The sequence below is a fragment of the Ascidiella aspersa genome, chromosome 1 (genome assembly GCF_963924565.1).
Source record: "Ascidiella aspersa chromosome 1, kaAscAspe10.2, whole genome shotgun sequence".
Lineage (NCBI taxonomy): Eukaryota > Metazoa > Chordata > Ascidiacea > Phlebobranchia > Ascidiidae > Ascidiella > Ascidiella aspersa.
This window is the reverse complement of record NC_139447.1, coordinates 18,377,378-18,515,759: the sequence shown is the minus strand read 5'-3', so window position 1 is coordinate 18,515,759 and position 138,382 is coordinate 18,377,378. Positions and strand designations below refer to the sequence as shown.

Genomic DNA, 138,382 nt, shown 5'->3' with positions numbered 1-138,382 from the left:
ATCGTTAAGCAGCTTAATTTATCGTACAAAGAAGCCGAGGAATTAATGGTTGACTTTAATAAGGTCGACCAGTTAAACAAAAAGCTGTCGTTAATTGCTGAGTTGTACGAAGAGTATCTGGAATCACATTACGCTTATGTTAATGCCACAAAAAATAAGAAACATAAAGAATGCGCTAAGAAAGAACTGTCCAGCATGAAGAGTGGAAAAGAAGAATTTGACGAGCGTATTAAGCAGTGGTTTTCTAAAGTTAAAGAGAGAGAGGAGGTGCACAGTCACAAGTCTAACCACAGTCATTCTTCAAGGTCATCTAGGCCCACAACGCATATGTCTCATGCTAGTCCCAGGTCTAGCACCAAACGCACCGAAGCTGCTGTTCGCAAAGAAAAGGCAGCGCTTAGAAGAAAGCAGTTGGAGGAAGAGCAGAAAAGAGAAGCTGAACTTGAACAAATAAAACGACAAAAGGAAGCTGAACTTGAACAAATAAAACGACAAAGGGAAGATGAACTCGAGCAACTGAAAAAAGGAAAAGAAAGACAACTTGAACTCCTAAGGGCAGACCACGAGCTGCAAGTCGCGACGGTTGAAGCCGATATTTGGGAGGCGCGATCGGTCACATTCACACGTGTCTCGTCATCGGGATACCGTCCGATTTGCGACAGATGTTTCCCCGTGCTCCCAAGTGGAAGCTGATATGGGAGTTCCTGTAAAAACAATTCCGGAGTCAAATAACGTCGTGCCATCGCAACGAGAACCACAAGCAAGTGGGGAGGAACTGTCGCGTCCTCAGGGTATAGGCCAAGCGTCGCCTAACCCTGTGTCTACCAGTACGGCTGAACAAAAGCCGCAGGTTAGTGAATTTATACATTTTGCTTCTCTTCTCCAAGATGGTATGGATTTGCCAAGACTTGTTAAATTTTGATGGAAATCCTCTACAATATACACGATTTATTACGACCTTTGACGAACATATCGCCAGTCGCGCCATGGCTGATGGAAAGAAATTAAGCTACCTTATACAGTTTTGCACTGGCGAAGCTAAACGCCTAATATCGTTCTGTTCTGTACTCGATGCTAGTACTGGGTACAAAAAGGCTCGACAAGTGTTACACGATAATTATGGTCGCCCATTTATCATTGCCCGTACCTACGTTGAACGATTAACAGTTGGTCCAAGTTTGAAGCCTGACGATATTGATGGGTTACAGAAGCTTGCACGTAATTTGGAGGAATGTAACGTGACACTGTCTCATTTAGGTTACTTTGCTGACATAAATAACTTCGAACATTTGCTCAGTATTGCTAAACGTTTGCCATTTAGCATGCAGCAACAATGGAAAAGACACGCCGGAAAAATCGAGCTTGGCGGTACCGAGCCGCAGTTTCAGCATTTAGTGGAATTTGTGCAGAATGAAGCGTCGATTTCGCACACGCTGTTTAGTAGAATGATGAGTGAAAAAAGAGAGCATGCTCCACAGAGAAGCGCCGCAGTGAAGCCCCAGACGAGAGCTCTTCGAGCGACGGCACACGCCACCAGCGTCACCACCACAAAACTGGGTGAGAGACAACCTGGTCGAATGGGAAAGCCAGGTGACTACTGTCCTGTATGTAATCGCGCACATGAGTTAGTACGTTGCTACGACTTTAAACGAATGCCATTGAATGAACGCCTAAATGTATTGCGACGAGCAAGGCTTTGTGACAACTGTTTTTGTCGAGGTCACATTGCAAGAGGTTGTAATAAGGAGGGTTCATGCTCAGTGGAAGGATGTCGTCGCAAGCACCACACGCTCTTGCATCGCGATTACATCAGAAACGCCAGCTTTCCACCGAGGAATAATCAGAACCAGAGGCCAGTACCAGTAGAACCGCCAAGGGAAGACGGTGAAAAGCCGGCCGTCACTACAACATCGTGTGCCGCCAAGGCGTCCGTACGTCCACAGGTTGGTCAACGGGTGTATATGAATATTGTTCCTGTAAAAGTAGTAGGCAATAATGGGCACGAGACCGAGACGTATGCCTTTGTGGACTCTGGTTCTAACTCCACGATGTGCGACAGGCGTCTTCTCGAGCTACTTGAAATAAACGGCGAGGAAATCGAGTACTCGCTTTCTACTGTTAACGGAAAGTCTATGTCAAAGGACGGTGCAGTCGTCAAGCTAGCCGTCAAGTCCATAGACGGAGAAAATACTGTCAATTTGCCTTGTGTGATTACAGTTGAAAGTCTACCTGTTGCGCCCAACAGATGCGATAAAAAATGGTCACACTTAAAGGGGATAGAATTTGCGAAAGCATCTAACGACGAAGTGCTACTTCTAATTGGTTTAGACGTGCCCGAGGTGTTTTGGGTCGAAGAGGATCGAAGAGGGAAACGAGGTGAGCCAAGCGCTATAAAGACGGTGCTTGGTTGGTCACTGTTTGGTCCCGCTTCGTCTCAGTCCAGCGATCTCGGCGTTCACCACGTTAAAGTGAACCACGTAAATTTGTCATGCGATTTGCTGCACGAGCAAGTCAAGAGGATGTGGGAAACGGAGTTCAAGGATTCCAGTTTGATTCCCGGCGTAGGGATGTCTAAGGACGACAAGTACGCTCTTAAGCTGATGAATGACTCTGTGAAACTTAAGGACCGTCACTACCAGTTGCGGTTGCCGTGGCGCGCAGGCTCACCTAACCTGCCGAACAACCGCATACAAGCGATGCATAGACTAGGATACCTAAAGCGCCGTTTGAGCAAAGACGACTCCCTTTGCAGGAAATACAAGGAGACAATCGAAGCGTATGTGCGCAATGGCTACGCTCGCCGTGTCGATAAGGATCCTGTGAATGACCAAGTATGGTACCTGCCGCATCACCCCGTTCTCCATCCGCAAAAACCGGGAAAGGTGAGGGTAGTGTTCGATTGCGCTGCAAAGTACCGCAACACGTCATTGAATGATCAACTGCTACAAGGACCCGATTTAATGAACGGCCTTGTAGGTGTGCTGCTAAGATTCCGCCAAGAGAAAATTGCATTAGTTGCTGACGTAGAAGCGATGTTCCACCAAGTGAGGGTCGATCCAGTGGACATCAACAGCTTACGGTTTGTTTGGTGGCCAGACGGCGATACGACTAAAGAGCCTGTTGACTACCAAATGTTGGTTCACCTGTTTGGCGCAACGTCGTCGCCATGCTGCGCTAGTTTCTGTCTTCGACGGACCGCAGACGATAATAGCAAGGATTTCGCCCCTGAAACTGTTGCAACAGTCCATGAAAACTTCTATGTCGACGACTGCCTAAAGTCTGTTGCAACTCCTAATGAGGCAACGAAACTAATCAAAGAACTACGCGAATTGCTTCAGCGCGGTGGTTTTAATTTACGAAAATGGTTAAGCAATTGCGAAGAGATTTTGGACGCCGTTCCAGTAGGCGACACAGCCAAGTCGTCGTTTCCGTTAAACGCCGAAGTGGAAAGAGTACTTGGAGTAAGCTGGAATTTTCGGTCTGATGCCTTCCAGTTTGACGTTAATTTAAAGCAAAAACCTGTCACGAGAAGGGGTATATTGTCTGTTACCAGTTCCCTGTTTGATCCTATGGGATTTGTGGCACCTGTGGTGTTGCAGGCCAGAATGCTGCTGCAAGAGCTGTGTAAGCAAAAGCTGGGATGGGACGAAGAAGTGCCGGACGACATTGCTAGTGCGTGGCACCAGTGGGTCTCTGAGTTGCCAAATTTATCCAGCGTACAAATTCCCAGATGTTTGAAACCAAACGACGTCGAAACAATTAAGTGCTACGACTTACACCATTTCGCGGATGCTTCATCATACGGTTATGGAACAGTGTCGTATTTAAGAGTCGTTGACTACGAAGAAAGAGTACACTGCACTATTCTGTTCGCTAAAGCACGCCTAGCTCCACTGAAAACCGTTTCAATACCGAGGCTGGAGTTGACTGCAGCTACTCTTGCTGTGAAAATGGACCAGGTTCTACGAAAGGAATGGAATCTGAAAATTCAAAAGTCTGTGTTTTGGACCGACTCAACGTCAGTTTTGCGATGCATCAACAACAAAACGAAGCGTTTTCCTACCTTTGTAGCGAATCGGCTCACGAAGATAGACGAGGGTTCGGATGCATTGCAATGGAGACACGTGCCAACAAAGCTCAATCCAGCCGATGACGCGTCCCGGGGGTTGAGTGTTAAGGCCCTCATGGAAAGAGACCGCTGGTTCAAAGGTCCGCCGTTTCTGTATCAGGATGAAACCCAGTGGCCGTCTAGTCCGCTATACGCCGATGAACTACCTGACGAATTTGTGAAGAAGCCACCGTCAGATGTGAAAGTCCACTTCGTTTCACACAATCCCAACTGTTTAGATACGCTGCTACATCGTTACTCGTCATGGACGAGGTTGAAAAAGGCTGTAGCTTGGTTGCTGCGTTTCGTAAATTACATACGAAACAAGAAATCGAAGTTTGCATCATTGTTGACTGTACCTGAACTTAAGACTGCCGAACGCGCAGTGATCAAGTACGTGCAAAAACAAAACTTCCCAGAAGAAATCCGGGTTTTGTCACAGTGTCAAAAGGAGCGCAGCGCTGGTAAGCGCGCGCTTAAGAAAATGACCTTGCAAAAACTGAACCCGATGTTGGTCGAAGGCGTTTTGCGCGTTGGAGGGCGCCTTAATTACGCTCCGGTGTCATACGATCTGAAGCATCCTGTGATACTTCCACACAAACACCACGTAACGGACTTGATTATTGAGGATCACCACCAAACAGTTCGCCACTCTGGCATGGGCCTAACATGGAACTTGCTGCGCCAAAGATATTGGGTCGTTCGCGGAGGAGTTGCTGTACGACGAGTGCTTGGAAAATGCATTTTCTGCCGCCGACGAAATGCGCCCAGCGGACAACAGAAGATGGCCGATTTACCGCGTGAGCGCATTACGCCTCACCATCCGCCATTTTCATTTGTGGGCGTCGACTATTTTGGTCCGCTCATGGTTAAACAAGGCCGTAGCGAAGTCAAACGCTACGGGTGCTTGTTTACTTGCTTAACGATACGTGCGGTTCATATTGAGATCGCACACTCAATGACAACTGACTCGTTTATTGACGCGCTTCGCAGATTTATCGGTCGCCGAGGTAAACCCAAAAAGATTTTTAGCGACAACGGAACCAACTTCGTGGGGGCCGAGCGCGTTCTCTGCAAATCATTGCAGGACTGGAATCAATCTCAGATAATTGACAATCTGCGACAGAGCAACGTCGAATGGGCATTCAACCCGCCCGCCGCCAGTCACATGGGCGGTGTCTGGGAAAGGCAAATTCGCTCAGTGCGCAAGATTCTGAATGTTTTGATGGCTGGCCAACAGCCTGGTGACGAGACCCTCAACACGTTTATGGTGGAAGTAGAAGCGATTCTAAACTCGCGCCCGCTTACACCAGTCACGATGGATCCGGAAAGCGACGAGCCGCTAACGCCGAATCATTTGGTGTTGCTCGGTCGCTGCGATACGCTGCCTCCAGGCGTCTTCGATGAGAAGGACAACTACGTGAGGCGGCGATGGCGCCAGATGCAATACCTGGCAAATCAATTCTGGCTGAGATGGGTTGCCGAGTACTTACCGACATTGCAAATGCGGCAAAAATGGACTGTCCAGGAGCGCAACTTCGTGCGCGATGATCTCGTTCTCCTTGCGGACAACTCGGTTCCGCGGGGCCAATGGCTCTCTGGGAGAGTCGTGGAAACCAATCCCGACAAAAAGGGATCGGTTCGGAGTGTGTTGGTGAAAACCAAAAATGGGACACTTAAAAGGCCAATTGCTAAATTGTGCCTCATTTCCGCTGCGTAACGTCGCGATTTCTGCGTTGCTATGTAAATTGTAAATACGCCTGTTCCTTGTTGTTCTCGCTGTTTAGTAATTGGGTTAAGATGTGCTCTAGTTCGGATACGCACATCGGGGCCGGGAATGTTACAGCGAGAAACATTATTTAATTTCTATGTTGATGACGTCACAATGTTACCGTTTTTCTCTTCTAGTTTCTCAAATGTTGCTAGCAAAAAGCACATGGCGCAAGTTCTTAACTTTTAGTTGCTAACTGTAAATTGGGTATTTCTGTACTAGTTAGTTGTATTGACTAGTCGTATTAAGCTTAGAATTTGTAAGAAGTTAATAATATTACGTTTGTAGTGGATTCTTTGGAACTCTGTGACCCCGTCAACTCTGTCCATTCTATGAACAGCCTGCCGGCTGAATCGCTCATGCTGTCACTTTAATTTCCCGTCGCGTATTGTAATTTTGTTGGTCGTATGGCCGATTTCCTAAGTCGTGTTTTGTGTCGCGTTTTCTAACGAATTAGTAATTACTCACATCTGTCCGATGTAGGCTATATAATAAATGTTGTAAATCGTTAATTTAGCAGTTCCACTGTTCACTTAGCTGGGGTCAGATCGCTACGTACCGTACACGGAGGTAATTTATTGTATGTATCGTAAGTACCTGTGTAAGTACTGTTTGCCGTTTGTTTAATTGCAATAAATATCTTATCATTGTGCTTAAAACCCACAAATTGGTGACCCCGACGTGATATTGAACACGCATTAATTCCTTCTGACTAACTAATATTCTTAAATAATTAATATTAACCTATTGTGTTGATTTAAATCTATTTGTAACCTACGCTTTTGTACCTATTTTTAGTCTTATTTACCGTGTGCTATTCTTAAAATCGTTATGTCGAAGAATAACTTTTCCGTTTTGTTTTCAAAGGTTTCAAGCAAATTTAAAGCTTGCAACGTCAAAACTTAAAGCGTATAGCTGCCATGCTATGTAATATAAGGGAAGGTAATGTTTTTCCGAAACCTAAGGGAATTAAATCGAACTTTTCCATTTCTAAGCTACGTCTTACGAAAATAGGCTCTTTTTCTAAACCTATTTCTCCTTTCTCTAAAAAGAAATTTACAGAAAATGATGTTCTAATGCCATCGGTTTAAGTTGTTCCACCGATTGCACTGCCATTCTCGTCTACTGATTCAGTTTTGCAACCTGCAGCTGCTTCTTCAGCTGAGCCGCAGATGAACAACCACTTACCGCATTCAACTTTCGAAGCTGCTCCATCGTCGTTTTGCACCACGGCAAAACCTTTAAATGTTCCGGTAAAATCTTTTCAGCCTGTTGCAGTTACGTCCAACAGCGAACTTTCAAATGCAGAAGCGATGCCTCGTCAACAAAGCGAGTTTACTGCATCTACGACGTTCCAAACATCTATGACGACATGCTATTTAAAGCCAGACTCTATTCGAAAGGTACTTTTAACCTATCTATTTCAACTTTCTCTTTACCTAATCTTATTTTCTCTTTACCTAATCTCAGACAGGATTTATTGTCGATCGATTGACGATTTTAAGTATCTCTATGACTGGTATCGTCCGCCGGACCTAACAGCTTGCAAGCAAATCTTGCGCATCTGTTGCGACAGAAGCAGCACCTTCTTACGACGTTTACACCTGATGATAACGTAGTAAGCTTTCATAACTTTACCTTATCTATCTACGGCCTCTTACTATCCTAACCTTGACTATTCTAACTATGGTTTCCCCTTATTTCTCAGCCTCTTGCTAGTTTTCTTGATAGACGTTTTGTTAACGTTTTTGGGTAATTTTTAGCGCCTATGGCTTAAAGTTGTCGTTAACGCAGGGATGGGCCTTGCATAATCAAATTGAATTTCACTAATACGCTCACGTAGGATGGCAGCTATAGTTTATTCGTAATGTTTTTCGCGCTATGCATTGTCAGTTATTGATACATGCCTTGTTTACCTTTTAACGCACCACGCCTGTTTTTCTCTGTAAGCCGCCGCCATTGTAAGTATGTTGTTGCGTAATTATGCGCACGTTTTAATGTTGTCATATCGGTCGATCAATGCAGATTTAAAACCGCCTTTGAGCTAAAACTAAATTTACGGCATTGCTGTTCAGTCATTTGCAAAATTACGTCTCTTTTTGTTAAGTTAAAGGTGAAACTTTACGCAAGAGAATATTCTTCTCTCGTAACTAATCTCTAGCCTATAAACAGATATATTTATCTCTCACACTTACAGAAGTTGTGCCTTCTAAAGTGCCATTTCCGTTTGCAGCTAACCTGCAGTCTGGTCCTATATGGTTTACGGTGTTTGATCAGAGATATCACACCTAAAATAACCTGACCGTTTTGTTTGTATTCCGGGCATAGTTCCCGATGTTTTCAAGGCCACGTGATGCCTTTTTACCTTACTGACGGCTGAGGTACCGTCACATGTCCATTTGGGTTACAAGCTTGCAATAGTGTAACTTTTTAGTTTAACCTTTACGCCAAGGTTGAAATGTCTGTCATTTAGGAATTACTTTTAAAATGGACAAGGCGTTAATTTTGTTTTCGAGTTTCAGAGTTTAGCACCGTTTAACTTTCTTGATTTCGGTATTCTAGAACGATAGATTCTAGGCATTTGACTGACGGTTTTTGTCTTTCTACATTGAAATTACGATTTTTACGGCTCTATTTCTGCATTGTAGGCTACTTTTTCGTGCATTCGCATGTTGTTAATCGCCGGTGTAAGTATTTTTACACAGATCGTTCAGAAAGAAACAAAGTACCAGCTCGATTACAGAGGGATTCTCGAACACTATAAGGAGCAGTTCAGTTTCAGCTCTTTGACCACCAACGCGTTTTGTACGAAGCGAGCTTTTCATCGCCGGACAACAGTTATCTACGCCTTGACGGTCCGCCACCGTTCCTGACTTGTGCTACAAGGAGCCGGCCGACAAGGAGGACACCATTATCCAATGAACAATGTTTGACATGTAGGAGGAACACCACGAAGATGAAGTTTCTCCAGACCTCTTGTCTTAAAGGCAGGGAGAGTGAATTGTAGTGGATTCTTTGGAACTCTGTGACCCCGTCAACTCTGTCCATTCTATGAACAGCCTGCCGGCTGAATCGCTCATGCTGTCACTTTAATTTCCCGTCGCGTATTGTAATTTTGTTGGTCGTATGGCCGATTTCCTAAGTCGTGTTTTGTGTCGCGTTTTCTAACGAATTAGTAATTACTCACATCTGTCCGATGTAGGCTATATAATAAATGTTGTAAATCGTTAATTTAGCAGTTCCACTGTTCACTTAGCTGGGGTCAGATCGCTACGTACCGTACACGGAGGTAATTTATTGTATGTATCGTATAAGTACCTGTGTAAGTACTGTTTGCCGTTTGTTTAATTGCAATAAATATCTTATCATTGTGCTTAAAACCCACACGTTTATTGTTTGTTTAGTAATTGATTACAAACTTTAAATTGCAACTGAAATCTAGCCGTGACTGATTATATCCAAGTTAATCCTGGATCCCTAACAAGTTGGTACGTACATTTATTGTGGCTATATTTCCTGGTCGTCAATATAAAAGTAAAAAGCCATTTGATTAGGATTAATATTTGTTTGTGCCAAGCTACGAATATCTTGATTTCTGTTGATGTTATACTGTAAATGCCCGTCTGCCATAGCCGTGTATGACGTCATAATCGCATTTCGTTGTGTTGATTTTTCGTTCTGTTTAACAGAGAACCGTCACCGTTCAAGACTGTGTGGCAACTATAGGCAGTGCTGGCGGGGACGCGTTCCAACAAAAAACACCCATGCAACGGTTGATGTAGGCCAGGCTACATAGGTCGCTTAGGTGCAGCCACGACCGTTACACATATCTTAAACGTTGCGCCACATATTAGTGGTGAATATATGGCCTTTCTTAAGTGCTGGAAATGGTGCGAATCCCATTTAAGAACACCCTTTATGGGGTCACCATGTCACGTTTAAATATCATTTAGAGCAGTGGTCTCCAATTTATATAAAATGACACCAGAATTTACATTGCGACCCCAGTTTGTTTTCACATTACACGGATCCAGGGAACTGCAACTAGACATGTGCACCAAAATAATTGCCTTTTGGAAGTTTGATTTAATTAACGTTTCAAAATTTCTTTGTTTTAACAATATGTTGCATTTTTTTTGTTTTACTGAAGTTTTACTGACTACCTGGCGAACACAAATCAATTGTTTTTGTCGGATTAAGGCAAAACTCTTAAAAATGCTTAGTTCATATTTTTGCCATTTGAAAAAGACAAACAACTATAAAAGGTCAAAGAAAAACAAGACGCTGGTGATTTTAGAAAAAAAGTTGTGTAAACAGTTGAAATATCTCTGGTATGCAACTGCAGTGATTTGCAAACAGAAGCTCTTCTAATACAACTTCTCCTTCGTTGATACCGAAAATTTAATTGCATACGATTGAGAAGCATTTACTTGCATCACAATATGATAAAAACGTCACTGGACATATCTTCAACCCTTGGTTTTACTGTTGTAGCTGATAGTGAAACTAAATCCAATGTTTTCCCTCTTTTTCTTCGAGCATGATTTTTATAATTTCCTTCATAACTGGCATTACCATCCGTTGCTTTGGAATGTGATAAATGGCGATCAGTTTTATTGACTGCACTAAAATATTTCATGACGCCTCTTTGTGATTCAAGAGATTACAATTTACGTTAAAAAAACTCCACTGGTTTAACAACGCTGCTTGGATGTTTTTGTTACTAAATAACGTCCTTTTTAGTAAACTAAACATCCTGTGGCTGTGCCGCCCTCATTGTCACAAAAATAAGATTTGTTCCACAGCCGATTAATTGTGACACAAGGTATGAGTCTGAATTTTGGAGTCCGCGAAAAACTTGCTTTTTATTGACAAAATTGAGAACATCACGTTACCCAAGTTTAGTGACAAAAAGTAGACTGTTCGAAATAATATCCCTTTGATAACTCATTAAAGAATGTCGCAAGGAAACAATTTGCGAAAGGGCGACTTTTGCTACGCTAAATCAAAGAAATGTAAGTCAATTTTACTGTCTCAGTATTTTCTCTCTGCACTAGGCAGTACTGGGTGATACTGGTTAATTTATTCGTTTGAGCGACTATACTTATTGGCGAAAAGATTTCTAAAATGCACAGGAAATATTGACGTAGATATTCTTACGATTTTCAATAATAAATCACGTGACAACAAGGCGTGGTCTAAACCTTTTTCTCTCGACTCTTATAGACGGAAATAATATTTTTGTCCCAATATGGCTTGAACAAAAGCGCTTCGATCTACATTGCGACGTAACTGGCGTTCGATTCTAAAAATACCGGATTGTTGACAATAAGGCGAATTTCAAAACAAAGCGCTCACATTAAACGGACATACGTCACATCACATACAGCTCTAACGCATAAAAATTGGTGTAACAAGGCATTCGTTGCAAACTCTAGCAAGAGATATCGGCAATCGAATTTAAACAAAAACTTTCCGTGACGCAACATTAAGGCGATAAATAATTTGATGTGCTGACGTGTTGCGACAAAACAACACTTACACATACATAACTTTATTCTCATTGTAAAGAAAGAGGAGTGAAATGTCAATGAAGGAGATTGTCGAATATTAACAAATGCAAAACGAAGAAATCTGTCTGATCACAATGCCATGATGTAACATAGTTTTATTTGAACATCACATAGATTCGTGGGAATGGCAACTCACCCCAAATAACCTGACCACTTTGTCTGAAATCCCTGCATCACTTAACCTTATGTTTCAATAGAAGGAAAACAGAGCAGAAGGCAAACTTATTTCCATTTCTCAACACATATTACATAAACAAACCATATGCTTTTTAAGGCTTTTGGTATCTTATTTACTGTTCAGACGGTGTGAGATAACCGTTGTAGCCTACATGAATTTACTATATCATGCAGAGAGTAACATTTTCGAATAGGTAACCTTTTGTTTCAAAGTTAAGCTTGGCCCAACAAACTGCTCGGGACTTTTTTCGTGTTCCACAGGAAGGGTAGCTCGGCATGTAGAAAGCGAGCATTTTTTTTTACGTGTTTGTTTTTCATGCACATAAGTCTGTTTAAATACGTTCTGGCTATTCCATTTCCCGTTTTCATCCCGCCCGCCGAGTCGTTAACTGAACAGTTAATCTCTAACGCATTCGCTTTTCCTGCGAAGTAAGTTTATTCGAACTGGTGAACGATATAAATGCCATATTTGCGAGACGTGATTTTCTCCACTCTAAGTTGTTTTATTGAAAGCGGAGCTATGCCGATTTTTGCGAATGTTTAGTAAATCTATAAGTGACCTAACAATCCGCACTTTGTAAACTTATGGCAGCGTGTTTAGTTTCGATTTAGTGGAGATAGTTAGTAATTAGTATGGTGGTCTGTTGCCCCCCTGTTGAAATATACACTGTCAGGGAAACGCCTATAAAAAAGTATTGCATTATATATACATATTAATAATTTTATTTCATAGATTATTACTATTACCCCAACAATCGACTAGGTCAGTGGTTCTCAAACTGGGGTCCGCGAGACAATTTTCTGGGACCGCGAAGCATCTAACAAAAAAATCAACACGACGCTCCTGAATAAGAAAAATTTTTGTAAAATAAAATTTTCAGGCAACTTACTTTTCCAAACCAAGCCCATTAGTTGTTCATTAACGTTATTGCACGCTTGAAGTTAAATTATCCATTGTGACGTCATAGTGTTGCGTTGTGCTAGTGAGAATTACGTTTTTACGGCTTGCTGCGCTGCCACCAGGGCTGCTATGCATTCATTGGGATTTTTCCCAAGATCTTGGGATTTTAGCCTAGACCTTGGCATTTGGGGATATCTGTTCCATATCTTGGGAATTTTTAATCATTAGCAGGTTGAAATTACAAATATTTTTTTGCTTGTATTTAAGGACTCATTTCCTAATAGGAATAAGGAAGTATAGCTATTTGCCTGGCTCGTGGGTGTACGCATACATTACTTATGTGACGTAACAATGCTTTTACTTGCTTGTTAGACGAAACTGTTCATTTACTAGCTTGTGTGACGGCGTTAATGCAACAGACCCAATCTACGATAATAATGAGAGCTATTAGAAAAGGGGTCGGTAACCTAAAGCCGGATCCGGCCCGCAAATGTAATTCATCCGTATCGCCGCTTATTTGGCAAACTATGACCCGAGTCAATTTTACTTTTTGACTATTTTAAATATACGTAGTGCAAAACGAATGATCTTTGTGCATTCGGTTTGTTTATGCTTTGATGCTGTCTTTTAAACTATACAACCCAGCGCTTCGTTACTGTTGCGACGTTGAAGGCTGACAATTGTGTTGCTGACAAACTAAAAACGGATTCAAAAATATCAACATTTTAGTATTTTTAGCAATGTAATACTTACAAGAAATTGATAAAAAATACCGGTATACCTAAAAAAAATCAAGCTCGCTTCGCTAGAGGTAAAGTTATCGCGTTTCTTCGAAGTAGGTTCATTACACTTTTTCTTAGTAGTATGGATGACGAGGTGTGGACTCGAAAAAACAATTTACTGCCTCACCTTGGGATAAATTGAAAATCAGAGTGGCAGCCCTGGCTGCCACTGTGGGCACGGTTTTAAAACTGTTCGTGATTGCTAGACTTAAATAAAGTGATTCGTTAATTAGAGGTTAACATAACTGATAGCAAATAAGCAAGTGCACCCGTCCCATTGATACAATTAAAAACAATGTGTTATCTTTAGTTTATTTGTGTATATTTTAGGACCGTGAGCAATTAAAAAATTACCGGGGGACCGTTGCGGAATTTTTTAACAAAAGTTTGAGAACCACTGGACTAGGTTATCTGTGCTGCTACTAGCGATCATTTTTTCTAAATAAAAGATTTCTGCTAGATGTCGCACCATGTAAATAGAGTTTCATATTTCCTATCGCCTTTGATTTTCTTGTCCACTATTATTTCACTTAATTATTTGTAAGCTAGTGATATTTTTGTATTTTAATGCGTTGGCCCTGCTCTAGACTAGAATCCTACTACATTTATTTTAACACTAACGAAACGAGTTGTGAAAGTTGAAATTGCAATGAAGAATAAAATGTAAGAATAAATGTAATAATATTGCTTAACCTACCCAAACGCTAATCCAAATAGTATTCGTTATGGTAGGATTTTAGACCAGCGCCAAATATATACTGCTCGTTGTGTTAATTTTTTTTTGATTGTCAAAATAAATTTTGCAGGGCTATTTGTCTTTACATCTCATACGTTTTGTTTTAACTGGTTACTTATGTTAATTTGTCTAGGGACATACTCATGGTTTTGTGATTGTTGCCCGAACTAAGCATATACTTTTTTTTAATTTGAATTTTTCACCCTTCAAATAAAAAGAAAAAGTTATCACAAGAAAAAAAAACATTGAAAGATGAATGATTTGAGGTTGAAAATTACAAGCACTGACTAGGTAAAGACCACTGCGGAAAGTATGGCAAGTGCACCCGCGAGATTTTTTCAACCTTTTAAAAGTGCACCCTGAAAAAATTCTAAACTGCACCCCAAATATGTAAAACACATGTGCGTCAGACGTTTACAGTGAAATAAATGCATCAGAAAATCATAAAGTGCACCAGGAAAATCGAAAATGCACCGGGGGTGTACTTTTTTTACCTTTGTTACACCCGGGCACCCGGATTTTTTCGGTCGTGCACCCGCGAGATCTCGTCAAAATCTGCCATACTTTCCTGTCTGGGGTAAAGACACTAAATGAAACAATAGATGTGATGAATATAAAGCTAGTAATGAAGAATAAAAGAAATAAATAACTACATATATTATGCGGATATCCATGTATTGAGCTTGTTTTTAAAGTATATACTAGGCTTTAGCAATTAATAAGATGGTAGTGCAAATTGTGAAGTTATGTACTGGGTAAAGAATAATTTTAAACAAAAAATGCATACGTACTGATTTTGGTGCCTCCTTTAGTTATGTACGTAGAAATTAACCAAAAAAACAAAACAAAAAAATACTGCATACCACAACGCACATTATTTGGGTTAGGGTGGGTCAAGTGTTATTATATGTACTATTAATAATAATACTTGCCCCACCCTCACCCAAACACTAACCCGCACCCTAACCCAAATAATGTTTCTTGTGGTATGCAGTATTTGTTGACCTTTTTGGGTTAATTTCAACGTACAAAACTGAAGGAACGCCCTAATTTTCACAAAGTATTATTATTTTTTTTTATAAACATTTCACAGTTTATGTGTTGTAGATTAGCCAAAGCCCAACGGCAGACACTTGAATTAGGGTGGTTTTCAGTTAAATCTTATTAATTTTTTCAAGTTTTGTATTGTTTCTTATGCCCATTTCCCAGTTCATTATACATGAAATTATGACATAATAAAGCTATAAAACCTAGACAAAAATGAATTCATACTCCGGGAAACTTTGGCTTTTTCACCAGCGTTCAAATAATTTTTATCAATGCACAATATTTGGGTTACAGTGCAGGTTAGCGTTTGGATTCTGGTGGGTTAAGAATTATTAAATTTAGTCTCCTGAGTACCATTGCATGCAGAACACCAATTTTTTGTATGTTTAGGGTATGAATTGTAAACAATGCCTGCAATATAGCTGCTTTCTTGTTTTCCTAATTTACTTGGCTGATCGGCATGTATGCTTCGAGCAATGAAACAGCCTGAGTCCATCACCATCTCCATAAAATCAAACGGGCAATAATACAATTTACAATACTAAGTTAAACCTTTCCTTTTTTCATTGAGTTATTTGCTGTTGATGATTGTTCGCTGTCTGTGCTAAATATCCGTTGTTGGTGTTACAATGCCACTTCACTTCGATTAAATTATTTTATTAAAAAAATAAAACCCAGGCTGACTCAGCATTTTAGTTTAGGGGGGAGGGGATTTTAAAGATGATATCATAAGTTTTGCCGACATAATTTTCTTAAAACAATTAAAGCCGTGATTAAAAGGCAATAGCTTCAGGTATTTTTACATTTTGTTTAACCAAGAAAAATGTCCCTCTATTGCTATAGTAATTGCTTTACATATCAGGTGCAACGCCAACTTTTAATTTTAATTGCTGCCAACCAGTTTATATGTTTGCATTGTTTTGTTTATTTCCATACACTAATGATGCCTTATTTTGTGGCACTATATATTTATCTTTAAGAACTTGCTGGTTATTTGCTTTAATTTAAACTCATTGTCCTCAAAAATCAGTGCAAAGTGCTCAAATTTTAAGCTTAAATGTGATTCTGGAAAACCTTTTTTGGGCTTCACTTTTTTCAGTCTCCTAATAATAAAGTACGGTAGACCTAGTGGCAAACTGCTTTCTAACCATCCAGTTAACTAACTGTTTAGAAATAACATCTGTCTTTAATTTTTGGAATTCATTCAACCTGTAAATTCTATCAAAGTTACATCTAACTTTTACATAATATACAGTATAGTAAATTATAAAACAAAAACACATACCAAAAAAGAACCAAAAAATATTGAGAAGTTCAAGAGAGGATAGGACAAACAAGGTGAAAAGGAGTCCTTTTGTCAAGGAAGTCTGGGGCTGATAGTAAGCTTTTTTGTTTTTTTTTTTGACAAGACTTTTCTTGTATTTTAATTTTCACATAACATAAATAAAACTAATCGACATTTTATGGGAAACAAAACTAATTTGAGCATCTTTAACGGCAGAGTTAACAATTCCACCATCTGGCTTTATATAAAAGCACAGATGGCGGCTGACCAACAAACCTTTCCAAATATATATTAGATAGTTCTTTGCATCACTCTAATTAAGGATTTTAAATTAATGACATAGTTTCATGGCTCCATTTTTGCCAAGTTAAAAAAATATTGACTTAAAGGAAGCCACATCAAACTTTGACTTAAATGCTTGTAGTAGCATTAAAAGAATAATCTTGTTCAGATCAGAGGCTTCAAAGAATTTAAGGATTTTAACATTTAATTTATGTTTTAACATTTATGTTTATATTTCTACAGCTTCTGATTTTAATGTAAGATATAAAATTGATTTTATATACTAAAATAAATCAAGATTACTTCTTTATCTTGTATTTCGAACAACAATGAGGATGGGTGATGATTGTAAGTATATTTTTATTAAAGGGCTTGGTCAAAAGGTGGATTTAAAAAATTTATTTATATATATACCTATGCAATTTCCCTGGTATACTTTTAGCCTGAGGAAAAATTTGTTAATCTAGCGACAAACCAAGCGATAATAATTTTATATACGAAAAAACAGCGCAAAAATACAGATGATAAATTAGGTTGGATCTATAGCAGACCTGGGCAACATAAGGTCCGCAGGCTGGATTCGGCCAACCAGGCAATTTACACGGTGGCTTATTTTTCTTAAAATACATAAGCTAAGCGAAAACAAGGACGAGTTTCTACATGTTTGGTTGGTTGTATCATAAACACTCTTTCCAGGGATGGATCTCAGTGGCGTAGCGTGGGGGGTGTCTAGGAGTCGTAATACCTCTCTTTGAAATCTCAGTAAACATTACAAAACTAAAACTAGATTGCTGCGATGTTACATCGGAAACTTTTCACCTGGCATGGAAAACTCGTCAGTGCTTACTGCTTATCGCCGCCACCGCCTAATCATCGCTAGTTATCGTTGTTTCATTTAGCAGCTTGTCTATCACCGACTAAGATAATTAAGCAGGCCTGATAACGAATATATATTTTATTGGTAAAACATACAGACTTCTCATCGACGTAGAGAAAACAGGCATGCAAGCCACAACAATGTGCGTATAAAAAAAAATTATTTATTCTTCTCGATTTTTTTTATGAACTCCTGTATAATACCATCCATGGAGTAGTTAATATCCCATTGTACGTTCATTAGCGTTAAGTCGTTCAAGCACTCTTCGCCATATGTGGCTCTATTGAACGTTTTTATTACCCTCAATCGTGAAAAGGAGCGCTCGGCCATCGCAGTTGTAACAGGGAGCGCTTTACAAGTGACGAAATCAAACTACAAATCACTAAATTTATTGTTAGGCATCAGTTTTGCCTAATTAGTTTATGAGCTACATAGGGACAAAAAGGTGTCCAAATTAGTTTTATTTTAGCTAAATATGACTGAAAAAATGCCCAAATTAGTTTTATCTGAGCTATGCATGCCAAAAAAGTTTCCAATTAAGTTAAACATCCATCTGATAAACAAACAAAGCCAAATAAATGACAGATTATAATAAAAAGTTGATAAAAACAGAAGTAGTTAACGCGAAATAATGCACACAAACTTACCAGACTAAAAAAACACTTTGCACACTGATTTATGGCTTTTGCACAGTTTTGTGGCACCCTGCGAACATAGTAAAAAATGACCAGGAACACTGTCTTAACTTGTTGGGCATCCTGCTATTACTGGTCAATATCTTGCTGCAAATAACACACTAAGGTTTCCAATAGCTTTCTTTTTCATCCACAGAACAACCAGCACCTATATACACAATATACTATGCTTCAATCAATGCCCTGATTGTAACACAACTATTTTTTGCACACCAAGTGGATCAGAACTAAGAAATGTGATTGTAAAATCGTAATCAACTAGAACAATTTTGTATTGTTTCGTTCAATGCATGGGTAGTAATATTATTGATGAATTAAAATTCAAGGAATAATTACCCGAAGCATTTTATTACTGCAGTTAAAGTTCAATGAAGAACTATTGGACGTCTATGAAAAATACAGAATCATACGACTCCGATGAAAGATTAAAACAACGCACCAGGTCTTCGCAACACACAGTTTGAGAACCTCTGCTTTAAGCACATTTTTAAACAAATAAATACGGCCGAGAAACTTTCCTTTGTTTATGAACATCTTAACCATAAAGTGCTTCATGCGTCATACGACGAAAAAAACCTTTGAAAATAAAAATTTGCTTATCTGTGACCAGTTTACGATGACACTTGCTTGAAATGGGCGAGGTTGCTCTGCTGGTCTTTTTAAGATCACGGCAAGAAAACTACTGCTTCAAATGTATTTAGCTGTAGTTTTAAGTTTTGATAATATTTGACCAAATTATTATTCTGTAACAACATCCTAATAACTAAAAGCACTACACCACACAACACCACACCAACATTAGATAAAATGCCACACTTAGTTAGAAAGGACAATTTAACCTATTGTAGAGCAATAAAACTACAATTAAAGAAGTACTACAATTTTCATCTGTGCTGTGGTATTGCAAAGTTAGGTTTACAAATGCTAGTGTTGCAATAGATTTGAGTCAAATAGTTTGCAATTGCAGGAAGAAAAGTATTTTATTTCAAACACATTGGTGATAAAATCTAAATTAAAAAAATTCTATTTTCTTATTTAATAAAACAAGCAGTAAAATATTCTTTTTGTCCACCACTCTTCAAATTAAAAAATGATAACACAATATTTGTGTGACAATCCCAGTTAGTTGTGTAGCCTTGATTAGACATTTGTGTTCAGGTGTTTTTGAGCCAAAATAAAATATAAATTTTCCAAAGTTGACCAAATTACATTTGATTTGCCAAGTTTTGTATTCTTTTTCTATTATTTATGGAAAATAAGATTTGATATCAGGTTTGTCAGCCATATGGCCTCTTCCTGATAAAAACGCATACTTTCTTGCCATTTGCTACATAAAGAGATATGTTATTATTTTGTACATAAAAGTGTTTGCTCTCTTTGTTTCACTTTTAATGATACAAGTGTACAAATTGCTTGGATATCCATCTTTGTAAAAAGTACTCTTTACTATAAATTACCAAAAGCTATAATATGGAATAACAAATGAAGTCTTTTCAGATGGTGCCTTGGATGATGATGATTACGAAATACTAAATGAAATTCTTCGAAAAAAAGAAACCTTACTGCAAGAAATACAGGTACTATAACATACTATTTTTTGGTCATTTCATATCAAATCAATACACCCATAATACATCAATTTGTTGAAAATAAGCATGAAAAAGTAGTTGTGATTGAAGTGGGATTTTTAAATTTTCAGCCTAATTGATGCAGAAATGTAGGAGTAATGACTGAGGAAAGTTTTGGCATAATTTCTACATGATGGCATATTTTTAACATTGTTTTGTTAATAACTTTTGACTAGTAAATGGCAAAAACTTCTATTAGATATCAAAAGAAAGAGTGAGAACGTATAGCATTGTACTGGTTTGGTTCAGGCTGGCAGAATCTTTCCAGCCTTCTGGTGACAAACATTTTTGGCCTATATTCTCTTGTTTTTTTGTCGCGCTCCTAAAGTTAAATGCTGGGTTTGCCCAAGGAATGTAACCTTGCCATGTTTAGGAGATAAACAAGGCTATTATTAACCAGTAAACTAGTTAACATAAAGTTGCCACGAAGGCGCAAAAAGTTTTGTGATTAACAAATACAGAAGGGGCATGCTAAAATACAACCAAGGGCCTGGGGGTGCACTTACCAGTTTTCTTACTCTATAACACTCTTATCCACATAGACGCGTTTTGCATGAACAGAAAATATGCTATTAATTTAGTGCCAGACGCAAAACGCTTCTAGTGTGAACCAACGTTTATATATATAATCTGTTTTTAAGAGAGCTTGTGTGCAAGCTCAAAACCAGATTGAAAAGCAAGAAAAAAAATTATTTGGAGAAATTTTTATTTATATTGCGTGAAATATTTTTAATCCAAAGGTTTACACAATGCTCGATTGCAATCCAGTACCTTTCGGCCAAACATCTTTTGGCGTGCAACATTCCATATTGTCTTTTGGCTGAATAGATTTCCTCATAACAGATTCGCGCTACAAATTTTTACATTTAGTAATTAAAATTGTCAAAAACCAGATGAGGTTATGGTTGTTGTATATTTGTCAGGGGATATATTTTCAGAGGGTAGACAAAAATTTCCCGCCTTTACTTATGGCTTAGATGTGATACAGGGGGGGGGAGGTTAATGTAATAGGGTCACGCATCGTAAGCTAATGCTAAATCAAGTGCATTTTTCGTCTCTTGTTTGTACAAGGGTCGGCCGTTAACGCAGGTAATTTCCTCTGTTTGGCCTTTTTTATTTGTTCAGGTTGGCTAGTTAGCAAGTGTGTATTCCACTATTAACAACGCTCAGTCAAACCTTTATAACCTTTATTTTTTTGCTAAAACGTCCAAGCTAGGCGCATTTAAAATTCTTTGCTGTTCGCTGTCTGCGCAAATGTTCGGTGCAATGGCATTTTTTTAACTGAAGCAGATTCTGTCAAAAGGTGATCTGTAATCACTTGATTATCACATGATTGACCGTCTTGTGTGCAGAAGTGGATGAAACAGCAACACTGATAAGACTTGCTTAACTTTTAAACAACCTAATTTTTAGGCCCAATGGCGAAAAGCCGTCATGTAAATAAGAACAATGAACATGGTATGAACAACAAAAAAAATCATTAACTTATGCTGCTGGTGTGCATACTGCTTCGCCTGACAACAGTAAGTTTCTTAAAAATTTAAAAACGTTATGACGTCTCCAGACTTTTTTATGTCCCTTAAACCATAATCCTGTTTGTCAGTGATTATCTAAAAAATATGGCAACCCCATAGTAAATAGTAGGGTGGAGTGAAAAAAATAAAAATCACTAATTTAAAAAAAGTCCCCTCTCAATAGTTGCCTTTGGTCCTAAAACTAAGTTTGAAAATGTTTTTGGGAAGTTGCCTCGAATACTCGGGTGACAACCCTGACGCAAAGGTCATGTAGGGGTCAAATCCCATAAAAATGCCATAACTCTTTAACCTGTGGTGCTAGAGAGTTAGTTTTGATGCCAAAAGAAGCAGAATGTGCACTTTCCTATCTGTCCTAAAAGAACTATTTGTCCTAATTTCAATAGATATATGGTTATTTTCATAAAATGTCATTTTTGGTTCAAATATGAATAAGACATAGGATTATGCACCGTTTTACATCACAATAATATAATCACAACACAACAAATCAGCATAATGAATATAAAATATCTCTAACCAATGAAACACACACTTGAGAGGTTTTAGATGAAGCACCAGAACAAGATGGTAACAGCAAACAAATATAAAATTGGGTTTCATAATATTAAAATAGCGTAGACGTTCTGCCAGTTTTATGCAGGGAGAAAATGGCATCAGCATGAGGACCTAAGATTGGAATTGATTTTTAATATTGTATCCAGGGCTGGGGAGCCACCGTAAAATAGCATTAGCTCCCGCCCCAGCTCCGGAGCCATCAGGCAATTATTAAATGGCTCCGGCTCCAGCTCCGGAGTAGTAAAACTCATATCCTTTGGCTCCAGCTCCGGCTCCAGCTCCGGTGCCACCAGTCACTTATTCAATGACAAGTTTTAAAAATTGCTTTTGGCTAACTAACGTTGGAGATGGAACAAAATATAATTTCTTAACTTTAGCACCACAAATTGAAAAATGGCTCCAGCTCCACAAAAATAATAAAAAGGGCTCCGGGTCCAGCTCCAGCTCCACAAAAATAATAAAAATGGCTCTGGCTCTGGCTCTAGCTCCAGAGAAAATGCTTAGCTCCGGGCTCCAGCTCCGGCTCCCCAGCCCTGATTGTATCGCTTCATCAGTTTTCGTGACCGAATCTTTAGCCTGGTTAGGCCGTCACTTCTGTCGAAGCCAGCTATTGCTGATTAAGATTCGGTTACAAGCTTCAAAACTTTTTCATGCTAAATCTTACTACAAACTTGTGGATTTAAATTCTGACCAAACCAATGAACCACCAGCAATTCGACACCTGACCAAAGACGTTGAAAAAATCAGAGAAGAAAGGCTCATTATGTGCCACCCATGCCACAATCAAGCTGTGGAGCGCCACATAAAGCTTGTTACCGAAGCTTCATCAGCAGTAGCTGGCTTCGACAGACGTGACGGCCTGACCAGGCTAAAGATTTGTTCACGAAAACTGATGAAGCGATAAAATACCAAAAATCAGTTCCAATCTTAGGTCCTCATGCTGATGCTTCCCTGCATAAAACTGGCAGAACGTCTACGCCGGTCATGTTCAAATGGCGGATCGCGATCCGGTTCCGGATCTTTTCAGCGTTTTGTGCGGATCTTCTAATGTAGCCTTAAAAAACAAACTTTACACAGTGTTTTTATGTGAACCAATTGTCAGTGTTAATGAATTTTGCAAAAAAATCAAGCATAGAAAGAAACTCCCAAATGCTAATCTTTGTAAGCGTTTGAGGATATCAGTCAGCAACAGAAAATCGAAATTCGATGCTATTGTAAGACATAAAATGTCTGAAACATGGGTTGGCAACCTACGACTATCGGGCCGGATGTGCCCCGCCAATTGAATTCATTCGACCCGCCGCCTCTTTGACAAACTAGATACGAGTCCATTTCAAATACTTTTGACTATTTTAACTACGTAAGTGCGAAAAAATTTCCAGCTTCGCGCGAATCATCTCTCTACGAGTCTACGCCCGGCTTGTTTTCGTTTTGATGCGGTCTTTTGAACTAGATCAGCGCTTCGTTACCGTTAATGGAAAACTTATTCAAAAATATTGGACATATGTATTTTTTAACATTTTGTATTTCTGGCAATGCAATAAAAACTTGAAAGAAATTTAAAAGAAATGCAGGTATACCTAAAAAAAATCGCGCTCCCTTCGCTCGCCCTGACTTACAAAGGTTAACAAACACTAAACGAGATTAAGTATTAAAGTTATCGCGTTTATATAAATAAAGCACCATAAAAATTAAAGCGTGTCCAATATGTTTACTATTCCTATTTGGTGGATCATCATGTTGTCAGGTTTGGCTGTGTTGGATCATGGCAGAAATCTTTTGAACACCCCTGGTCTACACTATTTTAATATTATGAAACCCAATTTTATATTTGTTTGCTGTTACCATCCTGTTCTGGTGCTTCATCTAAAACCTCTCAAATGTGTGTTTCATTGGTTAGAGATATTTTATATTCATTATGCTGATTTATTGTGTTGTGATTATGTTATTGTGATGTAAAACGGTGCATAATCCCATGTCTTATTTATATTTGAACCAAAAATGACATTTTATGAAAATAACCATATATCTAATAAAATTAGGACCAATAGTTCTTTTAGGACAGATAGGAAAGTGCACATTCTGCTTCTTTTGGCATCAAAACTAACTCTCTAGCACCACCGGTTAAAGAGTTATGGCATTTTTATGGGATTTGACCCCTGCATGACCTTTGCGTCAGGGTTGTCACCTGAGTATTCGAGGCAACTTCCCAAAAATATTTTTAAACTTAGTTTTGGGACCAAAGGCAACTATTGAGAGGGGACTTTTTTTGAATTAGTGATTTTTATTTTTTTCACTCCACCCTAGTAAATAGTTTTCCATGACAGATTTTGTTTTGGTTACATGTGTTTATGCAGGAGTACACTGTTTCTTACCGTATTTCGTGTTTGTTTATTCAGACATAAAATTAGATCACGCACATAATTTCAAGGTGACGTTATGCATTTCAAAGAACTGGTTATACATATTAAACAGTTTTCATAATTCCATATAGCATCCAATGATCAGGGAGATGTTTTACTTTTGTCTGTATTTGTTTGGCATACTGGCTTTTGTCGTTTTAAAGAAGAACACACTGCTTTGACGTAACCAGTACGCTTTAATGGCAGTACTTCACACTTACAATTGATCTTTTCCAGTATTTGACTTTTGACGTAAATTATGCTAAGCTTTTACGTTAAATGAATACTGTTAGTAGGGATTGTAATGTTTCTTTGAAGAGTTTATTTTGGGTAAAGGGAAAGCTTTGCTTTTTGGTTATGTTTACAGAACATTTAGTACATGCTCTAATTGTGTAATTAATTTTTTCAGTTGAAATTTAAAATTTTAATTTTTCCTAATCCTTGCGAATAATTTTGTTTGTCATGGTGGTGTTGCAATAAAACGTTGTTGCGCAATCGCAAGCCTGCAAACGCTTCAGGTTCCCTTCTTCGTAGCCTAATTACTTTTGTTTAGTATGTTTCACTATTCTTTTTAACATCTGTTCATTCCCCTGTCTGCATTAAAGGGTCACAAGAATCACATCTCTGCTGTTTGTACGCGACAATAAACTGAAATCAGATTACGTCGTTCAGTGTCTGTTTTTCTGGCCGCCATGCACGGCCAGGACATCAGTTTCACAATAATGCAGCTAACCAAAGAACATTTTAGCTTGCAACAGAGCAGTAGAAACTCCCCAGACTTCAGCTGTGATTTTGAGGTCGAATGGTTGTGCACCTGATTGTGACATAACGGATGAACGACGCTTATTAGTTGTATTTTTACTTCAAAAACTCCCACGACTGCAACTGTGTGAAGCAGTTGTCGCACATCTGCGACAGGGCATATCATGCTGATATTATTTTTACTTCAACAAAAACTAAAAAAAAAACATTTTCCATATTGCCCTAATTAAACAGTTAAACCAGAATAGGCAAGTTCATTACAGAGGGCCTAAAGTTGTACCAGGTCAAGTTGTTTAGCTTGTAGTTAAATTGGTAAATTTTGGTTAATTTTTGAGCAAAACTAACTTAGGTTGTATGTAAAAAGTTGTGTTTTGTCCTTATTTAACTTTGATTTGTTGCCGAGCTAGAGAATAAATTTCTTTTTACCGGTACAGATATGTCATCAGGCCTAAAGTTTTGTTTTTTTTGTTTGGAGAAAAGATAAATGTCAGGTTATATTCACCCGATCCGTTAGAAATTAGTGCATTTCTAAGCAAAAAGGTCTACGACAATTAGTGCATCCAAAGGATCAAAAAGTCCGACTTTTAGACTTGGAGTTCTCATTCAATGCACTAATTTGACTTAACAATGTGCTTAAAAAGATTAAGTTTAATAATACTTGACCCACCTAAACCCAAACGCAAACCAGCACCCGAACCCAAATAATGTGCGTTGAATTAATAATTACATAAACGCTTTAAGGCCCCAATATCTCATTTTGTGACGTAACAATCCTATATACCATAGACAAGAAATTATCTTCTGCCCATCGTAAGTTTTTTTTTATATCCACCTTTAAAATAATTACTACATTAACGCACATTATTTGGGTTAAGGTTCGGGTTAGCGTTTGGGTTAGGGTGGGTCAAGTGGTATTAATGCCATCTAACACTTTTTGTAAATTTTCAGCGAATATGTTCAACTTATCTACGCCGGGAGTTTACCTAAAGGTCCAAATTAGTGCATTGCCACGACCTCAAGGTCTAAAAGTCTAGACTTTTCTGCCATTGGATGCTCTAATTGTCGTGGACTTTTTTGCTTAGAAATGCACTAATTTCTAACAGATTGGGTGTTATATTTATATAAAAATTAACTATATCGCATTAGGAGTACAATGGCTAGACATTACAGTGATTCTGAATTGCTGGCTGCTATGGAATGTGTCAGTAACATATCATCGTCAGACGAATCCGAGTTGTTGAGTGATTCAGATGCTGAATATTCACCAGACGAAACTGAAGAAAGTGAGGATTTCTTAGATTATCAGAAGGAGCTTCATCCAGTCGCAGACCTAAAAGTAGGCCCCTTACATATGAATAAGACATGGAAATTAAAAACGATTGAATTGATTATCAACAAATAACACAATCCACTATTATCAACGTCGTGTGGTCTAATGTGATAAAAAATTTCTGCCATGCATGATTCCTTCTAAGCTAGAGAGTCATCCATTCACCCCGACCTTACTAGGAATTGCACTACAATTGACATATTTTTAAAGCTGTTTCCGAAGAGTTTGTTTATCCAGATAGCACATTACACCAACGAAAGGCTCAAAATCTTTGCACAAAGTAAAAAGAAAAAAATTCCTCCAACAAATTCCTTTGAAATCATGCAGTTATTTGGCTGCTTCTTTGTCATGAGTTACAACAAACTTCCATCTATAAATCGTTACTGGTCAGGACATCCTTCGCTGGGAAGTTCACTTTAAAAAAGCACATTTTCTAGAAATCGATTTAAATTAATTATGTCCAAGCTCTACATCAATAATGCAGAAAAATCTCAGCCAGCTCAAAAACTATACTATATTGAAGAAATAATTTCCTGTTTAAACTACACATTTCAAAAACACACACAGGATAGTCCCTTTCAAAGTATTGACAAGTCCATGACAAAGTTCAAAGGAAGATGCTCTTTCAAACAATATCTTCCACTGAAGCCAGTGAAAAGAGGAATAAAATTGTGGATGCGATGTGATCCGTAAACTGGATATACCTATGATATGAATGTTTATACAGGAAAAGAAACTGAACCAACTAGTGGCACACTTGGCGAAAGAGTGGTCACTAAACTCGCATCCACAATAAAAGAAAAATATGTTAACCTGGCATTCGATAGGTTTTTTACATCTGTATTTCTCATGGACACCATACAGTTTTCTGTAGTGGGAACCTGCATGAAATCAAGAAAACACCTACCTGCATATGCAAATAAAGTCAAACGGGATGAATCCGACTTTAAGTAATTTAAATGGAACTCTAGCAGCATGATGGCTAGACACAAAGGAAGTAATGTTGCTGAGTAACTGTCATACGGACACTGTAGTGGATGTGCTGAAAAAACAGAGAGATGGATCTACAAAAATTGTTAAGTGTCCCGAAGCAGTTCACTTTTATAGAAAGGTCATGGGAGGTGTTGATCGTGCTGACCAAATGGCAGGCATTCATGATCTTGATTAAATATCCACAAAATGATGGAAAAAGGTCCTTTATCGATTGTTAATGTTTGCTGCTGTGAACTCATAAGTTATTCACAATGACTTACAACGAAATGGTAAAAGACCATTTTTGGATTTCCTTGTTGAGTTATCAGGGTTGCTGATACAAAAAGGGCAAAGGGATACTGCAGTAAGACGTCACCAAGGTTCTGGACAGCGATCAAAGCGTGTCCGCATGATGGATAATGTTGGAACTCATCTTCCTGAAGAGGGAAAAGCTAGCCGACGATGCAAAGGATGTACCCAAATTGGAACGATGTGTTCCGAATGCAATGTTTCAAACACATGTATTTTCGGCTGATTAACGTCCCCCCCCCCCATAGGACCCCTATTTTTTATTGTTCGAGTTTCGTTTAAACTTGTGTTAAAACTGTTCGTTTAAATAAAAAATAATATCATAGGAATGTAGGAGTACTTGCCTAATTAAAGTAAAACTATAAACACACATCAATTCTATGATCTAAATTAAGTACTTTTGAAAATAATAAACAATCCATGCCTACCTAACTTTTTGCGAATTGACAAACAATGTGGAATTGTACTTCCGTAACTTTTATCCTCGGAATGACACAACAAAATTCATTCCTGGTAATTGTGATGTCTGTTGTTACATATTCGTCATTTTAAAAGTATATGTGAATATATATGTGTAGAAACAACTACCAGTTCTTTTTGTTGTAAAATGGATCTTTAAAAAAAGTATTTTGGCTTATTCTTTGGCTGCCAAATTGCTAGCATTCTGCCATACTAGTGGTTTTAAATATTGCTTTAAACCAGAAAAAATATTATAGAGTCAAACCTTGTCAAATCAACACAAAAAAGTTTCTTTTTTGTATTGACCTCTTCAAAAAAAATTGGAAATATAATGTAAATGACCTTTATTTGAAGGTGTGTACCAAATTTTATTCTAGTCTGTTGTGTATTTGCAAAGTTATTTAGGTTTTAAAAATGTTTACATATTTTTACATGAGGGTGCTGTTTCTGCATAAAAACAGCCATATCTTTGGATACACAAAAGCTGGATTAACATGTATTGTATCCTTAGAAAGGCGATTTGTCCCTCAAAGGCCTAAATATTATCTTTTAAGCATAAGTATCTAACATAAGGCCTACGACCTACGAGGTAAACATCAAACAAACTGTTACCTTCAAAATGGGCACTTTTAAAAGAAATTTTACGATTTTTTTAGGGTAAAGAGGTATATTTTTGTTAACTGACAGAAAAATTAATATGGTCTTCTTTGCGTTATTGAATTATAGATATTTATCTATAACATATACATTGTCACTTTCTGAGCCATTTTTTCAGTGGACCTAAATAAAATGCAAGTACGAAACAAAATTTCATTCCACATTTCTGTAGTCAATTTTGTTTTTTGCTTTACATATTCAAGACATGTGATGCATTTTGTTGTCATTTGCTGGTCAACTGATAAATTCTTCTGCTTGGTTTGTTGGATAATAAAAAGATCTGGAAGGTCTGTCTGGATGTATAAAAGTAACCATCACTTTATCTGATTCTTTTAATCAGTTCAAAATTCAGGAAAGCCAACATTGTTTGTTGCATTTGCAAGTAACAGACCCCTTAGCTCATCCCAGTGTAATAGTTGTTTGTAAGAAATGTCACAAACCAGGACCTTTTGTTAATCTAAAGATGCAGAAAAGTCAGACACCTTGGTTTAAGTCTGGCAACATTTTTCTGGGATAAAGCAATGATACTTTTGGGTTCCACGAATTTTAATGGCCAATTAAAATGTCTTAAGCAATGTATATTCTTCTTCGACTTCCTTTTCCAATACAAATGAAAAGTGAATATATATTGCTAATATTTGATGTGGCCCAATAATGCAGCTCCCTTGGGGTTTGTATACAATGTTTTCCAATTTTTTGCAGACTTGCCCGAGCATCCAATCTTTTTATATTTCCACCCAACCCGTCACATAATCTTTGCATATTAAATTAAAGTCAAAGTTTTTTCTGTTTTTATATTGTCCAGCAGTACCATCTGTAAAGTTCACTACTTTTTTAACAATGTTAATTTTATTTTAATAAACTCTAAGCAATACTGGTTGAAGAACTCTGTGATTCACTTTCTGCTATAAGAGAAATTTCTCATTTTTGATGTATGGCGACATACAGGTTTGTAAGATTTTCTGTGAGTCCACACCTTTTTCTTATAATTTTAAGCTCCTCAGCTATCAAGAAATTTGCTCTTTACTAGAAGTTGCAAAATCACAATCTTCATTTAACAATAATCCAATATCACCGTTTATTTTGCAGATTACTAAAAAATAGAATATAGTTAGGCCTTACAACTCTGCAAGCCATTATAAATTATTATTTCACTAGTTTGCTGTTGAACTACCTGTCAGCACAGCTTATAAATGATACCTTCTTTATTCATTATTAACAAAGACTCTGAGCTCTAAAAAAAGTACTTTAGGCCGTGACAAAAAAGTTTCTGACCACTGCTTTAGATCCATGATGAAAGCAGGGCAGGCTAGAAAAACAACTGTCCCGCAGTGAGGTTTGAACTCAGCACATCGGCCCTACTGGGATTGTCGCTCTACTTTTTGTGAATCCGTTATTTCGCGAACCGCAATACAAGGCAAAATATAACACAAAAAAACTGACAGCATCAATTGGACGGATGCGATTGCTTCTTTCTGCATAAATCATCAATTCTTGGAGTTATTCGTGAAAGGAAAACTCATAGTCCACGGAAAATCTGGACCTCTATAATTCCTAATGGCGATAAGAATATAATATTACGTCATAGACGAAGAATACAAGAATTATTCATCAACAACTTTTTGACTACAACGAAGGCGCAACAAGTAAAAAAGCTTTTGAAATCATAAGGTTGTGAATAATTGCGGCAACTATCTTTGAAAGGGTACGTACTGACGTACTGTACAACATATATGTGTGACTTTTTAATTTCTTGTCATATCGCCACGGACCAACTCTGCAATCGTCGCGGACCACAGTTTGGGAAACCCTGATCTACAGTACCATATCACTATTCAATGAAAGATGCACACATATGTATATGTGTGTTAACAACTGTGATCTAGCCTTTCTGAAGCTGCTTTTTGACCAACGATTATGACTAATAAAAAGAGTTAGCTTCACCAGGCATCATATCAATAGAATCTTCTGGTGTAAACGAAGTATAAACCGACAACAATTTAACTATAAAAAAAACACATACGCAATACGCAGTTGTTCAAACAAAGTTCCCAATGAATCTCATAAACAGCCCCTTGACGTTTTTCTGGTTTAACTAGATCTTTAGGTGAAGGTAAAATGTTTCCAATTTTCCTGGCCAGTTTGAAAGTTGTACAAATGTCGTGGCTTTTCAAAATACGTTTTAGTTTTTCTCCCAGACCTGGAATGTAAGGCATAATGACCAGACCTTTAGGTTCTGGCTTAGCTGTTAAATAGTTAGATTTGTTTTGGGGTTTGAACGACCAGTCGGGGTATCTGTTTATTCTCATGGCCTTTTTAACATGTCTAATTTCGTTGACTTTGTCCTTATGGTTACTGCAAAGTTTTGAAGCTCGTGTAGCAGGGTGTTCACAACGAAGTGTTTGTGCTGTAAAGGGTGGTCCGATCTAAAATTCAAGTAGCGATCTGAATGCGTTACTTTTCTAAACACCTTGGAAGATAGTTTACCTGACCTGTTACGAGTGATTAATGAGTCCAGTTTCCAATGTGACAACTTTCTAACTCCTGAAATGCAAACGATTCGCTGATAGCAAGTAGTAAAGCATAATGGATGCTTTATGATGTCACAAGAGACATCATAAAAAACACTATATTATTGAATAATGGAGCATAACTAAAGACTATAATGATGACAGATATAATGTTTAAAACATAGTCTAATGTTTAAAAACATTCGCTAAAGCGTAATGTTTAAAAAGCTTAAGACTATATATTATCGCGGACCGTTTAAAACTGCGGTACGGACCCCAGTTGGTCCGCGGACCCTAGTTTGGGAACCGCTGCTTTAGAGGTTATCCATAACAAAATTCCTTGTTGAATTACCAAACCTGTGTTGTTTTTGAGCTCTTGGCTCGTTTTTCGTCCAGTTGAAGGTTGGGTTCGATTGTTTTATGGAATTTTAGCCTGAAATGATTTTTCCTCTTTTTTTTCAACCAGATTAGCTTCACCGGGGCAATCTTCCCTCCTTCAATTGAGGCTAATATTTGTTGAATAGGTACCTTGGCGGTTGCTACAGCAAAATTTATGCCAAGAGAGAGGACGTTCTGCAGCCTTACTGAATCTGACTATTAATGATGCAAGCAGTGCAGGGTTGAACTCACAACCTCCGGCCATATCAGGACCGTTGCTCTACCAACTGAGCTACACAGGTTGGCAGATGGTTGTTTCTTGAACGCTCCTCTCTGAGCCTATGTAGCTCAGTTGGTAGAGCGACGGTCCCGGCTTGACCGGAGGTTGTGAGTTCAAACCCCACTGCAGGCTAGTTATTTTTCTAGCCTGCCCTGCTTGCATCATTGAACGACAGATTCGGTAGGTCTGGAATGGCTTTCGGTGTAGAAAATTTTTAACATATTTTTTGTACAGAATATTTTGTGTATTGTGCCTTCTTTTAAGTCAAACATATTTTAAGACTATTCTCCCCTAGCTGTTTTTGAATATTTTATTTGAAATACCATTAATTTTAATTTTATGTAAATTTAAATAGTTTTTGCATTTTGTAAATCTTCTTGGCATTTCCAGTTTGGTTCGCTTTCTAGCTCTTTTGTTGTATTCATAGCACCATTAGAACAACATATTTTTTTTTAAATATAAAAGTTTGCAAAGTTTAACTAGCACTCCTCAATTAAAATAAATTTGAGAATTTTTTATTTTTTGTCCAGTCATTGGAACTTTTATGAATTTATGACCATTTCTATATACTGGTTCCATTTTATATTTCTTTCTTAATGAATGTGACATACATCAGTGGTTCTCAAAATTATTTGTGAAACCTTTAGAAAAACTTGCAAAGTACACAACGCTAAAAAATTCACTAATTTTTTTTTGGGAGTGTTTTGTGTCAGAAAATTATGGTCAATTGCTGCAGTTTTGTAGCGATAAGTTCAAATGCACATATGTCAGTTGATAATAATATCTTCAAGCATTCTATTACTTCAGTTGAGTTTATACATAAAAAAAATTCATAGTGACATGCCCATGGACAATTGAAATGATGAACAGTTTGAGAATGTCTGGCATACATCAAGACTTATGTGCTCAAAATTTTTTTTTTTTCAGAGACTTAAGGATGAAATAAAAGATGTTGATAATGATATTGAACAGATGGAGGAAACTGATGAAAGGTATTCGACTATATATGCAAGTTATTTTTGCTAGTATGGCTAGTTGTACCCCTACGACTATTTATATGTTTTCGCACCCACCATTTTCCTTATTCCAAGTCTACATCATTAAAAATGAAGGTAACCTTTGATTTGGCTAAACATTTGTGTTCAAACCTTTTTCTATTTTTATTCTTTGTCATATATTTAAACACATATAATCCTTACCACTTAGTAACATAAAAAAACTTGTCAGTCTAGCAGGGTATTTTTTGTAAGGCAATGTTTTACAGGCATGTTTTACCCCTGTTGATGAAGCATAAATTATAGTCAAGTATTCTTGTTGCATATAAAAAGAAAAAAAAACAACACAGTGTTGAACTTACTAAATCAGGATCCAAGTTTATCGATACATGAACTGTTTACTGATGAATAGTCTTAATGTTTTTATAAAAATAAAAAAAAATTAAGTTGGATACCAAAGAATTAAATCAGTTTGAATTTGACTTACATGTAAAACAATAATAAGCTGAAACACTTTAGAAAGTAAGGATCTCCCGCAGACAATAAAATGTAAAAGAAAGATTTTGTCTTCGTATCCAAAGATTTTAAGACTGTTTATTTATTAAAACAGATAAAACATAAAATCATTTCTTAAAATCTTACAGAAATCATTCGAATTAAGAAACTGATGTTGCCTTATAGGCGTAATGTATATATTTCTGTAAGATTTTAAGAAATGATTTTATGTTTTATCTGTTTTAATAAATAAACAGTCTTAAGATCTAAAATAATAATATTCATAAAAAAAATATTTATCATAAAAGTTTGCCCCTTGTCATACTGATAAATTCGTTTTACCAGTCTTCAGTAAAGCAGATTATACAATTTAACCTACATATCGTCATTTTTTAATCCCTTTTGGTAAAGGTAGATATAATATGTGCCAGTCCTAAGCCGTCTATGCACTATTTTATTTTGACTAAACTTTGTTTGAGCATTACTTGTCATTTCGGTTGAACATATACTGTCATTCCTTTGTTTTTTTTATTTATTTTACAATTTTTAACAAAATTTGTTTTTTTTCAAAAATTTAAAAAGAAATATTGATTTATGTCACGATAACAGATGTTCAATCAACTTGGTGTTGAGTCTTAGTATGTGGAACACACTTTAAATTGCACTACAGACTTTGGCATGTGTAATTTAAGCCATTCAGGGGAGTCTACCAGGCAATTGCCTTAATAGGAAGTTTCTAATTTCGTTTTTTAGAGAAAAAATAATAAAATATAGTTTTTGTTTTCAAGTGACTTTTGCAAGGCATGCAAAACACAAATATGTTAGGATTATCTTGTTTAAATTTACTTAAATAAACTAATAAAATATTTATTATAGTCGAGCAACTTCACAAGCAAAACAGAATATCATTGGAAGAAAAAAGTTCAATGGAGATGCTAAGAAGGTAATAATGACAACTAGTGTTATATTTGTGTTTGTTTGTAAAAAAAAACTAATCAATTCATACACATGTAGTTATAGTGGAATTTTAGAAAATAGTGAATATGTCCACCTTGATTATTGTAAATCCTTAAGCAAGGTTTACAACAGCATGCATAATAGAAAACAGCATCTGGTTAAAAGTGGTGAACAAGTTTACTTCAGTGGTTTTTATTCAGGGAAGCCAATAAAATATACAGGAATTATTGTCAAAAAAGTTTGTTAATGTTTGTTTTACGTTACATGCCTGTTTTCTACATTGTTGTTTTAGATTACTTATTGTCACATGAGCTTTATGCAAACAAATTGTACCATAAAAAGTTTTGTCAAAGTTTGATATTTGAACCTTTGAAACATTGACAATACGTATCCATGGTTCAGTATATGTAATTCAAATTGAACTTAGTGGATAACAGGTTGTTTTCAAAATGACATTCAAAGGTGTTTATTTAGTATTGTCAAAAGCATTGGAATATTTAAATGTTAGTTCTAATAAATTATTGTAAATTATTTTTGTTTTTAGGGTATAAACTTTTTAATCGAAGTTGGTATTCTACAAAACAATCCCCGTAATGTTGCAGAATTCTTATTTAAAGGGGATGGTTTAAATAAGACTGCCATAGGAGATTACCTTGGGGATCGGTAAGTTTTAGTACTTAAGAAATTGTGGAATAAAATAATTTGGTAGTTTTATTAAGCAACAAAAAGCAATTTAATTTGTCATCGACAAAAAAATGTTAAAATGGTTTAATACAAAGCATGTAATATGTGATAACAGATCTTTGCGACTCTTGTGTCTGTAAAACTGGCATTTTTGCGTTGGTTAGCTTTATAACTATAGACCAGTGGTTCTTAAATTTGTGAGACACGCCTCCCTTTTACAATTTTAACCAAACTCGCGAGCCCACCTTGTTTCAAAATAAAAAACATAAGCATAACAGCAATTTATTTCCAGGTAAGTTGCCTCAATGTGAAGGATGTAACTATTTTTAACCTAGCCCAATGTTGTGTCTGGGCAAGCCTTATGTAGCGTATTATGATGTAACAAATTGAACTTCATTGCTGGCTTGTGATTTTTAGGTTAATAGCAGATTGTCGTTTTATTTACTGTACGAGAGTCACAGATAAAAAGGTGTATTTTGATGTTTGTTCCTGTAACTTAATTACCCAACTGGTCGATTGTAAGTCAAATATTTCATTCATTTGAAATCAAGCAAAAGTTGGCGATACCTGATCTGAATGGTCATTAGGGCGATTATTTTTTGACCTAAAAAATAAATAAAATTTACCTAAAAAATTAAAATTTTGACAAGTTTTGAACTAAAAATATATTGATTTAAACAACATAGTGTTGTTTGAAGTACCGCATTAATGTCCTGACGTCGTCAGCCTCAAAATTAATTAAAATGCTTAGTTGATATTTTTGTGATTTCAAAAAGCCAAACAACTATAAAAATGCCAAAACAAGATGCTGGTTATTTAGAAAAATGTTGTGTAAACAGTTAAAATACACTGTAAAATTAATTGCAGAAATTAACACAGACCTAGTTATCGTATTAAGAAATGGGATAATAGCAAAACACAAGCAAAAAAAGACAGCAAATACTGTTAGATACATTTGTCCAAATTAGAGATAAACAACTGTATAGTGCAAAAAAACGAAGTTTAGACTAATAAGCCTTTGCGATAAACTATGACATGGTGGTTAATTACATGCTCGCATATTGCTCTGATGAAGATATAATACAGTTTAAAACTCAAAACTTTTTGTGATAAAATTTTAATTTAACGGCAATTATAATAAGCTGACTTTTTAATTTTGTAAACGATTTATGTGCATTTTTAATCGTTTTTTGACTTATAATTTAACATTTTTGACCTGATTAATTTAACAATTTTGACCTAATAATTTTAACAATTTTGACCTAACGTGTAAAAGTAAATTTTGACTTTTTTTGACAAGTCAAAAAATAGGCACCCTAATGATCATCAACATTTCTTAAAGTTTACCTTGTTTGTAAGATGTAGTTTAAATGTTTATAGCTACTAATTTAAAATATTATTTCAGGAATGAATTTAACTTGGAAGTACTTAATGAGTTTGTAAACCTACACGAATTCACTCAAAAAAGCTTAGATGTGTCTCTAAGGTAATATCCATTATTTAGTAATGTGTTTGCAGTGTGATTTTTTGTTAAACGATATAAATGTTTAGGCAATTTTTGTGGAGTTTTCGTCTTCCTGGAGAAGCTCAAAAAATTGACAGAATGATGGAAGCTTTTGCTGCAAGATATTGTTTATGCAACCCTGGTGTTTTCAATAATTCTGGTTTGCAGACATTCTGGTCTATAATTTTACAATATTTGTTTCATTTTCCAAAGTTTTTATTTTTTAGATACTTGTTATGTTTTGTCTTTTGCTATTATCATGTTAAATACAAGTTTGCACAATCCAAGTGTGAAAGAAAAACCTACACTAGATCGCTTTATTGCAATGAACAAAGGGATTAATGATGGACATGACTTACCAAGTTCTCTTCTAGCTGTAAGTTCAACTTTGATTTGTTGGTCTTGAATATTTTTCTAAATAAGCTTAAACCAGTGCTCCGCAACTTTTTTCACTTGCGGCACACCAACACAGGTAAACAAAATTGTCGGCACACCTACAAAATATATGACGATTGACAATAGAAAACAAAAGCATAATAGCAGGCTGCTCAGAGAATAATGTGCAATTTACGATTAACGCGCCAAAAACGTTTTACATTCTTTTATCTTCTGAATTTACGGTTTTATGGTCTTTTAAAATATCTTAAGACGGCCAAAAGGACTTCAGCCATAAGACCGAAATTAGAACAACATCAACGTTGAACTAAAACACAGTTCGGAATAAGTCCTGACCTGTCGAAATTAGACCTAAATTTCGGAATAAGCCCTATACAACCTTTTACCTAACCTCAAACCCTACCCCTAAATTAATCACTAACTCCTCAATCCCAACCCTAACTTAATATTTAGCCCCACTTACCCCAAACAGGAGAAACAATCCAAGCACTGGCTTAAACTGACCCCAAAACACAGTCACAAATTCACCAAATTAAACTAGTACTTTTTAAGTGTTTTTGAGAACTAGTTTTCAAACAATTCATTTATCTATTATTTTATCAGTGGTTGGTTATAATATTTATTCATATACCCTTTGTGTGTTGCCAAGTTAAATTAGTGTATTTGGTAAACAATTGATCAAAGCTGTTAAGGTGTGACCCCTCAATTACTTTTTCACTTTTTGTTTTACCATTTTGTGTGTTTGCATAGCCTGCAAAAGCAGTTCAACATTTAACCTAGAAGTAACGTTATGCATAGCGCTATATAAAGTTAGAACTTGAGTTTTTTTTGACAATATTAATGATGTTGTAAGTAATTATTATTTAAAGCACTTTTCTCACAATTTAGTACAACAGATATATTCAAGAAATAAAATTTGCTCTGCAGTATCTAATAGGCTAGGTGCTAATGCAAGAAGTGAGAATTAGAGAAACTTGTTAAAAGTGATAATAAAACAGAAAGACCAGAAAGTTTTACTTTTGTAAAATGTTTGACTAGAATTACAAACCAATTTAGTTAAATTTATAAACAACATACAGTAGTTATTGGTTTTTGTACACAGACTGTTTGTTTTAAATTGTGACTGAGTCTACAATAAAGTTTTATTATTATGACATTCAGTGTTAAACTGTCCACACAGATTATGCCATACTTTGCTGAATTCCTTTCAACCTTTAAAAATATAGACTTTTTTGTTCTTGCCAATCACCTATTTTTCTGTTAAATTCTCACAAAAAAACATTTAATCACATTATCAAGTCTTTCAAACATGTTTATGGGAATGGTATTTTGCAAAATATTTAGCATTGCTATCAATTATCTCGAACAAATTAGTCTTTTTTATAATAATATCAGAAACTGTTTTGAACCCCATTTTTTACTTAAACATAACTAAATTACCGTTTTCTCATCACATGCAGCATTAGTACAATTTTAGATATTATTACATTCCTTCAGTTAACGTCTAATTTTTTATCATATTATGCACAGATGCCCCAAGTTTTGCATATTAGCTGAATACAGTGTGCAAAGTGCCCAAACTATCTTAAAAGTGCATAAATGTACTAAAAAAACATTTTTAAGTGTCAATTTGTTTCTTCTACTGTTAAGGTCCTTTAATAACTCACAAAAACATTTATAAGCAAAAACATTTGTCTTTTCTTTGACATCATAAGAAGTATGGGAATTCACCTTCTGATTGATGAGAAGTTTCATAGACACGAAAAATAATTCCCAAATAAAATAATACAAATGACCGATAAAAGTAATTAGCTCAAAAAAAAATTTAGGCACTTTTTGCTTATTACTAACTAAAAAAATAAATCTGGTCACTTTTTTGTTCTTACTAAATTTGAAAATATTATATTGGCTACTTTTTTGTTCATACTTAGCTCGCAAAAGCTAATTAGGGCATTTTTTTAGTTTTAACCAAGCTTAAGAAAAGCTAATTTGGCACTTTTTTGTTTGTCTTTTGCTGGATTGAAAAGAATTTTAGAAAGTTTTACAGAAGTAAAAATTTGGTACTAAAGGTCTGATGTAAATAAATACCCTTGCAAAATAGTGATCATGCGGACAATATGAAAAAAAATAAATAAATGAAATAATAAGCCTATTTATATATTTGTTTGATTATTTATTTATTTTTGTAAAATGTATACACATGCCTCGAATTATGCGCATTTGCTCAAAAAAATGAACTTATTACAAACATTGCTTTAAAGTTATTATTTGATACTTCCAATGTTTGCTGCTTGATATTTTAGTTACGATATCGGTACCCAATCAAATTCAATAACAAATGCCTTCATTGCTCTTCACACCAAAGTATAATAAGATGTATACTGAAGGCTGGAGCACTGAACAGAACAGGTCTACCGGTATACGTAAATTGTGCATTTAAAAAAATGTAAATCCACATCCATTAGAAGTGAAGTGTTATATTTATTTTATATCCAGTCTGAGGGGGGCTTGGTACCCCCTGGATCTGCCGATGCAAATGCCATACTTGTCTATTTAACTGGAATTAGAACTATCACGATTGCTTAATTTTAAGTCAATTTAGGAGTACTTAAAGCGCTGCCAGTCAAGGTAAAACTGCAAACACACAAAAATTCTATAATCGAAATTGAGTACTTTTTAAAATAATAAACAATCTATCTGTCTAGCACTGCCATTTTACCCACTAAACAACATGCTTAGCACTTAAGTTACTTTTTCCAGAATGGCACAACAAAATCTATTTCCGCCAAATGTAGAGCAGAGTATTCCTTGCAATTCAGGCTTAAAAAATATATTTATTTGAATGTGTGTGAAAAAAACTAGTTTTTTAGTGATATAGATCTTCCAAAACAAACCTAAAAAAATATTTTTAAATAAACTATTATTTGCACCAATTTCTTCGATTTTCTGGCTGATTCTTGGCTGTCATAGCCGCAAGTTGCCAGCTTTCTGTCATACTTACCATCATGTGCAGACAACTGCAGTGCATGGACTGCACGCCACATATGAACTGTAGTCAAGTAATCACCTATTACATGCAATGGCTGAAAAATATTCTAAAGTTCATGTAAGTTCATACTATTTTCATCAGCTTTAACTTCTGCTAAATCTACCCTTTTCCTTATTTTCACCGATTTTATTGACCTTAACTTCGGCTGAAACACCTAACTCAAAGAGCTTTTTTTTCAATCTTAACTTCTGTTAAAATATTTGTTTCATTGTATTTTTCGATTGAACTTGCATTGTTTAAAGCATTCTATTTCTCAGTAAGGATTGCCAAAATTTGTTGTTTTTCAAATTCTTTCATAACAGTTATCAATAGGGGCGATTATTTTTGTTAATCCAGTTTAATCAGAATCAACAGAAGTCTTTATCTGTTATAATTTACATAAACTTATACCACGGTAACATGTGCAACTTAATTCGAATGAATTATAAAACAACAATGTTATATAAAACAAGTAAATATGATAATGATAATAATAAACATATTAGCATAGTAAGCAACTGTAACTTAAAAACGAACAAGCTGTAATACAAAGACTGAAGCTCCCTACTGCCTGAAGCACGGACAAACTAAGAAGCACATGAGAGAAAGGAAAACATAGAATACTTAAACAATTTAGAAACAAACTCATCATTGTTTTTTTATTTATTTAATTGTTTAATAGTTTTCCATTTTGCAAACCCATTGACAGACAAACTGCAGATGCCCCTTTCTTCGTAAGGCAATCAGCAAGTTGTTCTTTGGTATCTATCCATGATATCGAAGTGATTTGCTTTTGTGTGATCATTTCCCTTAATGAGCTGATGTCTATTCTTAAACGTTTGTCGTCAACGTTTTTTGTAGAATACACAGAAGAAAATAGAGAGTGATTGTCCGTAACACCTTCTATTGGCAAGCTTTCATGTGAATGATCTTTGTACAGGATTTCATTCCACAGTGAACTCAAAAAGATTGCTGCATCCAGTCCATCTGACATGGCTAAGGTTTCAGCAGCTAAAGTACTTCGAACAACTCTTCTGATCCTCTTTGACTTCCAGCTCAATAAATTACAAGATCCATTTTGGCCCACCAAAAACACAAGATAAGCGCCTTGGCTGCCACCATCCATTAGATTGGCAAACGCTGCATCTGTAAATACAACTAGCTTCAAGTTCTTAATATCTCCAAGATCAGCATATTTCAAATTAATATGGTTGCTTTGTGTTTTGCGTATTATCTTGTTGCATTCAAGAAGATCACTCACTTTACATTTCTTAAAATTGGTTGCCAGCAAACAAACATCAAAACTGATGTCCGGCCTGGTTTGAGTTGCAACCCAAAGCAACATTCCAATTTTTGAACGAAGAGCTTTCTTTTCTGATGTATTTAATTCACATGTATGCTGTTGCTTCCGTTCATTTGAAATTGGAATTTCCTGTAATGCAGCCACATACTTTTGCTGGTTCACACTAATTAGATCGCTTGTCTCATCTAACTCAAGTCCAATATACTTAAAGCAATGTTCATCTTCCTTTCCAATAGAGAACGTTTGCCGAATGTTGTTAATCACCGAATTCTTAAATTCAGTGGAGCCTGCCCATAAAAAATCATCAACATAGACCGATACAAATCCAAATAACGACTTGTCATTAAACCATAAAAATATTGCACGGTCTAACAAACACAGTTTAGCTCCACATGATAACATAAACTTCTTCATCCACAAGTCCATAAACACATTTCCTTAGTTTCCAAATAATGCCTGTTGAGCAGTTTGCCTCCTTAGGCGGTTTAAGATAAACATTTCTATCTAAGCTTTCCCCTTGTAGAAAGGCAGTTTTAATATCAATAGATTTTAATTTCCAACCTTTTTGTTTTGCAACACAAAATAGAACTCTTAATCCATCTTTGGAGCACGTTGGAGAATCCTTGTCAAGTTCTTCTCGATTGTGCTCTTCAAAACCACGTGCAACCAATCTTGCTTTTGGTTTCAATCCAAATGCTGTGTCCTTTAATGTGCAAACCCACCTGACAGATACAAACTTTTGATTATTAGAAGAGACATAATCATATACTGCATCTTCTTTTCCAACTATTTAGTTCATCCACTTTCGCTTCTTAGAAAGAAAAATCTGTGTAATAAACTTCATCCACATCAACAGGGTCTGAATCTGGCTCTGGAATTAACTGTGATTCAGCATTTTGCTCAGATACTAGTTCCAAGCCCGTAACATTTTCCAGATTTAACCAGGTCTTAGTATCCTTAACATTACTTGGAATGCAATACTCTATATTATATGCATTCTTGTATTTGCTCTTTGCTTTACCAGCACGACTTAGCACTTTAGCTTGGCACATATGTCCATCATGGACAAATTGAATTCTCTTACTCAAGAGTGAGGTGCCTTTTGGTCTCCCACTTTGAAAGCACCATTACTTGACCTTGTTTGTTTTCTTAATGCTCTTCGAATCTTCTCTGAAGACTCGCTAAAACAAAGGCTCGGCGTGCTGCATGTAATGCAGAAATATGCATGCCAATATCAAAACTTGTCGTCTGACCTTCTAATGCAGGAAGAGAGTCCTCGAGTACAGAAGGTAAGTTAACATTGTGGCCGAATACAAGTTGACATGGGCTAAAACCATTATTAGTTATAAGTGAATTCTTAGCACTTAATGCCCAAGCGAGAGCTGTTTCCCAATCACATTTAACATCTGATTTTATTTTGCAGTATCTCAGACAAAAACTAAGTTATGTCTTTCGCACAAACCATTTGATGAGTAAGCAGCTGTAGTTAAAATATTAATATTAAAATTCTCACACATGTCATGAAACTCTGCATTGTTAAATTTCAATCCATTGTCACTTAAAACCTTCTTAGGTGCACCAAATATACTAATCCAGTTCTTAAGAAAACACTTAACGATAGTAGATGACCTTTTGTTCATGATCACTACAGCACTACTAAATCGAGAAAACATATCAATAAAATGTAAATACCATACGTTTGGTTCCAATTGATGTAAATCCATTGCAACTGTTTCATTGAACTTTTCAGACCAAGAAAAGCCAACAAATGATCTCGCCGGAGGCTTTTTGTGTACCTTGCAGATATCACATGAGTTTATGACTTGTTCAAGCACATCAGAATACTCTGAAATCTATTTGTCACCATTTTTTAACAGTCTTTCTAAATTAGTTACAGATGCATGTCCAAACTGGATGTGTAGCTTCTTTATAGCTTTTATTCTAGTAGCCCTGGACATGTCATTTGAAAGTGAAACATCTTTATGCTTGTGTGACATACTACCACCAGGACTAATGTCAATACAGTAATGGCCACTTGAATTAAGAAGTAGATTAACCCATTTTTTTAAACATAAAGGCTTTATCTTGCTGCAGATCAATTACAGTACCAGCTCTCTTTAGTGAAGCCTTACTTAACAACAATGAAATATTATCAGAAATAATTGAAGCATTTATAAAACAATGTCTACCAGCAATTTTCGCAGGAATAACTGAAGAAACTTTCCTTCCATCACCAAATTTAAAAACTGTGTTGTTAGAAAACTGCTTAATTTGTTTTTTAGAAGGTATATCAAGAGAATTCACATAATTATTAAACCATTTATTACCACATACAGTTTTACTACATGTGGTATCAATTATAGCTGAAGTCGCAGTTTCTGCCACAAATATTTCATTTTTATCCAAATCAGTCAGTTGAACTGAAGGCTTTTGAACTTTATGTGGACAGCATGCCCAGTGCATTTTTGAGTCACAAATTACAAACCTTGAAAATTTTTCCATACTTGTCAAGAGGATTTTGTTTCTTTTTAATTAAACCACATTGCTTCCCTCCATGATCCTTGTATTGTTTAGTGACAAATGCTTCACTCTTCACTTTAATGCTTGAACTAGAATCAATGTTATTCGAAAAGATCCTCTTTAGGGCACTCTTCATGTTGGCATATGTAAGATTGTTGGCGAAGGTCAAAGCCATCTGTCTTTCATGTTCACTCAAACATGCCTCGTCAAGTAGTTCGAACGCTAAAACTGCATCAGGTAACTTCATATCGTGGGTGCTCATTCTCTGAGCGCGATGTTCAAATTCAATGAGATAGTCATTCATAGATAGGGATGTTCAAAGTAGAATACCAAGGTATTCTAGAATAATAGGTTTCGAATCTAGAATAACGAATCCAGAATATCGCATCCAAGTATATTTTTATTAAATTATTTAACCTCGATTTTGTTTGTGGAAGGGATTTTTTGCTAACATGTGTACATTATAATAAAAAAATCTCCCATATGTTTAACATTCTTAACAACTTTCATTTGAAGCAGTTGTGTAAACTGTAATATGTCCACTGTCCAGGTTGTTGCCAAAACTTATATTTTTGCCAATAGTGAGTATAATGCAACACCGAACACAGAACTCTTTAGCAATTAGGCCCTGTTCTTAAAGCATTGTTGGGTTTTTGTGCTTCTTTTTTTGACTAAAATGATCTGTTATGCAGTCAAATAATGTACTGCAAAGAATAAGTTACTATTGACATAACGAATACTTGACAATTACGCTGTGCATTACTGTATAACCTCGCTGAATATTGGCCTAAAGTTGACCTTAAGTAACCCTATAGCGCATTTGGTGGACGGCCAGCACCTCTTACAACGTAATGTTACGTTTGCAACTTAACGCATTTAGGAAAATTGGGAACTCCCCACCTGAAATTGCATGTTAGTCGCTCGCCCAATAATGCTTGATTGACACCTAATTATTAGACGAACATTATCGCGAGACGCAAAGTAATTGGTCGCCCGAAAAAACGCTGACGCTACACTAACTGGTTACATTTAAAGCAAGCACTATAAATTGGTCGCCGCAGCGACAGGCCAACTTACCACACACGTTTGTACAATTAGGCGCGGGCAGTAAAACGTTAAATTATATCGGTTCCAATTACCCGAAATAAATGGCAGAATTGGATTTGAATCTCATCTGGATTCGAATCCAAGGATTCGATATTCTACTTTGAACATCCCTATTCATAGATAACTCATTTTTAAACTGTGTGTATGCACTATATGCATCATCATTCTTTTCACTTTTAAAGGCTATGTCAAGTTGTTCTTACAGTCTTGCCACACCTTGATCAGAATGTAAATCTGCTGTGGTTAGGTTGGAAAGCCTTTTTCACCTTTTCATGGCCATCCAAAGCCTCAAGCACAACCATGATTGCCTGATCTTTCTTTTCAAATGATGCGACCAGCTGCCACATTTTTAGTATGTTTCTCCATGAAACATATGGAATGTCAACCCTAAACTTGGGTGGGTCCTTCTTTGAACTTCTTTACATTCTTTAGCACTGTGGACTTGGTATAAGAAATCCTCTGCTACCAATGTAACAATTTTGAAGTCAAAATTTTGTCAAAATTTACACATAAGTCAAATTTTGTCAAAATTCTTGCGTCAAAATCGATTAAAAATGCACATAAATCGTTTACAAAATTAAAAAAACTAGAGTCGGATTGATGAAATTGTCGTTGAGGTATTTTATCATAAAAGAATAGTTTTGAATTATGTTCAACAACATTTTAACTGTATTATTTCTTCATTAAAATATACACGAGCTGGCAGAAATAACTACCCAGACCTAGTTTATCACATTAGATTCAGCTCGAACTTCGTTTTTGCTTTATGTGTTATGTGTATCTCTGATTTGGACAAATGTATTGAACAGTTATTTGATTTTTTTACCTTTTATATCTTGTATTTCAACTGTTTACACAGCATATTTCTAAAATAACCAGCATCTTGTTTTTCTTTGGAATTTTTAGAGCATATTTGTTTTGTTTTTTGAAATGACAAAAGTATTAACTACACATTCCCAAGAGTATTACATAAACCTGAAAAAAACTGAGTTCTGTTTCACCTGTAGTCAGTAATACCACAAAATTGAGTTGTTGACGACTTTAAGGCACTAATGCAGTACTTCAAACAACAATATGTTGTTTAAAATGATTTATTTCCCATAGGTCAAAGTTTTGTCAAAAAATATATATTTTTAGGTCAAAATTTGTCAAAAAATCAATTTTTTAGTTCAAAATTTCTAATTTTTTAGGTCAAAAAATAATCGCACTAATTATCAGTGTGTACTGAAGAAAACTAAGTACTTTTCCTTCATAAAGTAAAATTTTAATGTTTCCAACTAAGACCGTTATGTTTAGGAACTTATTGATGCCTGTTTACGCTTATAATTTCGGTAGAGTTCGCAAATTTACGAAGATTTGAATTTTTATTTTTAAGTCGTTTGTTAGCGATAGTGATTGAGGCCAAAGCCTAATGACTTCTTACAATATGTTTACCCACACAATACTTAGCAGAGTTCGCGAAATATTGCGTTTATTGCAGTAGTTAACAGTAAGCATTTGTTTTTTCAATGAGGATTTTTCTCATGTTTGACGCAGTTTAGCACCGGGATTACGTATTTGCTTAAATATGACGCTATCAAGCAAGTCTAAGCAATTGCTGCTGCAACCTAAAGTTTTACGTTTGGGAGTTATTCTCAATTGACAAATGTCACAGGTTTTCGTTACTTAAAAGATGTATGACATGCTTAGCCAAATGTTGTGCGCTATAGTAGATTATTTAGTTGTACCATTTCAAAAACATAACACAGCATTGCAGTTTGGTTGCATGTCAGATCCAAGGGCGTGCAACTTCTCGCAAAACTTCTTGACGATAAGGGTAAAACGTTTTTAAACATTTATCAGGTAATAATCTGCGTGACCGTTAAAATCAAGTCAAGTACGTTGCCTTGGTAAAAATAAAATTTCATGTGGCCCTTGACGCGACGCGGGGTTCAGGCTTTCCACTAAGACTGCCCGGCAAAACCTACGCCTTACTGTATATACCCTACTTAACCTGGGCAACGCCAGGTATTTCGTCTAGTGTTATAATATATAAGTAATTGTCATAGTTGTCGTAATTGAGTGATTGTTTTATATTGTTAATAAACAATGGCAATTGGTTGTATAACAAATTCAGTATTTTTTGACAATTGGCTAAATAACAAATTTAACATTTTTTTTACAATTGGCTGTGAATAACAAATTTATTATTTTGGAGGGCTTGCATGCCATTTTTTATTAGGCCGCAGGTCACATTTGGCATGCATGCCGCGTGTTGGACATCCCTGATCTAGCCTGTTGTTGGAATTGACAAACTGCACAATTATTGCAAGATAGCTAACTCTGTGTCTTGTGCAGCCATCTATTTCAAGAAAGACAAATTTGTCAGTTGGTTCTTAATTCAATGCTTTTTTTGATCTGCTGCTACAGTTACAACCATCTTTCTAATTTCATGCCTTTCCAAAGACACTCCCAAGTTTACCTGCTAGTTTTCCATTAAAAAAATTTGTAGAAAAGAAAGTTAGTAGAATACGGTTTTATACTACCATTTCAATAATATGTTGTTGAAACGTATTTGTTGTCATTGATACAGTAACTTTTTTGTTGTGGTTACCTTATCATACAAATTTCGCTTAAAGCATTTTCATTACCTTAAAAAACACAATTGGAAAACATATACTTTGTTAAATGAAATTACTTAATATCCACTCAGAGATCAGGGCTTATCAAACTGCGGACCATTTGTGGTCAAGAAACATTGTGCGTTGTTATGTTACTGTCACAATAATTGATATGCGTGGTTAGTAAAATGTTTATTAGACCAGTTTTGTTATTGATCAGTTGCTACTCCATCGCCCTAGCTATTACTCTGTAGTACTCTGCTATTTGTATCAAGGTCACAGCCAGTATCCCAAATGGAGGGCCTAAATTTTCAACTTAGAGAATTTCCCAAGCTTCTGTCTATCATTATTGACAGTCGATATGTTTTGCTGGAGTCGGGCTCGGGACTCGAGTAAGACCACGCAAAACTACCAGAGTCCCGAGTCCGCATGCGCAGTATCACATTTTTAAACTGGAATTGTAAAGGTATAATAGCATATGGTGGAATATTTTTGACCATGTATTGTGAGTGGATAAGTTATATGACAACCCTATAAGTGGATTGCTGAATATTCACGTTATTTTAGTTACACAAATTGGTGGAACATAAGCTGTAGAGTCAGAGCCGGACTCGGGACTCGACAAAATCACACGTTTGACCGGAGTCGGACTCTGGTTTATTTTTTTGGATGGAGTAGGACTCCGGTTATTTTTAACCGACTCCGCAGCCCCGGTACCAACAAGCAAACAGGTGTGTCATGGACCATCTTGACAGGTGCCATCTACGAAACTGCTCAGTGTCCAATCATTTCCTTTAGTTAGAAACCTAAATAAACACCCTAAAATATATGTAACATATTTAGTACATCCACAATTCCACTAACACAGCTGCACATTTTTGTAAGTTCCATGCATGGGGCAATGACGCTAAATATGAGCATGTATTTCGTGACCTTTGAAACAAAACAAAGATTATTTTTTTGTTTATTACCATTCCACGATTATTGCAACATCTGCACAGCACCTGTGCGCCAGCTAAAATCCAAGGTGTGATGTACATAAACTCCTGACTCATTTCATTGCAATTTTTTTCGCGAACAAAACACTATTTGTTTCACTGGGGTGTCAAATATACACTTGCCGTTTAGTCAACATGATTGAATAATGAAAGGCCCTCTACAAAAATGTCTGACATCTTTGGTCTACCCACATGCAAACAAGAGACAAAATACAGTATTTTTCGAATGTTTTTACTGTACAGATTGTCGCAGACTAGATCGGGACACAATCCCCAAAGTAGCTGCTAAGGATAGGAATGACTTTACTTTCTCGAGCAAGACGTTTATTGGACAGAACGATAATCAGTACGGCAAATAACCATGCACACCAAGTGCTCGCATAAGGCTACAGCTTGTCTCTAACCAACGAGATTGCCAACTGTGCTCAAAATGCGTCCGATTCTCTCGGTATCCACCCGACGAATGATATCAAAACGACACCACACAATAGCAAACGAAATCGGCACAAAGATATCACGCAGCGCCGATAAAACCGAGGCTGCGAAATTCACAAATGTCCTATTCCTGAGGGGAAACCGTGGCGACGGGAGCCGACCCGGACGGCAGTTCCCGCGGCCTAACACATTAGTTATGCTTCAAAGGGTAACAATAATTAAATTTGTGACATTTACCCCCTCTTCAAGACAATCCTTGCGATTGGCTAATTTAACGGAACACAAATTTAAAACGAAGTAAAAATAAAGTACAATACACACTTTAGCCCAAGTTAACTTCGCGATGGCACACAGTAAATTTACAACACAAATTGCCAGCAAAAATTAAACAAACTGCAGTCCACACTTTACCCCAACTTAAGACGACTTTGTTATGTTTACATTTTAGCCAGACACAAAACTAAGAAAACCAGCAAAATCAAGACAAACATACTAGCAAATTCGCATACGAGAGACGAAATTTACCTCTCTTTAAAGCTATCTCATGATACATACACTTCAAAGCACAAATTGTAAAGATCACGAAATGAAAAACATCAGACGAGAAAACATCGCATGCACATTTACAGTCGTTTAATTTTAAACAACTCTGGTCATCGCCATGACCCATTTTAACGCGCGCCGCTTAATTTTGTCTCTATCCGGTGAGGGCCGCACATATTGCGCAACCGGTGACAGGTCAAAGATCCTGTTGAGGTTGTTCGGCGTAATGACCTTGCTTCCAACCTGAACCACCTTCGAAAGCGCCCGTAGACCATCCGCAATGCACAAGAACTCCAGCTTCACGTCATCCTCAGAGTAAGAGGTGCAAAGTGTGACCCCGTTTCCTGCTTTTCGAACACCATCTGCTTCTACGCACTCCAATACCTTCGAATTGTCGGCCGCTTTCAATGATTCGAAGCCCGACGGAACGTCTTCAACCCACCGTTCGTTTGTCGCTTCTAAAGCCTCGCTGTACAACTGGGCGTCATCACAACGCCTTTCGTTTTCCGCTTCCGAAGCCTCGCTGTACAACTGGGCGTCATCACAACGCCTTTCGTTTTCCGCTTCCGAAGCCTCGCTGTACAACTGAGCGTCTTTATAACACCTTTCGTTTTCGAAAGCTTGATGCACAACTGAGCGTCGTCAGAACAACTTTCGTTTGACGTTTCCAATGCCTCGTTATACAACTGACCTTCCTCAGTAGAACTCTTCTCGGTCACTTTTCCGCCTACCAAGCTTCCCGAGTTGTCCTTGCCCGGCGCGGTAATTTCTTTGTTGTTCATCACATTTTTCGCGACAAGCGACGGATGCAAAGCGTCTGTGTATCGCATCCTTGTGTCACATATCCCTGTGGTAGACACCTCTTCAAACGCTTCTGCTTGCTTGTCCACTTTGACTTGTCGATCTCCCCACTTTTGTTTTGTAGTCTTCTCTTGACTATCATCGGAAGTATTCGGCCTATTTTCTATTTTCTTGAATTCGACCAGCTTTAATAGGACTGGGCTCCGATGCTCAAGTTGAGCTATTTCAACTTCCAACCGATTCATTTCTAACCGAAACTCGTTTTCTCTCCGAGCTTCTCTGGCCCGCCATTCTTCGGCGGCTTCCGCTGCTTCGCGATCCAAGCGACGTTCTTCGCGTTCTGCGGCCTGCTGCACGAACTTCACCAGGTCATCACCTGTGAGTCCCATGCTCTTTCCTGCCTCGACTATCTTGTCCATTTCCACTACGTCTTGAAGAGGTCTCTAAGTCAAACCTTGTTTTAAATCCCGGACGAGCCCCCAATTGTCGCAGACTAGATCGGGACACGATCCCCAAAGTAGCTGCTAAGGATAGGAATGACTTTACTTTCTCGAGCAAGACGTTTATTGGACAGAACGATAATCAGTACGGCAAATAACCATGCACACCAAGTGCTCGCATAAGGCTACAGCTTGTCTCTAACCAACGAGATTGCAAACCGTGCTCAAATGCGTCTGATTCTCTCGGTATCCACCCGACGAATGATATCAAAACGACACCACACAATAGCAAACGAAATCGGCACAAAGATATCACGCAGCGCCGATAAAACCGAGGCTGCGAAATTCACAAATGTCCTATTCCTGAGGGGAAACCGTGGCGACGGGAGCCGACCCGGACGGCAGTTCCCGCGGCCTAACACATTAGTTATGCTTCAAAGGGTAACAATAATTAAATTTGTGACACAGATTAATCTTAAACAAGTTTCTTCTAATTTGGGAATATATCTTGCTTTTTAAAACTCAATTTTGATAATTATTTTAGAGCCTTTATGATAGTATCAAACGAGATCCTTTTAAAATACCTGAAGATGATGGCAACGACCTTACTACAACTTTTTTTAATCCTGACAAGGAGGGATGGCTTCTTAAACAAGGTATGTGTATCTGTATTAATAAAACTAAATCTATTGAATTTAGCCAAGCACCGCATAAAACTTTTATAGACAAGCGAGTGCAATCTGTGGAGATAACAAAACATTATTATATAAAATCAACCATATTTATTACAATTATATACACTGAAAAATAGTTGTATTGTGTTGTTACTATTCATGTTTAATAATGTTTTCTGTTAAGTTTGAGGTATGCTTTTAGGAAAATTAGAGTGCCTGTCATAAGTTGGTCACTGTATTGTGGCCTGTATTAATGTAATTATACTTTAAATGTGCCAAACTTCTTGATGCCGCCACTATGTTTGGCAATTTTCTTACGACTATTTTTTTATACTCCATCTTCGCAATGGTCAATTTTAAGGAGGTATGTGTATATCTAAATAATGTTTTATTTTTATACTTGTTTGTTTGCATGTTTGATTTTGAAGATATTTATTTTTTTATTATTTAAAGAAGACAAATGTTTGCTTCCACCAATTATCATACAGTCAACTGTTTTAGGAAAATAATTTATGTAAACAAAGAGTTCAATGTGCATTCTTTTTTTGTCTTATTAAAAGGTGTTGTCATTTTTTATCTATGTAACTAATAGAAAAGTATATTTTAAATTCATAATTCTGCTATTAAGCTACTACTAAATTCATTTCCACTACAAATGTAAACAGTTTCACTTCAACAGTTTAAATTAATAGATTATCACCCGAGGCAATCTTGGTTACCTTTGATTGTTAATTTACTATTTTTGTTTAATATTCCTTTACTGGCAGACAACGCTGTGTTGGAATAGCAAAATATTGCTTAACATTCAGTTTTCTATTGTATCAGCAGTGCTACTCTCTTAATATCGAATAAGTACTCATGCTGCCACCCTAGTTGTTAGCGTGTCTTGTGCTACTACTAGGGATGTTCAAAGTAGAATCCCATGGGATTGTAGAAATTAGGTTTTGATCTAGCTAGAACAACGAATCTGGAGTATTATATCCTAGTAAACTTTTGTTAATTATTTAACTTCTTTTTTTAAGTAATCCTGTAGCGTATTTTGTCCGACACCAGCACATTTTACTACGGAATGCTACTTTTGCAACTTATTGCATTTAATCACATTGCCAACTCTGCATCTTGCCTTACATGTTAGTCGCTTGCCCAATAACATTTATCAAATGTTGTTAGGTGGGCGACCAACATTTCATGACAGGTGCAGGATTTCACAATTTCTTGAAGGCGTTAAGTTGCAAAAGTAACATTCCATTGTAAAAAAGGGCAAAGTAAAAAATTAATTTCGGCCACAACCTGGTGTTTCATTCAGTATTTGCTTTTTTTGTGTAGTTATGCAATACAATTTAAACATCTTCTTTAAATTGCAGTTGTTAAGAATGTGATTTATTTGTAGATTAATTTTTTGATGACAATATAGATATAATAGTTTTGCCCTTGATTTCTGTCTGGTCACTAAAAGAAATCAAGTAATTCATTAAAATTTATGATGATTCGATATTCTGGATTTGTTATTCCATATTCAAAACCTATTATAAAAAAAAATACCTTTTGGATTCTCTAAACATCCATGCTTAATATATTTGAATAATTAAAAACAATCTTTTAAGACCATGTCCCCTCGCACTTTATGCACAAGTTTTAAACATGCCTACGCATATACACAGGAGCCTTTGGGTTCAACAGAACACTGTTTATCAATCAATATTTTCATGCCAGCAAGGTGAGGCTAGAAAATCGTAGCCTGCAGTACTGTCAAACTTACAACCTCGGCCATACTAGGTCATTTCTTTTAACAACTGAGCTATTCAAGTTTAGGGAAAAGCAATTCAAGAAACAAGCATTGCCTGCTGCATCCTGTTAATATGCAAAACTTAGTTTTAAAGGTGATCCACAGTATCATATCAAGTAACTCAAACATTTATACACATGTGTGTATGTACATTCCAATTGAATACACATGTATAAGTGTTTTTGCCTTAAAACTTAGCGTGATTATGTACCATAATTGAAAGGTTAATTATTCATTACTTAATCTATTACTTTGAACGGTTTTCAAACTTAGGTCAAATTTGCAGCACATTTCTGTGAAACAACATTTCTATAACTTGACATTAACATTTAATACATGGCAAGCCAAAATGTAAATGCCCTAGTTTTACCAGTTTTTAGATGGATAGTGTGCTATATCTCACATGCTGTTTGCATGCCTGTTTGTTACACACACAGTTTTTTTCTCCAAAATTTTGCGACACACTTTAAAAAACTTTTTAATGACATGAACACACACTTTTTTAATGACATGTACCCAGTAAGTTGCAAACATATGTGTCATTAAGATTTTGTTCCCAATGTGCAGCTAAAGTTTAATATAAACAAGGAAAAATTTAGAATCAAAAACAAAGTTTTTATTGGCACAAGAAAACTCTTTAGATTGTATTGCAATAAAGGTTTGTAAGTAAAGCATGGATATTACTCTGTGGATTCATGATATAAAATATCTTTCCACCAAAATATTGTTATCAGTCTAGCTACAGTGAGTGTTTTGTGGTGGATTTGTCTTCTTTTTTATTTGTCCTTATGATTATTTTTTAAACTTTTTAATCTTGGTTCCCTAAAAAAGGTCATTTATTTTCTTTTAGACTCCATGATAAAAATTTAAAACAATATTACCTGTTTATACACAGTTTTTATAATAATACTTTTTTTGTTAGAGCCATACAATCTCCTTGAGCACTCTCAGGGTTTCGAATATCGGTGTTTGTCAATAAAAAAAAAAAACATTCACAAAAACATTTGGCCCTCAAAAGTTGATTTTGGACGAATTATTTCTATTTTTGCATTTAAATCTAAAATGTTTGAGTTTTGTTCTATTACGCATTGAATGTATATATATAAAAATATTATGTGTGAATTGTTTAATTAACCTGATATATTTTTGTGTTTCCAAAATGTAAGATAGGATTTAGTCTTGTTGTTGTATCTTAATACAGTGCTTTTTAACCTTTAAAACACACTTTTCTATTTTGGAAAATTTTCATTCGCACGAAACAAACACAGTAATTTTGCAACCTTTAGTTTTTCCTATTTGTGAAATAACAATGAAAGGGTTTGTGTATTAAAACGGGAGCCTTAACCAATGTAAAATAGGCTGCAATGAACCACTGAGAGACTATATTACTGTACCTGTAGGCATAAGTGGGTGCACCAGCTTATTTGATTACTATATTACCCAGAATGAAAAATAATAATATACACCATTTTCATCCGAACGACGTTTGTCATCTGCCTTACAATTTTTTTCATCCACACAAGTGCGTAGCATTCCACGGTTGAAAAGCACTGTCTTGAAAGTATTTAACTAATATCTCATTTGTTTTATTGTGACCTGGTGGCCAGAGATAACAAAAGCTTGTTGAACGATTTATAAATTACAAATAGCGCTTTCCAGTAACAGTTTTTCTTAATTATTAATTAGTTTATGCCATCACAACACTTTACTTAAAAACTAATTTAAAAAGGCCTAATTTTAAGGCACTGACAAACAAGTTTAAGTTACGTTTAAAATTTTTTTTTGGCAACTAAATTTTGTTAAGGTTTAAGAAATTTTTTTAGGTTTTTTAGTTAGTTGACATTACTTTTGTTCTTTAGGTGGAAGATACAAAACATGGAAACGAAGATGGTTTATTTTGTCGGACAACTGCTTGTATTACTTCGAATACACCTCGGTAGGATAAATTTCATAGATTAGGGCAGTGCTTCGCAACCTATTTCCCTGCAGCACACTAACAAGCTTAAAAATTTTGCGGCACACCAACAAAATGTATGTCAATAAACAATAAACACATGAGCTTATATCCAAGGCAGATGAGAACAAAATAAGTGTCTTGCGAATAAATCTCTAATGTCAAAAAATTGACTTATTATATTCCTTCATCCTTGCAGTTTTACTGTCTTGTACTTTCTTCAAAAGGCTTTTAAATATTATTCGTAAAGTAAAGCATTTCTGAACAGCAGCCAGATTAATGTTTACAACAATTCAACCGAGGCAATTGGGACAAAAATGTGAATATTTTTTACGATGGGAATTTATAGATTTCCAGCGTTTATATATATTTGTTCCTTTTTCCGCTTGGGTATAAACGTTAAAAAACAGTTGATTTGTTTGGAAGAACTAATTGCCTAATTGTTAAATTGTTAAAAAAATATTTGGGAATATGACCTTTAGCAATATCACATAACATAGGTTTTAAAGCTTAAAAGGGTAATAAATCTTCATGAAGTCTTACCTGAATTATTGCATGCGGTCAAAATGCCTGCATTAGTGTACATTTTTTGTGTTAATTCTATTAATTTAAATGAAGCTTTCTAAATATTTCAGTAAAAAAACTCGATTAATTAGGGACCTATCCAGGCGAGCAAAGTACATTTTTGACCTTTTACTGAACTATGATGTCATGATAGCCAATTTTATGATAACCAAAATGTTAGTGAATAAACTGAATGTTTTATAAATCATTTGTTTAAAAATTTAAATGATGTTTTCTGCTACAGGATAAAGAACCCAAAGGAATAATCCCCCTAGAAAATCTTCAAGTGAGGGAAATATTAGACCAAAGAAAACTGGTAAAATGAAATTATAGTTAAAAATGGTTTAATTGGTATGGTAATTTGCTACTAGTACAAGAAAAAACAATTGATAATAATAATTTCTTTGTTTAGGGTTGCCACCATGGGCGACGGGCGTATCCCATTTTTTGTCTGGCGTTAGTGATTAATACCCTCAGAGGCTCAGAAAATAGAATAGTGATACTAATGACATAGGAAAAAACCTAATCAGAAACGGCCAATTAACGTCATGCGAAAACGAACTATGGCTGTTATTATATTACAAGATCTGCGGTGCTCTGTGCCAAGTCAGCCAAAATACAAGCTGCAGTTAGGTGAAAATAAATTGCGTCAATTGCACACTTATTAAGTGGTCTTAAAATTTGCTTATCGAGAATAAATTTGCAGTAACTACTATTATATAAAACCTAAAATACTTTAAATCACGCCGGACAGTAACAGTTATGGAGACTGCTTGATTTAGTGTCGTCAATCGTACAATACAAACTTGTCGATCAGCCAACCTGAACGAATAAGGTCTTTATAAACCATTAAATTGTCATTAAAAGTTTTAGAATGTCTTCGAATTTATTTCATAAAAATGTGTGACAACCCCGTTATTTATATATATGGCTGTAAAACAGTGATTTTCAATTGTGTATCACCTAATATTTTGAAATTTTTAACAATCGTATTACAAATAGGCATGCTGATGTAGGAAAGCATGCAAGGCGTGGGTGGATGTACATCATTCATAAAATAACTAATAACAATATGGTATTTATTTACTATCGTGTGATGTTTGACAACCACTGTTGTATAACTTTAATTTACTGAAGTCTTTTTAGTATGTGCAATATTCTGGTGCTTCTAATTGTTATAATTTTTGCAGCATAGCTTCGAAATTTATTTACCGGAAGATGCTCTCATGCAAACTATTAAAGCAGCCAAAACGGATTCGGAAGGAAGGGTGGTAGAAGGTGTGCTTGCTTGTGTTAAATTCAACAGTACATAATGCTTCTGTAAATACATTATTGTACTAATAACAGGTAAACACACAACATATCGAATGTCTGCTGCCACTGTCAACGAAAAAGAGGATTGGATTCGGTGCATAAGGTGTTTGTCTTTATTAATTGTTAAGCTAATGTTTGAACCATTCTAGTATTTTTAATTAGGCAACTTTAAACTATTTACCTTTTTAAACTTTTATAATATTTGAATTTATGTGGGTTTAAAATTAAACGTTTTTTGTCTACTGTATTTGTTTTTTGCAGAAAAAGTATTAGCAATGATCCATACTATGATATGATAGCTGAAAGAAAACGAAGAGCTGAAAAGGGCTTGGAAGTTGCCAAAACATGATATTAAAAAAGGACAATTAAAATGAAATGACATCTTTGTTGATTAATAGTTTACAATCATTGCGTTATACCGCGCATCTGATTAAAGCAGATTTACGGTTAAGAAACGTTGCAATTTATAATCAACAAGGCAAAACCTTTTATTCGTCCTAAAATGCAAGCTTATTTGTTCTAATATTTCGGAATAGTCTGCCTTATTCTACCTACCAGGTTTAATACCGTCTCCTGAGAACGGCCTGTAACTAGGCCTTAATTACTTGATTCAGTCGAAACAGCTGGCACACTGCATTGTGTTTGTTTGGTTTTAAATTGGCGTTTTATTATTACTGTTATTATTGAAACAATAATTATATTTGTACTCTTGGTCTTACATATAAAACAAAAATGAGTATTTTAATCGTATTTTGACGTCACCATACTTCCAGTGAGGTTCAAATAAGATGTAAACAAATACAAAAGCGTGTGCGTTTAAAGTTACATTAAAGTTTGTTTGTTATTCACTTGTAAGCAGACTTGGACAACTATAGTTAATTCTAGTTTTCTAATTCAATGAATTCGAGCAAAATGCGGCTAATTCTAATTCGTGAATTGCTTGAGTGCTCTAATTCTAGTTCTAATCTAATTCGGATTTTACCAAAAATGCTACTTTGTCCAACGGCATTTTTAGTCTCTTAGTCAAAACAAAGAATTTGAACTCAAACTCTTTGGATGGAACAGAATTTTCACAGTCTAAAAAGCATATGCTATTTTTAAACGCTTAAAAATTAGCACACACATAATTATCATTCACATTCTTATTAAAATACTTCCCGATTTGAACTTAATTGATTGTGAATAATCAAATGTAATTCTAGTTTAAATTCTAGTTCAAATTCATTTTGTTACGAATTCTAATTCCAGTCTAATTTCAGAAAACTCAAAATGGTCTAATTCTAATCTAATTTGGAAAAACTGAAATGCTCTAATTTTAATTCTAATCTAATTTTAAAAAGCTAAAATAAATCTAGTTGTCCAAGTCTGCTTGTAAGCCTACTAGTTGTTTATTGTCTAAATCAGCGGTTCTCAAACTTTATACACAAAATAACACGTTGTTTTTATTGGTATCAATGGGACGGGTTCAAACAGGTATAAGACCGATCGTGGTCGAAATCTCCACGGAAAATGTGAAACCTCTAACAACTCACTTTATTTGCAATCAAGAACAGTTTTAAAACCGTGACCGTACAGCACACACAGTGGAGCTGTGGAAGCGAAGCAATAACCAGGGTGGCAGATGCTTTGGTTTAGGATTAGGACATTGTTGGTGTGAAATTCGGACATTTTAGGACAAATAATAATTTAGCATGCACCTAGTGCGAGACTAATGGAAATCAATGAAGGTAACTGTTCTTAGTGAGCCGCCAAAATTCCTTACAAATTTACAAAACGGTTAGTCGTTAACAGCAGTGCAACAATAAAGATTTCTGTAAATTCGATTTCCTTTTACTAAAACCGCAACACCATAATTTTATTACCGGAATTCTGTAGATGTTTTGGAAAACGTTACGTACGTAAAAAGTTATAATATCACTAAAAGGTAGAAATACTCTGCCTGTAACCTATTGTAAACTTAGCACAAATTTGATTGTAAGTTGGCCTAAATTTCAATTTGAGTTGGCCTAAATTTCAATTTGAGCGCCCTATACTACACCTGACGCTTTTGTGCTGCACAGAATTATTGTAAAAATACGCATTAAATCGCGCAAAGCGCGAACAATTTTTGGATTTACGTGGTTAAAGTGGGCATAAAAAAAGTTTGTAGGCCTCGTGAGCCCGTGGTTTTACTTTATTCAATGTTCCAAATAAATTAGGACAAAAAACTTACTGTCCTAATGATTTACAAACCGTCGGACACGGCATGTAAAATTAGGACAATTTATCGTTGTTTGTCCGAATTTTAGGCCATCTGGCAACCCTGGCAATGACAAGCTGGAAAAACGTAAATCTCATTAGCACAATACAGGACTATGACGTCACAATGCACATTTCAACTCAAAGTATGCAATCACGTCAAACAACAAATAATCGTAGATTGTGATGACGAGCGCAAACACGTTGGAATTAAGTTAGCGTAATAACGCTTTGCGCGTATTGGTCGAGCCTGTGTTTGGCTTTCTTTCTTTTGTCCCACAATTAGGCGTATGTAGCCTACGGCTTGATTATTATATGGGCCGAAAATTTATTTTCGGGACATATCTTGTTTTTGCCGTTATTATATGGGCCGAAAATTTATTTTCGGGACATATTTATTTTTTCTTTTTTGGTTTCATATGGTTTCCTATGGTATGTTTCAGACCGAGTTTTGTCCGAAGCTTTATAGAAAAAGTAGACATCGTAGAACCTTCAAATTTTCAGACATGGCGTAGAGTGGTATGTAGGTGCTTTGTAAAAGTTTATGAGGCTGCACTCCCAGGGGCCTTTGCTTGGGGGGTAAAAACCTGAAATATTGCGTTTTAGCACTTTGTAGCTAACGACAGCCATCTAGCAGCAGAAAAACTTTCATACAGAATTCGTTCATATTCGCTTGCTTTGTCCAGCTCGCGTCGCGACGAGGCGGCTGCTGGCATCCCTGCTGCGCCCTATTGTCCCGCGCGTGCAACATTTGTGTTGGAAGTGGCTTGCCTAGTAAAACTATGCACATGCGACTTGCCTTTCATAAAGCGGCCTATCTAAGTAAAAAAACCTATTGCTCTTACAACACAAAATATTTTACCACCGCAAATTTAAATGCGAATCCTACAGGCAGTGTACACATCTCTGTTAGCACATGTTGTAATTGTTGCACCATTCAAACATGTCAACACCAGGTCTAAGCAAATATAATTATACAAGGGCCGCAACAACAAAAAGCTTAAGTTTAACGCATTTTTAACGACGACGTTACAAAGCTACGTCATAACATGGCGTCATAAATAAATAAATCTTGCGTTTATTGGATTTAAATTGGCAAAACTTTCAATATAAAACGTGGCTTATTAGGCACATAAACGTGTTTGCATATTGCTCAAAACTACAGATTTAAACTCTGTTTCAACAGTGATTGCTCAGACCAAGGCATGGTAAAAATTTACACAGTAAAAGTTGGAAAAAGTATAGCAAACCATAGACGTTAAATCATTTAGAGAGAATGAAAATATTGACTTTTTAAACATGCTAGCTGACCAAAATGTAATAACATGGCCGTAAGCATTATCTACGTAAATTTTTATTGATCAAATGTATGTTTCGATCATTTGCCAAAATCTACGCCATATTTGAACCCCCTTCGCTTCAAAGCCATAAGTTATTATATTATTATACACAACTTATAATTGTGTGTAGATATGTTGGATTGGAGTAACATACAGAACAGGTGCAAATAGCAAATATTCTCCAAATACGATGTTTCCAATATTCTCCAAATCGTATTTCATCGTATTGTCGCGGTAATACACAAAGAGGTAAGGCCGTGAATAAAGTTTCACCCACCGTACAATTAACGGAGGGAAGCATTTCGAGTAGGGATGTTCAAGGCAGAATATCGGCGACACATTTATAATGCTTGCTTTAAATGCGGCGTCAGCATTTTTTGGGGCGACCAATTACTTCGCGATAAGCTTCGCCTAATAATTAAGTGTCAATAGGGTGTATTTACCGCCGCAAGTTTAAATGCGAAATCTTAAGGCAGTCTACGCCTCTCTGTTAGCACCTGTTGTGCATCTTGCTCCAACCAGCATACCAACATCAGGCCTAAACTTATCTAGCAAAACTTTCGATTTAATAGTTTGCGTATTAGGCACGTAATAGTGTTTTTCATATTGTTTGAAACGACAGATTTAAAGCCTGTTTTAACAGTGATTGCTCGGACCAAGCTATGGTAAAAAATTACCTAGTGAAAGTTTGCAAAAGTATAGCAAACCATAGGCGTTAAACCATTTTTAGTCTTTAAGAGAATGATAATATTTGATTTTCAAACACGTAAGCTGGTCAAAATTTAATAAAATAGCCATATGCATTATCTAAGTAAATTCTATTTATCAAATATATGTTTCGATCATTCCCCAAATTCTACGCCATATTTGAACCCCTTTCGCATCAAAGGCATATTTTAAGTGGGGAAGTTTTCGGCCCATATCTGTTTTTGCTTGCAGAAACAAGTTAAGGAAAATGAAAAACAAAATATATAATATAAAGTACACAATACAAAATATTAAAAAAAAAATTAAAAAAAAAAAATTAAAATAAAGTAAAAATTGAAAATAAACACTAAGCCCTGAAAATATATCCCCTGACAAAATATACAACAACCGCACCCCCGTCTAGTTATTATTGTGTTTGTTAAGCTTAGTTTGGAAAAGTAAGTTCCCTGAAAACTTTATCGCACAAAGAATGTTTTTTCTTAAGGAGTGCCTTCGTTGTTTTTTGTTAGGTGCTTCGCGGTCCCAGAATTTCCCTTGCGGACCCCAAAAGGCAACAGGGGTCGTGACTTTTTATTGACACCCTGTCTGTGTCACCAAATCCATGACACCTGTCACCAATTTCGTGACACCGTGTCACCGATTTAGTGACAGGTGTCATCGATTTGGTGACACCATGTCACCGATTCCGTGACACCCTGTCACCGATTTAGTTACAGGTGTGATCGATTTGGTGACACCCTGTCACCGATTCCGTGACACCCTGTCACTGATTCTGTGACACCCTGTCACTGATTCCGTGACACCCTGTCACCGACTTCCCCAAATCTGAAAAATTTGCCAAATTTATACTGCTATGACCTATGGGTAGAAATATGTTTGTTTTTTGATAGTTTTCCTGAAGTGTAAAGGCTTATCACTTTCTAACTGTATGCTTTCCTGTAGTACACTACTTTTTGAAATTTGTTGTCGAGCACAACTAAAACCTAACAATACCCATAATGTACTTATAAGAATATCGAACAAAAATAAATATGCTAGCAAACCGTTTCGAGCAGCAACTGAATGAGTTTAGCGCAATACTCAAAAAACATTCAAAGGGCAAAAACAAAATGACTAAAAACTAGCAAAATTACCTTAATAAATACAGCAAGCGTAATAATAACTACATCGTTTATGACGTAACAATGCAGGACAATTGAAGGTGTGTCGTGTGTATATTTCAACAGGTGAGACATGGCCACCGTGCTATCTGAACTCCACTAAATCGAAACTAAACAAACTGTCATAGCATTTCAAAGAGCATACTGTCAGGTCGCTTATAGATTTATTGTACATTCACATAATTTAGCATATTTCGCTTTCAATAAAAGAGCTTACAGCGCAGTAAAAACACGTGTTGCCGGTAAGGCGTGCATTGTTGACTGTTGTTTTTCATCCAGCAGTAGCGTGAAACTATATAGCACAAGAGCGACTGCGATGGGGATTAACTAAGTCGAAATGCCGGCTGGATTTTCTTGAATGGCCAGGAAAGGAAAAGAGTATCGAAGTGAAATATTTAACACTTTACCAGGCGAACACGCTATAATTACAAGCACAAACAGACATGCGTCGTTTCTCTACATCATCTCCCTCCTCCCTGGAACACGAAAAAAGGTCTCGAGCAGTTCGTTGGGCCGCGCTTCTTGTTTAAAATCTTCCCAGGATCTGATCACGAGTCGATCAGCAACCGCAGAACGTCGGACATTTGTGCAATTTGGAAACAGCACGTGTTGGGAATCGTGGTATTCAAAGGAACAAAGAGGGTTCGCGAATTTCTTGTCTTGGCGGCCAACGAACAACTCCAGGGGTAGCTGATTGTGCGACACGATGTAACGTCTGAAATAGTACTTGCAAGGCACAATAAACAACAATGCAAAACACTTTTGAATAGCCTATAGCCCTATAATGCAGAAAATTATCGTCTTAAAACGCAGTTCGAATTTCAAATCGCAAAACTGAAGTTAGTTGCTTAGAGTCTTTTGCTCTAAATACCAATTGAAAGGGGGTAAGGTGCTAATCTCAAAAACGCGAAAACAAATTACATCGCCTAGTCCACATTAGATGGGTTCCCTAAATAGCAGACATAATAACCTTGGCGCAAAAGGTCATTCTAGAAAGTTACTCTATGCATGCTAGTAACTTTATGTGGACTACATGACGGTTATCTCACACCATCTGAAAAGTAAATGAGGCATCAAAGGCCTTAAAAATCATGGGCTTATAATACCCAGAGCATGCTCGCTTGCAGTCACAAATGAGATAAATCTCGCGTTATGTGGGGAATTGGCAACAAGGTTTGGCCTTCTGCTCTGTTTTCCTTCTAATAAATCATGACGGTTAAGTGACGCAGGGATTTCACACAAAGTGGTCAGGTTATCTTGGGTGTGATTTAAGACATCAATCACCATAACACGTGACCAGAAACAATAGCCGCAGTGGCTTTGACACTTTAGAAGTAACGACTTCTGTAAGTGCTGATTGAGATAGAATCTTTCCGTTTATTGGTTTTGAGATTAGATATCACGAGAGGTATTTAACCTCGATCGTAATATTTACACCTTTAAAACTTTACCAAAAAGGCCATAATTTCGCAACAATAACTGTAACAGTCTTGCGTAACTAACAATTTATAGCGTCAGACGATTTTTCTCTGCATTACATCTATCAGACATCAAATTGACAAGCAATAACGCTGGCATAAACTTGTTAACAAACGTTTCAACAAATCATAACTGATCGGCGTAGCTTAAAAATACTTAACTGCGCTAGCAAACCAAATTAATTAATACTTTCTATGCAACCTGACAGTATGCATAAAATTTTATTCAGAAGGATTTATTTGCGTGTTGTTATCGCGTCGGGGTCACCAATGTATATTTCAACAGGTGAGACATGACCACCGTGCTATCTGACTTCACTAAATCGAAACTAAAACAAACTTCCATTGTAATTTGAAGAGCATACTGTCAGGTCGCTTATAGATTTATTGTAAATTCACATAATTTAGCATACTTCGCTTTCAATAAAAGAGCTTACAACGCAGTAAAAACACGTGTTGCCAGTAAGGCGTGCATTGTTGACTGTTGTTTTTTATCCAGCAGTAGCGTGACACTATATAGCACAAGAGCGACTGCGATAGGGATTAACTAAGTCGAAATGCCGGCTGGATTTTCTTGAATGGCCAGGAAAGGAAAATAGTATCGAGGTGAAATATTTAACACTTTACCAGGCGAACACGCTATAATTGCAAGCACAAAGAGACATGCGTCGTTTCTCTACACATGCCCGTCCACTCCTTTTTTACCAATCTCTTTGAAAGTTTTTTTTTACCAATCTCTTTAAAAGCGTGTTATTTTTTTGTCCAGTTGTCTGATGCACACCTTTTAAATCTGGAACAGGTCTGCCTTTATTTATTCCTTTAGCTTTAGATTAAAAGTTTATTTTTAAAAAATCTCTCAGCTTAGATACTAAATTTTCCTCCATTCTATGCGGGCATTCAAGCTGGACGAAGAAAGGTTTCATATAAAGAAAAAAAAAAAAAAAAAAGGCACGCGTAATGCAGTGTATGGCACTTTTGTGATCTAAAGAGAGGCACGGCTTGGCGCTGCCTCTCTTCGCGTATTTCCACGATTTTGACCGCGTGAACGCTTGATATGAATACCGCAACAGAAATAGAAAAACAAAATTTTCGGGAGAGGGAGTCCGACTATAACAATTCATACAAATTAGAGCACCTAAAAACGTGCAATGTTTTGCTTTGCCAGATGTTGGCAGCATAGGCGTAGCCAGGGGGGCCTGAGGGGTCATGGGCCCCCCCAAATTTAAAAATATTTTACTTTTAATAATTTGTTTTTTAGCATTTATGAGCAGTACTATAGTAGCCACTTCGTCATATTGTGTTTACACAGAGAATTTTTGTTTTTAATCGATGTGTCGTAACGGAAAATTTTCAGTAAAAATCTATGGCATAAATTCTTTGCAATCCTTTAAATGTTTGCGTTACTTCTTGCAGCCAATGTGCAAACGATAAGCGGAAAGTTTTCGGTAAAATTCCGTTACGTAGATTTCTTGCAACCACATGCTAATGTTTGCGATATCCTTGCAGCGAATTGCAAAAATTCAAATTGCTGACACCAATTTTTATGCGTCAAGGTATTTACATCCGGTTTTTTGTATATGTTTCAAAACACCGCGGTCTGAACATTAGTCGGTTTCCCCGGTCGTGTGATTTTCAAACTGTTGACATTTAACTGGAGTCAGAAGCTGTTTCGCAATCGCATTTTGACGTAAAATTTGTATGTTTCGCGTCAGAAATAAGTGTGGAAGTATTATAAGAATTAATGACCTAAATCTTTCTTTGTTCGCAGAAATTTTCTTAACTGATTCTCGTCTATAAATAGCGTGTTCAATCAATATAAAATGGAGAGGCTTTTACAGCTTTTACTAAGACAGCAAAATTGACTGTTCATGTATCTGAACTAAAGGAAAGAATTGGACCTGAATGGCCTCACGAAGACAGGCCATCTCAAATCTTGTAGGAGTGTGGTCGATTCATCTTGGCAATTATATAAATGAAGACTCATTAACCGACCCACACCCCCTTACAGTACCACAACAGTCTACCACTGGCATGCCACACCTTCAATTATCATGCACTGTTACCTCACAAACGATGTAGTTAATATTACGTTTGCTATACATTAATGTAGTTTTACTACTTTTGGACAGTTTTTGCACTTTGAATGGTTTTTGAGTAGTGCGTTAACACTCAGTCAGTTGCTGCTCGAAACGGTTTGCTAGCATTGTTATTTGTCTTCGTTACAGCAGTTAATACAATGACAAAAGCTAAGCAAAAAAGTTCAAATTTTTGGCCACCCCCAAAAAAAATTTCGACTGGCTACGCAACTGGTTGGCAGGTGAGGTACTATGCCTCCCCTGACTGCACGTCCCTGGACATTTGAAAGAGCAACTCGTAGATCGCTGTCCACATCTTTTAAGCACGGTATTTTGTCGTTTTAATTACCACTAAATAAGAAAAGCTTTCTTCAAATAAATACGTTGTGCAACACTTAATAATAATGCTAACTGCGGCCTCAACAATTTGCTTATATTCTTCTTTCACGGAAACCCAAAACACGTCTAGTGGAACTTCTATGTTTTAATCTGAGTCCTGTCATTACTCAGTTCAACAAAATTTTCACGAATTTGTAGCGACAACGCTTCGGTTGAAGCTTCAGCGTATGGTTCAAATGGATTTCTAATCCAATCGTATTGTTTCGAATTGATAGTAAAGAGTAGCAGTCTTACCTACTTATTCTGTAACAATTTAAAGTGTTGCACGGCCAACTTTAATACAAAATCTTTTATAATTATTATAAGATTTTTGCGCAGTCTTGAAAAAAAATCAACAATTTGTTTTCATTTTTTTTGGAGATTTAAGTTAAGTTGATCATTCATGTGCCCGAAAATGTCCGCCATATATGTTAGTTTAGTAATCAAAATATTATCTCAAGATTTTTAAGTTGTTGAATCTTGTTTTGCTTTTTAAAGTATTTGTCTATTTCGTGACAGAGTTCAAATAATCTTGCCATGACTTTACCCCGAGACAGCCAATAAAATAAAAGTGATTGGTGTTCTGATCCAGAGTAGGTTGTAAATATGCGTAAATTTAAAGCTCTAGCTTCGACAAAGTTTACGATGTGGATGCAATCATTCATATGTCCAACAGCTCCATTGGTAACGTTTTTATCACCAGCACAACCCTATGTAGGCTACGCAACAAAGTTATATTTGTATTGCTGAATTTTCACATTTTACCCGAGAAGAAAATACTTTATGTTGGCCTAACGTTGCTGAAGCACCATCGCTCCAAACGCTAATACAGTTAGTCTAAAGAAGGGAATGACTTTTAAAAAAACTAGCCTACATATTATTCGAACTTTAACTACCTAAAGAATTTTCGCGTTTGAAGGGAATCTTCATTGATTTCGCAATATGCTTTGCCCATTTAACGCTTTTACCCCTTTCTATGTGTTATCAGCCTAGCGCTGCGTGGATTCCCTGCAAAATACAATCTTTGCTAAAATATTTAGTCAACGCAATGTTTTCTGTTTGTACGAATCTAATAGGTAGGCTTATACCTTGACAAAAATTTCAAAAACAAGATAACCTATCTGTCTTTTCGATTAGTGCGAACTTGTAGGTGATTTTGAAGCTGCCATTTAATTCTGCATGCAATAGTGATAACCGTTTCTTGTGCCAAATGCATAAGTCTCCTGAGAAGAATGCATTAGCGTAAGTCTCCTCTTGCCCTAATAATGCTTTAAGTCTACTTTACCATAGAAACCATTTTTTTCTAATTGCGCATTTAACTACTTTGGATGCAATTGTAAAACCGTTCGATAATAGCATTCTGATTATTTAATTTAGACGTGAAAAAAAAACACAGCACACTAGTATCGGACGAGTACCTACGTTCTACCACTTGACATGGGCTTCGATCCGATATTATTTGGCATTCCTACTGGCGGTCGTGAGAAAAAAACTGCTAATGTGGCCGCCAATGGCTATAAAAGGTTGTGCACCCCTGTTCAGAGTAATTCTAGACTACTTGGAAGTTTAAAAAAATCTGTTATATGTTGGGTTACGTTTTTCAATTTTTCTGGTGAATTGACATGGAATGACCCGTTGAACTGGTGGTTGAAAATATGTTAGTATTCTATGGCTTAGCAAATGGCCACGTCACATTTAATTGAAACGTAAGTATACAAGCTTGGGATGTTTTATGTTAGTACTAGTATCTGTAGCGAAACAGTTAGCCTTTGTACAACCAAGATTGAATGGTGCGTATACGACGTTGTTAAACGTCAAGTGCACAACACCCGAACAAATATCAGTTTAAAAGCGTTGTAATATCATCATTTATTAAATCGTATGTCTGATTGTAGCAAAAATTGTAGACTTTATTTGTAAAACTTCCACAATCAAACATCTTTAGGTCCGACAAAGAAAGGAAAGTTGGCGATGGTTTAGAACGGAAGAGGCTATTTGCAGGGCTCGCCTGTTTACCGAAGCACTACTGTATAAGTCTGTAACCAGATCTGCAAAATTACAATACGATTTATTGCTAAAGCCGTTTAAACTAGTGCAAATTTCGAAGTTCGGTTTGCCGGGCAAATAGCCTCTTCTGTCCAGTGTCCTACCATTTTATTACAGTAACTAAACAAGTTGTCAAAATTGAAATTGCAAAGAAGAAGAAATCAATTGAAATACAAAGAAGTCAAATGAAATACATAACTAAACTATAGTTTGCAACTTTTCTGTGGTGCACCCCAACACTCAACATTCTGAACACTGTGAGACAATACACTGTTTTGGATGTCCATGTACTTTCGAAGTAACTGTACAAAAATTGTATTCTAAAATTGCAGATTCATGTACAGTACAACAAATTTAGAAGTTCTGGACCGGATCGAAAATATTTACATTTTTTCATAGTTTAATCCACTAATCCTAAATGTGTGAAGTAACCCTAGACAAAATATTCATTTATGTCAGACTTTAGCAATAAGACTGGAAGTAGAATAACATTAACATAGGAATCACAGTTTGGAATAGAACTACCTAATAGCTTGAATAATCAGAACTAACCTATACCTCTCAGAATACGGACTAAATGGCCAGAATAAGTACTGTGGAAAATAAACTACAGGACAAAACTACCCCCACCTTTTTTACTAACTTTCCTAATAATTTTAATCCTACCGTTTTTACCTCTTATTATGTCGTTAGTAACCTGAATCCTGACTGCATTCTATAATTTGTGGCCGCCAAAGATTTACGCCAAAATTTTTTACGGTTGAAATCCTACGCCAAACACGACAATTAGTTTTGGTAAATTCACTAGTTATTCCACGCCAAAATGTTTATTTCACGCCAAATGACATCACTGGCGTGGTTTTTGGCTAGCATTCCACGCCAAAGATCTCCGGCGGGAAGGCAGTGGAATGCAATCAGGATCTGAATTAATACTCTTTTGGAACGACTTGTTTGTGATTTTTATGAAAACAGAAAAAGCAAAAGCTATGCTAAACATGTATAAATTAGCACACAAATACGGCTTTACCTAAACAGTACATTACTGTTTGATCGCAAAAGTTTCTTGTTATAACAATACATTCAGCTGTAAGTTGGAAATGGTCCTACTATTTAGGGAAGATCAGCCCAACAAGCAATATTACAGATTTCTTTATAACCAACTATGTTTATTTTGCTCTAAACTTTGTGAAACTCAACTCTTATTTTTAAAGACCACTCACTGGCTATCAAAGTCTGCTTTATTTGTAACTTGTGGTATTTTTGTTTTATTAGACTTCAAAGTACATTTTTTTATCTAACTTATATACCATGAATGTGTTTCGACTATCTGGGGATCTTTCACATTTGGTAGCAATAATATTACTTCTAATGAAAATATGGAAAACAAGATCATGTGCAGGTAAATTTTTTAATGTTAGTGATTTTACATATATATAACTTTGGTTAAATTTTTAAAGTCATTACCAAAATGTTTAAGCACAGGGTGGATATTGAATTAAAATTTCCACTTGCTAGTCAGGTCACCCAGATGAAAGTGCACTTTGTTCTTAAACTTGTAACAACGTATAGCCTGGGCAAAAGTAATTTGGGCACTTTTATCCGTACGGAGCACAAATAAAACTAACTTTATTGGTTATTTCTGTCCATTAGTACTACGTAGCTCGACCAAAACTCATTTGGGCACTTTTTTGTCCGTTCGTTGCATAAATAAAATTAGTTCGGGTACTTTTTTGTCACTACCTATAGCCTGGACAAAACTTATTTGGGCAATTTTTTGGTCGTATGTAGCACAAATAAAACTAATTTGGGCACTCTTATATCCATACTTAGCTCTGATAAGACTAATTTGGCACTCTTTTATCTGTATCTAGCCCAGTTGAAAATAATTACGGCACTTTTTCGAAACTTTGAAGTTAAGACGACAAGCTCATATCGAAACGTCTTAATCAAGATGTTGTGTATCTACTCGATCTTTTTGGCTTAGCCATTCATTATCAATCTATGTTACAATTTAACTAAAATCCAAGCTGTAGTTGAGAGAAAAATACCATATTAATTGCACACTAATCACATTTTATTAGAATATGCTAATAGAAAATTTTTGTGGCAACTAGCATTTCATAAAATATATAAACCCGAAAATGCACATTACCATCACAGTTAGAACATTTTTTTGGAAAATTTATTTTTACATTAACATCGGATGTAAAGGCCTGTTTACACTACAGCTGCTCTGAGCTGAGCAAAGCGTACTTAACATTTAAAATTATATTGTGCCGAGCGTTTCAAGTTTTGCTAAACTCAAGCCCTTCAGCTAGCTTAAAGTTACGCTTTTGAGCTGCAGCTAGCTTAAAGTTACGCTTTTGAGCGATTTCCACACTTTGCTAAACTGAAGCCCACTGCAGCTATAGAAAAACGGTACATTTGGAAAGATTTTTACACTCAGCTCGGCTCAGCGCAGCTGTAGTGAAAACAATTTCACGCCCAGCGCAGCCCAGTGCAGCTGTAGTGTAAACGGGACTTTAGCGTAGACAGCTGACAGTTATCAACTGTGCCTAATTTGACTTTTTAGCGACAAAAAGAAAGAAGCTTGATTTGGTGTTGTAAACTATGTATTGTCTTTAAGTATGTTTAAATTAACTTATTTTATTGCAGAAAAGGAATTAATATTTGAAGCAAAAATAAGCATTTTTGAGATAAAAATGTACCTAACAGGAACACTGCTTTAACTAATTACATTGGAGAATGTGGCCTACCCCCTGGATAGGCCACTGCCCTAGATTGAACTGTAAAATGTCAATGATTGTGTCCAAAGTGTCATAATTAATTTTGTTAACAGTTGTACCAAAACTTGTTTTTGTTAAGACACTTTCTAATAATTAAAATATATTTCATGAGTTAAAATTTATTATTTTATTGTTTAAATTCAGTATCATTTGTATTTTTACAGGAATTTCAGGAAAAAGCCAAGTAATGTTTGCATTGGTGTTTACTACAAGATATCTTGATTTGTTTACAAACTTCATATCACCTTATAACAGCGTCATGAAGGTAATAATGTCTTATCTCTTTCAAGTTTTATAGTCATCTACTTGTTACTCAAAGTATGTTAATTCAGCTAGATTGGTTTGTGCCCTTATGGCTGTCACCCTTGAAAGGTGTCACAAGAAGTTGCCAGGGCAGTGCTCTGCAACCTGTGTCCTATACTTTGTATGTAATTTATAATTTTTATTTGTGCCTAAAAGTTTTTAGAATTAACACAAAAAGCATCATTGCAAGCATTTTGATATTAAATAATCCAGTTTTAGGGTAACCTAAACATTACAAACATGGCGCAAGCAAAAAAATTTAACTTGTTATCGCTTTCATTATTTATCGAAAGTCATACTGGATTTTTTTGGCATTCAGTCATTCAACGTATGGCTCCTTACTACCACGCAAAAGTATTTTTTCTTGCCTCATTAATGGCAATGTAAACAATAATGCAGTTTGCCTAAAATAGTTATAGTTAGGATTTTATTTAATAAAGAATATTTGCAGTAGTCATAAAAGCCATCAAACTTTTAAAATTCGCCAAATCTCTTTATAATAAAGCAGACAAAATCATTTCGCTGATACACCAGGGTTGTTCCTAAGCAAAAATTTGCACTCGCCAGTCGGGCGAGCGGCTATCCATCACCACTCGCCCGGACAAAATAACACTCGCCAAATTTGTTGGCATGCCGTCTGCAAATTTCCGTCCTAGCGCGGCCATTTCTTGGCTTATCGTTATTCTGTCTTGTGGTTTTTACACATAAACTTTAGTTTTTATAAAAGTCTGGTCGTTTATTTCCATGCACAGATGAACAAATTAATGACCCATAAAGCAGTTGACGCCTAAAACAATGTTTTTTAGCGAACACTGATAATTTAGTTAGCCACGGCCTGCCTGTTTTCCATTTTTCTAAAAATCCTCGCGCTCTCTTTTTTTCGTATTCTGTTTTTTCTGTGCTTGGAAGGCATTTAGCGCAGGTTGTTTAACGCCACAAACGAAACGCCACATTTCGCCTAGCACTATAGTTACTGGTTTAACAGCAAATAATGTCAAAATAATTGTAAATTTACAACTAAACGATTTATTCGAAAAACATGCACCAGAGGTTATTGGCTGCGCGACGCCCTATAGTGGGTGTTTCAATTTTCTAAGGACGTCTGCAATGGTTTCCACTTATACCTTAACATAATTGCTATCTAAAATATTCACAAACAGTTGTTTTTTAAGCTTTGTCTTGGTTGACCGCTCTGAACTTTAAGAGATCGCAAAAACATACTTACGTAGACTAATTACTAATTCTCAGCTGCAGTTACACAGTGGGCGATATTTTCGGTCCCTCAAAACATAAAAAAACACTGCTTACAAATATTATTATAAGACATCTGCATTCAAACTTATTGTTAGCAAAAACTGCAGCAATTTCTCTTAATTTCCTCATAAAAACAATTAAATAAATACAAAAAAGTAGAATTATTATCCTGGGTACATCTTAAGTCCAATAAACTGTTCCAAAGGCGTCAACGACTGGGTTAAACATTTAAAAATTAACTATGTTTAGGTTAAACGATAAACCTTATAACTATTTGCCACTGCAGAAATGACGTCTTTGACTGTTTGCGGGTAAACGATTTTTTTTAAACGGGACAAAGATTCATTATTACGAGTTTGAACGTGACTTCGATTAACCTTAGTATTTGTGTAGTGTTGAATGTATTTGCGCCTTAGTGTTTGAGAAAATAACTGGCGCTAAATAATATTTCGCTTAGTAGTGGTGCTTAACACAAGTCGTCCTACACCAACTAATTAAATTTTTCGCCGAATTCACTCGCCAGTCGGGCGAGTTGGTGTCAATCAGCGCTCGCCGGGAACAATTTGCAGTCGCATTGGCGAGCGGGCGAGTGCTTAAGCCCAACCCTGTACACTATGTTTTGATATGCAGGTCAATGTATCAGAATTACTGTTTGTTTTCAATAGCGTATTGCGTTTAATGTTCTTAGAAAACGAAGTACCGTATTTTACGGACCATATGGCGCAATCCAAATATTTTTTTTCCTCATAAATTAATTGTGCGCCCTATAAGCTGGTGCGCCTAATGTATGGATCAAGTACGGCAGTGCTTTATTGCCTACACTCAAAACCAGTACCGATACTATTATTATATAAATAAACCATCGTCTTACACAATAAACTACGGTAATAGCAACTAGCAACTTGCGATCCCACGTTGCGTCTGATCAACAGGCGACCGCTGGGCGCTAAACAACCAACGTTGGGTTGCAAAAGGAGAAAAATAGGAGCGCGGAGAAAAAGTGGGAGGAGTAGGAGAAAAAGCGGAGCGGTTTACTACGCAGCTGGAGACTCTGCTGAAGACTCTGCTTTTTTTGTGGAGACCTCAGCGTGCTTTAGATTGCGGACACCCGGGCGATTTGGATAAATTGATTGTGCGCATTATGTATGAACAAAAAACTAATCACAGCAACTTATTGACAGTGCGCCTTATAACCGGGTGCGCCTTATGGTCGGTAAAATACGGTATATATGTGTTTACTAACTGGTATACCGCTTTTAACGTTCTTTGAAAGAGTAAGTGCCGTTTGCGATACGCTTTCATTCTGAAGGTTCTTAGCCAACAGAAAACTTAACTAGAAAATAAAAGTCAGATCCAAATACCTTGAGTAAATTAACATCATCTTAAAAAATACATGTCAATACACACTTGTAAGACTTCTTTATCTATCCAAGAGTGAAGCCCTGAATTGAACATAGGCTCAATGTTGTATTTCACCTTTTATAAGTGAGATTTGAATGGATTTCACACACATTTTAACTGATTATGATAAGTGCACAACAAACGTCTTTATTAAGATGATGTTTTACACCTATTTGACAAATGACATTTTTAAACTAGATTATAAATCCTTACATAGTGTACCTTAGTTTACCTAAGAAAAATTGTTGTTGGCAGACACAGAAGTAAATAAACTTGTTAAAAATGTTACATCACCAGGAGTAAGTTGCAGGAAGATTACATACAAATCTGTTTATATTGGCTACCAATACAACATAAATATGCAAATTAATAAGTGTTGACTATAATTATGTTTTTTTAGTGTGGCCATCCATGTTGACTACTTTGTTTTATTGTTTTTGATAGTAAGTCTGGCTATGTAATTTATTCAGTAAAAGTTCAAATGTTATCCACAGTTCATTTAACATCAAGAATTTAGAATTTTATTATTTAGTTTTATTTAAAACAATGACAATTAAGGTTTTTACATCTGAACTAGTTAATATTTAAGATAAATTTGCTAAATTTGTTTATTTACGCTTCTGTTTAGATTATTTATCTTGGCTGTGCTTTCGCAACAGTTTACTTGATTTATATAAAGTTTAAAGCAACTTATGATGGAAACCATGATACTTTCCGGGCTGAGTTTTTGATTATTCCTGTTGGAGGTCTTGCATTTCTAGTAAATCATGAGTTTACTCCATTGGAGGTAAGACCTTAAAAATAAAATATTTGTAATAAGATGTATTGGTTATTTAGCAGCACAACCACTAGAAATGGTTAAATATAATCAGGCGCGTAGCATGACCATTTCAAAGGGGGGTGTCTGAAAATGTTAACTTAGGGAATTCCCCTATTTTCCGTCTGACGGTAATGAATAATGACGTCATGAAAAACTAACCAGAAACAATTACCGTCCAGCAAAAGTGGAACACATGCGTCGTTGAACACAAGTCACTCATGCCAAGTGCCAGCTGGGAAATCCCTTAGTGTGCAATCGTTAATTTCAGACAAAAACTAAACGAAGACTGTGAAATATGTGTGAATAATTTTGGAATAATCATAATTCGACTATCAGCAGTGCAGTGTTCTTAGTTTCATATACAGGACTACGTTAAACTACAAGCACGCCTTTCGCCACCTGCAAAAATAAACGAAGATCATTTTTCCCGGGTGTTATTATGCCATGATTAGCGCAATATCTGCGCGAGCTGTGTGCCAAGTCAGCAAAAAAAAAAACAGTTGCGCCTAACTCAATGATTTTAGCAAGAAAAAAAGAAAGAAGGTTTGTCTTAACATTGTCAATTGTCGAATACACACTTGCTAATCCAAACTGAACAAATAACGAAAGAGAAAACCAAACAAAAGACGAAAAACAGCGTTTTGCGTTTTATTTTGGTTTTGCATTTAAGCTTAATACGCATGACCGTAATTACATTATAAACATTGCCGCTAAGGACAGTTTGTAAACCCTGACAAAAACTAACAAAAAACAATAATATTACTTACAAAAAGGGAGGGCCGACCCGCCCTGAAAATGCCAGTGATGATCAGCAACCCAAATAACCTCGGGGGTCTCGGAGTATGGTATGAACACCCCTAGCGGGTACAGGTGGTGCCCAAATAAATTTTACGTTTGGTGTATTTTAGACGCCTAAAACGGCGATTTGTAGGAGCTTACGGCTGTTTAAAATTGTCTATTCGATGCTAGAAAAACACAACACCTCGTTGACTCATTCACATCCGAATGTCACATGATTTCAATACTGCGCGAAAAACTATGGAAGTGTGGTGACAGAACAGCCTCTGTGACGTATTAATCACAAACTGTTGCACTTCGTTGTCAGCTAAATTAAAGATGCTTATCAACAAATCTGGTGATTTGTAGTTTGATTTCGCCGATTGTTTAAAGCGTGCAATGACTGCCTGCTACAACTATGACGCCCTAGCGCTCCTTTTCGAGGCGAAGAGCGCTTGACGGCCTAACGCTAATGAATGTCCACCTAGATATTAACTACTCCGTGGATGATATTATACAGGAGAAAACTCAAAAGAATAAATTAAAAAATCGAGAAGAATAAATTAATTTCGTTTAAAATGCACATTGTTGTAGCTTACAAGCCTGTTTTCTCTACGTCGTTGAGAAGTCTTCTCATTTTACCAAAAAAAATATATATTCGGTACCAGGCCTGCGTGAGATTACTTGAGTCGGTGACAGGCCAACTGTTACATGAAAAAACGATAACGAGCAGTGATAAGGTTGTGGCCGCGATAAGCACGGATGACTAATGTGTTTTAGATGCCAGGTGCATTTTTTTCCGACGTAACATTGCAGCAATCACGGAGATTTCAAAGGGGGCTGTCAAGACTCTCTGACACCCCCCATGCTACGCCCCTCAATATAATACCAATGACCAAGGTTTTCTAGACATAGGGGCCAAACGTGGGTGTGCAAGCGTTTTTAGACGCCCAGGATTTCTCGAAGGGTGTCAAAACACCCTAGAATTTGACGAAGTTTTCAATAAGTATGCAAAGTAATTCCTGTAGCACAGTTTTAGTTTTCCAAAAGTGATTAAAACTTTCCTGAATTACCATATAAGTATAGGAGACATTAGAATCCCAAAACTCTGTTTTTTTGCAAAATATTGTTACATTTTGCCCATTTCAATGGAAAATTTTTTAGCCTAAAGGTGCGAAAAAGTTAAATGTTTGGCTAAGTGATAACAGGTAACAGCTGTTATCTAAGAGCTCACATTTTTATCTGATTATAGAAAATAACGCCATGGAATTTTGAAAGTTTGGCGCCTATGTTTCTAGAATAGGGGGTTTCAATTCTTAATTACAAATTTAAATTCTTAGCCCGAAAAATTTATTACTATTTTTCTAATAGTTGGTTATTTGTTATATATGACATTCTCTATTAATCGTAAATCTGTTCTAACATATCTATAAAGCAAGGGCGTATCCATAAATTCAAAAAGGTCGGGTCCCAAATTCTTAACTTAGGAAATTTTTCAACTTACTTAGGGAATTTCCCGTTTTTCCATCTGATGTTAATGACGTCATAAAATAGTGACGATATGATGTCATAAATAATAAAAACTAATCAGAAACACTATTAACGTCCAGCAAAAGTGAAACTTTAGACGCAAAGCGACACATGGGTCGTCGACAATCCTGCCAGGTTCCAGCTGCAGAACCGCTTAGTGTGCAATGAATCGTTAACTTCAGCCGAAAAACTAAACCAAGACCTTGAAATATGTTTGATTGATTTTGGTATATCCATGTACGGGACTCCGCTAAATTACAAGACTGTCTCTCGCCACATACTTTTTAAACGAAGATCGTTTTTCCCTGGTGTTATTATGCCACGATTAGTGTAACATCTGCACTGAGCAATGTACCAAGCCAAGTCAAGTACAAGCAACGTCTTAAACCAACATCGGATATAAGTGCGGACAACGGACAGCGAGGAATATCAACACCGCCGAACTCAACGTTTTTATCAAAAAAAAAGGAGACCGTTTGATTTATTGCAGTTAATTGTTGAAAATACACACTTGCTGATCAGTCCACTCAAAGTAATAACGAAAGGCAAACAAGAAAAAAATATCTTGCTTTTACAGTCGACCAAACAAGAAAGGAAAAAGGGTGTTTTGCGTTTGATTTTATTTCACATTAGCTTTAGCCGCATGACTAAATAGATTGCCGCTTCGGTCGGTTAGTTAAACCTGGACAAAACTAATAAGGTCACTTACGAAAAAGGTGAGGGAGGTCTGAACCGTCTGACAAAACAAAGTAAAGCCTTCTTTCTTTTTTTATCATTAAAAACCTCAAGTTAGGCGCAATTAATGTCTAGGGATGTTTAAAGTAGAATCCCAAGGTATTCTAGAATAGTATGTTTTAAATCTAGAATAACGAATCCAGAATATTAAATCCTTATGTAATATGTTGAGGAATTTTAACTATCTTTATATAAATAAAAGAGAAGATTTGTGAGATGTGTGTGTGTGTGTGGCAACATGTGACTCCCTGTCGTGTGCTCGATTCTCCACGGGCTCGCGCGCGACATATCATAAACCTCTTAACGTAACCGCGCAAAACCTGTTTTTCAAGGGCAATTACCTGCGTTGACATAAAAATCAAATTAGGTATATTGCCCTAATAAAAATTAAATTTCAATGTTTTCAACTTTAAAGATATTTGACGTATTAGCCTTCGGGTATTTAGTCCTTCAAGCGGTTTTAATAGTAACCAATTTTCAGTTTCAAGCCGGATTTTACTTACGTTCGAACAACTATGGTACCGGTATTACGTAAAAAGCACATCACGTGGTATAATTCATGTTAACGATCGTGTGCAACAGGGGTCGGCAACCTATGGCCCGTGGGCCGGATTCGGCCCGTCAATAGAATTCATCCGGCCCGCGGCCTCTTTGGACAAACTAGACACGAGTCCATTTCAAATACTTTTGGATTATTCTAAATAAGTAAGTGCGTAAAATTTTTCTTTGTACATCCGGTAAGGATGCCTTTTCAACTGAGTTAGCACTTTTTCACCGTTGTGCCGTGGAAGACTGCCAAGTGCGTCGCGGACTAATGGAAAACGTATTCAAAAATGTTTGGAATATATTTTTACTTGTTTTTTATTTTTGGCAAAGTAATAGCAACTTGCACGAATTTAAAAAAAATGTTAGTTAGCAAAAAAAAATCGCGCTTGCTTCGCTCGCCATGTGGACACAAAAAGGTTAATAAACACTGAACTACATAAACTATTAAGGTTATCGCGTTTCCCCAAAGTAGTTTTATTACACTTTTCATTAGCAGTATCGATGGCGACGCGTGAACGCGAATTTTAAACCAACAAACGCCTTTTATTTCGCGCCAACACTTTACTGCCTCCTTAAATGTAATTAAACACGTTTTAAAGTGTCAAAAAAGATCCGAGGCCCCCCTGACTAAATGTTGTTCTAACATTTTAATAACACAATTCTTAGTTAGCATTCTGTGCGGCCCGCAGAGACCTTTTTGAGTTTGGTTTGGCCCGCGACTAGAAAAAGGTTGCCGACCCTTGGTGTGCAACATTCCAAGTCAAGACTTAAGTTTAACCAAATTTAGGCATAGTTCGCAAAATATTGCGTTTGTTGTGGCAGTTTGAACTGTAAGCAATTTATATTTTTCAACAATTTACGGGTGTGTCTGACGTTAGACGCAGCTTGGCGTGTAGTGCAAAGGTTTAGTAGTTTTCACTTTTTTTAAACTTACTTCAAGAGTAAACATCAGGAAACCTACACGGATATCGTACAACAAAACTTCCCAACAATATTGTGGCAGTGATTGATGCCAAAGCCTAAATTTAGGTGAAGATTTTTCGCAAAATATCGCGAACAGTAAGCAATTTATATTTTCAACGGGTTACGGGTTTGTCTGACATTGGTCGCAGCTTAATTTGGCGTTTAGTGCAAAGGTTTAGCAATTTTCACATATTTTTTTTTAATTTTAATTGCGCGGGAGAGCACGAGAGGCGTCGGAATAATCTTAATTTATTTTTCCCAGACATAAAAATGATTCTCTTTATTTGGAGAATTACGCTCGCTTGATACGCGATTTCGCTTGGTAGTTTGTGTGGCGGACTTAGTCAGGCGTAGCGCTGTGTAACCGCCTAATAGTCGAGGTAATTATCGCGCGTAGTACAGCCTTTTAAACGGGTTACTCATTTTTTTAAGTGATAACTTTAATTAGAAACAAATTTGGCCTTCACGTCTTTCCTGTTCATATTGACATAAATTTAACCTACTCCTTTAGTTGACAGAACACGCAACTTTGCTTTTTTACCAAAAAATAAGCCCATCTTTGGCAAGTCCTAACCTTTTAAGCATTAAAAAACAGCATGAAAAGTTCTTTTTGGCAAATAAAAGCATATCGCAGCCTCGCAAGTAATTGTAATACTTTTGTTTAAAAAAGTTTAAAGCTATTACGACGCGAGGTTTTTTATATAAAGCAAGCACTTTCCCATAACACAAAACATACAGTGCAAAACACAGATACCTTGAGCTAAAAGTATCTCAAAATTAGGAATAAAATAAAGTTGTAAAACAAAAGATTCGCGCGTATCGCAAAAAAATTCCAGTTACTGAGAACCATGGCCTGGTGTCTAACCTCTATGCAAAACTTAGATTCCTGTCAACTGCACTACCTTGTTTAGACAAACTAAGCCCAAATCCGCCGTAAAAGATTTAAATATGAGTTAAGTGAGCCTATTAGAGACATCGAGAACTAATCAAAATTAGTAGTTCAAAAACTTGTCAATCATAAAACCACGAACCAAATTTTACAGTTACTAAACTACCACCTGATCCGTCACGAATTAGTGCAGTTCTAAGCAAAGGTATACGGCAATTAGGGCATCCAAAGGATGAAAAAGTCTGACTTTTAGACTTCGAAGTCTTGGGACAATGTACTAATTTAACTTAACAAATCTGCTTAAGAAGATTAAATTTAGAAATACCTGCCAGCCGAGTTCAAACGCTAACGAGCACCCTAACCCAAATAATGTGCATTGATTTAGTAATAATATAAACACTTTCAGTCCGAATACATCAATGTGTGACATAACATAACCTGGACTAGAAATTATCTTACGCCCACCTGAGTTTGGGCTTTTTCCCAGCGTTTAAATAATTATTAAATTAACGCACATTATTTGAGTTAGGGAACTGGTTATCGTTTGGGTTCGGGTGGGTCAAGTATTATTAAATCTATCTCATAGTTTTTAGTGATTTAATATTTATAGCAGAACTTGCGACGCCCTGAGAATTTGCCGGCGCTCTATTTGGGTGTGAGCGCCTTCCCTAGTTAAGAACCACTTTATTCGCATGTATATCTCAAAGCAAACTAATTAGAACAATTTTTTGGTCCTACGTAGCTAAAACAAAACTAATTTAGGCACTTTTTTGGTTGTACGTAGCTCGAACAAAACTAATTTAGGCACTTTTTTGGTTGTACGTAGCTAAAATAAAACTAATTTGGGCACTTTTTTGTTCCGTACGTAGCTCGAATTTGGGCACTTTTTTGTCCGTACGTAGCTTAAATAAAACTGATTTGGGCACTTTTTTGTCTGTACGTAGCTCAAATAAAATAAATTTGGGCACTTTGTTGGCCGTGCGTAACTCGGATAAAACTAATTCGGGCACTTTTTTGGTCGTACGTAGCTAAAACAAAACTAATTTAAGCACTTTTTGGTCGTACGTAGCTCGAACAAAACTAATTTAGGCCCTTTTTTGGTTGTATGTAGCTCAAATAAAACTAATTGGGGCACTTTTTGTCCGTACGTAGCTCGGATAAAACTAATTTAGGCCCTTTTTTGGTTGTATGTAGCTCAAATAAAACTAATTTGGGCACTTTTTTGTCCGTACGTAGCTAAAATAAAATAAATATAGTCACTTTGTTGTCCGTGCGTAGCTTGGATAAAACTCATTCGGGCATGTTTTTGGTCGTACGTAGCTGAAACAATACTAATTTAGGCACTTTTTGGTCGTACGTAGCTAAAACAAAACTAATTTAGGCCCTTTTTAGGTCGTATGTAGCTCAAATAAAACTAATTGGGGCACTTTTCTGTCCGTACGTAGCTTAAATAAAACTGATTTGGGCACTTTTTGTTCCGTACGTAGCTCAAATAAAATAAATTTGGGCACTTTTTTGTCCGTACGTAGCTCGGATAAAACTAATTTGGGCACTTTTCTGTTCGTACGTAGCTTAAATAAAACTGATTTGGGCACTTTTTGTTTTGTACGTAGCTCGGATAAAACTAATTTGGGCACTTTTTCGAAACTTTCGTGAAGCAAAAATGGGGTACATAAGGTATTATATGTAATAATCTTTGCAAAATAGTGATAATGTGGACTTCAGGAGACAACTGGAGGTTGAATTGAAGTAAAAAAACAACTTTTAATATTTTTTTTTTGCTTGCGCACTTCCGTGAAAAAAAGTGCGCAAGTGCCCAAAATTTTGCGCAAAAAAAATGCGCTTAGCGGGAACACTGACTTGGAATAAACATCAGGAAACCTACTTGGATATCGTACAACAAACCGTGTTTAACCATGCAATACTTGGCAGAGTTCGCAAAATATTGCGTTTATTGCAGCAGTATAGCAGTAAGCATTTGTTTTTTTAATGAGGATTTTTCTCACGTTTGACGCAGTTTAGCCGGGATTACGTATTTGCTTAAATATCACGCTATCAAGCAGGTCTAAACAATTGCTGCTATAACCTAAAGTTTTACGTCTGAGAGTTATTCTCAATTGACAAATGTTACGGGGTTTTGTTACTTGATGTATGACAAGTTTACCCAAGTGATGTGTGATATAGTAGATTATTTAGTCGTACCATTTCAAAAACATTATGCAGCATTTCACTTTGTTTGCATGTTAAATACAAAGGGCGCGCGTGCGACTTATCACAAAACCTCTTGACGTATCTAAGGGTAAATCATTTCCAAACATTTATATGGCAGTGACTGTAAAAATCAAGGTACATTGCCTTGGTAAAAATAAAATTTTACTTGGCAAAATTTCTACTTTTATGTTTAATAGCTTTTTGCAGTTTGTTTAACCACTTAAACGAAGCCTAAGTTCGGAAAATATTGCATTTATTGCAGCGTTTTCCTTAACATTTTTTCATGAGGCATTAGGACACTTACACAGACAACGTACAGCAACCCTAACCGAGTATAAACTATGCAACATTTGGACTGGGTTTGCAAAATATCACGTATCGTACAACAAACCTTCCCAACAATATTGTGACAGTGCTTGAGGCCAAAGCCCAATGGCTTCTTACAATGTGTTCAACCACGCAATACTAGGCAGAGATTGCAAAATATTGCGTTTTTGCAGCAGTTTAACAGTAAGCATTTTATTTATGTTCAGTGGGGATTTTTCTTACGTTTACGCAGTTTAACACCGGGATTACGTATTTGCTAAAAATATCACGCTATCAAGCGGGTCTTAACAATTGCTGCTACAACCTAAAGTTTTATGTCTGAGAGTTATTCTCAATTGACAAATGTTCCGAAGTTTTATTACCAAAAGATGTGTGACATGCTTACCCAAGTGACGTGTGATATATAGTCGATTAGTCGTACCATTTCAAAACATCACGCTGTATTGTAGTTTGTTTGCATGACATTTATAGGGCAGTAGCCTGGGTAAAATTTCTACTTTTATGTTTAATAGCTTTTGCAGTTTGTTTAACCACGTACCTGGAGCCTTCGCAAAATATTGCCTTTATTGCAGTGTTTTCCGTAACATTTTTTTCATGCCGTATTAAGACACTTATACAGACAACGTGCAGCATCCCTAACCGAGTATAAACTATGCAACATTTGGACTGAGTTTGCAAAATATCGCGTTTATTGCGGCGGTTTGAACATTAAGCAAATTTACTTTTCAAACAGAATTTTCTTTCGTTGGATGCAGTATGGTAACCTACCGGGATTACGTATTTGCTTGAATTCGCGCAATTTGAACAATCGCTGCTACAATTTTTTTACGTTTGTTAGTGATTTTCGATCGACATATATAACAGGTTTTCATTACGTAAAATGTGCGAGGATGGTTATACAATGATGATAACATGTGATTAGTGACCTATTTCAGACACAAAACTGTTATAATGCAAATTCAGCATATTTTACGACTACCCAAAGTCCAATCGTGCGGTCATTCCAAAGATGTCACACACTCCCGTGATCCGATATTCTTCTTTGAACATCCCTACTAATGTCCCTTGCTGTTCACGCTAATATCTGATGTAGGTGTAACAACGGCATTTTTTTACCTTAGGCAGATTCTCTTAAGAGGTGGCTAACTGTGACTTTTAACGTGGACTTTTTTATGTAATGATTGTTACCGCAAAATTATTATCTATAAGCATATCCGTAGACCACGTGTTTAGTGTGTAATTGACACAATTTATTTTCCCTTAACTGCTTCTTGTATTTTAGCTGATTAAGCACACTGCTCGGCGCAGAGGTTGCACTAATTGTGGCATAATAACACCAGGGAAAAATGATCTTTGTTCAATATTGCAGGTGGCAAAAGATGTGCTTGTAATATAGCGTAGTCCCATACATGAAACTTAGGAAAATTCGCTGCTGATAGTCGAAACATGATTGTACCAAAATTAATCACATATATTTTACCGCCTTGGTTTAGTTTTTCGCCTTATTTAACGTTTGCATACTAAGCGGTTTCCAAGAATGTGTTCACTTTGCGTCGTAAAAGTTTGCTTTTGCTGTACGTTAATTGGTTGTGTCTAATTGTTTTTATGATGTCATTACAAAATCACTATTTTATGAAGTCATACCCGCCAGTAGTTTATGACGAAAATAGGGAGAATTCCCTAAGTTGAAAATTCGGAAATGTTTTAATGTATACATAACAACTCTTCCTAGTGTATTATTTTATAAATGTACTTACCAAGCTTCACTGTTTAGATTTTGTGGACATTTAGTATATACCTTGAAAGTGTTGCCATTCTACCACAACTATTTATGATCACCAAAACTGGAGAAGCAGAAACCATAACTACACACTACTTATTTGCTTTAGGTAAGTTGAGTTGTATATAAAACTGGATGAAATGCATGTTATGATAATAAATGTGTTCATTTTGTTTAAGGCTTGTCCGCAATCCCTAAGTAATAGCTCCTAATACTTACATCTTTGGTAAAATTAGGAAATACTCTAGATATTGATTTAAAAAGAAATGGGCTTCTCAGAATAATATTGTCAAATTCGCTAGCGAAGTCACTGTTCCAAATTATGAGGGAATTTACTAAATAGGGATGTAAAGGCCTAAATAGTAAAGGTTCAATTTTATCAAAAATCTATACATGAAATTAAAAAAAAATCCACTTATTTTGACAGAACATTTTTTTTGTGTTCTTTTTCCTTTTTTGTATTCTTTTAGTTTGGTGGCATATAGGTCCTCTGGAGACATATCGCACAACTGTTTGTAGGTTATTCCTTTTAATAACTGATTAGTTAGTGATTATGGAGTAATTTTATGAAAACTTAAAAAAAAATTACATTAAATGTATTACAAATATTTTTGTATATTATACATTAGGAATGTCCATTATAATTTTAATCATGTCCAATTTGGAACCCGGTTTTAAAGGATCCTGAAATGTACATCCCTAATTGTATTGTCTACTTGTATATACATCTGTATGCTATGTTTCAAACGCTTAAGATTTTTACGCTTTAAATGATTATTGGCATAACAAAGTCCATTGTTTTATAAAATTCATTTTTGTTTTTGGATAATCTGGCTGTTACTTAGTTGTTCAAAAACTGACCCGTTAGTAAAACGTAAGGTGCAATAAAACTAGATTTTTAGTTACATATTTTTGTCTTGTGCAGATTATAGCTGTAGCCTAACTTTAAGTCAACTAGCTATATTTAAAAAGACTTTTTTAAGAACAAAAGCTTTTTTTAATGTCACAATAAAGCTATGAATATGATGAGACTGGATGTTCTGATGAGTTTTCTAAAAGAATTAGCAAACTTGTAGAAACATCGTCTTTAATGGAACTTAAAATAGCAAAGCAGAAAAAGCCATCCTACACTATTGGGGAAACACTCAAGCCTTGTGTTCTGAAAAATGGCAGATGTAGTTGTACAGTGAAATAAATTGACATTTTAAATTCTGATATTTTGGGGGAAGTAATCAATAGTTCCAAATTGGGCACTGGTTATAACATTTGATTACCTAACTGGCAAATGTTACAAAGTTATCAGAGATAAATCCATTATACTGAAAATAAGTTTTTCTTGTACTTATTTGTTTAACCCAACATTCTGGCTACCTATGGATTCCTTTATTAGGGAAACACCACGCCCAAGCACAACGTAAAATAAAACAATACAAAAAAAAGGGAGTCGAACCGTTTGACTTTTCCGGTTCAGGTTCGGGTTCAAGGTTTTTTTTTCGGAATCTGGTTCAGTTCCGGTTTCGGTTTCGGGCAATTTAAAAGTTCTGGTTCAGCTCAGGTTCGACCGTCGTTATTTCAAAACCGGTTCATAAAGTTCCGGTTCGGATACAATATAAGTTGCGTTAAATCTAAAAATGTGGGTCAATAAATGTAGAGAATAATCTTTGAATTGTAAGTCATTTAATCTGAGTTGCGTGACATGTTAAAAAACAGCAATTCATTATTAAAATATCAGAAAAATAAAAAATTTCACGTTTTTTTTTAATTAATATTCATATTTTTTCATTAAATTTCGAACATGCCGTAATTTGACTCTGTAAAATACAAGTTGTGACGTCATGCTGGAGTGAACCGCTTTTGTTTACAGGTTCGGGTTCGATTAAGGTTCAGGTTCTATCAAATTAATCGGTTCAGTTCCGGTTCAGGTCCTTACAATCTTACAAAAAACGGTTCAGGTTCGGTTACGGCTCGAAAAAAATTGACCCAAAACCAGTTTATAAAGTTTCGGTTCGGTTCCGGTTCGACTCCCTGAAAAAAACCAAAAAAATGTTTTTGCAAATATATAATCAAATACGAAATAAAAACGCATACAGAAAAAGAGCAGCTGAAAACTATAAAGAGGGGATCAGACCAACAAGTATGGATGCTGAGTTTTGAGTGCTGGGAATGCTTAGTATTATTATTAATAGTATTAATACTGAAATATTTTGATGCTGAAGTATCATTAGATACATTCCTCAACCCCACAACAGTTTAGTTTGTATCTATAAGTTCCTTTGTAATATGTTTGCTAATACTTGCTACAAGAGTCTTATATACCTGCTAATTTTGCAAAGGCGTTTAGGGCCACTATGAAAGGCAACCAGACTTTAAATTACTATGTAAATGGCGCACAGAATGAAATATAGCTGCCTCGCTAATGGACATAAAATAATATTATTTAATGATAGAAAATCAAAATCTTTAGTAAACCATAGAATACTGCAAACCCCTTGTTTGTTTTTTAGTGGTAAATAAATCCAACAATCGGGTGGTTTCATGGCAAACTAATACAAAAGTTGATTTAAGAGAAAAACTGTTGGTTGTACTTAATTCGAATTTAGCCAAAGAAAAAATTGTTAAAGTACTCTGTATATTTTTGTGGTCTGAGCCCAAGGGTTGGGAGTGCATTTCTTTAGAGGTGTTTTGAAATTTTAAAATTGCTCTGTTTATGAAATATTTACTCCCCAAGCTGAGACTTTTTTATTGTTTATCGTTAAACTATTTATTTTTTTGTGGTTTAGATAGAGTCATATCTATTTTTTTTTTTTTTTTTGTAAATATGAAATATTTGGTCGCTGTAAGCAAAAAACAATAAATTTTACAAAAATATTGATTGTATAGACTAAATAAAGTTTTAATTTTAAGAAAATAAAATAAATTGTATTGTTTTGTTTTTGGCTGGAGGAAGGGGGGGAGGAAGAACAGTATATTTATTAAGCTTACTTTTTAAGGTAGGAAATAATAAAAAAATTAAATATATGTTTTCTTCGCATCTGTAAAGTCATAGGCCTTGGCCTATGTCTGTTTTTGTTTACAGAAGCAAGTCAAGGGAAACTACAACCAAATATATACTGTAAAATAAACAAACCAACGTGTAATATACAATATTACAAGAAAACCTGGTAAATAACCCTATTTGTAATAGCCAAATTATTGCACCACATACAAAAATAGAGCCCTTAAAAATACCCTCTGACATAATATAAAACAACCAAAACCCTGTCTAGTTTTATTTAATCTTGCAAAATAGTAATTATTTGGGCTTTAGGAGACGACTGAAGATTGAATTTTAGTGTAAAAAAAACAACCTTTTTTAATAACTTTTTTCGCTTGTGCACTTCCATGAAAAAAAGTGCGCTTAGTGTGAACACTGGTGTTGTCTATCTTTTTGTGATTTGCATATTTATTTTTTTTTTTAAAACATAAACCAGGCCTAAAAACCTTTTTGCACAGCCATTTTTTCTCTCAAGGTTCCTGATATTAACATGGTAGTTTTTGTGGGTTAACTAGGTTTTCTTTCCTTGCATTTGCCCCAAAATTAAAAAAAATACTCTTATTTTAAAAAAAACTTTTTCTTTGGAAGAACAAAGCTTTACTAAATTGCTTAACAAACCCAACCTTTGTATTAAAGTAGGGCCAGGGTTTTTTTTAAGGTTTGGTTTGGGTGACCGCTAAGTAGTTTTAAGAAACCGCAAGTGTTTCATTTAAATACCAAAAAGTTGCAAGTCCAAAATTTGGGAAACCGCTGCGGTCCCCCAAAACACCTTAAAAAAACACTGAGTAGGGCAATAAAATCTTTCTTCGGTTTAAAACAGGAATATGCGATCCTAGACATTTTTCTGTTGAAGTCATTAGATTTTCTCAGTTCTCGCATTTAGGTGTGCTCAGTGCTCTTTATTAGGTGTGCTAATTCACAAGTAAACAATATCCAATTGTAACACCTTAAAATCACTACAAACATGTCAATTTAATTCAGAATAGTTTATATTAATCACTAACAGTAGTTGCTTGATATTTGATCAGTCTTCTTTCATTCGGTTAAGTGAGATAAATTGGTGGATGTTTACCATTATGAAGTAAAACTGTTTTAGAGCTTTTGCTACAACTGATACGCAAAAGTTGTGAGTCCTGTTGTTTCCTACCGCCTTACAAATTAAATCTATGCAATACCGAATCTGAACAAGCAACGAAAACCTTGCTATGTAAAAGAGTCCAACCATCCTTATATTCAAAAGGACCTAATAAATCTGAGGGAGTAGTAGAAATAATTGTGCGATTTAGTTGAAAGCAGAGCTGGGGAGCCACCGTAAAATAGCATTAGCTCCGGCTCCAGCTCCGGAGCCATCGGGCAATTATTAAATGGCTCCGGCTCCAGCTCCGGAGTCGTAAAACTCAATCCTTTGGCTCCGGCTCCAGCTCCGGAGTAGTAAAACTCAAATCCTTTGGCTCCGGCTCCAGCTCCGGAGCCATCAAACACACACCAATGACTCCGGCTCCAGCTCCGGTGCCACCAGTCAATTATTCAATGGCAAGTTTTAAAAATTGCTTTTGGCTAACTAACGTTGGAGATGGAACAAAATATAATTTCTTAGCTTTAGCACCACAAACTGAAAAATGGCCCCAGCTCCACAAAAATAATAAAAAGGGCTCCGGCTCCACAAAAGTAATAAAAATGGCTCCGGCTCCGGCTCCAGCTCCACAAAAATAATAAAAATGGCTCCGGCTCCAGCTCCACAAAAATAATAACAATGGCTCCGGCTCCGGTTCTGGCTCCAGAGAAAATGCTTAGCTCCGGGCTCCAGCTCCGGCTCCCCAGCCCTGGTTGAAAGTACATTTTTACCTGTTTGGCTAAGCGCATATTTATCCCATTTATGCAAATTAGCTTTCTGCCAGTAAACGATTGATGATATAAAAAAAATTATTTTATTTTTTGGATTTGCTACATAAACTTATCCAGAAACAATATTAATATAAATAAAGTTTTATTATTATAATTAATAAAAATGTGTTTTTTAAAAGGAAATTAATCCCATAAATTTTTTTATGAAATTTAAAGTTTTTCACATAATAGGTTTGTTACTTCTAAAAGAAGTGATATATGACAATAATGTATTTTATTTTACCGTGGATGTTAGCAGCAAATGAATATTATAAAATTATTAAACTAAAATTGTTTATCTTTTATAACATAAATGTACAAAAGATTTGTAATGAGATTAATCAAGCTTTTTAACTTTATTTCTATACAAATTTGAATCAATAAACTTTTATAAAACTTTTGAGACATTGTTGTATTTTTTAGGTTTGTACAGAGGATTGTATCTAATGAATTGGATTTGGAGATTTTATTTTGAAGGATTTTTTGACCTAATTGCCATAGTTGCAGGATGTGTACAAACCATTTTGTACTGTGATTTCTTTTACCTATATATTACGAAAGGTAAGTTACAGTATGTTTCTGATATAGTGCAGTTATAATTCAGAATATACAAGTTATGCCAAAAGCATCCTATTTTCTGCTTAAAAACTTAATCTGAATGAAATTTTTAAGCAGAATTAATAAGACCGTTTTTGACAACTCCACTATTCTGAATTTAAGTTGTTTTAGATCTTTTTAAACTCTTTAGTTGTGTTAGTGATCTGGACATGGATAAAAGATCAACAATTGCCAGTGTTGGAACACTTAGGACGGGCATAATTCCTAATATAAACCATTAAAATAATAAGTTTATTAATTAATGCAGTTACTTTTTTTAAATAGTGAAGAACTGGTAAACCTTAATAATACCTATATAATACAAAAATTTTGTAAAACAATATCTAAACATCGTTTTTTGTTTGGTGGCGGTTTTAGGGGTTCGGACCCCCCCCCCTTTTTGTAAGTGACATGATCGTTTTTTGTTCGATTTTGTCAGGGTTTTACCCACCGTCCTAATCGGCAATGCTTTTAATGTAATTAGGTAGCGCGTCTAAGCTAATGCGAAGCCAAAATCAAACGCAAAACGCCGTTTTACGTTTCTTGTCTGGTCGACCGTAAACGCAGGATTTTTTTCTCTGTCTTTATTGGTTCGGGTTAGCTGATCAGCAAGTGTGTTTGACAATTAAAAACAATAAATCAAGCGGTTTTCGTTTTTTCTCGCTAAAAACGTTGAGTTAGGCGCAGCTAAAGTTCCTTGCTGTTCGCTGTATGCGCTAATATCCAATGTTGGTGTAAGTCTGCAAGACGTGCTTGTATTTTCGCTGACTTGGCACACAGCCCGGAGCAGATGTTGCGGTAATCGAATAACACCAGGGAAAACGATCTTCGTTTAGTATTGCCGGTGGGGTCATTCCATCCTTAATTTAAAGTTTTCAGAAATTTGTCCACCCATGTTTTCAGATTTTCTTTAAATTTTAGTTAATTGAAGATTTTAATAAAAAAATAAGATTGCAAAAAATTTGAGCGTTCTGTCATAAGCGGTTTCAAAGATATGACATTTTGAAATATTTTACCACTAGGTGAAAATGGGTATTTTTTGGTTCCGCTTGAGCGCTTTTAGCTCTTTTGGGGTTTAATTTTGCAGTAGAAGCCTGCAGTAAAATACTATTCCACCATTTATGAGGTTGCTAATTTCAAAAATGATAATAAAAACAATATCTGGTAAATTCTTCTACATGTAATTTACATTTAAAGTTTTCTGACTTCCGAAGACTTTTCCCAAGCTCTCTGCAATTTTTTTTCAATTTTTATGCTGGAAAAATAATCTTGAGACATCATAGTATTTGGAATTTTTAAAGTGATTCTCGGTTATTTGCAATTAGTAGTTGGTTATCAAGTTTCAAATTCATGCAAATTGTGGAACAAATTAAAATACAACAATAAAAAATGGTGACACTTTAAATCAATTGATACGCTACACTGTCACAACTTCGTGTACAACTATTGTACTGACATACAATATACATTGGCAAAAATATTTACATTTAACATTCTTTACAGGATTCTAGAAAAAATTAATAGATACAATTTTATTCAGAAGACAAAGTATGAAATTTAGAAGAGATTTTGTGCTGATGCTGATACAGTAATACATTGTTTTGGTTGAAGGTTATAAAACATGGATGAACGTACTTTGAAAGAGGGATGTTTTTGTCTAAACAATACATATAGTTCATCAATATTACACAGCAAAAGGCGTTTTTGCTCATGTATGTTCGGTCTTATGCTAACAAAATCCTTTCGGCCAGGCAGGATTCTAAAAAATGAATGGTTATCATCCAAATAAAAATCTTTAATCAGCTGTTTTGTTTCATCTGTTAGTTTATATTTAGCTCCAATGGGGTCTGGTTTTGCCAAAATTCCTTTCTCCAGTCTTAAATTAGCCGATTGCGAAACATAATAATTGGACACTCCAAAAAATTTTCGAGTTTTTTCAAAATGCCAGGAGTGCGGCTTTAATGTCAAAATGGAAAGTTTTTCGTCACGATTAGCAGTTACTACTTTTCGTTAAGCTCGTTCATTAAAATATCCAAATCATTTGCTTTAATTGCATTTTCCTCTTGTTGTTTTTTTGACTGTGAAGTTGATGCTTGTTCTTCATCTTCTGTTGGTATTGCAAGTGATAAATTTTCTTGGATGTTCGGACTACATTAGATACCGTGTTTTGAACATAAGATAGGCGTTGGCGTTTTTTGAGGGAATGTAGTTTAACTGGTGATTTTCCCAATAGCTTTAGTACTTCATTTGACCTTTTTAATGAATTAGATTGGTTAAAAGAGTCCTCTAAACTTTCTGTTGTACTTGAATCTGATGACTTACCCGAAGGATCTTTTTCAACCTGCATATTTTTGAACAACAAGCCCCAGCAATTTCGACACAATTTGTCTCCTGGTAAATTTCCTGTGATTTCAGGTAGAGTGCCATATCGAAACTGATGATTCGGCTACCTGAAGGCTTTTTTTTCTGATGTCTTCCTTACACATCAGTGCGCTTCATCTTTCTAGATAAAAAGTAGTCCCCTAACTGCTTTTTGTGGTGGTTGCAAATTTTGCTATCTCTTCCACAAATTTCTGTGCAAAGTCCAGCTCGCCATAAATAAATAATTCTTTCCTCATCGCTTATTGTATTGAAATTAGTCATGCCTTGTTTACTAATTCTTGAGTTGCTGTGACACTCTTTTACTGCCCCTTTTAAAATGTCTATAGTACACGGTTCCATTTTTTACAAATCTGTGTAGTTATAAAGCTCAAAAACAGATACTAGCAAGGCTAAATGTACACTTAGAGATTACACAAATTTACTAAATCCTGAAAAAGGCACTAAGAAATTAAATACACTATTGAGCTGTAGGCTAAAAACTACCCGGAGCTCTTAAGATCTTAACATTGGCTGACCATAGAAGTTATAACTCTGATCTAACTGACTGTACGGGCTGACCTATGGCAAGTGTTTATAACATTCAACACTGTGTGTTGCAAAACAATGTGTCAAGATAATGTCACAATGTAAATTGAAATCAAACAGTAAGCATTAAAGTACAGAAAACAATGAAAATCATGCTTTAAATGCTTCATGAAATTCAGCATGAGAACTCTCATTGCAATACTTCTAGAGGGGACTGCTTTAACTTTATCTACAAAATTACTAGGACCAAATCTTTAAAGTTTAAGTAAAATCAAAAGGTCATATTTTATGACCTAAAACAGAGAATATGACCTTAAACCTTCTTACATAAAGCTCATAACAATATTTTTTTGATTTTACAACAAAAAAGTATGACTTTTACTGCCTCTAGTTATCAGTTGTAACTTTTTAGTGTTTTAAATTTTTTATAACTAACACAAATTTAAAACATAAAAACCAATTACTAATTGCAAATAACCAAGAATCACTTTAAAAATTCCAAATACTATGATGTCTCAAGATTATTTTTCCAGCATAAAAATTGAAAAAAAATTGCAGAGAGCTTCGGAAAAGTCTTCGGAAGTCAGAAAACTTTAAATGTAAATTACATGTAGAAGAATTCATCACATATAGTTTTAATCATCATTTTTGAAATTAGCAACCCCATAAATGGTGGAATAGAATTTTACTTAAGGCTTCTACTGCAAAATTAAGCCACAACAGAGCAAAAAGCGCTCAAGCGGAACCAAAAAATACCCATTTCCACCTAGTGGTAAAATATTTTAAACTGTCATATCTTCGAAACCGCTTATCACAGAACGCTCAAATTTTTTGCATTCTTAGTTTTTAAAAGAGATCTTCAATTGTACTAAGTTTAAAGAAAATCTAAGAACATGGGTTCCGGGCCTTTAAATTAAGGATGGAAGAACCCGGTGGCAAAAGATATGCTTGTAATTTAGGGTAGTCCCGTACATGGATCTAACAAAATCAATCACACATATTAAACCGTGTTGGTTTATTTCTTGCCTAACGATTGCATACGAAGACGACGCACCTGTTTGCTTTGCGCCTAAAGTTTTGCTTTTTGCTGGACGTTAATGACCGGTTTCTGATTAGTTTTTTTATTTATTTATGACGTTACTACAATCACTATTTTATGACATCATTAACGTCAGACTTAAAAAGGGCAATTCCCTAAGTTGAAAATTCGTTATCCCACCTTTTTGAATTTCGGGATACGCCCCTGGTTAAATCGCTTACGACAAACTCTTGCGCGGAACGCCGGAACTACAACACGAAGTTGATCAAACGAATCGCACAGGGTAAAAAGTCCTACGCATTCAATATATCGGTTAACAATTGAAACGGTCTGTTTTCGCTAAGCATCTGATTTGTTCATTGACTACTTAAATTTTGCGTTGTGAAATGACATAACAAAAGCTCACTAAATTATTGGTTTAGAAAAAAACAACTAAAGTAGATACAAAAAACTACGCCCAACATGCCCACACTGTCCGTCAATATCACACTGTCCGTCAGTATGGTTTACTTATTGTTGGAAGGATCGCTCTTTTTACCTTTGTATGAGGCGTGTCCAATAGCTATTGATTTTAATTCCATAGTTATTAGTCATTGCTTCGTTGTGGGCGTAAGGATGTTAGATAAAAGTGTTAGTTAGTTTTAACACATAACTACATCCCTTTTGTCCATCCAGGCGTGTAAATAAACACGCTCAAAAAAATTTGGTAGGACGGAAATTTGCAGCCTGTATGCCAACATATTTGAGTATTATTTCGTCCAAGTGCTGATTGGTAGAGGGCGAGTGCAAATCTTAATTGAAGACCAATTCTATATTACTGGCTTTGTCCGTCCCTGTTCCAGACCAGTTTTAACTTGGCAAAAGCAATTTGATATTTTCGAAAATAACTTATATTATTCTTGTTTACAAGCTTGCTTAAGTTTGGAACACATTTGGTAATATATGAATCTACTGCGTATTGTCATGATAATATTGAAGTAGCGTTTTGGCATTGACTCGGCGAAGTAAGCCATTCCCGTTTTACTGCTCAAGACATTTATTACAATGATTTCAACACTCGTTAGAAAGGTAGAACATGTGGCTTACCGTTCGCCCTAAGAGAGATCGCATGCGATTTGGAATCTAAATTTTGGAAAGGTTATATTGTCTGTTTATTTTTTAATGATAATGCAAATGCGATGTCTCTTACCATTTTTGAAGACCCGAAATATAAAAAAGGATATCCGTCCCATGCTGGAAAGCAGGGGTCGGCAATCTACGGCCTGCTGGCCGGATCCGGCCCGCAAGTGAAAATCATCCGTCCCGCTACAGGTTTTACAAGCTTGACACAAGACTATGTCTCATATTTTAAACAATGTTACCCACAGTATACTAAAATGTCAAAAAATTTTGCGCTCCCCGAGAATCGTTTTTCTGTTTGAGTTTTTGATTAAGGCTAGCGATTTGCGAGAAACTCTCAGACCAAAGGCATGCCCATAAAGGCTTTTTTTAAGTGGAAGTTTCAAAGCATAGAACTCTAAAATAAAAGTTCATCCAACTTAATCTATGATTTTTTTTAGCGGATGTATTCTATATTCCGTCTTTTATGATAAACATCAACAAGAGTAAAATATATGCATATTTTATTTAATTTGCAACGTCTCCTTGTAATCCGGTGTTGTGACGTTTATTTTATTCCAAACCTTTAATTTGATTACTGCATTTAGTATATTATAGCACTAGATAAAATACCCGGCGTTGCCCAAGTTAAGTAGGGTATATACCGTAAGGCGTACAACTAAATAATCGACTATAGCGCACAACATTTGGCTAAGCATGTAATACATATTTAAACTAACGAAAACCCGTGACATTTGTCAATGGAAAATAACTCCCAAACGTAAAACTTTAGGTTGCAGCAGCAATTGCTTAGACTTGCTTGATAGCGTCATATTTAAGCAAATACGTAATCCCGGTGCTAAACTGCGTCAAACGTGAGAAAAATCCTCACTGAAAAAACAAATGCTTACTGTTAACTGCGGCAATAAAGCTTTTTTCGCGAACTCTGCAAGTATTGCGTGGGTAAACACATTGTAAGAAGCCATTAGGCTTTGGCCTCAATCACTATCGCTAACAAACGGCTTAAAAATAAAAATTCAATTCTTCGTAAATTTGCGAACTCTACCTAAATTTTACGCGGTAACAGACATCAATAAGTTCCTAAACATAATAGTCTTAGCTAGAAGCAATAAAATTTTACTTTACCAAGGAAATATACTTAGCTTTATTTTTTTATTTTCCGGCAGGTAATCGCGCTTGAAAAAAAGTTTTTCGCAGATACGTTAAACTTGGACTATTTTGTACTTACTGCGACAACAAACGCGATATTTTGCGAACTCTGCCTAAATTTGGCATTGTTAAACTTAAGTCTTTACTTGGAACGTTGCACACGTTTGTTAACATAGTTTATAACAGTGGTTCTCAACCGGTGGTCCAGAAAAACTTCTAAATATACCTATATTAAATTAACTAACTCTGGGGCTTGGGATACATGCTTAAACACAATCTTGGTAACATTGTACCAAATGTACCATGTTGCAAATCGCATTGAGTCTGACGTAACATTTCCATTGTGATGTAACACAAATATATTGTATAATGACTGTGCGAACATCTTGCCACACACACACACCTCACAAACTTTTTCTTTTATTATGTAGATCAGGGTGGTCTAACTTCTTTTCATCGCGGGCCAAAAACAAGGTTTATTTTATCTTGCGGGCCAATGTTTTTAAATTGCGATTCTTAGGCTTATTTCTGGCAAATTATACGTAGCCTATGGCATATATACTAACTTTATGGAATGTATACCTTTGTTCAGTTACGGTAGTTATGAAATAATTTCAAAAAGCAAAAAATTAAAAAAACAAAAATTAAAGTGATATTGCTAGATTGATGCAAAGCATCAGTTCGCGGGCCAAAAAAGCTGAACTCGCGGGCCAACTTTGGCCAGCGGGCCTGCAGTTGGACCACGCTGATGTAGATAATACCAACTGTTCTTGCTTTACAGTATTGAAGGGAAAGAAACTCAGTCTACCAGCATAAAGTGGATTCCAACCAGCAACATCCTTTCCATCTATTTAAAAAAAAATACAACAAATAAAATGGATTAGTGGTTTAATGTGTATACGAAGGGTTTCATGCGTTGCATGGATATTAAATTTCGCACAAATATTTGTGATCACATGTACAACTGTGGATGCAGAGACGGCGCCTAAAAATAAAAAATAAATTGTATTAAAACTTTGGGCGGTAAGAGTCGTCTTTATTGAGTTATGTTTTACTACATTTCGTCTTTTGCGGGATCTTGATTGCCCTAATATTTTTGACATGTGAACATATTGTATTAAAAATTATATATAAATCATAAGACATATTCTTTCTTTCCAACTTTGCTCCGCCTCTGCGTACACGTTGTACAATACGGAAATATCTGTGTTCTATATCTAATGTATATATAAAAAAAGCAACCGGCTGTACCACTTCACTTGCCCGCTATCTGTTTTATGCCGGTTGAATTTTTAAATAAAGTGTGCACTATATTTCATTTCGAAAAAAAAGTCTTAACTGCTTTCCTAGTAACAGAGTAATTTTTTAAGTAGTAAAGGTGTAGAATAAATTTTGTCGGGGATTGTCAGTTTGGCCAAAATACGTTTATTATAGTAAGCGTAGAGGTAAAAAGTTTAAATAAGTGCAATTGTTGGTGAAATTCTGAATCTTAATCTCCACAACAAAGCAGAATTGATCCCTTCGAATGCCGTAAACCCATCCCTTATTTCCGTTTTGTGGCACTGTTTTCATTTTTTAGTAAAATCGCCCCAACATTTTCCACTGGTATGCCATGGGATTTTATTTCTGGCAATGAGAGTTTGAATTACACATGACAGACTTGTCATCGCTATTGTACGATAAATAAATAAAACTAAGTGGTATAAAACTGTGTGTAAGTTTTTCATTGGACATTCAAGGAAGGAGTTGCAGTTAAATTTGAATGGGTTATTTATTGCACATAATGCCGCCCAGTGCTGCTCCATATTTTGAGGCTTCGATAATTCTTTAATAAATCCAGTTCGAAATAAAACGTGGCTGTTTTCAACCCGATTGGTGTAGGGCAAAAAAAAGAGTATTTTCTGAAATTTAGTGTTAATTACGAAATATGTGCTCACAATTCTTTAGCGCACGTAAACCAGATGATTTTTATGTATTAGCTAAACCACTTATCCACCCGACCAGTTAGAAATTAGTGCAGTTCTAAGCAAAAGGTCTACGGCAATTAGGGCAGAAAAGTCCGACTTGACTTTGGACCTTGAGGTCGTGTCAATGCCTTATATGACTTTTAGCAATATGTTTTTGCGTTTTTTTATTTAGACGGTGACTTTGGACCTTGAGGACGTTTCTTTATTTAGAAGTTCAGACAACTCATAACTACTGTAACAAGTAAATTGTTTATGTGCAAACGTAAGACAACAATCCAATTTTATGAAAAAATGCCTTATCAAAATTATTTTAAATTTATATGTTTTATGACGTCACATTAGGACGTAAATTTATGTCTGAAATGTTTCACGTGTTGGTACGATAAGTATTGTACCTTATCCCTGCAAAAAACACAAAATGATACATACCTTAAAATTAGGTGTAGGTACTTTTAGGTTACGTTGCCTTATTAAAAAAGAATAGGCTTTGTGACGTAATTATAAAAAATTATAATCCACAGTGTAGTTATTGCAACACGAAGCAATAAAGGAATATTTCGCTTAAAGGCGATGGCGAAAAACCCTGGTTTTCAAACGGCAACTCGGGGGACCTTTTTAACACCCGATCAACCAAAAGCAGCTGACGATGAAAACAAATTACTGGTGAGCCACCGCTTCAGTATTTAGAAAGATTGAGATTAAAAAAATTTAATAATGTTAGCCTACTCAATATTATACGGGGCGATATGCGAACTGATAAAGTTTCTTTCTTAATGTTTAATAATTTTGCAATAATGCTTAACATTTTATAAGTTACTTCGAGTTGGGAACACACAATAAAACTTACTGGATATTATTGCGTTTGGCTTTATTTTGTCGTTGGTCTTAATGTAAGGTTTTTCAGATTTTCCTGCTTTAGGTGTTGTTGCTTTTTAGGTTTATTGTGTGTTCTTCCCGAAACGCAGTGCAGTTAAAAACAGCCTGAGGTCGAAACAATGTTATATTTTATGTGAAACTAGGTCGATGCCATAAACAGTTGTTAGACCACGATTCCACAAAGATAATAAATTTGCAACAGAACGAAATATCTTAAAATAATGAAACTATAGATTCAACAAGGCTAAATCAGTTTGGTTGGTTAGCTACACCAGTGTTTCCAACGTGGGCGGGCCGCCACTGTGGGCGTTAAATGCTTACAAGGGTGCGTTGTGTTTCTTGCGCGGCGCTAAACCCACATTAGATGGCGTTCATAAAAATAGTGTAAAACACGCTACCTGAGCTACGCATATCTAGTTGGCGACGACTTAGGCAAGTTGTACTGTGCACAAGAACAAGCTGTAGTGTAGCTTTATTAAGCCTACTGTGCATAAAAACTGTATAATGTCTTTACCCATTTGGATTAATTTGTTTTAGCCCAAAGGCGCCGTGCGTCTTATCGCACCATCGAAAATGACAAGTTTGGCAACTTAAACGATATAAAGGCGTTTTTTCGCTTTGCTCGAATCAATAGCACCTTCGTAGTAGCTTTTGTATTGAAACCTCTCCAACCTATAACTTAGCAAAATGAACGAACTTGTGGTGTTCTTAAGATTACTTCTAAGACTTCACGTTTAGATTAACTTTGTGACGTCACGTTATGACCTATTTTTGTGATATCATCTTTGAAGAAAAATTTCATGCCGCCCCCATACAAAAATCCTTGATCCGTGCCTTTTGGATATGGGAATATTGGTGGAAAACTGGTTCGAAGCATACGTTTTGGTGTTGACATTTTGGAGCCCTGATTTGAACGGCGCCGATGGGGCGCCTCTGTTTTGGCACTGTTTGTTTTTCCTGTTTGGGGTTATGGGCGGGTAATAGGTGGGGTTGAAATTATTAGGGGTTTAGTGATAGAGTTGGGGGTGGGGTTTGGTAAAGGTTATACTGGTTTAGGTCTTATTCCGATTTAGACAGTACAACGACTGTAGGTATCAGTCCTATTTTGGTCTTATTCCGAATTGTGTTTTATTCCGTCTTTGATTTTGTTGTAGTGTTGTTTTAGTTTCGGTTAAATAACTGGAGTAGCCTACGGCAAGTTATTTGGGCGTACCCTTAACTAAATCGTGTTTAAACATTGCACGAATCAAAGTATAAATTTCCGCGTGAATGAATTTTCCTTTTAAAAAAAGAATGTTACTGTAGACAACTAGTGGCGTTGTGCCTATAACTATTCAGGCTTCCCAAAGTAAAACCCCATAAACCTACAACAGTAAAAAAGAAGGGAAATGTGAACACTAAATTATACTTTGTGCACAACAAAATGTGTAACCGCTAATTAACATCTTAAACGCATTGGAATGCATAACTTACAAAATAAACTGTTTTAAAACTAATTTTGTTCACAAAAGTAAATATAGGGGGCCTACAGATCTTTTTATCGTCGTTTTCTTTTTTTTTTCTTTTTAAAAGTAGAGTTATATTTTCACCCGATGAACTCATTGTAAGAACCACGTGCATTCGTGCAACGACGGTAGCATTCCGATCCCCTTCCACTTGTTGCGATTTTTGTCCATCAGAAAATGCTACTTCTTCCTTTCTTTTACCCAAAAAATCATGAATTAATAATTATCTTTTAAAACTTCCAGTTGCAGGCTGGCACTTGAAAACTGTATGCCGATAAATATTTTTTCATGCTTACACGGTAAAACACAACGCACCAAACAGGGAATTTCGCAATTGACAAACGCAGGGGGAAATAGGTTTGGACGATACAGACAGACAGCTAGTAACAGCGTTATGGCGCGACCTTTACAACCCCATTGAACACAAAACGTTTTCAGGTTATCTTCAAATCGTCTATAACTCGTCTTTATTATTTGAATGCTGCGAAAAAACTCAATAGGATAATTTAACGTAGGATTGTTACATCACACATTGTTTTATTAGGGCCTAAAACGTTTATATCAGTGGTTCTCAAACTGGGGTCCGCGAGACAATTTTCTGGGACCGCGAAGCACCTAACAAAAAAATTAACACGACGCTCCTGAAGAAACAAGCAACTTACTTTTCCAAACCAAGCTCATTAGTTGTTCATTAACGTTATTGCACGCTTGTAGTTGAATTGTCCATTGTGACGTCATAGTACGTTGTGCTAGTGAGATTTACGTTTTTACAGTTTGCTGCGCTGACACTGTGGGCCGTACCAGACTTGGACAACTAGATAATTCTAGTTTTCTAATTCAATGAATTAGAGCAAAATGCGGCTAATTATAATTCTAATCTAATTTGTGAATTGCTTGTGTGCTCTAATTCTAGTTCTAATCTAATTTGGATTTTACCAAAAATCTTACTTTGTCCAACGGCATTTTTAGTCTCTTAGTAAAAACAAAGAATTTTAATTCAAACTCTTTGGTTGAAACGTAATTTTCACGGACTAAAAATTATATGCTATGCTAAAATGCTTAAAAATTAGCACACACATAATTGACATGCACATTCCTATTAAAATACTTCTCGATTTAAATGTAATTGATTGTGAATAATAAAATGTAATTTTAGTTTAAATTCTAGTTCAAAATTGTTTTTTTAAGAATTCGGTAATTCTAGTTCTAATCTAATTTGAGAAAACTCAAAATGATCTAATTCTAATTCTAATCTAATTTGGAAAAACTGAAATGCTCTAATTTTAATTATAATCTAATTTTAAAAAGCTAAAATAAATCTAGTTGTCCAAGTCTGGGCCGTACGTTCACGGTTTTAAAACTGTTCGTGATTGCTAGACTAAAATAAAGTGATTCGTTAATTAGAATAACTAATAGCAAAGAAGCAAGTGCACCCGTCCCATTGATACAATTAAAAACAACGTGTTATTTTGAGTTTATTTGTGTATATTTTTAAGGACCGTGAGCAATTAAAAAATTGCTGGGGGACCGTTGCGTAATTTTTTAACAAAAGTTTGAGAACCACTGGTTTATATAATCCTTAAATCATCGCACATTATTGGGTTAAGTTAGGGTGCTGGTTAGCGTTTGGGTTCGGGTGGGTCAAGTATTATTAAATTTAATCTTCTTAAGCATTTGTTAAGTCAAATTAGTGCCTTGCTCAAGACTTTAAAGTCTAAAAGTCAGACTTTTCCATTGTTTGGATGCCCTAATATCGAGTCTAATGTCGCAGTTCAACAGCCATCGAACGGTAAGAAAAAACGATTTACAACAAGGCTTGTCCAACTCCAACAGTTTAAACATCTCCCACTAGCCCATTTTGGAAACTTTGGATTTTACGCGTGGGAGACGATTTTGCACCTTGAAAGTGCGCGGCTGATAACATTTCCGCTCAAATTTGCGCGGCTGTAATAACGTTATTTGTAAAATTTGCACGGTTGAAAATGGAGTATACTGCTATACTGAAAACCGTTAGCGCGACGTAAGTTTTTGTGATTTTTCGCGGCTGACCGCATTTTTAAGTTGATTTTACATGAAATGCGCGGCTAAGTAGAGATGTCAACGCGCAGCGTTTGCAGCCGCTTGCGCTGTCTCATCACTAAAAAGTAAGCTGTTGTCCGTGCTTTTATGTTTGAACTAGCTTTCTAGGTGTTTGTATTGTTTTTTAAGTGTTGGAAAATTTTGTGGGCAGCGCAGCTTAAGATTGGAAAATGATTTGCGGTGCAACGTAGCTTGCGAACAACAAAGTGCGGTGCGGGCAGCGAACACAAATGTTATATTTTTGCCATCTCTACGGCTATGACCGCAGCCGCACCCCATCCGTCAGAAATCAGTGCAGTTCTAAGCAAAAAGGTCTACGACAATCAGTGCATTCAAAGGATCAAAAAGTCCGACTTTTATACTTTGAGGTCTTGGACAATGCACTAATTTGCATTAACAAATGTGCATAAGAAGATTAAGTTTAACAATACTTGACCCAACCAAACCCAAACGCTAACCAGCGCCCTAACCGAAATAATATGCGATAATTTAATAATTATAACGCTTCAGGCCCCAATACCTCAATTTGTGACGTAATAATCTTAAATACAATGGACGAGAAACCATCCGAGTTTGGGTTTTTTTCTCCAGCATTTAAATAATTAATAAAATAACGCACATTATTTGGGTTAGGATTCGGGTTAGCGTTAGGGTTTAGGTGGGTCAAGTGTTATTAATCCTATCTCATATTTTTTGTTATCTTTTCTGAACTTTTAATGAATATATTTAATTTATCTTCGCCGGGAGTTTACCTAAAGGTCCAAATCAGTGCATTGCCAGGACCTCAAGGTCTAAAAGTCTAGACTTTTCTGCCATTGGATGCCCTGATTGTCGTAGACCTTTTTGCTTAGAAATGCACTGATTTCTAACGGATCGGGTGGCAGCCGAGCGGCAAACTGCGCGGGGGATTTTCGGGGGATATCCCCCGCGCAGACCCTACTTTCTGGTAGATACTTAAACGTCCACTGTGAGGTTCCAAATCCAAGCGTTTTCAGATCGCTTCCTATTGGCTGAAATTTTATGACGTTACAGATGAAATTTTGAGACGTAACAGACGATCAGCTGAGCGGCCGTACTAAATTATTTATTTTTCTTATAGAAGAAAAATACGACAAATTACTATAGGACCGAGATAAGAACAACACCAACGTCAGGATAAAACACATTCGGATTAAGGCCATGCGCTGGTCTAAAATCCTACCACAACGCACATTATTTGGGTTAGGGTGCGGGTTAGCGTTTAGGTGAGTCGAGTATTATTATTAAATAATATATATAATAATACTTGACCCACCCACACCAAAACGCTAACTCGCACCCTAACTAAAATATTGTGCGCTGAATTAATAATTGTGGTAGGATTTTAGACCAGCGCCGACGGCGCTAGTTCAGAATCCTACCACATTTTCGCCCAGGGGCTTATATTGCTAACATTATTTGTGTTAGCGTTTAGGCTCGAGCGCCCAAATATTATTACATTTAATAATAATGCTCAACCAACCAAAAACCTAAACCAGCCCCTAACCTAAATAATAAGCATTGTGGTAGGATTTTTAATGAGACTATTTTAATTTATCCTACATGTTTAAGCACATCTTTTGATACTATTCAAATAAGTCTTTGAAAGATATTAAACAAGAAATAAATCTAATGTACGATGTACCTAATTATATTTTACTAATGATATACAAGTATGAATCATGATATCTCATTTTAGACAACATTTTTACAGTACCCTTGGATATATATATATTCTAGAAACAACTGTTTTCACAAAAATGTATTTGTTGCTTTAAATGTGCACATAACTAACATATACATTGATCATGCTTTCTTTACTAAACCAAAAATTTACAACACTAATTAAGCAGACTTATGATAAAAAAAAAACAGAAAAAATTACGAAAAACACTTCACACCTTAAATAAAAATAATTTTAGACATTCTCCGCCATTATGTGAAATTGCAATTCATATGATTTAAATAAAACTGTAATATTTAAAATAATTCATTTAAAATTAGTTTCAGTAATCCAGGCTGTGATGTCAACAACATCTAGCCTCGATGAGGCAGATCTTGGCAGGAACCTTCACTTTCCAACTGAGCCACATAGGGCTCCATGGGAATGGGTTGAGAAACAAAAACACCACATTGCCTGCTTCCTTCTGTTGCATGTACAACTCCATTGAAAAACATCTAAAAGGCTTTTCATAGCATGTTGAATCTAGTTAGTAATAACAACAGAAAAGCCTATCAAATAAAGAAAGTTGAAATAAAATGCATTAGAATACAAAGAAATAATATATATATAAGAACATCATAGTTTAGTTTGCACCCTTTTAGGTCATATCCAAACAGTAAAGTAATTGCATTCTTACAATTTGAATCCTAATTGTGTTAATGTCAATCACTTTATGGACCAAAAAATCAATATTTGCCATTAAAAAAAATTGATTAACATTTTCGATATAAACTACAACTACCATTTAATAATACCTAGGTATTGTACTTCGAAAATCCCATCCCTATCATTCAGGCATTTTTATACAGCCATAAGATTTACTGTTTAGGATCTTAAATATATAATTTAAATGTTAGATGTTTTTTAGATTCATAAAAAAAAATGTTTTATAATCTAAAATGGTGGCAGATTTAATATCTAGGATAAATATTTTAGTAATTTCATAAGTTTACAATTTGCTAATTGAAAAATAATTAATTAGTGAGTTATAAAATCAATATTTTCAGAACTGGTCATGTTCAGTAAAATGTTTTTTGAAACAGCAAATCTAAAGCTTTAAGCAAGTCTCTTTATGTCCAAGTATATTAATATTTTCATGAATATTTTTAGATTTTTCTATAATAAATCTAGATGTTTTTTTATTTAATTTATTATTTTAATAACAAATGGCAACTATGATTGAAACAGCACACACCAACTGTGCACAAGTAGAAGATCCTTCTTAATTTGTTGCACTTTGATCATACTCAAAAATTGCTAATTAAGATCTTAATGCAAATCAAACAAAAATTGTAAGTGTTGTAGATGTGGCACCAAAGTGCCAAGTTAAAATACAATCAGTCTTGTAAAGAAAATGGCAGTTTAAAGCTAGGCCTAAGGTGTGTTTAACAGTTACTGGTGGTGGGTAAAATTGACTTTTTACACTAATATAGTTCCAACTCATTTAAGGTTGTGTGCTTCATTTAGCCTACTTAGACACCTGGGCGAACTAGGGGTGCAAGTTCAAATTTTAACGATATAAACTAGGAGGCACCACCTTCGAAATGAGCCGCAATAAAAAAATTTCAAGTTTATATTGTCACAACTTTTGGAGATACTGCCCAAAATGAATTCCGGCGCGCCAAGTTCGCCCAGGTTACTTAGACCACCACAATAGATTACACCAAGATCCAAATTTAATAAATGATAAACAAAACGAATTTATTAAGCTTAGTATGTATGTCGTATACCCTGCATAGTTGCACCAAGATCCGAATTTAATAAATGATAAACAAAACAAAGTTATTAAGTTTAGTACGTATGTCTTATACCCAGCATAGTTGCGTACGGTCAGTTAAGCAGACTGTAAGCAATTTTTTGTACTGGCCTGTTTTGGCTTTGCACACCTGCATTCACACACAAATCACCACTTGCTTTGGCTAGGGATATTATAAATCAAGTTTAAACACACTTAAACTAATTTTTGAGAAATGCTAATGCTTGTTTATTTAATCAGAACAGTGATATGGTTTGCGCTTCTTTTACGGCGTAAGATGCAAAACAATGTCAAAGTATTTACCCATAAGCCAATTAAGTTTCTCCTATTTACCGACACAACAATAAACGATTTTTTAAGTAACGCCTTATGATTTTGCGTGTTAGTCTTGCGCCAATAACGATTAGATTTTCGAAACTTCTTTTTGTTGTTCGCCAAGTACTACAGTACATCAACGCCGTACATTTGCGTTAAGTACATTTGCGCTTAATAAGAATGTATTACGTCATAAAATTTCAGCCAATAGGAAGCGATCTGAAAACGCTTGGATTTGGAACCTCACATTGGACGTTTAAGTATCTACCCTACTTTCCAACCTTGCAACTAGCATTAAAAGTAGCCCAAATATAATAGACCTTAAATATTTATAACTAGTAAAAACGGAAAAGTTACTAAATGTAAATAACTAAATTTTATGTTTTAAACTTATATATTCGTAATATGTCCTTCTGGCCACAGTATAGTAACATTTTAACTTATAATCACTACCACTTTATCTATAAATGTTAGTCACTTGTTTTTTTGATGATGACAACAAATTCCAAATTTACTGCTTCAATATCAAAATTCAGTTTTATTAAATGGTTACACAATGCTGGTTTCACAAACATATTCTTGATTACTGGCAGACAAAGCATTCACTGAGAAGCCACAATTAACTTGACACCAACACAATATCACAAAATCTGCCTGCAATATATACTGCTCTGTGATGCATAAGCATCTTGACATCCATGTGTTTAAATTTGATTGAACCCCCCCCCCCCCTATTTTTTCGGAACCCTTGATGAATGGCTATGCCTAGCATGCCTGAAAAAAACTGTAATGGGTTTTTAAATTCTGTCTACAGACCCCAAATATCCTTGCTTGCCAAATACGTCCATTGTATTGCAGTCTGTTATTACAGTATACAACATTTTAGCTATCTTGTTATGTTTCGCCTCCATTACTTATTTGACTTCAACCAGCTATGTTAGACTGTTTTCCAACCTATGCAAACCTGTTTGGCGACATTTTAATCTATGTATACTTACTATTGCATTGCCAAATACTTTAGTATAATCAAAATAAAAACATTTTTTTGATGCCACCAACACTGCAAACCAGTACCACACACTTAACAACGAAACGAATTAAGCCGCGGACAGTTTAAAAACCACTCCTCAGATTGGGTTAACGTAACGAATTCAAGTCCGGCTAAAATGTGCATATGTAAATGGGCTTAGTGTTAGGCAGCAGTATTTTCCTACAGCTGCAGTGCTGCATGAAATCTGTAGGATGTTGGCTTATTTAGCCACCGCTGGCTAAACAAAGATACTAAAGGGAGAAGAGGGAAGTAAGAGGAAAGAGTGCTTGGCAACCGGTGTGCCGAGACGAAATATGTATATCACATCAAGGCAGGTATTTTGACCTTGTGCAATTATCCAGGTTTAATTTTATGAACTTTCAATAATATTAAAAAAAAATGTAAAACTTATGTTATGTTTTATCGCCAGAAATCAAATTTAAAAATACTTTTTGAATCAAGTACCAGGGGTACCAACATACCACAATCGTTTTTAAAATTTACTCTACAATGGAAAGAGGGATTAACCACACGCTCGAATCCCATGAATATCATTGTAATTATTATTTACATTTTATGATTGTTTAATTAACCTGGGAAGCTGTTTCGAAAAATAAACAAAAAAGTACAATGTCAGTTTTTATGTTTTCTAATTCGTTATTGCAAAGGGTGCATTTTTTGAGGACTTTATCTTGCTTCAGTAATTTTAAGAAGTCTGCAAAATCGCAAAATCAGAAGTTAAAGGAATGCAATATGTAAAATTTTTAACACTTTTGGTGTATTTCATTGTAAATCGCTCCTTGGGTTGCCTTGGACATTTGCTGATTTTGTTTGTCTACTGTTGTCAAATATATTTCGTAGGTGTTCCGCCGAACTGTTTGAGCTCTGTTGTTGTGCCGCAAGTAAAAAAGGTTGTTGAGCACTGGTTTAGGGCAGTGCTCTTCAACCGGTGTGTAAGTGCATCCTAGGGTGAACCAAAATATAAGTGAGGTGCACCAGTATGAAAAGGTATTCAAGGGTACATCACAAACTTTCGATGAACCATTAATATTACATAGTATTTGTCAGTATTACCGATTTCTATGAGACAATGGTGCTGTAACCTTTGTGACCTAACTTTCTGAGACATGTAGTCTTTCTTTTTTGCATGACTGCCATGATGCAAGTTGTGTTCCTGTTCAGTGTTTTTTTTAAGGTGTTTTGGGGGACCGAAACAGTCCCCCAAATTTCTCCAACGGTTTCCCAAAATTTGGACTTTAAGCAAATATGGCTAGTTTTTGGTATTTAAATGAAACACTTGCGGTCTCTTAAAACTACTTAGCGGTCACCCAAACCAAACCTTAAAAAAAAACCTGTTTCTGTTATTTGCGTAAAGATTGAATGCTGTTTTATGACATGCAATATAGTAGCCTACTCGCAAGCAGCCTGCAGCCATAATCTAAATCTCACCGACATTGCGTAAAATGGCAGCTCCACTGGGTTAATTGACATTATGTTATTAATATGCATAATATGCATATATGCATAATGAATTTTCATAGCGCTTTTCACCTCAGTTTACCTTTCAAGTAAACAGGGTGCATGAGTCCGTTACAACAACTTAAAGGGTTCACCAAACCAAAAAATGTAGAGCACTGGTCTAGGGTATAGTTCAGGGGTTCCCAACCTTTTTACAATCTCGTACCACCTGGACTCTCTGTACTGCCAGGCGTATCATTTGACTGTTATTGAACATTTTATTTCTATCTATTTTTAGCTTACAACTAGCATTATTTAACGTTATTTGTAGCTAAAGCTATAAAACAGTAGATGATATCTATAAAGAGCAATCATTTGACATAATTAATATAATTAATGCCTAGTGTCCCACAGTATTGTACGCTTTACCAAGCAACGGTGCTCCTTGTTGACAATTGACATGGCCTGTATTTTCAAGATCGTAATGATACGAAACAACAGTCATAGTTAAATAAGACTAGTCTTAGGTTTTTTTTCAACAAAACCAGATAAACAAAATATAAAGTTGTAAATCTAGGTTTTAGTAAAGAAAAAAAAACCTGTAGCTACCTGAAAAACCTTTGCGCACCACAGGTTGGAACCCCTTATGTATAGTTAATGCGGGCGAATTGCCTTTTAGAAAGTCTGTTTCCAGGGAGGATTTTCTGGAAATCTCTGGCTAGTACCCCCAGGGTCAGGTATAATTATTTCTAGTGAATATAAGTTCTGTTCCCCTAGGCACAAACCAATTTTAGCGCTTGTGAACTAGACCAAACCCTTTAAATCTACTTTGTGGATATAGAAAACTTTGAGGATGTTGTAAGTCACCCGATCCGTTAAAAATCAGTGCATTTCTAAGCAAAAAGGTCTACGACAATCAGGGCATCCAATGGCAGAAAAGTCTAGACTTTTAGACCTTGAGGTCCTGGCAATGCACTGATTTGGACCTTTAGGTAAACTCCCGGCGAAGATAAATTAAAAATATTCATTAAAAGTTCAGAAAAGATAACAAAAAATATGAGATAGGATTAATAACACTTGACCCACCTAAACCCTAACGCTAACCCGAATCCTAACCCAAATAATGTGCGTTATTTTAATAATTCTTTAAATGCTGGGGGAAAAAGCCCAAACTCGGATGGTTTCTCGTCCATTGTATTTAAGATTATTACGTCACAAATTGAGGTATTGGGGCCTGAAGCGTTATAATTATTAAATTATCGCACATTATTTGGTTTAGGGCGCTGGTTAGCGTTTGGGTTTGGTTGGGTCAAGTATTGTTAAACTTAATCTTCTTATGCACATTTGTTAATGCAAATTAGTGCATTGTCCAAGACCTCAAAGTCTAAAAGTCGGACTTTTTGATCCTTTGAATGCACTGATTGTCGTAGACCTTTTTGCTTAGAAGTGCACTGATTTCTGACGGATGGGGTGTATAAGTGGTGACAGAACAAAGTTTTTATTGCCAACCTTTAAACCTGAATTGTTTGAATGATGACAATTTTAAGGCCTGCCTGAAACCGGACAAGACTGATTGATATACAGCAATATACCAAGTTTGTGATATAAAGTTAAAACAACCAAACAAAAGTGGCCGTGTTTTTCCCGATAACAATTTAGTGTTTTTTTCCTGATCTAGTAGATTTTTTCGTCCAATCTAGTGATTTTTGAATTTTGAGATTGGTAGCCCTTAAGTCACACAGCACCACATGCCAAAGTATGCAAAGCATTTTTGAGCTGAATAGATTTGCTTAGCAGAGAAACGCAAACATATAACAAAAAGGTTCAAAGTTCATAGCAAAGTGCAAAAATTATTTGCATTTATGGTATTATTTAACACAGACAAAAATATAGTTTAGGCCTAGGTGAAGGAGGATGACCTGGTACCCCCTGGATCTGCCCCTACTAATGTCATACTTGTCTTTTGTCATTTAACTGGAATTTGCGTTTAGTGTTTTTTAAGTCAATAAACCAATACTTAATCGCTGCTTATCAATGTAAAACTCCAAACACATGACAATACTATGTTAGAAATTGAGTATACTTTTTCAGAAGTGATTTGAACATGTGTGGAAACAACCAAAGTTTTTTGGGAGATAGATGTTTAAAAAAATTAGATCAGTTTCTATGTTTTTTGGTTGATTTTTAGCCGAGTTGCCAAGTTGTTAGCATTACTGCTGGTACTGTAACGTGCTGTTATGCAATATTATGTGTGCAGAACTCTTTTTTTGCGTTTGCAATTGGATATTTTATCGGATTAAAGTTCCACAATAAGTCTTAATTTAATAATATAATTTTGACATAGTCAATTAAAAAAATTTCTAGCTATAAAATATGCAAAAATGAGCTTAAAGTTTACTCATGGTAAAATCACTTTGTTTTTTAATGCAAGATATGACCACAAAAGTTTAGGTAATTTCTTCTATTGCTATTTTTATATTTGTATAAAAAGAATGTAATATGTACAGAACAGCATTTAACTTACTTCATGAAAATATCATCAAAATTTTTTAGAATGTTTATTTATTGTACAGGATGGAAAATCAGGACCCGAGAGGATATTAAAAGCAAAAAATCGCCCAACAGAAATTCTTACTACTCATGCTGAAAGGTATAGCGAGAAAAAATCCCAATAAGAGGGTGGTTAACATTAAACAATTTACATAAAATCTAAATGCCATGGACTGTGTAAAAAATATTTTAAATTGTGTTTAATATCAATAATTTTTTTTGATAGACTGTTGTTGCCAAACATTAAGCAATTATTATATAAATATTTTTTTAGGCATAGCCTTTATTATATAATGTGCATTGTTTAAACTTAGTGTTTTTGTGTGTATAATATACAGTCTGTTGACTACAGTTTTTGACCCCAAGAAAATTACCTGTATATGTAGGTGTAACAGCAGTGCTAAATAAAAAAAACTGTCAGAAGAACCCTTTTATTGCAGCAGGAATTAATTTTGTTGGTCTATAAAATAGGAAATTTTAAAGACCAGTGTTCCTAATGTTTGTTTTAATGTATTCATATTGACAAACACTTTTTGATAAAAGATTAAGATGGGGATCAAATTTGATCAATAAATTGGGTATGTTAGTATGTTTTCCGTAAATGTTTAGCATAATAAGTAAAATGTTGCGAACCAACTGAATTAAGAAATTTAGTTTTTTTGGAAAATACTACCACACATGTTTTTTTCCTATTAGAATTTTTTAAAGATTGATTCGTGCCATGGAATACCAAGTCATATGTCTAATAAAACTAAAAGTGTCATTATGGTGCTTTATAGTATTTACAATCTCCATATTGGCAAGATTACTCTTTTTTAATTTTGAGTATGTAAAAAATTGCTTTGTGTTAGACAAAGGCATCGTTAAGTAATTACTGCAACAAAACAACCAAAAGTATTTTTGGTATTAAAGCAAGCTCCAGAATTAGTGGTTGTTGTGGTAAGTTTTTTTTGTGGTGCTCATGTTAACAGTTTGTTTTAACTCTAAACCTAGCTAATAAATGAAATGTTTTCTTATTGTCGTTAGTAAAAAAATACATTGTCGACTGTCAAACTGTTTCAGGTTTAGGATGCGCTTGATCAGAGATTTTCGCCTTCTGGAAAATCTAAATGAAATGGAACAAGGACTGGAAGCACCTAAATATCATCCTGAAGATATTGAAAACAAGAAAAAGCGTAACAAGATACTATCTGAAAACCCTTATGCTCTTGTCAAGTTTAGTGTAATTTCAAAGTTAAAAGTAAGTTGAATAAAAAATTGTTATGACATAACTATATTTGTATAACGTTCTTATCAAAGTATGAGCTGCAGAGCATATTCTCATGTTCAGGGGCATAGCATGGGGGGTTGTCTAGGAGTTTTGGCACCCCACTTTGAAATCTCAGTAAACAATAATCACATAACGAAAATTACTGCGATGTCACACTGGCACCATTTGCACCTGGCATGGAAAACACGTCTGTGCTTATTATCGCCGTTATTCACCGCTCGTTATCGATGTTTCATTAAGCAATTCGTCTGTCACCTACTCAAGTTATCTTAAACATACCTGATAACGATATTTTATTGGTGAAACAAACAGACTTCCAAACAACTGAGAAAACAGGCGTTAAGCTGCAGCAACATGCATTTTAAACAAAATTATGTATTCTTCTCGATTTTTTTGATATGAATTCCTGTATAATATCATCAACGAAATAGTTAATATCATGTACATTCATAAGCTTTAAGCCATACAAGCGGTCTTCGCTCAGGTTGCTCTATTGAATGTTTTTATTAGTCTCAATCTCGAAAAGAAGTGCTCGGCCGTCTCAGTTGTAACAGGATTCATTGCAATCTGCAACACAAAATTTAATTTGGAAAACTCGAAAGACGAAACAGTAAAAAAAAAAACAATAAATAACTTACTCGGATCAGTTTCCACAAGTTTGGAAAAAAACATTTCTTTTTCATGGCCCCAACATTCTTGGATTGTTGTTTGTAATTGAGACACTTCGCCAGTCATCCACTTCATATTCCATCTCTCCAACTCATTGAGGGTTGCGAGGTAATTTATGTTGCTTGCATACAGACGAAACAACTCACTGAACTGTGCGGTTGAGTCATCTTTACATGAAGCTTGTAGTTCACTTAATACACATAGAACTTGGTAACATCTGAAATTATTTTAATACGGAACTATATTATGATTGCTGTACAACTTACCTGAAAAACACAGTATGTTATGATTCAGTTTGACTACTCTTTGAAAAACATCGCTGAAGCGTGAGGCAAGTGAAGAAAGTGTAGCTTGCAAGAACCGAACATACACTTCTGTTTAGTACTTCACTCATAGGCGCCGAACGTGGGTGTGCAGAGCGTTTTTTGACGCCCTGGATTTCTTGCAGGGCGTCAAAACGCCCTGGAATTCGACCACGTTTCTATGCAATTAGTGTGCAACGCCACATCTGTGAACACTATATTAAATCTAGCGAAATGTACACCAATAGTAGCACAATCGTGATTTACTAACAGTATGCGCGACTTTCATGAATTAGCCTACATGGGAACCATCAACGAAAGTGTTCGTTTGTACATGAAACTTTGGGAAACTGTGCTGCTGATGTTCGTTTTGCGTTTTTTTTATGACGTCATTACATCACTATTTTATGATGTAATTATTCATTAACGGCAGACGGAAAACAGGGAAATTCCCTAAGTTGAAATTTCAGGACCCCCTTTTTTAAGGACTGGTTCAAAAAACTCCCTGGGACTTTGAAAGTTTGGCGCCTATGCTTGCACTTGTGATCTATCGATGATGGCTTCTTGGCCGGCCATGGCCCTAATATCCATTTTGTATGCTTCAGCTGTCTTTACTGCTTTGGCAAGAATGCAACAAAATTCCTGTTTATTTATGTTTTCCAGAAACGATGCTATACCATTTTGGTACATTCTGACCTCACTGCAACAAGACCAAAGTGTATCGATTTGCGTTGAAGTGCCTTTGACAAACCCACCATGAGCCTGCTGGTAATGCTCACAACAGATACAGCCACAACAAACTCAAAATTCATTGATCCCTTTCTGAGCAAAGCTGCCTTGTCTTGCAAGTTTGTGTCAGCTGTTGTTTCCAATTCACTGAGAGAGTAAAATCTTTCTTAAACAGCAAGACTGCATTATGTCACTTGACCCATCATGTTTCGCAAATCGATTTTCGTTTAGTTGTGTTTTGATTTCAGGAAGAGTGTCTTGATGCTTCTGGATAGTATTGCTGCACGCTTGGGACTTGAATTAAAGAATACAAAAATTTCACTGACGATTTTTAATGCCATCATTGATTTGTTTGATTTGCCGAAAATTAAGAGCCAATTTAGTTCATTATTGTCCCCTGTCAAATCTTCTGCTTGCAGGAACCCCCAAAGTCCTATTGTGTATCTCTTCCCCATCATCAACATATCAAACAGATAGCGAGAGTTGCTCGATCTCAGAAACGTTGCTAGTTTCGTCAGCTAAAACGTTAAAATAAACTGACTTCTTGACTCATAGCATTATTTTTTGACATATAACATCACAATATTAATAATCATATTCTGTATTTGTGGACTGTAATATATGGCAGCGTGGCTGAATTGAGTCAAATGTTCTGTGACTGAAGTGTCGCCTGCCTATGTTCGAAATCTTAAAAGTGCGCGGAAATTGCCTTCGTTTTCTGCAGTTCGAAAGTTTGCAGGAGTAGTGAGGTGACAAAATCGCGATGACCGCAAAGGGGAATGCCACAGAATACTATGCTCTCTACAACAGGGACAAGAAAGTTCTTGTTTTCATGAAGCAATCATTGTTGATCTCTATCCATTTGTTCTAAAACATCTCCCCTCTCTAAGGCCTGAAGAAATGACTCAGCTTTTATGGTTGCTGTTTGATGATATTCAAGCAACTCATAATCTTTCAACAATGTTGTCCCTTTTACATAATCCGCCGCACTCCGTAGTGAAGTTTTGAACAGCTGCTTTAGCGATAACCCTCCCGCATTTCCAGCAAAACACAATGTTGGCAAAGTTGTTGAGGTGACACTATAATCGCTGATTGGTTTTGTATTTTAACTTCTCTTTACAATAAAGGTAAAATCATGAAAATTGTCTATTGTTGTGGCTATGATAGACTGATAGAGTATCTTTGATTTTCTATTTAAAGCAAACCTGCTCCTATAAACGGTTATAAATGGTTGTAAAGTACACTTGTTTTATTACCACCACGTTGTTTTTTTGACCCTTAGTCAGGGTAAAAAAAACAGATTTTGTAAATTTTTTTTTTTATTTCATAATAAAATTCAAAATCCTTTATGCGACTGGAAATGTAGACCCATCAACTCCATTAAAATGAAAAATTACACTTCTGTTGCCACAAACTTAGTTAGGCAAACAAGTTAGCTAAAATTAGGTTTTAAAATACATACATGGACAAAATTGACACTATTGTGAAGCAAAAAAACAATGTAACTAACCATATAATTATAAAATATCTTATTAAAGAGAGTGGTTGACTTGCTTTAACAATTCAAAATATTCTTGTTACAGTCTTTGAAACCGTAACACACATATTTTGCTCGCTAAATTTACCGCCAGTTAAACACCCTTTACATAGACATAAAAAATCTCCAACAAACTGTAAATATTTAATGCTTTAAAGAGACCCTTCAAACACTTTTAAATATGTTTAAAATTGTCACAAAAGCTGTTTAAGATGCAAATTTAGGCAGCATAACATGTACTTTGTAAACAAATTTCATGATTTTAAAGAACATTGCATTGGTATTCTACTTAATATAACTGTGTGCTTGGTTTTATGTTTTGCTTATATGCTGTCCTATGCTTTACATAAAAAAAAGTTATGTGTTGTTAATAACTGAAGAAATGGTTCATTATTTAATGATTTGCAAGCTTTTGGGCTACTCTGTTTTAATAGTTACGTGTTTTTTGGATTACATTTGCTTCTTTAAGACAGATTTGGACTGTGTTTAGTCACAACAATATGGTATAAATCAGGGATGGCGAACCACTGTCCCGCGGGTCACGAAATGACCCACCACAGATTTTTAATGACCCACTTGTCTCTTTAGAAATGCCAATTTGTTTCAATAATTTTCATGAAAGGATAAATGTAAAAAAACAGATCTTCGTTAGATAGCACTATATACTGTTTAAATCGGGGCTGGCAAACCTGCGGGTCGTGTAAAAGCGTTTTAGGGTGACTGGTAGGCCTACATTAACTGCACTTCAACAAATGCGTGCAGAAAAGCAGACAACTAAAAGCATTTTGTTTATCGCTGTAAAACGTAAAGGGTGGCAATCTTTTCAAGGAAATTAAGAGTTTGCAGACTAAAAGTTCTAAAAACCCTGGCTAAACCAATAAACCATGCTAAAAAGCTTTCTGCTGAACTGTTGTAATCCCTTAAAAATTGATGCAGCATTTGTTAACTATATTTAGCTTCTTAATATTTGTAGGAATGGGAATTTGGAAATCATTCAAAAACCTTGAATTACCAATCCAGACAATAACACTTAAAACGACGCTTGCAGCAGCAAAGTTTCGCATAAAATTAGCAAATTAAATATATAACCCACTTGTGCATTTTGTAAGGATTAAGGTTGTGTTTGTGACCCGCGCGATGAAAAGGTTCGCCATCCCTGGTATAAATAGTTGATGAACGGGTTGAGCACCATGTTACCACCTGCACAAAATGTGTTTTTTGCCTATTTTAACAACACAACTGCAAAAAATGTCACTGTTAGCAAGCATCTTTTATTTTCTAGTTTTGTTGGCTTATTTTAGCACAAAGTCTTTGTCGATACGATTCCATGTCTATTCTGTCTATTAAAAAACACATAGCATCAAAAGTCTATCATCCCCATTCAAATTATAGTTTTGGAAACTTAGATACATGTTTAAAAGGGACCCCCCTTCCCAATCTAATTTAATTCTTTTTTGTACAAAGCAACATAAAATCACAGGGACCTAAATCTTTTTTGTGTGACTTTATAATGTTTGGCAATATAGTATTGAGTATCTTCACAACTTTTGAAACATGGTTAACACAATGTTCAATTTTAAACTTGGCGACGTTTTTATGTGGTTTCTGTGCAGCCTTAGAACTAACAAGTCAATTCACTAACAAAATGTTTTTTAAAATCAGATATATAAAAGTCTATGTATCAAGCCTGAGCAATTTGTTGTATACCCAATGTGAAATGTTGTCCGAATTGAAGTTTACCCAAATCTAACTAAACAAACCCATTTTTAGCGGTTGGCCTTATTAGGAATGAATTTTTGTATTTTTATATTGTCTCACTTATATGTAATCCATAAAATCAATTTGCTTTTGTTATTCTTAATTAATCACCAAATGGGGCACCAATGCTCTAGCATTTTTCCAAAAAAAGTTCTAGCAATTAACTATTAGAGTCACCTTAGATAAAAGAAATGCACTTTTAGCCAAAGTTCCTGCAAGGAATATGAAGTTGCCAACTTAAGCTAGATTGGCACAGTCGTTCACAACAGCATTTGGTTTACTCTTTTTACAAGGCTTTTTAAAAACTTCACAATGTATTTACAAACAAATTCCTAAACAAACCAGGAGAACTTATTGAATATGATCCCCAAATTGCAATCTTATTATTTAAACATATATATACACTTGGTCTTTATAGAAGCTCTTTAAATAAATTAAAATTAGGTTTTATTCCAGATTTTTTTAACCAAACTAGTGATACCCAGGATCAGGTTTTTTTAAGGTTTGGTTTGGGTGACCGCTAAGTAGTTTTAAGAAACCGTAAGTGTTTCATTTAAATACCAAAAAATAGCCGTATTTGCTTAAACGGATTATTTCTTATTTTTTGGGAAACCGCTGGAGAAATTTGGGGGACCGTTTCGGTCCCCCAAAACACCTTATAAAAACACTGCCCAGGATAGAATTTACCCTTTGTTGTAGAATGCTGTGTCAAAGCAAGAAAGGCGTTGGAAACGCATTAAATGCCGTGAAACAACGTACCCCCCTCTTGACATGTGGGCCAACTGGGTGGTGGAGAGCAATTGGTTTCAAAATTTTATGCTAGTGCTCATTCTTGTCAATGCAGTGCTATTGCTTGTTGATGCAGAAATACAAGAAGCATCAGAAGGATATAGTGTAAGTGAGAGCAATAAGCCTTTACCATGTTTTAAAACAGTGTTTTCCACTAATCACAGTGTTTCCACTAATCACGTTTTCTGCTTTTAAATGTTTATTTACAGATTTTAAATGCCAAATGTCTCCTGTAGCCCACTTGATCATATTTTGCAAGGGTAATTCAGTCATTTAATACCTTCGGTGTCGTATTTTAGGTTTTAAAAAGACTCAAAATTAATGGATATCATAAGATTTTCGTCAAAGGCATAAATAATGCAAAACTATTTTTTCTAACCGCATAACATTTGACTTATGCCTAAACGTTTGCAATACAGGTCACTAAATAGAAATTTTATTATGTGATTTTTATGCGTCATGCAGCGATCGAAAGGGGTTAAGCCTACACTGTAAAAAGCAAATACGCTGCTCCTCCCTATTCTGTTTGACGCTAAGTGTGTCTGAAATTGGTTAACTTAATGCTTTCCAACAATCAGAGTAACTCTTTACAGACTGTGTGAAAGCGGCATTAATGGTATGGCATGTTTAATTATCAGACTTATCTGCATGGCGTCTGCACTAAACACCATATTTTGTAACCTCTATCAAATTTTGTGTGGGCAAACTTACTGCAAGAATTAAATCCTCTTTCAACCCGTGATAATTTAAAAGTGAAATTGGTATTACCATGTCGAAGAGTAACGACACTTGCTTGAGACGCGAGCTCGTTGCTCCGTCTTTCTATCATAGAAAGAGACTAATTTTTTCCAGCTAATCCTCAAATTTATTTAAGACGCTTTATAATTCCACATTGTTTTAAAAACACGAAGCATGAAACTCTTAACTTCGCAAATGTGTTAACTTTAATTTGATTTTTACACTTACTCAAAAGCAACGTCCCATTTGAAAAAGTGAATTGCTTTATGTTTAAACTGCAACAGTAAGCAGGATATTTTGTGAACTCTGGCTAAAGTTTTAAACGTAGGTCTTTATTTGAAACCTTGCACCAGTTTGGTAACAATGAATTTCGAAACTTGTGATGTGTTTTTTGCGCTTACGTTGAGCCTATTGTAAAACAAAAATCGCCCAAATTAGTTTTATTTGAGCTATGTACGACCAAAAAAGTGCCCAAATTAGTTTTATTCGAGCTATGTACGACCAAAAAAGTGCCAAAATTAGTTTTATTGGAGCTATGTACAGACTAGTTTAAACTGTCTACTTCTGACCAAAAAAGTGCTCAAATTAGTTTTATCTGAGCAACGTACAGACAAAAAAAAAATGCCCAAACTAGTTTTATTTGAGCCATGTTCCACCAAAAAATGTCTTTATCGGTCTAATTTCTAAAATATTTTGCCCGGGCTACGGAAAAAAGCAATGTTGTGTGCTGTGTCCTACATGGATGGACTAAATGACCAGCCAGTAATTGTGTAAAAATTGCATACTGGTAAACCGCTGCATGGGGCCTGATAATTTCTTTGTCTATTGGGCAGTTGAATCGCGCTACATTTGGCGACACAAGTTTCGCTGCTACCAAAGTATGTTGCACAAATCATCGAGCGAAAACGCGCCTTAAGCGAGCGCTATACTCCAAATAAAGAGATTTGAAACTAATTTTTATTACATATTATATTTATAAATTTACGGGTTAGACAAGATGCTCTGTAAGCAATACAGGTGGTGTGTCTGGGTTAATCTACGCATGCATATATTCTCAGCCTAAAAAAGTTACGACCAAAAAATATAGTCTTTAATCGAGCCTATGGCGACCATTGGGTGGACTTTGCCATTTATTATAAGAGATATACTAACAAAAGAATTCACAAATTACTGTTACACAAACTACAAATGAGCAAAAAAAGTGCTCAAAGTTAGTTTTATTCAAGCCACATACAACAAAATTAGTTTTATTTTAGCTATGGACGACCCAAAAATGAAATTAGTTCTATTCAAGCTTTGTTCAATAAAAATAGTACCCAGCTGTGTGTGACCAAATAATAAGTAAGTGCCAGGATTACCTTTTTGTGCTACATGCGAATAAAAATAAGAAATAGTTTCTTTAAAAAGACACCATAAATGCTCTTTATCAGCCTCCAGAAATGTTTTTAAAACACAGGATAAAACACAAGGAAGAAATCCAGCAATGTCTTAAAAAATAAACGAAAAGACAAAGTGATTTTGGTAGCAAAAGATTAAATACTCAATCAAAAGTCTTAATCCATTATAAAATACAAGTAGCGAAGAACATTTTATAAACTTCACAGAAGCGCATGTGTTTTTTTATATTCGATTGGTAAGGCAACAAATGTCCTTACATATGTATATATATCAATATTTGCTGTGTGTATATGCATTCACAGGATATTGTACGAATAGTTCGAACATGCGATTACTGCTGCCTATGGATTTTTATAGCTGAAATAGTATTGAAGTGGATAGATGATTTTAAAACATTTTGGAAAAATGGATGGAATGAATTGGACTTCTACATAACTTTTATTTCTATACTTCCAGAGGTATTTCCATACTTTCAGACTATACTATAAATTTAAAAAAATAATTAAGTGAGCAATTATATTAATATTTTAAGCTATAGGCAAATTTACCAGTTTTGTGTTTCACTGGAAAATATTTATCGAATGAATATATTGGATTATATTAAACATAATGAATTCCCTTACATGAATCGTCCAAAGCAGTGGTTCTGAATCAATTTTCTATTGTGCTTCTTTTGTAATTGTCCTATGTCCTGCGACCCTTCCTCTGATATTAAATAAGTATCATACTAAAGCAATTCAATGCTTTTGATTACATATCCGTGAGGCTATAATAAATACTAAATCCAATTGCTAATCATGCTAAGTGCAAAAAATGGCATATATGATGTTTAATGGGCTAAACTTTAATTTGTAGACATTACACATTGACCACACAAAAAGTTCACCCGATCTGAAATTAGTGCATTTCTAAGCAAAAAGGTCTACGACAATTAGGGCATCCAATGGCAGAAAAGTCTAGACTTTTAAACCTTGAGGTCCTGGCGATGCACTAATTTGGACCTTTAGGTAAACTCCCGGCGTAGATAAATTGAAAATATTCGTTCAACATTCTCAAAAGATTACAAAAAGTGTGAGATGGCATTAATAACACTTGACCCACCCAAACGGTAACCCAAACCCTAACCCAAATAATGTGCATTAATGTAATAATTATTTGAATGCTGGTGAAAAAGCTCAAACTCGGGTGGGCATAAGATAGTTTCTCGTCTATGGTACCATAGGATTGTTACGTCAAAAATTGAGGTATTGGAGCCTAAAGCGTTTATGTAATTATTAATTCAATGCACATTATTTGGGTTAGGGTACTGGTTAGCGTTTGGGTTTAGGTAGGTCAAGTATTATTAAACTTAATCTTTTTAAGCACATTGTTAAGTCAAATTAGTGCATTGTCCGAGACCTCAAAGTCTAAAAGTCGGACTTTTTGATCCTTTGGATGCACTAATTATCGTAGACCTTTTTGCTTAGAAATGCACTAATTTCTAACGGATCGGGTAAGAAGTTGCACATATATTGGCTTTTATCAGGCTGATATTGACAAACATGTTGTTAGTGCTATTGACTTCACAGCTGCTTGAAACCAATCAAAAAGTTTATGCTAAGCACAAAGAAATAGTAAAATGTGTTTATCTAGTTTTAAAAGGTGTTACATACAATAGCCATATTTCAAAATTGTCATAGATTTGACAAATGGCAAAAAGATATGCACAGAGACCTGTAAAAAGGCTGCAAAACAGGATAAAATAAAACTAGAAAATTAAATAATATACAAAATGCCAAAATATAATTTAAATCAAGAAACCATATTTTGGCGGTTACTTAAAACCATTTTGGATACAACCAACGCACAGGTCAGCATAAAAGCAGAACACACCAAGTGTATCATGGAGCTAATAAAATCACCTTGAAAACAGTTTAATAGTGTAGCAGATGTCAAAGCTCTAAGAATCAGTTAGCAGAGCTTACATCCTTCTCAGAATTAGTTAGATCATGTCATTAAAGAACAGCAATCAATATAAAGTTGAGTTAATATTAAGACTCCTAAATCATGGAAAGTTAGGAGAACTCTCTATCAAGGCTACTACCAGTTCAAAAATAGCCATACCTTAACCATATTACAGTCCATACCTAAAAACTAAATAAAAACTACTACTGTTTTATGAAGCTTCTTAATCACTGCTTTAACAGTTTCTTTGTTTGCCTACAAATAAATAATGATAGGGCTAACTTAGTCACAAATTTTTATTGTTTGATAGCTTACAAAAGTTATTGTGACGTATGGGTTTTCACAATTAATGTTGGATATTCATATCTATACAATTAATGGGCATGCAATTACACAACTAGTTAAATGTCACAGTCTAACCCCAGTGTACAACAAGAATAATAAACTCTTAATTTTTTTTTTATTTCTATGTTTCCTAGTTAATTGGCTGGTTCAACAGTGACATTAGCAACTCAGGGTTGATGTACAGCTTAAGTTTTCTAAGGGTGTTGAGGATAACAAGATTACTTAAAATGGTTTGTTGTGAAAAATTGTTGTTTTTGTTTAAAATTATAATTTCATTAATGGTTTAAATATTTTGTCAGGTTTCGCGATTTGAGCAAGCTAGAATAATACTGATGAGTGTATCCAAGGCATTTAGCGCAATGTCATTTATTTTATTACTTTTAGCATTGTTCATGTGGATGTTTGCATTGATGGGAGAAGTAATATTTGATAGGTAAGTTTTTTAGGATAACATGAAGTACTTAAAAACTGAAACCAAGTCACTGTTGACAAATTGTACTATCTTTCACACAACCGTGATTCATCAGGTCACAGTAAGAATAAAAAAATGGTTAAAACATGCAAAGTAAAGGTGCAAGTGTACAGAGTGAAAGGCAACCAACAATGAAGTCCTTTATGATGGCAATGTATTGAAATCAAAATTCGCCATTTACCTGGATAAATTAAACTAATTAAATTCTTTTAAACTTCATTTAGATGCCAATGTGGCCCGCAATATTGTTTTGTTGTTTGAAGCTACATAACAAATGACAGACAAATAACATTTAGTTTTTATCAAATACATTTACCAAAGTTTGGGACAATTTGTAAAGGACTTGTGTCACTTGTCATTTCATGAGCGCTTTGTTTGTAAATCTCACAAACAAATTCCTTTTCAGGTACTGCAAGTTGAAGTTTTTGATTATGTCACTTACTATTTTTATTGATAAAACTTGTTTTTGTTGTATTAAACTTTATGTTTTACTTGTCAAAGCCAACATTAAGTTACCCTATTTACAAAAATAGTGTGCCGAACAAACACAAATAAGCCTCGAAGCAGCCTCCCTAAGCAATAGTTTGATTTAAATATACATAAAAGTAATCTAAAATGAAAATATTGTATAAAATGATTTTTTTCATGTATGTTATGAACTTATGATATTATCTTCTTTTTCTCTGAATTTGTCAAGTGGATAAGTTATTAGAGACAATTTAATTAGACTTGAGCTTCAACCAATAAAACAAGAGTAATTGTGACATCATAAATTTGACTAGTTCGCTAGGGGAATGTCGCTAGCACAAATTATTGGTCTTTGCTCCTTTACTGATACATTTCTGGTTTATAGTGTAACTTTAAATATGCCAACTTTAAATATGTTGTATTTATGACTTTAAGTATACAATTTAGACTCTCCAACATCTTGAAAATAATGGTTAAGGTTTTGCAAACCATCATTCAAATCTAGTTTATATTTGGTTTTGTCAGACTTTTATGGCTCTTTAACCTGCACTGAAAAAGCATGTTTTGGTTCCTTATTAATTAAATGTAGACCAATTGTTTTACTGTATTTTATTAAGGTACACAAAATTTGATGGAGAATCACAGAATATGCAACTAACTTACCAAAAGGCTTTTTCGGGAATTCTGTGGTCATTTGCAACTTTATTTCAATTGATGACGTTGGATCATTGGTTGGATACACTTATGGTAATTTTTATAAACATTTTAGGTTTGATTGTTGATATAGTAAATATCATCAAGGGTGTAAAGGAATCTTTTGAAAGACCTAACTGGCAAACATTTACATTTTAGGCTCCTTATTGTATTAATTATGTACTGCTTATATTAATCTGAAAAGCCTAGCCTAATAAAAAAATCATTCTATGAAACGGTGAAAGCAGTGAAAGATTAGTCACTATGAAACATAAGAAATTGAGCGACAATATGAATAATGGCTTTGAAAACCCATGTTGTGAACACCGGATTTAGCAACTCCTGTCATGAACACCAAAGGAAAGTAGACGACTCGAAAGTTCACTGTGTAATGTTTTCATGTGTTTTTACAGCGTACACCAGACCAAACTGACATTAAAAACTTTATTTCTATTCTCATTTACATTAAGCAAGGTGGAGATGTTTAAAAGTTAACGCAATTGGTTATGAATATTATTCATTTTTTTCCCACATAAACCCTCCTTTCCCATTGATTTGTTTTATTAAGTTGCTGGGAAGGCTTTTTTTGCATCACCAAACAATCTAGTTTCAACCTGGGATAAAGTTTTGAATTGAAATTCTATGAAAATATTAGTACTGAATATTAATACTTTTTTTAATTTTAGTGTTTTTAAATTTACTAAATATAGACCGACCTTAGTTTGGCAGTATTTAAAAAAAATATTGTACAGAATTATGTCTCTTTTGGCGTATAAATAATATGACAAAAATTATCGACTGGCTAGACTTTGTTACTCAACGTCAAGAAGCAACAGTCTCTTCGTAGTTTGTATCTAAGTGGCATTTTTGTGAACAGCGAGTGTGTTTCGCGAAGCAAACCAATTACAAAGAGACTGTTGCTTCTTGACGTTTATCTAATAGTTTTTATGAGACTTAATCGAGTCTAATGCCGGGTTTCAACTGCCGTCAAAACACTGCCCACCCACCAGTGTTGAGAGTTGTTAATTTGTTGAGTTCTGTAATTTACATCTATGTATACATTGTTGTTAACTTTAGCACACTCATGCATATGTTTATGCATTTTTTTTTATAAACCCTAAACTAACATTGAAAACATTAAGGCTGATAATTTTTTTAGAAAATTGTAATTACCGGGCCCCCAAATAAATATATATATATATTTTTTCCAACTTTACCTAGAATACGCAAACTTTTTCAGCGCGTATGTCATCGTTTAAAAAAATTTTTTTGTATCTAATCAGTAAGGGGCAAAATGGGTTTATGCAGGGGGGATATATTGCTAATAAACTTAGGCAATCTTCGCTTACTTCTAGATATTATAAATTCCTTTAAATTTTATAAAATACCAAGCTCTATACTTCCTTTGAACATTTATAAAGCGCTTGACACTGTCGGTTAGGATTATATTTACGCCGCATTAATAAGTTTCGGTCTAGATCAGTGCTCTGCAACCAGTGTGCCGTGGCACACTAGTGTCTCGCGAGAGCATTCTAGGTGTGCCGCAACATGCTGGAGGTGTGTTACTTTTTAAGGGCACTTTTTATTAATCAGCCGACTTAACGTGAAAAATCTACATGTCACCAAGTTATTTTCTACCACCGAAAATGAAAATATTTTCAACTCACTCTATACCAGGAGGAAATATATAACAATTGTTTTCAAACTTTACACCAAAGCGAAAAGGAAGATTAACCATACGCATTAAACCCATGAAATATCATATAGGTATATTATTGGCATTTTATGATGGTATAACTAGTCTTGGCAGCTGTTTCAAAAAAAAAATTAAGCAAAAAATACAAAGCACCAATGTCACGTTCCATTTTTGAATGCTATAAAAAGCCCTCTGTTCTTTAATCATACACTCATCAGTCAAACACGGAAAATGAGAAAATAACGGAATGTAATACAGAATTTTTTTTGGCGCCTTCGGAGCGTTTCTTATCAAATCGCTCATTTTTATTTGTAGCCCAGGGTATTGCTGATATCGTCTGTTGTGTATCGACATATATTTCGTAGGTGTGCCGCAAGTGGGAAAAGGTTGCTGAGCACTGGTCTAGATAAACTAAAATCTCAAAAAATATATTGGAGATAAGTAGCACTGTAAAAAATCAAGTTTGAACAAAGGCTATCTGTACCTTGTCTCGGAGGTGTCAGAGTGATTGCCGTAGGGGAAGGTTCGCAGTGTTCGCTGCATATTTTATGCATAAATAACATTTAACCTGAATATAAGCATTAATTACTTTGAAAGTGTTTTCCAGCCTATCTGACCAATTAGGCGAGTCCTTGCTAATCAGTTGGCTTGAAATCGTGTTTTGGTGGAGTTTGGCGTCAACAAAGTGATCTCGTCGGGCAATCCGGCTGGAGCAGTGGTTCTCAAACTGGGGTCCGCGGTCCTTTTTGGGTCGACAAGACAATCAACGTGGCACTCCTGAAGAAAAAAATTATCTGTGCAATAAATTTTTAGGGAACTTACTTTTCCAAACTAGGCTACCTAATTGTGGGACAAAAGAAAGAAAGCCAAACACAGGCTCGACCTATACGGCTACGCGCAGAGGGTCATTACGCTAACTTAATTCCAACGTGTTTGCGCTCGTCATGTTCATTCACGTGGTTGCATGCTTAAAGTTGAATTGTGCATTGTGACGTCACAGTGCTGTGTTGTGCTAATTTACGTTTTTACAGTTAGCTGCGCTGCCACTGTGGGCTGTACGGTCACGGTTTTAAAGCTGTTCACGATTGCTTGGCTCAAATAAAATGAGTTGTTAAAGGTTTTACAATTTCCGTGGAGATTTCGACCACAATCGGTCTTATACCTCAAAAGCAGAGGAGCGTGCGACGCAGTTTGTACCCGTCCCATTAATCCCAATAAAAACAACGTGTTATTTTGTGTATATTTTTAAGGGGACCGTGAGCGATTTAATAAATTGCTAGGGGACCGTTGCGTTTTTTTTTTTAATTTGAGAACCACTAGCTAGGCTCTAGTGAGGATGGCCAACCTTTCGTTTCCATGCATACTTTTTTTCACTTCCTATTCCGCCATGCTATATATCAGGAATGGCGAACCACTGACCCGTGGGTCATGAAGTGACCTACCACAGATATTTAATGACCCACTTGTCTCTCTGAAAATACCGAAATGTTTTCAATCATTTTCAGAAAAGGATAAATTAAAAAAAAATTCTTCGTTAGATAGCACTATACTGTTTAAATCAGGGTTGCCTATTCTGTCGGTTGTGCAAAAGTCTTTTTAGGGGTAATGGGTAGGTCTATTAACTGCACTTCAACAAATGCGTGCAGATAAGCAGACAAATAAAATAATGTTGTTTATCACTGTAAAACGTAAAGTCGATCGTTTAAGTAAACTTAAGGGCACGCAGACTAAAAAACATGTTAAACCATACCGAAAAGCTTTCTACTGAACTCCAGCAAACCCATTTAAAATTTAGAAGAGGCAGCATTTGTTTGCTTGGCCAGAGGTTGTTAGGGTGTTTTGTTTCTTTCACTTGTCCGTGTCTGGGATGATGTCCACACAATGTGTGCAATGCTGGGCCAGTCCTTTTTGTTGTATTCTGCTTCATATTTTCCTTCGAATTCAACATCCGACAGGTTTAATTTTATGACCAGTTCCTGAGCTTGATCCCCCGTTTTGCAGGCAGTCTCTTAATAACCTAACTCTAGTTTTACTATTGGTCTCAAGACGTTTGACGAACAATTAAGGCCTAGAATGTCTGAACATGAAGACTGTAACGCGTGTATTAATTTGGCTGGGCATTAATACCACCCTTGTATCGGCTACTTTTGTTTCGGGTGTATTCGGCCCCGAATATATAATATTGCATAACTCTTTTCGTTTTTTCCACCCCGTCTTCAATTACCTCTAAACTCAACAGAACATTACCCCCTTTTTCTGTAGATGCTGCCCGCCTCTGTTTTGTAACTCTTTTAAGCAGCGCTCCTTATCTCACGTATGTTTTTTGTTTATGTCCATCTAGTTTTGCATGCATCTTCCGTCGTTCAGCAATGAACTACGTCATCGGCGCCTTTTCTCAAGGTGTGAATGGCAGACAAACAGTTCTTCCTTTATAGATTTCTTTCCATTTTAATTTATTTTATTTCGTGAACGCTACTTTGTTTAACACCTTATATTACCGCACTGAAGATGTATTGTATGGCATAACTTGTGATTTATTACCCTGCGTGTATTTTTTGTCTTATGTGAGCTTCACGCTTATTTTAAAGGTCGGTAATAACTGAACATTATTTTTCACAATGTAAAACCTAATATTTCATTAATAATATTTATAAGAGTTTCATTGCTGTATAGATTAGGTTGCTATGGGTAATGTCTAAAGATTTCCAATCGATATCTTCTTTACTTCTGAATTATATGGTAAATTTTTGAGCTGCCAACTTCTTTGGTGTCATGGACGCCAAATTTTGATTTTCACAGTGGTCCACAAAATTGTCATGTGGTGATTTTTTATAGTTCACATTCAATGTTCAACATTTTCTTACCGTAACTCCACGTTGTTCCAAACCCTAAGCTTATCATAACATATATTTTTTGGGTCTCAGATTCAACCTTGAAACTTAAATTATAAAAGCTTTGTTATTACGAAATAAATCTAATTGAATTAAGAACCAATAATTATATACCAAAAGTAAACTGCGACTATATTTATCTTGTGTATTAGGATTTGTTAAAAGTAATGAAGACGCCATACGATTCCACGATTACGGTGATATTTATCATGGCCTGGATATGGGTTGGCTCTTTCGTTTTTAAGAATATTTTTGCTGGAATTATGGTTAATAACTTTCAAACCATACGAAATGACCTTCACTGGGAGAAAACAGAAAAGGAAGCAAAAATTGAGGTTGGTGAAAGGTAGCCTACGATCAACCTAATTTTGTACAAAACTTCAATAAACAGCTAATTAGAAAAACTAAGGAAATAGGTTTTTTTACGATAAGCACTGTATGTTTTCCAAAATGTTAAAATGGTATTTCGCTGACGACTGCACCAAATATTCTTTGGTATTCTACCCACGTGGCTTTTCAGGCCGCCCATAAAAGCTTACGTACGGAGGTACTTCTATGAAATGCTGATTATTCTTACTTTTGGCTAACGCTTGAATTGTTTAATTCCCGGCGTTTTTAATAGAGTAGCTGACGCGAAATCTGGGTATGCTGAAAATATAGCCTTTTTTGTTAGCAATTATTAAGGGTAACAAATCCCTACTTTACACGTGAAAATAAATCTGCTTAAATCACGCTTTCGCATTTCCTTCTTGTCTTTAGGGGGGTACGTGTTTTTAAGCTATTAAGCTTTTCTATAAGAAGATGCATACAGCAATAGTGTCTTTGTTGTTTTAAGCCTTTGTAGCTCATTTTAGAGAGCAAGGATCCCAGTATGGCCGAAGGTCGTACACCCCAGCGCAGCCTAGTTTTTTCTTCTAGACTGCCTAGCTTGTATCATTGATCGATTGAATCGGTTAGTTTGCTAAGGCTTACGGTGTACTACTCTACTAGGCTTACCATATGTCCTCTTTTTTCAAGAAAACTGAATGGTCCTCCGAGGACGCTAAAAAATGCCCAATTGTCCTCTTTTTTCGCATTTCGAGTTAGTTGCTTATACTTTTAACAAGACTTTTAGGCGAGACATTGTATTTATTTCCAAAAAAATACTGTAGCCATGAAACATACCGAATTGCTGGTTTAAAACAGGTTTTCCAACAAATTGCCCTATCAGCCCTACCTCCTTGATTGTTATTATAAACATTGCGCCAGAAAAGCGGCAACAGATCTTAAAAAAACCCATTAATAAAGCAAAAGGTATGAGTTTCTTAGGCCTAGCCTACTATCAGTGTTACAGTAGGCTATGTTCTTATTTCTTACAGAAGCTTGTCTAGTTAGTCTATAACAGCGGTTCTTAAGCGGGGGGCGCCAAGCGTTTCTTAGGGGGGCGCGAGCTCTAGTTAATATTTAATTTTTTTGCAATGATTCTAATGGTTTTGTTGGGTTGTACACCACTCCTACATCTCTGTACAAACTCCATTTTTGTCAACTTTAACATGGAAACTGAAAAAAAATCTTGGGTTTTCCGCTTTTGTTCATTTTTTTAGCACAAAGTCTCTTTGAGTACTATTGCATGTTTTCACATCATCTAAGGCAGTGTTTCTTAATCAGGTGAATGGTTCACCCCAGGGTGAATAAAATTTTTGCAGGGTTGAACCAACCAAAAGGGGTGAATAACGGTAAATCGTCAGAAATGGATGATAGCTTGCGAGCAGGGCGGATATTCCGGGTGTTTTACCTGTTCAGTGAACAGGTGACAAAGAAACAACCCAAGTCATTTTGTGCCATTATATATAGACGAGATAGTTGTATAATATTATGAGACAAGGGTAAACAAAATCTGTAGATAGATGCTAGGGGTGAACAAAACTAAATTATAGATATATATACGATAAAAGTCATTCACCGTTCGAACTATTTTTTAATCCTATTTTATATAAGATAACAGGCTAGCAACAGGGGGACTCAAAATTTTTTGCGCAAATCGATAATGTTTCTCCAATACTGCCGTTGTATTGTGTGTCGTCACATCTTTTGAAACGCGATAACGCATTGTTTAATTTTTGCGCTTGACATCACAGTCTTAGAACTGAGTAACTCACCACACAACACGTTTGTCAAAATCAGCTCGAGCACGAGCAATTTGTTGTGTGCCCAATGAGAAAAGCCTCCTGAATTTACAGTTTAGCGCCAATTCAATCAATTAAACTCAATTTTTTTCGCGCTTCGCGCGACCGAAAACACTTTTCACTCTTGTAAGTTGTCTCAGTGATATTTTATTTAAAATGGCGAATTGCGTTTCGTAGCGGTGCGCATGGCATTGGAAAATTACCAAAGGGGGCGCGGCTGAAAAAAGGTTAAGAACCACTGGTCTATAGCATACAGGTGGTTCTCAGCAGATGCTTTCATTTTTCTTTTATTATTCTTTAAATTTAGATAACCATAAAGTAAAATAAGCTATAAATTATATTGCCAAAGAGGAAAACTCGGTTTACTGATGAGCTACGCCAGAAGTATCCTTGTTTTAAAAAGGACGTATTAATTTCGAAGCTGAATGCATTACTTGTGGATATGGCACATTTTTCTCAACGTAACAATTCTACTTTCGTTTTACTTGCAGGCAAAAGAATGTCCTCTTTTTGGGTGCTAAAAATATGGTAGCCCTATACTATACGTGTATCGTTTATCAAAAAATGTCTTCAGAAGAACTAGCTCACAGTTATGTACAGCGTAGTGCAGTGCTTGTCGACCTTTTTTGAACTGTACACCTTTTTAGGTTTTCTGAAGAATTTGTATACCCCAGTCCCAGTCCAGCGCAGCCTAGTTTTTTTCTAGACCAGGGGTCCGCAAATACGGGGTTGCGACCCCAATTTGAGTCGCGGGCCAATTCAGTTTGGGTCGCGAAAGCCTTAATAAATAGAGGCTTTTTTTTTCAGTTTCGAATTGTTTCAATTAGTTCACTGAATTGTATACAAGAGAGCCGCCTTACTTTGAGCGCGACTAAAATTGTCACCCGAAATATATACACTAAGCCCCATAAAAAGTCGTGAGTGTTCGTTCGATCCAGGTGATGGCAAAGAGCGCTTGCAATCCAGCACTATTTTTGCCATAACCACTCCAAACTGATCTGCTTACCGCAATCTGGGTTTACTTCTTGGTATATGTTTTTTAAAAACTCTCTTTCATTTTTTTTATCCCGTTTCTGTAACCAAAGCGTCGTAAGCACGTTGTTCTCTTCGTTACATCGTGTCTTAAAACAGAGGTCGGCAACCTTCGGCCCGCAGGCCGGATCCGGCCCTCCAGTGAAAATCATCCTACCCGTAAACTCTTTCACAAACTGTACACAAGGCCAGCATGCTCAATATTTTTTAACTGTTTTAACTATACGAAATTGCACAAAATTTTTCCCCGCGCGTATCAAATTTGACTTTGAATTACATTGGCGTTTTGATGTAGTCTTCTCAGACCAAAGGTGACGTGCGCATGGCAACTATAAGTAGGAAATTTTTCGTAGCATGAAACTCTCTAAAATCAATTTTTTCCAAATTAATTCGCTGATGTATTATTTAATGATAAACATTCACAAAAATAGCATAAGAAATATGTTCGTATTTTATTTAGTGTGTGGAAAATGCGTCACTTCTCCTTCAATTTAAAGGTTTACCAATTTAAACATTTTTTCGCGCTTCGCCCGTTGTTTCCTTGTTGTAGTGCATCTAGACTTATTGTCACTGCATCAAACATTTGGGTTTGTCCCTGATTAAGAGTTATTATATTAAAGTGCTTAAAGGCCACACGTTTTTATAAAAAAATTGTTAAAAAAAATTGTGAAATTTAAAACGGCACGCCGAGAACATGCTGAGTTTGGTCTGGTCCGCGACTTGGTAAAGGTTGTCGACCTCTGTCTTAAAAATGTATATTGTCCTCTGAAAAATCCTTAGATGCGAGCCTTATAATGTTGAGTTTCCTAAAACGATTGCGATGAGACGTCGGGCATTTTTTGTGATTCGCGCCAAAAAATCATTACACACCTTGCCAGTAATTATTGCACCAAGAAAGCACAATAGCGGACGCGGGTTGAAGGGGTTATGGCGGGGAATTGGTGGGGCTGCAAGCCTGCCACCCATATTGGTTGCTAAATCATATTTGTCATCCGAATGAGACCTCAAAAGTAGTAAAACTCAAGGCTTCTTTCCAGTGGTGTTACAGAACCCTTTCTCTTTAAAAACGCATAACATATAGATCTGTCTTAATGAAGAGAAACACAATAAATTACAGTTTTTTTTAGCAAAGCTATTTTAATAAAAAAATTCGAAGTAATTGGGTCGCGAGACCTCGGTACTAGTTATTTTGGGTCGCGCCAAAAAGTATTTGCGGACCCCTGTTTTAGACTGCCTAGCTCGGTCATGTTCAAATGGCGGATCGCGATCCGGTTCCGGATCTTTTCAGCGTTTTGTGCGGATCTTCCAATGTAGTCTTGAAAAAATAAACTTTCTACAGTGTTTTCATGTAAATACCAATTGTCCGTGTCGATGAATTTGGCAAAAAAATCAAGCATAGAGCGAGACTCCCAAATGCTAATCTTTGTGAGCGTTTGAGGATGTCAGTAAGCGACAGAAAGCCCCAATTCGATGCTATTGTAAGACCTAAAGTCTAGAACAGGGGTAGGCAACCTACGGCCCGCGGGCCGGATGCGACCCGCCAATGCAATTCATTCGGTCCGCCGCCTCTTGGACAAACTGGATACGAGTCCATTTTAAATACTTTTTGACTATTTTAACTACGTAAGTGCGAAAAATTTTCCCGCTTCGCGCGAATGATCTTTCCACGTCCAACTTGTTTACGTTTTGATGCGGTCTTTTGAACTAGATCAGCGCTTCTTTACCGTTAACGGAAAACGTATTATATTTTTAACATTTTTATTTTCGGCAATGTAATAAAAACTTTCAAGAAATTTAAAAGAAATGCTGGTATACCTAAAAAAATCGCTTTACATCCTATAAAGTTCGTACGAGTTTTGTCAGCCAAACTAAATACATGTACTAAGTTAACTTATTTATTAGACTATAGAAAGGAAACAGGTTACACTTTTATTTCTTTAGCTTTTCTTCTAAGAAAACTTATAACTTTTCGTAATGGTGGACGAATTGTTTTAAAGGTTGATAAATTCCAAAAGGAATTTGCCAACGGCTTAAAAGACGAAACGGCGGACGAAATTCTTACTAAAGATGAAAGAGTAGAAAGAGGTAGACTTATTTTAAAATTGTTATATATCGCTATTAGGCCTAGGCAAAGCTAGAGTTCTTTTATTTTGTTCATAAATCAAGAAGTGTTGCTGTAGTATTTAATTTTACAGACACGGATTTAGGTCATGACTGGATATAAAGAGACTTCTGTTTAGCAATGTGTGCGTAGATATTTTTATAAAGCAACCAAAATTGCGGCAATATCCTATTGTTGCGGAATTCGTACACAATTGATGTAACTCCACCCTTTGTTATATTTATATACAAAGAAGCCTATCAATTAGTACAAAAATCGTACATAACACCAATACATGAAATAGTTACTTTTGTGTTTGGCGCTAATTAAAATAAGAATATATCTTGCATTTAAAACGGCATAAATTTTACCACACTAAAGTACTTTTAACACAATTAACAATAGTAAATTTATACATGCTACGATAATAATTAGTGATTTGATCCATTGTACTTGATATTTATATATATATATATAATATAGTTTGACTGATTAGCACAAACACTTATTTTTATACCTGCTGTTTTCGGTTGATATTATGCACAAAGCTTAAACTTAAATCACGTCTAAATACACTCAAGGTGATGGGAAGCGTTTTTTATTAATTGATTTTATTATGAAAAAAATATTTCATTTTAAATTTTACACCAACATTTTAATGAGACTGTTTTTATGCGAAAGAAAGCTCTGCCACGTAATATTTGAAATATTAAAAGGATTGTTTTAAAAGTCAATAATTAGTTGTTTTAAAGTTTTAACTTTGATGCTTCAGTTTAGGTAGATTGTTTTATATCTCAAACCCAGCTTACGTCTTCATTATGGTTGACAGTATGTGTTTTGCGCAAAGTCGTTTTATAAAGAAGTAACGTCTGGCTATAATTAAATATGTGTGCGTTTCAACAATTTGTGATTTGAATGTTTTTAAGCCTGATTGTTGTTCACAACATTTATTAGTTATTAGACACTTAAGTAATTTGTTAAAAAATGTTAGGTTTAGAAAAATTTGAAGACACCCATTCACTGTGCAATGAAGAATATGAATATACTCAACGGGTAAGTTTTTTGATGACGGGAAATACTTGTCTTGTAGGCAGTTTTTTTATAACATGTTCCTTCAGGTTCACAACAAAAGAAAAGAAAACAAAGATAATTTTGTAAACTCGACATTAAATAACAACGCTTCTGCTCTTTCTGTTTTAACTTTTCACAGTGGTTCATCTGTGCACTTTTCAGAGGTTAGTACTATCTTAAATTCGACAAAGTTTTAACGATTTGTTACGACATTCCTCAGTGCAATGCGGTCATATATTTTGGTTTGTGTTACAACGTGTGGCAATAGCCTTGTTTGTGGACCACGAAACGTTGTTTAATTCGATCATTCACAAACCCTTATGTTTGCATCATATTAGATTGGCTAATCAAAGATAATAATTGATCTGAGAACAACAAATGTTTTTAATTTGTTTGGCTATGGTTTAAAATGTTCAGGTTAAACTACTTAATTAACTCTTTACGTTTTTGCATTTAGCCAAAGTGTGTATGTGTGGCCCGCGAAGATTACGAAAATCACCTCATAACCCGCAAACCACCCTGCAATGTTAAGGAAACATCGGACCAACAAGATTTAAGACTTTTTAGGGGGGGTCACTGTGTGTTTGCTAAAATTCATTTTTGATAAAAGAAATGGAGAGGAAAAAACAATACAGAATATAAGATATAGCAGTATTCTAGTAAATCGTGTTTCTTACGTCGCCATTAGTTTTATTTACACTCAATGACAAGTATACAAAGTCACTTGGTATATTTAAAAAAATTTAAAGATATACTCGCCGAGCCAGACTCATATCTTTTTTTGGTTGCCAAGGTTAAATACTGCATTTACTTGTAACAATGCTGTGCAGCCTTTTGAAATTAGCGCGATATGTTACATACAATTCCCCGATTTTGCGTGTTCAAAATGTATAAAGCCACCAAACTGATGCCTTTTAATCCAAGCTGTTGCCTTTTTTTGTCGTTAGCAAATACGTATTTCTTGTGCCAAATTATTGTCGGAAAGGTTTGTTATATTATAGGCGCTCGAGCAAACGGCCTCCAACGTAACGAAATTCGGTTGTATATGTGTAACCATTGGGACCACTAACAGACGTAAACCTTATAAAGATGCAGCATTACCTCCAAACCTTACACTACGTGGCGCTACACGTTCTGTAAATATAAATTTCAAAACAAGTGTTGTGTTTTTTTGCATTTCGCGGTGATCGGGAACATGTAACCTAAATTGTAAAAATGCAAATACGCTGGTCGTCGTTTGAATGTTTGCCTCTGATTCTGTCTGAACTAAAATTCTTCCCAACAATTAAAGTCGGACCTTATAGCCTGTGTATAGGCGGCTTTAAATCGATTGGCCTATTATAAATTAATTATCTCATTTATCTGCGTGACTGTAAAACATCTAAATGTTTGTCTTCCTAAACTAAAATTCCCATAATTTTGTAATATGTAACCAAATGGTAATGTTGTGTCTGTGTGTTTATTGGAAATAAAACGACTAAAACCCAACACGTCACACATATTTTACCTAAAAAAAACGTGATCGTGAAATATATCGATCGGAAACCCTAACAAACGTAAAACCTCAAGTCAAGTTGTAGCAGAAATTGTTCGATTTGCGTGATATTCAAGCAAATATGTATCCATGTGCCATACCGCGTTCAACGTAAAAAAAATCTTGTAAAATGAGAATTTGCTTACTTTAAACCGCTACAATAAACGCGATATTTTGCGAACTATTTGTTTTTTGTAAGACATAAAAGTCTTAAAGTTGAAAACATTTAATTTTAATTTTACCAAGACAATATAAATAATTTTATTTTACGACCAGTCAGGTCATTAGTTACAAAAGTTTTACACGATTAAAAGAGTTTTGCGAGAAGTTGCGCGCGCCCGTAGAGAAGCTATCTCCAGCCGGCCGACAAACGAAGGCAAATCAATAAGATATTTAGTATGAAATTTTCTGTAATTTCAATGTTTTTATATAACTTTATACAATATGAACACAGTTTATGAACACAGTTACATCAATGCTATGAAATATCACCTTCTATATTTATGTCAATTTTTACTTTAGTTTCACACATTAGAGACATAAAGTAAATCAATCTTTAAATCATAATCACACAACGCCCTTTTCTTTTATGGAAACAAAAAGCCGTAAATGACGCGAATGGAAACCTTAACCGCAACTTTTATAAGTCATGCGCAATTTTGAGATAAATCCTGTGTTTTCGACAAATACGGGAACAATCCGTTCGTAAATGTTAATGTTTTTTTATAATTTAAGAATGATTATTATTGACTCTGATTTATGTGTAATACACAAAACTCAAGAGGTCGTGAATTTTTTTTACATAAAAGGCGAGAACAAAAAGGTGAAAACCACGGACCTGAGAGATTACGTGTTTACGCAAGTAACTAAGAATTGTTTTTTCAAGTAGATTTGCCATTATTTACATCATTATTCCCAAC

At 35.6% G+C, this 138,382-nt stretch overlaps 5 protein-coding genes across 6 annotated transcripts in view; all 5 read left to right on the top strand.

Moving 5' to 3' along the window:
• Positions 1 to 693, top strand: part of LOC146168152 (uncharacterized) — a 723-nt gene extending 30 nt beyond the window's left edge. The window contains exon 1 of the mRNA XM_083386226.1: positions 1 to 693. This exon is cut by the window's left edge and continues 30 nt beyond it. Within this exon, the coding sequence (XP_083242352.1) occupies positions 1 to 693 (693 nt within the window).
• A 1,268-nt stretch (positions 694 to 1,961) lies between these two features.
• Positions 1,962 to 5,828, top strand: LOC146168151 (uncharacterized). The gene is made up of 2 exons (XM_083386225.1): positions 1,962 to 2,216; positions 2,358 to 5,828. The coding sequence occupies exons 1-2, from the start codon at positions 1,962 to 1,964 to the stop codon at positions 5,826 to 5,828; spliced, it is 3,726 nt and encodes a 1,241-aa protein (XP_083242351.1).
• Positions 5,829 to 16,824: 10,996 nt separating this feature from the next.
• LOC146168150 (cytohesin-1-like) lies at positions 16,825 to 57,948 on the top strand. Of its 2 annotated transcripts, none has more exons than XM_083390845.1 (14): positions 16,825 to 17,010; positions 19,732 to 19,811; positions 32,939 to 33,003; positions 34,378 to 34,444; positions 35,003 to 35,121; positions 36,548 to 36,628; positions 36,694 to 36,806; positions 36,874 to 37,022; positions 51,362 to 51,473; positions 55,137 to 55,213; positions 56,040 to 56,111; positions 56,986 to 57,073; positions 57,143 to 57,212; positions 57,308 to 57,948. In XM_083390845.1, the coding sequence occupies exons 1-14, from the start codon at positions 16,992 to 16,994 to the stop codon at positions 57,456 to 57,458; spliced, it is 1,263 nt and encodes a 420-aa protein (XP_083246971.1). In that variant the 5' UTR covers positions 16,825 to 16,991; the 3' UTR covers positions 57,459 to 57,948. The 2 variants fall into 2 exon arrangements, with proteins under 2 accessions (XP_083246971.1, XP_083246972.1); XM_083390846.1 differs by having other exon boundaries at positions 16,833 to 17,010; positions 57,371 to 57,947.
• An 11,857-nt stretch (positions 57,949 to 69,805) lies between these two features.
• Positions 69,806 to 97,519, top strand: LOC146168149 (ER lumen protein-retaining receptor 2). Its single transcript, XM_083391797.1, has 6 exons — positions 69,806 to 69,931; positions 71,483 to 71,583; positions 74,905 to 75,063; positions 84,849 to 84,963; positions 90,196 to 90,333; positions 97,365 to 97,519. Exons 1-6 carry the CDS (start codon positions 69,841 to 69,843, stop codon positions 97,397 to 97,399), a joined length of 639 nt encoding a protein of 212 aa, XP_083247923.1. The 5' UTR covers positions 69,806 to 69,840; the 3' UTR covers positions 97,400 to 97,519.
• Positions 97,520 to 111,916: 14,397 nt separating this feature from the next.
• On the top strand, positions 111,917 to 136,532 carry LOC146168148 (cation channel sperm-associated protein 2-like). Its single transcript, XM_083386224.1, has 12 exons — positions 111,917 to 111,960; positions 112,923 to 113,100; positions 118,825 to 119,019; positions 121,353 to 121,508; positions 123,474 to 123,569; positions 123,639 to 123,772; positions 124,897 to 125,026; positions 129,712 to 129,894; positions 134,754 to 134,841; positions 135,849 to 135,910; positions 135,976 to 136,092; positions 136,386 to 136,532. Exons 2-12 carry the CDS (start codon positions 112,930 to 112,932, stop codon positions 136,530 to 136,532), a joined length of 1,479 nt encoding a protein of 492 aa, XP_083242350.1. The 5' UTR covers positions 111,917 to 111,960; positions 112,923 to 112,929.
• The last annotated feature ends 1,850 nt before the right edge of the window (positions 136,533 to 138,382 follow it).

Bases quoted from the DNA above. Each gene is read 5' to 3' on its own strand.
- LOC146168151 (XM_083386225.1), top strand. From the start codon at position 1,962: ATGAATATTGTTCCTGTAAAAGTAGTAGGCAATAATGGGCACGAGACC. The intron at 2,217-2,357 runs GTTGAAAGTCTA...TGGGTCGAAGAG, and splicing joins ATTTGCCTTGTGTGATTACA to GATCGAAGAGGGAAACGAGG.
- LOC146168150 (XM_083390845.1), top strand. The intron at 35,122-36,547 runs GTAAGTTTTAGT...ATATTATTTCAG, and splicing joins GGAGATTACCTTGGGGATCG to GAATGAATTTAACTTGGAAG. The intron at 51,474-55,136 runs GTATGTGTATCT...TTTGTTCTTTAG, and splicing joins GGGATGGCTTCTTAAACAAG to GTGGAAGATACAAAACATGG.
- LOC146168149 (XM_083391797.1), top strand. From the start codon at position 69,841: ATGAATGTGTTTCGACTATCTGGGGATCTTTCACATTTGGTAGCAATA. The intron at 69,932-71,482 runs GTAAATTTTTTA...GTATTTTTACAG, and splicing joins GAAAACAAGATCATGTGCAG to GAATTTCAGGAAAAAGCCAA. The intron at 84,964-90,195 runs GTAAGTTGAGTT...TGTATTTTTTAG, and splicing joins ACACTACTTATTTGCTTTAG to GTTTGTACAGAGGATTGTAT.
- LOC146168148 (XM_083386224.1), top strand. From the start codon at position 112,930: ATGCGCTTGATCAGAGATTTTCGCCTTCTGGAAAATCTAAATGAAATG. The intron at 113,101-118,824 runs GTAAGTTGAATA...CCTTTGTTGTAG, and splicing joins GTGTAATTTCAAAGTTAAAA to AATGCTGTGTCAAAGCAAGA. The intron at 135,911-135,975 runs GTAAGTTTTTTG...ATGTTCCTTCAG, and splicing joins AATATGAATATACTCAACGG to GTTCACAACAAAAGAAAAGA.